Source organism: Pongo abelii, chromosome 1 (assembly GCF_028885655.2).
Source record: "Pongo abelii isolate AG06213 chromosome 1, NHGRI_mPonAbe1-v2.0_pri, whole genome shotgun sequence".
Classification (NCBI taxonomy): Eukaryota; Metazoa; Chordata; class Mammalia; order Primates; family Hominidae; genus Pongo; species Pongo abelii.
Window position 1 is genome coordinate 35,094,633 of NC_071985.2, and position 144,179 is coordinate 35,238,811.

Genomic DNA, 144,179 nt, shown 5'->3' on the forward strand with positions numbered 1-144,179 from the left:
TCTACTCTATTTACTCCAGTTTGGAGACATTTTAAAAGCCAGAAGGCAAAGATTATACAATGAGAAACCTGACCTGGAATCACAGGACAATAGTAAGATTAACCAAGACAAAGATGGACAAAAAGGTCGGAGTTCTTTGCCTCAACCCCCTGCTGGGGACCCAAAGCTTCATGGACATGAATGGGTTAAGTGATCAGGGGGTGGAGAAATTTCTGGAACTCCTTTACATGGGGGCTCCATGGACTGTGGTATCCAAACCCGCTGGTGAAGCTTTAATATAAGCTAGAATTAGGTTGAGGGAATACAGAAGAGTTGACAGGATTATGAAAGAATGTTTAAACAGGCTTTTTGTAAAATTGTGTCTCCTTTACTTGAATGTTTTGTGGGAATGGATATTATGTCATCTTGGGGAACACTTTCTTTACCTAATATTGTAAAACTAAAACTTGTTGATGATGTCTGATGGTGGCTACAGTTAGGACTATAAGGGTTGATGAGATTAAGGTGAAAATTTGTACAAAAAGTTGCATCTGAATGTATTATGGGGATGGACGTTAGGTTTAACTGAGGAACTGTGTCTGCAAAGAAGAAGATGTATAAATCATCTTCAAGCAATATTAATTGGACATGCTAAATGGGAACCAGTAAGATTGCCCAAGCCCACACAGTGTAGAATAAAAGCTGGAGTGCTGATATACACAAAATCTCTATGGGATGGTTCTTTGTGGAGCACAGGCTGGGACTTATGGCAAAAGCCTGTGAGCACCTCCCAGCAATGACTACTGGGACTGTGGACTAGAAAATTTCCATTTGAGAAGCAATTCATCTCATCAGACATTAATTGAAAATACTCCTATGACTGAAGGGCATAAAATAATCTTGAAACCTGAAATACCCATAATGCCTTAGATGATGTTGGAGAAGCACTCTAACATGGATGGCAGTGCCCAGAAGAGTTCCATCATAAAATGAAATGGTTTATACAGGATCTTGTTACCTGAGGAATGCAAGGACATATTCACAAACAGGGAAGCTGTTCTGTCCTAGGACTGACTGGTACTGCATGAGAAGCTGTCGGATCTATTGTCACTTGGACAGTGCCCAGAAACAGCCCTTCGCTAACCAACAAAGAACTGCTTGGTTTATGGACTACAGTTCCAAAGTGAATGGACATCTAGTTTGGAAGGTCACTACTCTGATCAGAAAGGGTAAAAGTCAGCTTGGTGGACTGAACTGCTTGCTGTTTGTCACCACGTTTTGGGTTTTACCAGCTCACTGGTGCTGGTGAATATGGCCAGGCAGAAGGGGAATGGAAAGCTGAGCCATTAAAGGGACGGGCCACACAGATGGGAACCACCATGGGAATTTGAAGAGTGCATTAGAGTAGGACGTATCAATGCCCATCAAAAGAAAACCCTTCTGGCATCAGAAGGTAAATGGAATCAACAGCAGATACCCTCATGTGCTCACCTAGGTGGCCACCTAGGTCCATGAAATGAGTGGACATGGCAGGGACAGGCTGCAATAATGCAGAGATGCACTCAATCTAGACATATTCCTGTTGCACCCTCTGAGAAACAAAATGCCAGTAAGGGCTGTTTTGGGTGGGGTGGGGGGCCCTGAACATAGCTCACATGTCAGGCTAATGCCAGTAGGCCCAGGAGGCTACAACTGGGTCCTGAGAGAAATCAACACTGACTCTGGACTGGGATTTGCTTACCCAGTGGTAGATGCAAGTATGCTCAGAGTGCTACAAAAGAACCAGAAGATATTGCACCCATTCCAGACCAAGGGACACGCTTTGCAGCCCACCGTGTCCTCCAGTGGGAAGAGGTGTCTCAGCAAATGGGCGCTTTGTGTTGCATATTATCCTCAGAGAAATGGCTTAATAGAGAATTGGAACAGGCAGTTGAAATATTTACTGTCTAAAATGGGGGGAGATAAAGGCAGGAAGGACTGGCTTCCATGCCTTCACAAGTGTGTGCTCACAAAAAATAAGGGGGGCCTAAGGGAGTGTCCCCACTGGAGAGAGTCCTGTTTTCCTGGTGAACCTGGGGCAGAGGGGTTGGGAAAGGGTGCTGGTATGACCACCATTCTTCCCAAGGAAAAGATGCTGGTATAACCATACTTTTTTTTTTTCCTTCCCTACATCATCTCAACTTTCTTTTTCCTATCTGATGCAGTGGTCCCAGGACCAGGGCTGCAACTACCAGTGCTGGAAGCAGGGAGGATTTCTAAGCAAGAAACTGGAACCATGTTTCTCAACCTTTATGTCAGAATTCTTAAGGGCCTGATGGGGCAGGTCAGGCCTTCATCCTATCTGGCAAAATCAGGGTTACCAGTGAATGCAGCTCTATTGCCTAGTGTCAGAAATAGCCCATTAGTTCTGTACCTACAGAAGCCTACCCTACCTGAAGGGAATGGACTGAAGGGGAGGCATTTTTGTTAGACTAGTATTGCTGTCTGCAACCTAGACGAGCACAGAGGTGGAACCTAATGTCTCTTCTAAAGGTGAATGAACAAAGTTAGGGGATAAATGGAGAGGAGAAATAGCAGCTGAGGGCAAAGGAATGATTAAATGAGTTATGTAATAGGGGAAATCCAGTATCGTGCTGACATCTTGAAAAAGGCTCAGAACAAGAGATGATATTGTCTCTTAGCTCAATTATACCAGAGGCCTGAAAGGGTAACGACATATTGCCAAGACCACTCTCGCCTGTGGAACCTGACAAGATCAAATAGAAGCCTGTACGCCTGAGTGGCCTCAGCTAGGGAGACATTTTCATGCAGTAGGATGATAGACTGGATTATCAGTGACTACACGGGAAGCTAGAAATGTGCCAGTAAATATCATCCTTTTTTAGGAGGAATCTGTGGTCAGAAACCAAGGGTGTTCTTTAGTGTCATAGAAAGATTATTTGGTCATTGTCCTCAGTTCCTGGGACACAGCTCCTCCTAAGACCCTTGGAATTTCCTAAGTGATAGGAGTCTCTTTTGTTCTAATACAGCAACTCTTGGTGTGCCTCTAGGTAGCTTCAGGATGAGGGGTGACCTCCAGAAAGACCAAGCCTTAATTAGAAGCTTGTAATGGTGACAGGAGTCTCTATTGTTCTAACACAGCAACTCTTGGTGGGCCTCTAGGTAGCTTCAGGATGAGGGGTGACCTCCTGAAAGACCAAGCCTTAATTAGAAGCTTGGAATGTTCAGCCTCAACTCCCCAACCTGTGGGGAAGATAGAAGGGCTGCAGACTGAGTTAATCATCAATGGCTAATGATTTTATTAAATGGCTAATGATCACTTAAGTCATTAAATGATCAATGATTTAAACCCCGTACAATGGGGTTTGGAGGGCTTCCGAGTTGGTGTACACGTCCATGTGCCAGGAAGATGTCACACCCCAGCTCCATGAGGATGGAAGTTCCTGTACCCGGGACCCTTCCAGACCTTGCCCTATGTACCCTTCATTTGCCTGTTCATTTGTGTCCTTTATAATAAGCCAATAATGGGAAGTAAAATGTTTTCCGGACTCTGATAAGCCATTCTAGCAAATTATTGAACATGAAGGTGAGGGGATTGTGGCAACCCCCTGACTTTGTGGCTAAGTCAGATAGAAACTGGGTAACCTGGGAGCCAGGCAAGGTGGTTCATGCCTATAATTCCAGCACTTTGGGAAGCTGAGGTGGGAGGATCCCTTTAGGTCAGGAGTTTGAGACCAGCCTGGGCAAGACAGCAAGACCCCACCTCTAAAAACAAACAAAAACACTGCACTCCAGCCTGGGTGACTGAGTGAGATCTTTCCAACTGGCATCTGAAGTGAGGGAAGTCTTGTGGGATGGAGTCTTTAAACCTATGGAGTCTGACGCTAACTCCAGGGTAGTATCAGAATAGAACTGAATTGTAGGACACACAGTTGGTGTCCAAAGAGTTAGAGAATAGCTGATGTAAGATAAAACCTCAAACGTTCGGTGTCAGAAAGTGTTGTGCTAAAAACAGCTCAGCCATGAATGTCAATTCACCAAAGAAATAAAATAAATCCTGAATATATGAAAAACAGTCCAATCTCACTAATAAATACATATAAAACAAAATATTTCACACATTACATTGCCAAAAACATTTTAATGATAATACAATGTTATGAGGGAGCGGAAAGCAAATACTATTATATCTTATTTGTATCTGATGCAGTTTTTCTTTTACAAAAGGAAATGTGGCTACATTTATTCAAATTTTAAAAATATTCCCACTATTGGATCTTGAAATTGCACTTCCAGGAATCTATTCCCCAAAATGCTACCACACGACGCAAAGTTTTATGATGTTTCAGATCATTCATTGTGGCATTGTTTGTAATAGCAGCAAACTGGGAAAAAACCTCCGGTCCATAAATAGAAGTACTGAGTCCAAGATGACATGCATCCAATGCAATATTCGGCCTCTAAACAGAATGAGGCAAATCTGTAAGTGCTGAAATGCAGAGAGATCCATTTTGTTCGTTTGGAGAAGCAGGTTACAAAATCCTGTCAGTACCATCCTGTCTTTGTTCTTCTAAATCTATTTATATAGATACATCATCCAGGAATGGAAAAACCTGGGACCATATAAAGCAAACTGTTTATGGCAGTTAGCTCCACACAGTGGGACTGGTGAAGAACAAAGAAGTTTACTTTTTTCATATACATTTCCATTACTTGAATTTACCGAGAAAGGATTACTTTTGCAAATTTTATAAAACCTATAGAGATGGTAGGCTAAGTTTATTTTAGGCTTCGTCACGGAATGTATAGTAAATGAACATTCTTAAAACCTAAGTAAGTTCCACTGATCTGGGACCATGCCTTACTCTTCCCTTTGCACCTGGAGAGCTATTCAGAGCATTTAGCATAGATAGTACCAGGTGTTCAATAAATGTCTTATTGGACTACACAGGACAAGAGAATGCATTCTATCTGCTAAATCCCACTGTGTGCAGCAAACTGCGTGTGAAAGAGGGGCATGAGTGTGTGTGAAGATGTGGGTGCGTGTAGATGAGGAGGGAAGGAAAATGTACCAGATTTACAGCTGTTCTAGCTGTTTTCAGACCATGACTATGAAAGGTAATTGACGTGTAAATTTCAACAGGCTTTACTTATTAACCAGTGGGGAAGTTCCTCTCTTTGGACTACAAGACACTTTTCTAAGAGTAACACCCCTGCACTCAGGAACGTGTGCTGGGTCCTTCTGTGCAATGGTTGCTAACAAACAACTCCCCAGGTTGCTGCTGTCTAGGCTGTGGGGCTGCAGAAAGCTGGATTCCTGTTGTCTGTGTGGGTAGAGATCAGTGTTTACTCAACAACACAGGGTTGGTTGGTAAGGAAAAAAATTTTTTTCCTTCCCAAGCATACCCTGGAGTCTTTCCGAAAAAGGAGAGTACTGCACAGAACAATCAACAGAATGAGAGATGGCAAGTCTGCTTTCAGACAGATGGGGACAGAAAATCCAAGAAAGTAAAGCACACACTAAGCACCTTTACACACTGAAGGAATACCAGGCACCAGAGAACAGATTGAAAACCTTGCCTGCTGGAGGGCACTCGGGTCACTGGATGTTCCTCCACCACAGATGCTTTTCTTTCCTTCTTGTACCTTTTTCTCTTTCTTCCCATTTTCTTCCTCCACAGGCACAGCCCCACAAAAGCAACTGCAGAATAAAGAGGCTGCCCGACCCCAGTCCCAGGGAGAAGACTTGAGCTTGCCGAATTATGGACAGCAGGTGTCACTTTCACTCCAAGACTGGGCTCCCACCACCACTGAGAAATCCTCCCCAGAGACAGAAGAAAACACAAACCTCAAATACTGATTGATATCTCTTTTATTTTCTTTCATCATTCAAGTTTGTTCAGAACATTACAAGAGGCATGAAAGAAAAAATAATTCCATTTTTAAAACTCTGTCTGTCCAAAGTATAACATATGAAACCATGCCATTATCTCTTAGGAAACAAAAGCATTCAAAATTAATTTGGGAGTAAAGTTCAAGATTCAGACTAACCTCAAAGTATGGCATGTGCAATGTTTAAGTGCAAGAAGTATTTTCATTCCAATTATTTTACAGAGATGCTGGAGTGATGTGTGCAATTTGGAATATTCAAATCCTTTAAGGTTTCTGAACTAAGTGTTTAAATGAAAACTGAAATGCTGCATAGCTTCAGTGGCTTTCAATTTCCTGTTTGATCTCAGAAATATATGGATGATCTTTGCCGTGAGCTACTTCCATGATTGCAATGGCCTAGGAAAGAGCGAGACAAACAATGAGAGCCTAGAAGCCAATCTCCTCACACCTCCACCCGGGGTAACTTTAAGTTGGATCTCTCTGCTTTAAGGCACAGGATGCAAACTGGCCATTAGAGCCTATGTTCTCCACCAGGACCTGGGTTTTTTTTAATTTAATTTTATTTTTTTAAATTTATTTTGAGACGGAGACTCGCTCTATCACCCAGGCTGGAGTGCAGTGGCGCGATCTCGGCTCACTGCAAGCTCCGCCTCCCGGATTCACGCCATTCTCCTGCCTCAGCCTCCTGAGTAGCTGGGACCACAGGCGCCCACCACCATGCCTGGCTAATTTTTTGTATTTTTAGTAGACACGGGGTTTCACCATGTTAGCCAGGATGGTCTCGATCTCCTGACCTTGTGATCCACCCGCCTTGGCCTCTCAAAGTGCTGGGATTACAGGCATGAGCCACTGTGCCCGGCCTTGGTTTTTTTTTTTAAAAAAAGGAGACAAGACTGTCTGGTAGCCAGCCTCATCCAGTGTCTACTGCTAGGTAAAACATTCTGCAAAAATATCCAGCTGGAGAAACGATGTCATGAAACTGATTTCATGACATTCTCTTGCCCCAAGATTCTAGATCTTTCAGTAAAACATGCTTTAAGGACTAATTTTTTTGATTATGTTCAACCCAGAAAATAGGTGATGCTGGTAAAGTTCATAGTGAATTTTATATCAAAGCTATTTTGATGTTTAGTTGACATCAGTAACCTGCAAGACGTGGTTAAACTATTTTTCCCTTTCGAAAAGCATACTCTTCCCTTTTAATACATATTCTAAAAACTTAAAGAAAGGTAGCAGGTTTCATTGAGGGATGCTAGAGAATGTACTTAAGGTTTCTTTATAGTGAGGCAATGTAAAATGGTCAAGTTTCCAGTGGTTTCATCATTTCCTAGCTGTGTGGCCTTGGTAATTTACTTAACCACTCTGTGCCTCATTTTCCCGAACTGTAAAACTGGAATAATACCTACCTCTCAGGGTTGTTAATTCAGATACAGTGTTTCGAACAGCGCCTGGCATACAGGAAGTTTATATCAAATGTTATCTCTAAGAATGTATTTGCTCTTTTGTATTCAGCCAAATTACTCAGAGAAAAAAGTATTCCCCCGGAGAATTTTTAATGGCCTGTGATTATGACAGGCATTCCTATCTATTATATATTCTCCTCCTAGATCTCAAGCCAAGAGGAGGCAGGCCAAGTAACAGTGCAAGCCTTCAGAAATCACCTGTTTCAGGTGCCGACCCTGCCCAGGCATTCATTTCAAGACTCATGTTCCTTGCTCAGATCTGCTCCAACCTTCATTGATCTATTACTTAATCGCCTGACACACTTTGCAGTTGTGACCTAAATGGCTAATTCTCAGAAGACAAATTCCATGGTTTAAAACAGAAAATTTTGTTTCGTGCTCCCTTCCAGGCTGGCTGTGCCCTGACCCTTCTATATGGGAGGTGGGCCTTATTCCATCTTCCCAAATAGTCTATTGGGAAACTTTGGAGAAGGTGAAAGATTAGACCTGCAGGCCCTGTCCATGGCCCCAGCATTTTATAAAGTCTCTTACAGGAGTAAATGGACTATCCCCTAAATTACACTGTATTGACTGCGAATTCCACATCACAAACAATGAGAATCAATACTCAGGATGATGACTCTGACCTCCCGTGATGTGAGGGTTGGGGCCTGGCTCCTGGGCGGCACAGGGCAGCCATCAAACCGAAGGCGAATGCTGCCCAGGGGCCTGGCTTCCTACCAGTTTCATCACAGCTTGAGTGGGAGGAGCTGAAGCTTTCAACTTAGACCCTCATTTGAATAAAGGCCCCACCATGTACCCTAGGCTATTACTCACTTAACCTGCTTGAACCTCACTTTCTTCATCAGGAAAGCCTCTCATTTTTGTGAGAATTCAAAGGAAAAGCACACGAAGGTCTTGGTATGTAACTGGTCCTCAATGAACTGAGAGGATGATTAAGTGCATTTTAGAAACAGCAAATGCACAATTCTAACATCCTAACCCTAACTCTCCATATCCTACCTCCTTGATTTCACCACAACTGGGGGTCAACATTCTGAAAATCCTAAAGGGCAAACAAATGGAGAATTCCTCCAGGTACAGGCTGGGCCTGTGATCACGGCCAGCCCTCTGGATGTGTGCACCCATTCCCTTCGAGGAAGGCCTGGACACAAACACAGCAGAGTGTTTGTGTCTCACTCCACCCTCACCTGCAGGACCCACCCCCGCTGCTCCCACAGCCAGAGGGTGGGTGAGAGCTGCTCACCCTCCACTGCTTCAGCCATTCAGCCTGGTGAGGCATGAAGGAGGTGCGCTAAGGAGGCCATCTGGCCACTGGGAATCCTAAGGCCGAGTTACAGACATACCTTCTTCAGGGCTTTCTCCCCTGCGGCTTTGTGTTCCAGGCCCATGTAGAGTCTCCCTAGCTTCAACCACATGGAGGCCACGTTGAGGGAGTACAAAGGATAGTGCTTACTAGAACAAGAGAAGAGACAACAGGCCACCATGTCAGTGGCTACTGAGCCGCCCCACAGGTTGGGCGCAGTAAGCCAGAGGCTGCCATGCTTAGGGCCAACCTCTGCCCACCAGTGGCCTCTTCAAATCCCACCAGGGTTTGGGTGAAGAGTGTGGATGCCGCCACCCTGCCGAATCATTGCAGACGTTGTTCATTATTTGTAGTTTGTGTGTTTCTGAAAAGCTACATAACAACTGCAGGAGAAATTCTATTCAAAAGCATTTGTAAATACAACCTTCAATCCCAGTCCAGATTTTTCTATTTCAGATATACCCAGAGGAAGACCCTGGGAAAACAGCTTGTGAAGTAAATGTCCCATTTATGAAGGCAGCAATTAGGCCTATCACCTTCGGTACTCAGACACACATCCACCCACCAAAACCCCACCCACCCCAATGTGTCTTAAGACCCCAGCTTTCTGTCACACTATGATATGGGTTGGTTTAGCAAAACTGTAAGTGCTCTGAAGTCAGAACACTTCCTGCGTCTTCTGGATGTTCTTTCCCGGTTGTCCAGCAGGGGCTTTAGATACAGCAGGTGTTCTCTCTGGCTGTACCTGAAGGCTGACTGATGGGGTCTGCCTGGGAAACAGCCATTTCCCTAAGAACAGGGCCCAGAGGCAGCTGGTGGGTGAGCCAGTGTATGTGTTTACGTGTGTGTAAGAGGTGTTTATTTAAAGGCTAGGCTGTTCCACCCTGTGTCTCCTGAAAGTCAGTCCAAAAAGACATGTTCTAGCTGTATTCCTGGGCAGGAAGCAGCCCTGGGACCCATGGCCCCACAGAAGACCAGAGCTGGGCTTCCGGGAGGGGCTCACGCAGATAAAGATGGGTCTAGCATAGCAAGGCCCTGCTGGGAGAACCACAGGGCTGGGATGCTGTCTGTCTGCTCCTCTCTCCCTACAGATCTCACACAGAGAACTGTGCATGAGGCCAGTGGACTTCCTCACACACTCCAGGAGAAAGGGAAGGTTTGAGTTTATCCCTAATTTAACAAATTCTGTTTCCAAGAGCAGATTTTAAGAGCTGGCTTCCTTTGGGCTCCCCCTGCTGGCTAATCAGGGCACAGTGGGGTAAGTAGAGGGTGGAGTGGGCAGTGGACATTCAGACCAGACACAACCTTCACAAACCCTAATCTTGGAAGTGGAAGGAGACTGAGGGCTTCTCAAACTCCTGAGAAACACCTGGCATGCTTCCGGAACACAGATTTCTGGGTCTAGTGCCCAGCAACCCTGATTCACTTGGGCCACTTGGTGTTGGACGTACCCTGTAAATGCATAACATCAATGCCTTCAAAAAGAGCTCCAGTGATCCCATCTAGGCCACCTCAGCCCTGAAGTGTCTAGTCCGAGTCAGAGGACAAAGCCACAACTTCCATCTGTCACCCACTTTTAGGTTTAGTAACCCTCTCAGGCAGGAAATCTTTCCATGGCTAATATTCATTATTACTACAAATTAAAAAGCAATTTTTTTTTCTTTTTTCCAAACCCGGGGTGGGGAGATTAGATAACCACGGTCAACCCACTGGTCCCAGAGCTTCCCCATTTGCAAACTGGGGCTGTAATTTGAAAAAGCAAAAGAAGGGGATGGTGTGAGTAACGATGAAAAGCAGGGTTTATGAGACCACCACTTAGCAATTAAACTTGGAAGTGGTGGGTGGGAAAAGAAGCAAACTAGTGGCTTCTCAAAGTTAGCCTGAGTTAACTACTATGGATATGGCCCTGGATGGATCTGGGAGGGATCTTGCCCCGGTATCTGCTGCATAACCTCAACCTGTCTCCTTGGGATGGTGGCGAGAACAAGCCTGACTCGGGAGCAGTGCCCTGCACCAGCACCTCCAGATGTGGGTGCAGAGAACAGGCAGCTGTGCTAGGCAAGTCTCAGCAATGGGCAGGAAGACGACACTATCGTATGCATTCTAAACAACCAAATTCCACTCTGTGGATGATTAGAACAGCCTCTATAATCACCTGTAGGGCTTAATGATTTTCTGTCCGTATTGCAGGGCTCCTTCCCAGTCCTGCATGTACAAACAGACACCCATGGCCTGGTACATCATGTGCAACATGTACACATTACTGTCCTCAAACACGGAGCTCATCTTCTCCTGGCTGAGCTCGCAGATCTCCAGCAGCTCACTAGGGGGTGCTGTGGAGTCAAGGAAACGGCCACCGGGTCCAAGCTGCCTGGAGGCTTCCCCAGGCTGGGTTCAAGGAGTTCTTTCGTCCACTCCACTCTCACCCTTACCCCATGAAAAAGTAACTTACAGAAAGCCAAGCAAAAGTGAAAGGAATTACATTTCTCCAGAAAAAACAAATGAGGAAAACCTGAAGATCAGAACCACTCAAGAATTTTAGCCGCAGGGTCCAGACCCCTAGTTCTGATGTAAACAATGTTGATTAAAATCACGATTCTAATCAAATTCAAATCCTCACCCAAGTTGGAACCCTGAGCACAACTCCCACTGTGGCAAAGTTCTTTCTTATGCTGAGAAACAATGTGCCTTTCTCTCATTTCCTCTCACTGGTTTTAAATTGTACCCTTTAGAGTACAAATCGAATCCCTTTTCAACTCCCAAGAAAATGCTACAATACAAAGGTTAAGAATATGGATTCTGATAGTTAGAGCTGGGACAAAATCCTAGATCCTATCAGCATCAGCTGTGTCCTTTGGGCAAATTACTTAATATCTATCAGGCTGTTTCCTCATCTGCTGCATGGGAATGAGCAAAGTCCCTGCTCAGAGTGTGCCAGTGAGGAGAGCTGAAATAAGCAAGGCCCTTGGCACTGTGCCCTGCCCAAAGTAAAATACCCAATGCACAAGGCCATCAAGGCTCTGTCCTTCACGGTCCTCCACCACATGGGGCTCCCAGCCAAACTAGCCAAAATAAGGGGAAATAAGATCATACAACTCCAACAGGATGGACACCACATTGTGGGTGGTCAGTACGCCTTTACACATTTACTAGGAGACATTCCTCCTTTGGTTTTCAGAATCTTAAATCCATCCTCCTGCTCCCTCTTTCCAACTTCCCACCTTGCCTTGTTGGCGAGGGATAATAAGCTATCAGGGCAGTTGTAAAGGATATATTTATAGTGCTTGGCCCTCCGGAACTCTTCAATGACGTTGCGTGCATATCTGACCATGTCTCGGATGACTTCTGCCTTTGGGGGATCGCTGAGCTTCCGGATTTCCACCTTGGCCTTATCCTGAAGGAAATGTCCACAAGGGCAAGGCGTCACCGCCCATGGAAACCACACTGATAGGGAAACCTCTCATATAATACACATTCCCACACAGCGGTCGACACTGGCCCATTCCAAGGTTACAAAAGAATGAAAGGAAATCAGGCAATGCATCTAAAGAAATTCAGTACTCCATTACCTTTTTACAGAAACGAAACAAAAAGATTAATCTTCTAGATACTCCTTATCTAAAATGTGTTGGCTATGGGCAGATATATGTGTTTACACATCTACGAATCAAGAGACTAGAATAAGGAAGGATGGCATTGACGGAACAATTTGGAAAATGCCAGGGAAACTTCCACATATTCTGGTGAACAGGTTGGAAAGCCTAAAGATTATACTCATGTGCTTCTCCCCACTCCTCCTTTGAGCAGTTGTTTCTTTTCAAGAAAGAGCAGTTCGGCAGACCCTTCTCCTGTTTGTACAGTGTAATGGAAATGTCTTCTTTAGCTACTAGGAGCAGGTCTGAACAGAGACCTGGTCTAACTGGATTCCCTCTGGCTGTCTTTGTAAGGAGGGTTTAAAGGATCAAAAAGATCCTAGAGGAGATCCGCCAAGTCAGACAAGCTCTTCGGCAGAGAGGTCCTGAGATCAGAGGGCAGTCAGCGCTCTAGCCCAATGAACAACCTTACCTTGTCCTTGGTGGTGCACTCCTGGCACTCACAGGTAAAGAAATAAGAATCTCTTAACCTGTCATTTCTATCTTCCGTTGGGTACAGGAGATCAATATAGCTGGTAAAAACCTACGGGGTCCAAAAAGATAAAGCTTCAGTCTGCTACAGGTAAACTCAATCCTCGTCATTCCCGTGCCTTTGCAGTCACCTGCGGTGGTATCCATGCAGGGGCAGAGGATAAGGCGGGCTGCAGCAGAGGAATGCGCTGTTTACTTTAAGGCACCGAACTCCTGAACTGAGCAGCCACCTGACGTTGGCTTTCTCTGGAAGGTGTTCACTAATCCACAGCTGAACTGGGAGCTGAAGCCAAGGTGCAGGTTAGTGGAAAGAATCTGTAGAATCAAGGAGTCCTTAAAACAGTGTCCTGGAGGGTTCAGAGGATCCCTGCCTCCCTCAGCTGCCTCTGCCTGGCCTTCATGTAGTTTCATATTTCACTACCTGAGATGGCGCAAATGCTTCGTTGCCGTCATCACTGGATGCTGTGTGCAGGGAAGGGCATGAGCACGCACACGCCACACACATGCAGCTAAGTTCCCCTTCTCCTCACGTCAACTGGCAATGGAGCAAGAGGCTCCACTCGGTGGGCTGGGACCCACAGCTCTGGGTGGCCAGCGGAGGGTGAACACATCTTCTAGGACACCAGAATGCTGTGGCCTGGCCCAGTGGGCAGCTCCTGATCCTGCAGGGCAGGGAGCTTGGAAAGTCCTTATCTTTGGTTCATGGGGCTCCACCGTCCTTGCCTTTTCCTAATGGGGTCTGTAACTAAGACTTGGAGCATATGGAGGAGACCAGCATTTAGATGTCCATTATCTACTCACTGGGACAGCACTGGCTGCTCATCCCACACAATCAGACAAATGTCTGACTGAACAGATGGATCTCACGAAGCCGCTAGCGTGCCAGTGACCGCGGGCACCACCAGGCAGGCAGGGGAGGACACGCACAGGGCTGGGAGCTGCAGGGGCAGCTAAGCTCTCCCCAGCCCATGGGGAGGTACTGGACACGTTGCAGCTCACCCCGAAACCCTGGGGAATGGGGTTTCTCCTTCTCTGAAGGGTAAGTCATCCCCAAAGCACTGACTTCCCAAAAATGAGGTTACTGAGTTTCACATCTGGGAGAACATGAGGGCAAAAGGAAACTGCAGCCACCCCTGCCCTGCCTCACACCGCAAGAGCCTGCCGACGATCTCTGTAATGACTGACACACAGTGCAACATACGGAAGCTTCCAGAAGATGGCGACAAAGGCCACTCCAGTACCACTGCTCACAGCCAGACTGAGCCAGCCTAGGTGACAACCCACTCATCTCTGCAGTCAGCCCACAGGCGCACTGGAGCCTGGGTGACTGCATTCTGACTGGCTGCAATTATCTGTTTCAAGAAAGGCTTCAGGGCAGTCTCCATAAGACCTTTGGAAACTCAGACACCACAGCCGAAAGGGGACACACCCTCATCGTAATGGATTTAGCTGAAGGTAGAAGGGCCAACCTGCCTGCACCTTGGGCTTCAGCTCCCAGTGCAGCTGTAGATTAGTGAGCGCCTTCCAGAGAAAGCAAAGCACTTCTCATTCAGCACACTGACAGTTACACTTTACACCAGGCATGCACCGTAAAATAGCATTACAAATTGCTAAACTGAAATTTAACCTAAGTGTGTGATTACAAGTTCCTAAAAACTCATGTGTCTTGCTGGGAATTTACTTAAGAACACAGAGCATACTACAGCAATCCACCAGGCCAGCCCTTCCCAGGTGAGACGTCTCATGAGGTAGTCAGGAATCACACATGGGAAGGGAACAGGGAATCGCTGAGCAGGTGATAGGAAAGCTGGTTCTCTACACGTCCTGAAGCTGAGGAGGGAAACTTAAGGTGCCCCTTGGCCACAGACAGCCTTGACTTCTCCTATGACTGCATATACCTGGACCTTTGATTTAGATTCCTAAAAAGTGAACTGCGACCTGAAGTTCAGATGTGGAACTGATAGAACACGAAATTCTGATGTGTCACTTGGAGGGCCAGCTCTTTAGCTATTGCTGCGTCGCTTGCTTTCTTTTGCTTTGGACCTTTGAGGGATGGTGGGGAACAAGCAAGAATTCACCAAAAAAATAAAATAAAATAAAGCTCAAGCTCAGTTGTTTGGCAATAGGGATACAGAGACTCTAAAGATAATCAAAAGTTTGACTGTGGTCATTTTGGTAGTAAATGTCTTCTTTCTCTGTAAATCTCTATAAAGCTTTGTGAGAAATTTGACTCAAATGTATTACTTCCTGTTTTTCTTGATCAGAGATGGAAATGGTAAGTACCAAACAGAAGCCCCAAAGTGTGGGAATCTAAACTACAGGTCACAAATCTGATCACCGACTCCTGGAGAGCCCGGGGGCAGACTCAGCTAAACTGCTGGAGGCATTCACAGCTCATACTGTCAAGTGACACTGCACAGATCTGTCCACATTGCCTTTTAAAAGAGCAGTCTCAAGCCCCCTGCTGCAGCCACCCATAGCCATGAACTCACCTCCTCTCCCGGCTCGATTTCCTGTACAGCTCTGACTTCTGCCAGGGTCCCTTTGTAGGTCACAATGACATTGGGGCAACAGCTATGATTCATCAATGCAACGCTGTCAGTCAGAAGAGAAAACCCAGTTTTTAAAATGAGATAGGCAGACTGTTTAGTCTCCTTCACTACTTACTTGCAAGTCAGAGGAACTGAATCTTTGCAAGACATTTTTAAAAAATCTATTAGTTGGCTATCATATTCTAAGGGGTTGTTCTGCATGCATTGATAATCCTATCTACCATCTAACACTTTCACCATATTAAAAACTGAAATCCACAATTCAAGTACTATCTAAGCCAAAACCAAAAAACACACAACAGCAAAAATAACAAATGCCACAAATATTCCTTCCTGATAGAATGCAGCTCTCAGAACCCAAACCCACAGCTAATTGCTACTTCACTATACACTGTCAAAGACAGGTGCGTTGTCGTTTTCAAGCAGCTTTTTGTATTAGTGGATTATTTCTCACATGTTTTTTTCAGATGTTGAGAAATGCCAGCTTCCTAAGGGAGGAAGGGTGTGTGATCCCCTGAGAGACCCGGAGACACCCGTCTGAGTTTCTCTGCACCTCAATTTCCTCATCTGGGAAATTGGGACATTACTGCTCCTGCTGCTCGCTGGCTGCTTTTCAGGGACAGCGAGAAGGAGAGAGAGAGATTCGCCTATGCGAGGTGCTTTGAGCTTTCTGATTATATCAAGGTCAAAGTTCTGAGAACAGAAATTTCTAAACTACAGGGAAAAAGTGCTTGATCTCTGAAAATGCTGCCTTTGAAATCACAATGCCGATATGATTTCAGCCCAAAGGGATTTTTTTCCCCCAATTAAAACTGCCCAGAAACTGGGGCTCATGCTCCTACGGGCACTCACAGCCATGTGTGTCATTGCTCTGGTGGCCAATGTCACCTCCCTGACCCTCCAGAGACCACAGCCCCTCTCCTGCTTGCTCCGAGAATACAAAAAGGGAAAGGGGTTTCGAAGCCTGATGAGGATGAACTGCCCCAGGCTGGCTATGGCCAAGTGCACTCCCCCACCTCCTGGTTGCTAAAGGCCTAAGCAAAGTATGTGGTTGGCCTGGTGCCTGAGATAAACAGGTAGCAACTTCCTGGTCTGGACCTTGGGGAGGGCCACCTCTGCACTGCACCAGGGCCCACTTGGCTTCCTGGAAAGTGATGCCCAAGGAATCAGGCCCTAGGAAATCAAATAAACAAATGCATCGAAGGGTAGTTGTTTTAAAATAAAAGCACATTTCTAAAACCATCTTGTGGAAGTATTAAATAGTTCAAGGCAGACTCGGGTATCTCTAATGAAGGTGGGGGAAATGCACTAAGGCAAAGACCCTAAAACAATGCATGTTCTTGGTATCATAATTCTGCTGGCAACTACTGGCAGGTGTGAATCCTCAAAGCACCTCACTTTTTTTTTTTTTTTTTGAGATGGAGTCTCGCTCTGTTGTCCAGGCTGGAGTGCAGTGGCGCGATCTCAGCTCACTGCAACCTCCACCTCCCAGGTTCAAGTGATTTTGCTGCATCAGCCTCCTGAGTAGCTGGGATTACAGGTGTGCGCTACCATGCCGAGATAATTTTTGTATTTTTAGTAGAGACAAGGTTTCACCATGTTGGTCAGGCTGGTCTCCAACTCCTGACCTCGTGATGTGCCCGCTTCGGCCTCCCAAAGTGCTGGGATTATAGGTGTGAGCCACCACGCCCGGCAACACCTTACTCTTAATCTTTTAGTCTTTTAAGATATTGAGAACAGAGACATTCCATAGTTCATTTCAGTTATAAAGGTGTCAATACACACCTTCTTCAGTGGGTCCAATGCCCTCTTTTTCTCCTGCCTTTTCCCGGGGCCAAAGTTTTTTTTTTTTTTTTTTTTAAAAAAAAAGCTTCTTTCCTCACTTCCAGAATTCCAACTGCAGATGATGCCATTTTGGCCCCAAGGACAAATATTACATGAAGAAACTTTTTAGTCTCTCTGGTTCAAGTAAACCTGTGACAGCTGCTCACGAGACACAGACTGTACGGATTCTTCTGTTTCTGACCTACACAATGCACAGCGTCTGGCAGAGACGCACATCGCTAAGGGCAGGCACATCACTCAGGGCAAATGCATGAGTGTTAAGGGTTTCCCACCTATGTGGCAACCTACAGGCAAAGGCCCCTGCAGTATATGTTAAGCAGCCTCCCTCTAGATAGAACTTATCTACAATGTGGACTAATTTGGAGGGTGGGGGGATGCATGATGAATTCCTTGGCTCTATCTGTGAAGCAAGGGTTTGATTTCAGGGACTGAAGCATTTTGGAAATACTCATTCCATGAGACAGACAAAGGCAAAATCATTCTTGGCAATCCATTAAAGTCAGATCTATAAAGATCTCCATTTGTCAGCTGGCTAGCCTTTGCTGAATTACTCAAGTATTCTTCAAATCCAGAGAAAATCCTATAGTTCTTTGAAATTTTTATCCAGCCCACTACTTCAGCATATTCTCCCTCCAAATTGTGCTGTTTCTGTACTGGTATTTGTCAAAAAGGACAGATGGAGAAGAAGCTCATGTATTCTGTACTCAAGCTTGTGGCCAATTCTTGGTTGGCAATTAATGTTTCACTTTGAGCATAAGAAATGGAAAGATTTCCAGAACCACAGATAGGCAGAAAGCAAATTTCTCAGCAGGGCATGAGCTGTTCCTTCTATGCACACTATAAAATATTCTTTAATAACAGCTCTCTGCCTAGCAGGACTTAACAAGCAACTGTTCTCTTAACTATTACCTTTGGATCCTTAAGTGTAGGGGAAATATTTTGAAACCTGGCAGATTAAAAAGCTGTTTTAATTCACTTGGAGTTTCATGTGTGCCACATGCAGTTAGGTGGGTTATTTAAAAATGAAAAAAAAATCAAATTAGTGTTAAGTAAGTAAAAAGGAAAGAAATGAAGTCAAACACAGCCTACTCAGGAAATATCGCTGATCCCAAATGAGAAAGTTCTTCATCTTCAATTGTGAAGCCATTACAGTTAACCTGCAGCGAGAAAAAGGGAAAAAGGAAAAAAATGAGCTGGAGCTTCTCTCTGGGTAGAGATCATTTTTTAAAATTTTGACCTTTAACAAATTAGGAAGATGTTCTGGTGTAGTTGTTTTAAAACCTTTCTTTTGCCCATGTTATCGTTCAAACAAAATTTACTTATCAGTTCCATGCATAAACAAACAAGCGGAATTGTGATGCATCCCTTAGTGCAGCCTACCTACCACCTAAATACAGTGGCCCAGGCATGCCAAAGACCCCCAAGACTCTGAGGACTGACGTTTGCACACTTGCATGGGAGTTAAGATACCTGGAGTCTAATCTCAATTCTGCTACAGCTTTGTTGTATGATCGTGAGCCTATCATTGAATCACTGTGTCTTTAAAGAAAAGAATCAATCCGGCTGGGCACAGTAGCTCATGCCTGTAACCTCAGCACTTTGGGAAGCTGAGGTGGGCGGATCACCTGAGGTTGGGAGTTCGAAACCAGCCTGACCAACATGGAGAAACCCCATCTCTACTAAAAAAAAATACAAAATGAGCTGGGCGTGGTGGCGCATGCCTGTAATCCCAGCTACTTGGGAGGCTGAGGCAGGAGAATCATTTTAACCCAGGAGGCGGAGGCTGCAGTAAGCCAAGATTGTGCCATTGCACTCCAGCCTGGACAACAACAGCGAAACTCTGTCTCAAAAAAAAAGGAATCAATCCAATGCTCATCTCATAAGGTGAGATGGTAAATATGAAGCCCTTATTCATCTAATCTAATTGCTATCCCTCTCTCTGTTAGGGAGGGAGAAGGATTGAGGGCTTAAAGCTAAGGCACTGAGACCCTGCCTTTCAAGTCTCAGCCAAATCACCTACAGGCCACCTTCTCACCCTTTAAAAGAAATGTTGTACAGGCCCACTGGCTCACGCCTGTAATCCCAGCACTTTGGGAGGCCAAGGTGGGCAGATCACCTGAGGTCAGGAGTTCAAGACCAGTCTGGCCAACATGGTGAAACCCTGTCTCTACTAAAAATACAAAAATTAGCCAGGCATGCACCTGTAATCCCAGCTGCTCCAACTACTCGGAAGGCTGAGGCAGGAAGATCACTTGAACCTGAGAGGTGGAGGTTGCAGTGAGCTGAGATTGCACCACTGCACTCCAGCCTGGACGACAGTGTGAGACTCCATCCCAAAAAAAAAGAAATATTGCATAGAAAAACACCAAGGGCAACTTTCACCATTCTGGAAGCCTAACTTAGAACAAGTAGGCTGAAAATGAGGACTATACATGCCTAACTTATGTACTGTAAACTCATTCTTTCCACAGATATGTACTGGGAGCCCTTACATGCTGGGCACTGTGCACAGAAAAGCAAACAAAGACAAACGGGCTGAAAATTTGTGGCCTCAAAGAAAATCAGACTATTAGGAGACAATTCGGTAGGTGATGTTCGTATGTCTCTAAAATTTCAGTACTGGAAGAAAACTCAGACTCTACTTTTTAGAGGACGAAACTGAAGTCAGAGAGGAACAATGATTTGTCCACAGTCACAAAGCTACTTGGTGACAAAGGCTGAGACCCCTGCTTGTCCCACGCTGCTATGAAGTCTCTGTCCGTGAGGCACTCACACTGAACGATTCCACCCCGCTCTCTTCTGCACTTGGAGACACTGCACTGTTACAATTCAGGCCAACAGATGGGCTTTGTAAAACTAGCATCCTCTGAGCACTCACTCTGGGCCAGGCACTGTGCTAGGTACTTCAGATTTACCATCCCATAAATCTGCAATATCACTATAGCATTACTACAGCAACTCATTTTACAGATGTGAAAATTGAGGCTCAGGAAGGTTCAATGATTAAGTGACTTGCTCAAGGACATGTAAATGATAAGTGGCAGAACAGGAGTCAAAATTCAGACTAGGCATTCTGAACAGCAACTCTGGTTTCTTCACACTATACCATGTTCCTTCTAAAATTGGTCAGATCTACTAAATACTAATGTGGTTATTTTGCTTAACATTAAAGGGCCAAACGCAGGGGCTTGAAAATCTTGGTATAGAAAGCAATAAGAGCTATATGATGGGTTTGACTTGCAGTACTTACAATTCAACACAAAAAGCAGAAAATGGGAGGGTACTGTGGATTAGTAAAATAATACACAGCCTTTGAAATCCTGAGGGGTTGGGCATTTGTAAGTAGAAGACTTGGCATATTATTTTTTGTGCCAACTCCAATTACCCTGACCAATTCTGTCATACAGACATTGACTAACAACCATTAACCAATGACCATTAACAAACATTAGGTAAGAGTAAATTAAAGTTTTCATTCATTCAACAAAATTACCGGAGCATGACCTGTATCCGGTATTATACTGGGTTCTAAATGATCTATGTATCATCTCAGACTGAGTACTACCACGCCTCAGCAGTTTCTGGTACAAATGTTTTCAGAATGAAACAATGAATCAGAAAAGTTTGCAACAATTTTCAAAACTGATCTAGGAACAGACAGCTTCTGACTACTTTGGGGATGAGATTCTTGTTTCTTTGCTTTTTCAGTCCCTCCTCTGCAGCAAGCCCACTTAAACCAGTCGATGACTCCAGATTCCTTCAGACTCAATCACTTTATGACCATCAGTCCCTTTATTCCCTCCCCCGCTCCTCTTACTGTGGAAGACTGCATGTTTCTTCATAAGTTAAGGCTCCCACGAGCCTAAGAGTCATTACCGTTCCTTTCATAATGGTGTTTAAGCCTACTTACACAGCAATTTTCCTGCCAGCTTTCCCTCCCTTCTGAAATATCCCTAGAGAATAAAAGTGAACTTGCATGTTAAGAAAAATGCATGGTCCATAGTCCTTTTTCTGAAGTCAAATCAAGCGTAAGAACCTTGCTAAAGCTATTCTCATAATTAGCATTTAGACTAGATGTAGGCTGCACACCAAAAATACACTTCCCAATCATGCATATGTTCCCAGTGATTAGAACACACCTCGATGCTGTCAAAGATGTGTGGTCACCTTCTGCTGCCAGCTGCTGCCAGGTCTCGAGATAACCCACAACAGCCTCCCATGGACCAGACGGTGAAAAGGGCTCAGGGGCTGGAACAGCAGACACGTAGCTGCTGGCTGAGAGGTGGGACCGGTGGCATGTGGCTGCAGCAGCACTTTGCATTTCTGCTTTGGGGTTTTCTTTGGGGATAGTGAATGTCCCCTTTCAAATTTACATATGAAAAAATTATATGTGTGTGTATTTGTGTGAACACAAATAATCTCAAAATGTATACTTATTTGTATTCACATATAATCTCAAAATGTATACTTATTTGATAAAGTCAAATAAAGGACTTAATAAGAGATAAAGGAATTAATTCTCTATAGTTACGTGTGTGTATGTGTGTATGCATGTGTGTGTATATATATACATTTTTTAAGGTATATAAATGTTCTGAATTTTCTGAGTCAGTCCATAATTCAAAGAGTCAGTCACTTTCACCACAAATATACTTCTACTTGTGAAATGGAGTCACTTGATTTTTGGTTATGAAAATATGGTCCTGTAACTACGGCATCAACATTGAGAAATCCTATCAGCATGCATCACTGCATTAGAGGAAAAGCTATCTTTTTCCATAGCCAGAAAAGTAGATACTTTAGGTTTATTTCATCTCTCTGCTTTCTCATATATAAACTAATCCAGAAAAAATTATGTATTCATTTTTTCAGAAAATGTAAGAGAAGTCGATTCCTCACTTCCCATTGTCAGCCAAATCTATTGTCTCAGGATACTTAGAAAAGTACAATTTAAACCCAGGATAATATGAAAATTAGAAAGGTCTTTTATTCCTTCTACCTTAACGCTCAAAACTTGAAGCCACTTTTTCACCTACAAGGAATCGCATGTTTTTCTGATTATGACAGTCACATAACTGAAATATATCTAAATAAAGTTTATAAAAGAATTCAATAAATTGTTAATAGTTGTTCACAGTTGGGGGGAAGCTGAATTGGGCAGAAGTGATGAATGACTCACTTTTTTTTTTTTCTTTATAGACAGGGTCTCTCTCTGTTGCCCAGGCTGAAGTGCAGTGGTGTGATCACAGCTCACTGCAGCCTCGAACTCTTGGGCTCAAGTGATCCTCCTACTTCAGCCTCCTGAGTAGCTGGGACTACAGACACACGCCATGGTGCCTGGCCACTTTCTTTATGTGTGTAATTTTTAAAGTGTGTGCTTTTTGCCTTTTTCTCCTTCTTAGCATGCTTTTTGTAAGTTATACATGCTCACTGTAGAAAATCCAGAAAATCAACGAGTAAAAAGCCTAAATTTTTCCACAACTCGGAAGACAACTGTGAACTTCCACTTAATCTTTACGTTATGTATGTGTGTTTTCGTATTATACCCTGTTTTCATACTTTTCGTACTGCTTTGATACTTAATGTTATGTCATCAGCATTTCCCATGTTTAGACAGTCTGTGAAACGTAACTTAAAAAGGTTATGTAACCTTCCATCACATGGAGATACCACAATTTATGTAACCAAACTCCCACTACTGGCCATTTATAGTATTTCCCTTTCCTCTTTCCTTTTCTTCTTCCCTTCCTCCCCTTCTTTCCTCCTTCCTTCTTTCTTTTCTGCCTTTGGCTTTTAAAAGAATCCTACAATAAACAATTTGTATGTAAATCTCTGTCCATGATTTCTGATTATATCCTTAGGACAGATTCCTGCAAATAGAGTTACTGGGCAAAGGGTACATTAGGTAATGCTTATTCTATTCTAAGACAAAACCATGGAGGTGTCCACTTCATCTCTTTTACACATCCGGAAACTGATGTAGCTTCTTGCTCCCGTGGAGCAGAATTCTAGTATTTCTCTATCTGGGAAGGTCACTTTCAACTAGATGCCCAGTTTGTAGAGGGAATCGCAAAGGCACACGAGACAGAAATCCAATCTAGTAAGTCAGGCCAGGAAGAGCTACCTTCACGATAACAGGAAGGCTGTGTGTTCCCCGAGGCATGGCCGCTGCACCCTTCTCTCGTCCTAACAATGCCCAAGCCTTGCCTTGCCAGTGGCCTAGTTTCCAAAGCTGTAATCACTTTCAAATTGCTCTTGCTTAGAAGCCTAAGATTTCCTTAGATCTGATTTCGGTAAACCTAGGCTTCTCTAAACAAGATTTCTTAGCCACCGTCAGGAAAGACTTCCACATCTAGACCCACTTGGGCTCCTCTCAACAGTGACTGCCCTTCCTCAGGCCATCACAAAGGGCCCTCCTATCAGTGCAGCCTTGGTTAGAGTGAAAAAACACTACAGATAGAACAGAAGGTTTAAGAGAGTAAAAGTAAAATTTAATGTAGGAACTTCAAATGGTCTTTTCTTTGCAAAGAGCTTCAAGTATGCCAGAGTACCAGGGCACTGACAACTCCTTTGTTTTCATGAACTCTTTGTGAGGCAGAGGCAGAGGCGAATTTCCTACACTCCACCCATCAATGAGGGCCAGCAGAGGGGACCTTGATCTGCTCAAGGTCACCGAGCAAGGCTATGGCAACACAGGGTCCAATTGGCTCAGAGCTTCGTTGTCAGGAAGATGCCATCATTCTATTTGCATTCATCTTCACTGAGTGCTTGCTGGGGAGAGGGCCTTGGAGAGGGAAAGGCCAGACTGAGTGTTACCTGCTGCCGGCATCCTTACCTGTGCAAAGAGTACTATGAGGCTATCATTGTCAGGGAATTCGAGATGCTTGGAGTAAAAGTGATGGAGGGCAGCTATGTCACTCTGAATCAAATCCTTCTTCTCATTGTCTAACTTATCCAGATCTGTGGATAAATAATCCATTATTCACCCGGGGATTTCTAGCTACATCCTATTTTTGCTGTAAATGATATAGAGGAAAGGAAAGGGCAAAAAAAAACCCCAAAACTAACATGTTGAACCCCCAGAGAACATTCTTCCCCATCACTTGGTTTAACTGACAAACCCTAGGGAAAGAAAGCAAGCCATTTCTTCCTTCTCTCCCTCTGATGAGTAGAAGTCACTCGGGACATGAGATTTCCACTGACTGTTAGCAACGAGGTCAGGGATGGGTAGCAATGACTCATAACCAGCCTCAGCCTAGTCAAGGGCCCCCTAATTGGCCTGGGAATCTGGGCCATGGTCAAACAACTGGACAACCCCTGATTTCATGGCTTTCAGTAAGAACATCAGCTATTTAGAGGACTGCAATTCAGCAAAGATCCAAAAATATTCAGCATGCCAAGAAGGCCAGCAGGAGGTAGCTCAGGGTGCAATAATTCATCTTGGGAGCTCCTACGTCCTTTAATTATTTCCTAACAATCCTGTCAACTCAGAAGAAAAAAGCTAAAAGTGCTTTTCGAAACAGCACAAAAGTCAAAATAAAAACTAGTAATTAAAGAAATCACTACTCCTCTGAGCACAAACTAGCCCGTTCCTCGCTTCAATCCTGCCCAACCCACGTGAAATCTGTGGCTGAGAGAACTGCGCGGCTGGTCACAGAAAGACTTACGTGATTCAAACTCCTTCACAGCTAACAATTTTTCTGAAGGTGTTCTCTCTGGGTGGATCTTCTAGCAATTGGGGAAGAAATCACACAGATACAGATTTTTTAACAACCAGTGTAATAAAGTGGCACTTTCACTTTTACATCAACATAAAGAAAAAGTAACAATTCTTAAGGAAGTAAAACAAGCTACTCAAGGACTCCACCACTAGGGCTCTCCACCGGCCAAATCCAAAGACTCTTGAAAGCGCTTTTTAAAATGTCTACCGTGTACCTAACACCCTGATAATACTATGCACACAGTAGGCTCAGAAATGCCTGTTACGGGAAAGAACAGGGCCGGAAAACAACTTTTTAGGGTCCTTACTTAAAAGGACTGGGTCTACAGACAAACCATCCTATTTATTATTTCTCCTTCTAAAAAGGAACAAAATCAAACCCCCCATCCATTTTACACTTTCTTTAAGCATAGGCTAAAATGATCTCAAATTCTGTGTTTCAAAAAGAACACTTTTGGTTGTATCTGTGAGCCCAGATTCACTTTAAACGTGTTGCTGGCTTTGTTCTAGACACCCCAAGAGGAGCTAACAATAGTAAACCCGCTAGGCTTTGAGAACATGAATAAACTTGGTGTTGACAAGAGTTCAAAGGCAGAGCTCAGGAGCTGGCCCAAGGCCGTGTCTTTGTAATCTGGCTATTCAATTTGGGGATACAGGTGGTCTAGCAGGGCACGCTCACCTCCCTAGTTAACATGTTAAGCCTCCCCTTGGTAGTTTGGTAGCCTGTCTCCCCTAATCCTTTGCAAGCTACTAGAATACAAATGGTCTGTTTTTTTAATCATCAAGTCCTATAGAGATGAAAAGATGGGCAGGTAACTTTCATTTAATACACTATTAGTAGTAGTAGTAATTATAATAAAACTTGAATGAAGCTTGTATAAACTCATCTTTGCATTCAGACTACCCTCCTGGTGCCAAAATATTTCAATAGTTCTTTTTTAGAGCAGAAATCTTCCATTCACGGGATGCATTTTTATAAGATTTATAAGTCATCTCGCTTGGGAAAGCTTTTCATTCAGGAAAGTCTACCAGCCTCTTCTGAATTCTTAACATATCACTATAAATATCATCAATAATTCAGGGGAACAAAATGATAAAACACCAGCTTGGCCACCCAATCCTCCCAAGATGCACAGAGATCCCATCTGATGACTTACTGACTCTGATACCTCACCCAGTCATCCTATTCCCTCTGAATCATTCAGCCCAAATACTCTGCATAAATTTAAAAATAACTGTTATTAAGGATCCGAAAGTTAACCTCCTGCAGGGAAACAATTCTGATGTTTTGGTCTCACTCTACAGGCAACCCATGAATGGCTTTTGTTACTCTCGGCTGGCTGGCGAGGTAGCATTTCAGCAAGCACCTGACCCAAGCTGAACATAGCTGAAGGATGACCTCAGAGTTTTGAAATGTTCTACTTCTGTTTACACAGCCCAGGATCCTAACTTGGTCTGGGGACAGATACATGCTAATCATTTCCATCACATTTGGCTTAGATTAAAAAATAGAAAAATTTTAAGGGTGGAGGAGGGCTGGTAGGTATATAGGAGAAGTGGATGAAATTTCAGTTGTTTTTTTTTTTCATTTTTAGAGACACTCTCATTTACTTTGTTGCTCAGGCTAGAGTATGGTGGCACAATCACAGCTCACTGCAGCCTTGAAGTTCCGGGTTCAAGCAATTCTCCTGCCTCAGCCTCCAGAATAGCTGGGACCACAGGTGTATACCACCACACCTGGGAAATTTTTTTAATTTTTAAAATTTATTATAGAGAATGGGTCTCACTTTGTTGCCAAGGCTGGTCTCAAACTCCTGGATTCAAACAATCCTTCTGCCTTGGCCTCCCAAAGTGCTAAGATTACAGGTATGAGCCACTATGCCTGGCCAAAATTTCAGCTTTAAAAGATTTATAGTCCAGAGGCCCTGCCACCAACTTCTCTGACAGCACTGAGAAGCAAGACCTCCACAGCCTGGACATACGCCTTCTAAACCCCACACTGCCTATTTCATTGGATCACAAGGACAAGTTCTATGGCATTTTCCTGTCCTCTTTTTAGTTTGGCCTTCGAAGATTGGGTGTCTAACTATCATGCAATCAGCAAGAACGAACCAGATCGGGGGAGAACAGTCAGTGTGGCAGCTAAAGCAATTTCATCTTGGATGCTGATGTACCATGTTGATTTCTGGTTAACTCCTGCTCTGGGAATGCTTCTAAGATTTCTACTTTATCTATGGCTACCTTAAATCCTGCCTTAGGTCCATACAATCTTGAGCACAAATCTTGCTCTCAGGCAGATCTGCATAGTATCCTTGCCTTTCCTTGTAACTGTTGTACACATTTCTTTCCTATGGTATATAAGCCCTGGGTCTGGTGGGCAATGGTGCAAGGATCCACCATCTTGTCTTGCTGCCACCCAAGACATAGACATGGCTTCAGTTCATAAGTCCTAGTAAATGTTTCTAATAAACTACATTTGTCAGCTTCTTTCTTCTGTCTCTCAGCTTCCTTAGTCTTTGAGGGTAAGTTTGCATAGGCCTGCCCACCACGGAACAGTCAGAGTTGGCATCACTTCTGGAGAAAGCCATTGATGACTATCCTCTGTTTCCATCAAGGGCACCTCTTTCTTTCCTTCTTCTTCACTTTTTTTTTTTTTTTTAACTCTCTTCCCTTCTCCCTTGCCTCTATTTCTACTTTTCCACTTTTTCTCCTCTTTGCACATGTCATAGTCAAGGCTGTTCCATCCAATTCTTTGCCTGCCTATGCACAGGCAAGAAAGGAGCCAAGAAAGAGCAGAATACTACACAGGAAAGGGGAACAGAGTACACTCTTCATGTCAGAATGGAAAGACCAATCTGGTTCCCTAGGAAGCTCTAATTATTTGGGGTCAGGCTTTTCATGTCATGTATTTCCATGTAGACCTGTCATGAAAACAGCTCAGAATTTCAGAGCTGTGGCTATGCTCCTGGTCTAGGGTAAGCAACATCCTAATTGCACAGGGCGCACAACTAACCAGATTATGCCTGCAGTATTTTCCCCACCCTTGTCCATATGGATATGATAGGAAATGTAGACTAAGGATGTTTAACGAGAGATGGTTACCAAAGGTCAGTTACTCATCTTTCTGACCTTTAAAAGAAAAATAAAATAAAATGCACTTGACCATTGTCCCATTTCCTCACCTGTTTGGCCAGAATCCTTGCTGTTAGTCTTACAGTCTCTGAGGGATTCCAGTTTTCCCCAAAAACAACCATGGGAGAACATTCCAGCTTGTGCATGGGCCAATCTTCTTTCTGGGAAGATTGAAAAAAACATTATTAAAAAACAGCACATACACTAGAATAAAGTGTGAGAGGAGAGGATGCAGTGAGTCCCCCTAGTTAAGGTCAAGTAAAATATGTTTCCTTTTGGAAAACACGAGGATGCTCACAAAAGCTAGAGATAAAAACATCCTTTAAGATAGGCAGGATTGTATGACCTTCACTCAGGCCTGGTCAAGGTTGTTGGGATGAGAAGATCTACTTTGTGTTTTTTCCTCAAGCACCTCAGGGCTTTCTGCAGCCCCTCATTATTCCAAACAACACATACATCTTTCCATCATCTGTGCAGGCTGTCAAATTGCAGAGGGAGCGATTTGAGTATCAGCCATTGATTTGGCTCTCTTGCCTCACAGTTCCGCTCTGGCTTTGTTCTCACATCAGGGCAAATAATGGAGAGTTGACTTACACAGCAATGAGTCCCTTTTACAGGCGACTTTTTAAAAAGCACAAATGAGGGTTTCATGAAGGGCAACCACTGGAAAGATTTAGGAATAGTTAGGACTTCCCAAAGATGCACTGGATGAAACAGTAGTATTCTTTCTTTCCTTTTTTTTTTTTTTTTTTGAGACGGAGTCTCGCTCTGTCGCCAGGCTGCAGTGCAGTGGCGCGATCTCGGCTCACTGCAACCTCTGCCTCCTGGGTTCAAGTGATTCTCCTGCCTCAGCCTCCTGAGTAGCTGAGATTACAGGTGTGCACCACCACGCCCAGCTAATTTTTGTATTTTTAGTAAAGACGGGGTTTCACCATGTTGGCCAGGATTGTCTTGATCTCTTGACCTCATGATCCACCCGCTTCGGCCTCCCAAAGTGCAGGGATTACAGGCGTGAGCCACCGCGCCTGGCCTAACAGTAGTATTCTTTCTATCATATGCCCTGAAGTTTCCCTGCCCCAGGTAGAGGATGAAGGATATTTGCTGCTGGAAGGGTGGAGGCGCCATCACTTGAGATGGGGAAGGCATGAGAGAAGGACACCATGGTGTTTTGGAGGCCGAGGGAAGAAAGTACTTTGAGGACTAGGGAGTAAATGATGATGCCAGTGCTGGAGACAGGCTTAGTGTGAGAGGACGGAGAATGTGATCTGGGATCACGGAAGCTTGATTTTCATAAAAACCAGTTTTGGTGGGATGATAGGGTAAGAAATGACTGGGTGCAGATTCAAGAAAGAATGAAAGGAGACACAGCTTAGAGTAGTGAAAAGTTGCGGGGGATTTTTTTTTTTTTTAGATGGGAAATATCAGAGCACGTTGTATACTGATGGGAGCCCTTACACACTGTCTCTTTCACGATGGAATTGGGTACTGTCCTGCTCTGTCCTTTACCTTCCCTAGCTCAGAAAATGGCCATAAATGCTCAGGGCAGGAAGGCTGACATGGGCGGATCACCTGAGGTCAGGAGTTTATGATTGGCCTGGCCAACGTGATAAAACCCCATCTCTACTAAAAATAAAAAAATTAGCCAAGTGTGGTGGCATGTGCCTGTACTCCCAGCTACTCGGGAGGCTGAGGCAGGAGAATCACTTGAACCCAGGAGGCAGAGGTTGCAGTGAGCCGAGACTGCACTGCTACGCTCCAGCCTGGGCAACAGTGTGAGATTCTGTCTCAAAAATAAAAATAAATGCTCAGCCCAGAAAGCTAGAGTCATCCTTGACGCTGCTGTCTCATTCACACTCCACATTCAGTCAGTTCTGGCAAATCCTCTGTCTCTAACTGGAATCTGATCACTTCTTAGCTCCCCAACCTTTCTACCCGGCTGCAGCCCCAACATCTCTCATGACTAATGTCCTGCCACTGCCTTCTAACTGGATGCCCGCTTCTGTCCTTGCTCCCATGGACTAGGTTCCAGAGAGCAGCCTGAGGGATTCTGTTGACAAAACTCAGATCAGGCCAGTCCTCAGCTCAAAACCGAATGGCTTTTCTCATCCAGGCAAAAGGCCAAGCGCTAAAGGTGACCTAGGAGGCCACACGTGATGGGAGCGCCCCTGCACCACCCCCAGCCTATCATCTCCTACCGCACTCTCGCCTGCCTCACTGCACTTAGCCACAGCAGTGTCCTGGCTGCGCCTGGAGCCATGTACCTGCCTCAAGGCCCTTTGCACTTGCTCTGTTTTGTGGCTAGCACTCTCCTCCCCTGGATATCCATGTGACTCCGTCCCTCCTCCTCTCCAGCCATTGCTGGAATGTCACCTTCTCAAGATACCTGCCACAATCACCCTGTCAGAAACAGCACTTCCCCATCATTCTCCCTTTCCTTGCTTTCTGCTGCTTCTTAGTACTTCTCACCACCTGAGCATATTACATATTTATTAGTTGTTTGGTTTAGTATCTGTCTCTCCCCAGGAAAATAAAGAAACTTTGTTTTGTTCATAGCTGTAACCCCAGAACTGACAACAGTGCCTGGCATTTACTAGGCACTCAATATAGTTGTTGAAGGAGTGAAGATGTCTCCCTACCCCCTTCCCTCCACCCTGATCCTCCAAGAAGGAAGCACATAATGTCACTTAATGATTTAATGCAGTCTATGGTACAGCCCCTTAGCTCAAGTTCTGGGCCAAGATGTTCTGCAGAATTAAATAACGCCGCGCCAAATATAACTAAGAGCAGGGAGGAAAAGAAATGACAAGATATGCACAAGGGAGAAGAGAATCTGTTTTTAGCCAAAGCCTAAAATGAGAGCATGGTGATGAGGCGAAGAGGTGGGAACAGGTGGGTCTGGCTCCCTGCAGACTAATCAGCTCCCTCCTCAGCTGCAGACCAAAGAGGAAAAGACAGAGATGACCCTCCGGATACCTAAGGGGATAGGAGGACCTACCAGCTGGGGACAGATGGATCATTAACAACTATAGACAAATGCCCACTCTGACTCCAGTAACTCCAAGAAAACTCCAAGACATAATCTCTGTCCCTAATGGGCTTGCAAGCTGTTGTTTTCTGAACTGCAGGTGGTGCTTTGGTGTTTAGCAACTACAATGAATTCCTGGGAAGTTAAATATGAACATTTATTAATATAATTATTATTTATAAAATATAATCAATTTATTAATGTAGTTGATTTAAAATTAATGTCACTGTAAATATTACATAATGGTGACATTTATTGATATAAATGTCCTCAAAAGGAAGGGAATCAAACACAAGGAAAGCTCTGGGAGGAAAGCAGAGTGCTGTCAAGCAGGAGGGCTGCTGACCTGGGACTCAAGAAACCTGCATTTTATCCCCACTCGCAGCGAGCAGCTGTGTGACAACGCAGGTCTCTTAATCCCTTTGCGCCTGTCTCCTTGGCTGTAAATAACATGATCCCTAAGTTACTTGGCAAGTCCAGAATTCTGAGTCTGTGAGTTTACACCTTCCAACAGTGATAATCAGATATCAAGCTTGAAGACTACCAACAAATGTGGGCCAAATAGGAATCATCGGGCATTCATCAGGCACAAAGGATCCCATCAGCGGATCCACAAGAAGCACTCAGAACAGTGCCTGGCACAGGCTGCGCTCTGAAACATTGGTAATTGTTCATTCATTCATTCATTCAACAAGTGCTGCAACTGACCCTAGAGGCAGGGATGGGAGATGAAGTCTTTGACTTCAAGCAGTTTATGGCAATGTCAGAACCAAGATAAAAGTAAGAGCACCTACAATTAGATACTGTCCCACTCATAGCAGTTAAAATCAGGTAGCTGGATAAATTCAAGAAAATGCAGAATCAGGTTAAATTTCATCAAAGGAAATTTACCATAGTAATAATGTTTCACTTTCTTTTTTGAAGGTGGATTAACGGAGAAAGGGCAGAGATACAACACGATGGCACTGCACAGCTTTAATTCTTAAAAAAGGAAGATGTGATAGTATCTAGTAAAAATGTCAGGTTTTAAGCATATTTTGATACATTCTCTTCTATCTTAGAGATGGTCCACATATTTTAAAGAACCTGACAGCGGCAACTACCCTAGTTTTGCCTATAAGAAATTATAAGCAACCCGACTGGACAAAATTGAAAAAAAAAATTAGGCTAACCTGATGAATAGGAATGAATGTTATAAATTACTTTATTTTTGAATACTGGAAGTACTGCTGTATGCAGAGTGATTTTGCAACTCTTTATGCTTTTTTAAATGTTATCAATTTTTCTAAAACTTTTCCCACTATTCTTCAAAATTCGAGTTAGTGCTCCTGCCCTGACTGCAATACTTATAAAATTTTCTGTAAACTAGGATCTCATTTTCAAAAAAAAAAAAAATTAATAAAATAGACATATAAGCACAGAAGGGATTCAGGAAGATATACACCAAAGTATTCTCTCAAGGAACAAGATTATGAATACTTGTTCTGTTCTTTTAGTCTGCACTTTCTGATTTTCCCATAATGAGGACAGACTGTGGAACTTAATCAAATCCATAAAAAAGGTGAGATATGGAATTTTTCATACTGATCGTCCTCTTTTAAAACTTCTAATTCATTTTCAACTAAGATAATAACTACTGTGCATGACTTTCACTTTTGTGCATAGTCAAAAATGCTTAAAGATGCATAAAGAGTTGCAAAATTGTCTCATGGTACACCAGCATTTCCAGCACTGGAAGAAAAGAGTAATTATTATGGCATCCAGTTTTCTGCTAAGCAAATAGGTTGCCTTCCTTGATAAGGAGACTGGATTTTCATCATGACGTCCCTTTTCTGCCTCTAGCATTTGGTGTTTCTATTCTTCTAACAACAAACACAGCCCACCTGTACGCATCCACATGTTATTTCTTAAAATGTGGAACAGGGAGAAAATGTCACAGGATTTCTGCTTTCCACTAGCATGATTCTTGAGAAGAAGAGTGCAAAAGCAATCAGGTGGACACCTGATCACCTTATACAAAGATGGCCCGTGCTGCTGAGCTACCATCACTAGGACATATGCTTTGTTTTCCCAATATAAGCGATGAGACATACTCAGTCATTCACACACATTTCTTTCTACTGGTGATGTTAAAAATTTAGAAAAAAAGAGTGGCCCAAATTTAAGATGCTTCCTATTGCTGATAGGAGTGAACTGAACCAGGATTGAACCTACGACTCTGGCCCCATTACACTAATCACCCATAACAACAGCATTTATTAGACATGTTCTATACTTCAGTTATTTTCTAGTCAATGATAAGGGCCTACTATTTTCTCGCATGCTCCTCATACACACTTAAAAAAATCCCTTCCTACTTTCAAAGCTTACTCATAACACCCTCAGCTGCAAAACACAAAGGTTTTCTTCTTTATATTCATTAGAGTTAAGAAATATACCCTAGAAAGTCCTATTGCACAATGATTATTCTATATAACAACTTTCTAAAACTCTTCTCTTGAAAATATCCTGGTACAATTTATGGGTGAGTGGGTGAATGAGTAATATACTTTGTTTCCCAGGTGTATTTAGAAAAATAAATACAGTTCATTAAAACACACAGGTTACAAAATAACGCGCCCAACTAAAAAGGAATTTCTGTTTCTTTTGTATTTCCTCCCATTACCCTTTCATGCATTAGCAATTAAAATCTTTCCTCTGGCACCATCACACTGAGTCAAGTGAACTAAGAGGAAAGTAACGGGACAAGATAGAACCAAATTGTATCAAATAAAGCAAAATCCAAAAGCACTGCAGACAGAAGAGGGCTTGGGGAGAACATACACCATGGCTAGGATCCCCTAAGAAGCTTTACTCCATGTAAAGAGGAAACCCCCAGGAAGCAATGTGAGCCTTTAGCACTCTTGAAGAGGTGTCTGGCCAAGGCAACAATGGACGCAGCTCTCGCCTTTCACATCCATTGAAGGCCACTTCTCTTTCTCTGACATTCCCACAGCACCTCCTTTCCTAGAGGGCCCTCACTTCTCCCAAGCACACTACTGTAAAGGGGTGAAAGCCCTCCCCAAGTAGTATGTAAAGTCTCATCTCTGTTCTGCCACTGTTTGACCTTGGGTGATCTTGGGTCACCCAACCACTTGGGACTACGCTTTCTTATCTACTGACACGTTGAACTCGATAACCTCCATCCCAACTCCACCATCTGCTGTGTGGCACTGACCACCTGATGACTCCAGGGGGGTAGGGCCTATCTTTGAGGAAGGACCAGTTAATTACTAGCAGCTGAGGGCCATGCTTTCTTAGGTGGAGAATCACTCAATTACCTTCCTCATCGCTGCTCTTGTTTTGTGCCACGTTTTATCCTTTAAGCAGAGCCTCTACTTTGATCCCATGCAAGCACTCCCTTAAGCCGAACCCTGAATACATTTTTATCTGGAGCAAATGCCCCAGATTCCTCCCTAATGATTTCCTTTACGAAGCCCTTGCACTACCCTTTATTTCTAGGCACTTACTTTTATTAAACCTTTATGCCTGCTCTATCTCTTTATAATACACTGCCCACACTTATTTAGTTCTTCAGTACTAAAGGATGAAAAACCTTAATGGTCATTAGCCTCTTCCTTCAGCAGTGGGAGACAGATGAAACAAAAATGAAACTTACAGGTCAGATCCAGCCTGCCACCTCTAGAAACAAGAGGCTTCAGGAGCTACGGTACCACTCACCTCCTAGGAGGGTACTTTGGTCACCAGATACTTAACAGAAGCACAGGAAAGCAGAATTGCAGAAGTAATCCCCATTGCTCAGGGTGCCCCTGCCCGGGAACTGAGTGAGCAGCAGGGGAAACTCCATCATGAGGCTGGACACAGCAGGCTCTCTCGGCCTGCAGCCTTGCAACAGTAGAATCCCGTGACTGTTTCCTCCATCCTGGGGTTCCTTGCTCCCCAAGCAATTGTCTCATTATGAAGCGACCACTTGTACAGTTTTGTCTTCAAGGGCAGGAAATCTAGACTGTTCAACTTCTTGTTGTAGAGTAATAAACTGACATTGTGGCACATACAGGTTGGGATATTGGTTAATGTGAGCCTCCCTCAAGGGAGGACACCCCTCATTGCACACTTACAAATGAGGTCTCTGGGTCTGCAAATCTGGCATTCTAGGTCCTGGGGGCAGGGAAACCATAAAGGGCATCTCAAATCCCAATGTGGGCCATGACGATTCATCAAAATACTGCCACCTCATGAGGTCTAACAGAAGATCGTTTAGCAGCGTGCTCAAGAGACTCAGACTCGGAGCTAATTCCACATGCCACACACTCTGATGGTACTCATTAATACACTGTTCACAGCTACTTAAAGGAGTTAAGACTCATTTTGTAATAAGCCTTATTCACACGATGTACACCATCAGCACCCTCAAGTTCTTAGAATCCAGTCATTCTCTCAGGCTGAAAAACCAAACCCCTTAAATCAAAACTATGCTGTTTATTTCTTTGCATAAAGCTAAGCTTTAGTCTAGCCTGAATTACACAAATTCGATTTTCCTGTGGACTGTAATATGTTTATACTAACTCCTCACACCTATATATAGGGTTACAGCTTATATAAAACTTTAATATCTATCACATCACGTGGTCCCTAACTCATCAAGGTGGGCACCATTGTGCTCAGTTCAGATTTAAAGAAACTGAGCCTCAGGGATGTTTCGTAACTTGCCAATTTATTTCTTTCTTTTGAGACAGAATTTCACTCTTGTCACCCAGGCTGGAGAGCAAAGGCGCGATCTCGGCTCATGCAACCTCCGCCTCCCAGGTTCAAGCAATTCTCCGGCCTCAGCCTCCAGAGTAGCTGGGATTACAGGCACTCGCCACCACGCCTGGCTAATTTTTTTCTATTTTTAGTAGAGACGGGGTTTCACCATGTTAGTCAGGCTGGTCTCGAACTCCTGACCTCAGGTGATCTGTCTGCCTTGGCCTCCCAAAGTACTGGGATTACAGGCGTGAGCCACCGCGCCCGGCCATAACTTGCCAATTTCATAGAGCTAGTAAGTAGCAGAGCCAGGACCTGCTCCTGGGACCATGGCCTCCTGCTACTCCATGCTGTATGATCTGAACTACATGTGACTCCCTATGCTTGCTTTGCTACAGAATGGAATGAGTTAATTTTTCTAGAAGTGTTTAACTTACATATAGAAACAGCTAACTCACCTGGCAGGCCTAGAATCAAACCATATATGTCGCAGGGCCTGCTGATCTCTACAATGCCGTTGCACTACTCTATCTACAATTGGTAGGAGCAAAGTATGATCTTTCCTCTTCAAAAGAAGGCACCCTCCCTGAAAACTCAACTATGAGCTCCATTTATATTCTCACTGCCACACAGGCTGACAGCCTCCGGGAGCCTGCTGTGGGAAACACAGGGAAGGGGACGGTGCATATGGTCTTCAGAGCCAAGGCAGAGTCTGAGCTTCCCAAGCCAAGGTCTCAGCCTGTGCTTCATTCTGGGGAGGGGCCGCTGTCCCTGGGGCGCTACAGTCAGATGAGACACCAGGGCTTAGCAATCTCTCCCACTGCTAAATAATGCTCTTTGAGGCCTTTCAGAAGCCAACAGTGTAGGGAGGTGAGAAAGAAAAAAATGAAATAGTGGGTAATCCAAAGTAGACTGGGGATGGGGCTAGAGGGTGGGGATGGGGGAAGGACAACACCAGGTATGGAACAACAAAAAGAGATGCAGATATAGAGAAAATCTTCCCTGTCCCGTAGAGCCACCCTTTAACAGCATCACCATTTCCCAAGGTGTATTAATAGGTTCCCTTTAAAAATAAATGCCACGGGGTGTACAGAGAGATCGAACAAGAAGGCTTAGAAATTCACAATGCCATACTAGTGCATTAAAGACTATAACAGGTTCTGAAGTAAAGAGACTACGTTTCCCTAAATTGTCTGAACGTGAAATGCATTTTCTGTGGAATACCTACGAACATTTTGTGGAACAAGTGTTTACTATAACAGTTTGGAAAATACCACTCTTAGGCCCTCAAAGAGTCTACCAAGAATTCCTCCAACATCCTCCTTATTAACCTTCCCATCCCTACATTTCAGGATTCATTTGAGACTCATCCATGCTGAACCCCTCAGCCCTGGCTGCTCCTGAGGCACTGGCCCCAATCACGAGTTCAGAATAGCCCCCCTCTGGCTATACAGAGGCTGGACTAGGGGCTCATCTGAGTCTCACTGCAAGCAGGTTGGGTTCAAACAGCCCAAGGGTAAGATGTAGCCTGCTGTGGAGGGATTTATAAAAATACAACAATAAAAACGTTAAAAACTTAAAGACAGCATTTTAACATTGTTTATTTGTCATCTCTGCATTTTCCGTCTGTGGCTGCAGTCCTTGGGGCAGACTTGCTAGCACATCTGCCTGTATCTAACATGGTCTTCTCCTGCACCTCAATTTTGGTGCTGCATGCGGCCTCAAACTGTTACTGCCTATCACTGGCCACCTGTGAGGTCGGGGTCAGCACACATCCAAGGATATCCAGCCACATCCTATACTTTCCAGCTCTGGCTACAGGAGGGCGCTGAGGAATGCCATGACAAGGAAGAGGAGGACTTCAGAGGAAATGAGGCCCTCCCTGCTGATGGCCCAGCACCTACCTGACACTCCACATTGCAGTAAAATGCCTGCTTGCATCTTCCACATTTGGACAATCCTTCTTTCCTTAAAAACAGAAAGGGCACTGTAGTGGTGAGAGGCACAGAAACGTGAAGCTGTACATTTTATCATGCAATAACAAAAGCCACTTGGTTGGAAAGCAGAGCCAAGGTTCACCGTACCTTACTCTCCCACCGAGAAGGTGCATGTTCCTTAACGAGAGTTTGACCAGATTCAGCCCTTGAGGAGTGAGTGAGTCAAACAGCGCATGCACTCACATTTACCAAACCCACCAGTATGAAGAGCACTGTCCAAAGAGATGAGGGACAACGGCTCTGACTGACTGGTGACCTGGCCAAAGACACCAAGGCTATGAATATCATCCGCACAGAACTATTGTACAGGTCAGTAGTTCAGGGCAAGTCAAAGTTCTTATGTCCCAATTTTCTCATCTGCTAAAGAGGCACAGAAATAAACAAAACCACGTTGAAGGTTTGACCCCATGAAGATGGAGTGTTGGGGTGCACCTACTCTGGTGAAAATCCCATGTGAGTGACAACTCTCATTATTTAGAAATTGCAAGTAATGCAAAGATGGAATTTAGTAAGCTAGGACTATTCGAATGTTGTCCAGAAAGCTAAGCTTAAAAGTGCAACCTAGGAAGTGGAGATAGATTCTTTTTTGTTTGTTTGTTTTTTTTGAGACAGGGTCTCACTCTGTCACCCAGGCTGGAGTGCAGTGGCATGATTCTGGCTCACTACAGCCTCGACTTCCCGGGCGTAGGCCATTCTCCCACATCAGCTCCCCAAGTAACTGGGACTACAGGGCATGTGCCACCATGCCTGGCTAATTTTTGTATTTTTTGTAGAGACGGGGTTTCACCATGTTGCCCAGGCTGATCCCCAACTCCTGGGCTCAAGCCATCCACCTGCCTCAGCCTCCCAAAATGCTGGTATTACAGGCATAAGCCGCCATGCCCCCGCCAAGAGACAGATTCTTGAATACGGTATTATGGGATCTGATTGCTATACATACCCATTTTGTCAGTGTACTATTTAGCTATTCTTCTGCCTCTTCATAATGGGGTCAATTCAACTTATTCATTGTTATATTATTTTCCTGCTTCCCATAAAGGACAGGGACATTGTTGCTTCCCAACTGTTAGGTGCTCGCCTGTGTATTGTGTGAGATGAACCAAAGCTTTTTCAAAAGCTGAAAAGCCACTGAATTAAGCCACATACTACAAAACTCTACTTTTTTTCTGAAGTAGGGAACAATTACATTGTCTAAGTCAGAGCACAATTGGTAAAACCTGCTGTCGAACTCGTGCCCATCCCGGTGAAACCAGCTTCTGGACTTGTGGAGATACCGACACCACGAAGCGGCTCCGCTGCCGCAGAGCCACCCTGTGCCACCTCGTCCCCCCTCCTCTGCAGCCCAGCAGAGCTGATGGGGGCGGGGGCGTGCGCGGTGGGGGCTGACATCTTATAATACGGATATACATATTGTCACGCTGCAGAATCCTCCGCTGCTTCTCGTCAGCAAGTGGTAGTCACCACACTCCTCCTACAGAATCAAGGAAGTCTTCCAAAAATTCTACTGTTGGAACTAAACAGACTGCCTTGCAGCTTTCATGACAGCACTTGGATTCCAAGAAGCAGACTGAAGAATGTGGGAGAAAAACGCATCTTGGGGTTGAGGCATAAATAAATATTCCAAGTTTGCATACCTCAATAGTTCAAAACGGAACCCGCTAATTTAGCTGATGTATTCTCTGGCCTAAAATACCCCCCCCGTCCCCCAGGGTGTATCTGAAGGGACTGAACTCTGACTTTGCATTTTGGAATACAGAAGAAACAAGATGCACAGACCCTTGCTCTCTTGGGAAATGCACTAAAAAATCACGGTGAAGTGACTCGTCAGCAAGCGCTGGGTGATGTGCACTGTGCAGAAATGCCCAGGGGAGGAAAACCAAAGACAGCAGAGGCAGGGAGGAAGCTTGCAAACTTCTTTCCACAGAGAGGTGTGTCAGGAAATAGATAACGGTGGGAGATGCTACCCTTTAAAAATGTCTATCCGAAAAGTCATCTTTAATGTTTGTTTTTATAGGGGGCAGGTTAGAGACCTCTGAGAGTTTGGTTGAAGCTTTTAACTTACTCTAATAACCCACCTTCTCCCCCAACCCTAATGAAACAAAAGAAGTCTGTAAAATTTCAAGGGCTTTGCTGAGCTGTTAAATGCTGAACAACAACAAAAATTAAAGGCTCAGGGGCCACCTAAAAGCCCATATGTAGGACCAGCAAAGAGCCTCTGACACCAGCGTTAAGACCCCCTGATGTAAGAGATTAGAAAATTATCACGGTTAAAAAGATATTTATTAGCTCCACAACATACAAAAAAAGCAAGGATTAATACAGGTTTTCTTGCATAGAAACCAGTAGTAAAGTTAACCTGAAACCAATACTTGTTTGCAGTCTCCACGTAACATCCCAAGGAGAAAGTAGGCAACTAGGCTCTAGGGAACTAAGAAAGAACTCTAGTGAGATTTCATCAAAATAATACCTCTCCCAAAGGCTGGCCTTCATTCGAACCAGCTCGTCACCAAGTCCACAGCCACAAATAATAAAGAGCAGGAAGTAAAGGCTAACTTTTCAGTCTTGGCAATATGATATGTCATTTCTACTATCTATCTCAGTGATTCTCAAGAAGGTCTGCAGACTGCTGGGGTCCTGGAGACCCTTTCAGGGAGTTGGTGAGAGACAGAATTCAGATTATTTGCTTTTTTTCTCACTGTATGAACATTTGCAATGCAGAAGGTGTAAGGCGTAAGGCGTAAGGCGTAAAGGTTCCTGAAGGGTAGTAAACCTTCAGATGCCTGAGCGTAAATCAAAGCCCAGGAAACACTGTATTCTTTTTTTTTTTTTTTTTTTTGAGACAGAGTCTTGCTCTGTTGCCCAGGCTTGAGTGCAATGGCACGATCTTGGCTCACTGCAGCTTCCACCTCCTGGGTTTAAGCAATTCTCCTCCCTCAGCCTCCTGAGTAGCTGGGATGACAGGCATGCGTAATGACACCCAGCTAATTTTTGTATTAGTAGAGACAGGGTTTCACCATGTTGGCCAGGATGGTCTCGAACTCCTGACCTCAGGTGATCCGCCCGCCTCAGCCTTCCAAAGTGCTGGGATTACAGGCGTGAGACACCGCACCTGGCTGGAAACACTGTATTCTTTACTGCCACACTGGCAGTTAAGAGGGGGAAAGCCAGTCTCACGAATGTCCCTGATGATGCAGTAATGAATATTATTTACTAAATCTCGATTCTTAAGTATATATGTCTTTGGCATTGTATAGTGAAGTGGGAAGAATGCAAAAAGTATTTCTGCTTCATACTGAAGTCCAGTGGGTATCTCATGGAAGAGCACTGGTGTGATCACTGGCATTGTAAACTGAACTAGCCACTTTCTTCTTGGAAAAATTCCTGGCTTTTTTTTTTTTTTAACTTGAAAGAACAGTTTTAGATAAACTGTGGTTATTCAGACTTGAGCATTTGGCAGACATATTACTGAAATGAATGAAGTGAGTCTGTCACTTCCAGGAAAACAACACTTGTTGCCAATGATAAAATTTGAGTTTTCAAGCAAAAATTAGCATTTTGGAAAACACAGATCTGCCATCCTGAGCTTGACAGCTTCTCAATACTGAAGACTTACCTGATAAGACTAGTGGTAATATTAAGAATTATGATTTTTTTGATATGGTTTGATAAAATGAGTAAATTTTCAGGAGATCTGTACAATCTAGGTAACTAATTTTTCCAAATGGCCAATGACACTGTTTTAAAAGTTATGCATGGCAAAAAAAGTCATTCCAAGTGTAAGGCAAACCAGTGGATTTTATGTCATTGAGTACATAAAGTTCACAATATGGCTTCTGATTGCGCATCACAACTTTTAAGACAACATCAATTATCAAAGTTTAGTGATTAATCAAATAAGAACATCCACATTTAACTGAGAAGAGTATCGAAATACCCTTCCTCTTACCAATTACATATCTCTGTGAAGCTTTATTTTTGCTACATAATCCAACTAAAACATAACATGACACACTGAATTCAGAAGCATATTTGAAAATCCAGTTGTCTTCTATAAATCCAGACATTAAAGAGACTTACAAAAATTTAAAACAAAAACACTATTCTCAGTAATTCTTTTGTTTTGGAAGATATTTCTCACAGAAAAATGTTAGCATAATAGTTGTCATTTTAAAATGAATAAACCTTCATAATTTTCTGTTTAACTTGATATATGATACACAGTGATTGCTATAACTCATATAAACAAAAGCTCTCTGTGGTTCTCAATAATTTTTAAGAGTACAGAGGGACCCTGAAACCAGAAAGTTTGAAAACTGCTGATCTATTTTAGTAATCTCATCAGGTCTAAGAAGAAGCTATTATTATTCCTATTTTTCAAATGAAGATAATGAGGATCTTAGACGTGAAACAACTAATCTAACATGGTCACTCTGCAAGTAGGTGGCAGACCTGGAATTCACACATTTTGTTTCCATCGTGCTGGAGCATCCTTCCTTGAGTGCTCTGACGATGGTTCAGGAGGGTAGACTCCACGCAGCAAAAATAGTCTCTCTACGTGAGTGGATAAGCTAATAGTAACAACAAAGCATAGGAGAGGCATGCTTTACTCTGGTCTGCATAATGCCCCGGCTCCAGTGGTATCCCATTAATGTCACTTTGCTTTAAAGATGCAATGGGGAGGGGATCCAGGATCATTTTTCAAAATGAGATATGGGGAGGGAACATCCGCACAAAAGAGCATCTCTCAACCCATTGTGCTCCAGGAACCCATTTCACTTGAAACAGATTGTAAGAAAACAAGGATTGATGTATTTATTGTGTACATAGAAGGTCCCTCCTCTCATTCAGTATTGTGAGCCTACATGTTTCTCCAACAGATCCTGGGAGAGTCCAAGCTGGATCATGTCCTCTAGGAACCTTGTGAGAGAACACTGCACTCCTCACTAAAAACTGAAAAGCTTTGCCTGGCTCTAGGGAAGATTTTACTACATGTATGCTCAGTGAACCAAATATCTGGTTACATGTAAATTTTCCTTTTTTAAAATAATAATTTCAACTTTTATTTTAGATTCAGGTTTGCTGCATAGGGATTCTGCATGATGCTGAGGTTTGGAATATAAATGATCCCATCACCCAGGTAGTGAGCATAGTGCCCAGTACATAGTTTTTCAGCCCTTGCTCCCTCCCCTCTCTCCTTCCTAGTAATCCCAGGGTCTAATGTTGCCATCTTTATGTCCATGAATACTCAATGTTTAGCTCCCACTTCAAAGTGAGAACATGGCTGGGTGTGGTGGCTCACGCCTGTAATCCCAGCACTTTGGGAGGCTGAGGCGGGCAGATCACGAGGTCAGGAGATCAAGACCATCCTGGCTAACACGGTGAAACCCGTCTCTACTAAAAACACAAAAAATTAGCTGGGCGTGGTGGCGGGCGCCTGTAGTCCCAGCTACTTGGGAGGCTGAGGCAGGAGAATTACTTGAACTCGGGAGGCAGAGGTTGCAGTGAGCCGGGACAGCGCCACTGCACTCCAGCCTGGGCAACAGAGACTCCATCTCAACAACAACAGCAAAGAAGTGAGAACATGAGGTATTTGGTCTTCTGTTTCTGCATTTGCTTAGGATAAGGGCCTCCAGCTGCAACTATGTTGCTGCAAAAGACATAATTTCATTCTTTTTTTATGACTGCATAGTATTCTATGGTGTATATATATATCTCATGTTTTCTTTATCCAGTTCACTGATGATGGGCACGTAGGTTGATTCTGTGTCTTTGCTAGTGTGAACAGTGTTGCAATGAACATTTGAGTGCACGTGTCTTTCCAGTAGAACAATTTATTTTCCTTTGGGTATATACCCAGTAAAGGGATTGCTGGGTCGAATGGTAGTTCTGTTTTAAGTCCTTTGAGAAATCTCCAAACTGCTTTCTACAGTAGCTGAACTAATTTACATTCCCACCAACAGTGTATAAGCATTCCTTTTTCTCCACAGCCTCACCAGCATCTGTTATTTTTTAATTTTTCTGGAGACAGGGTCTCAATCTGTTGCCCAGGCTGGAGTGCAGTGGCATGATCATGGCTTTTAATTAAGGCTGCAGCCTCAAACTCTTGTGCTCAAGCAATCCTCTCACCTCAGCCTCCCAAGTAGCTAGGACTACAGGGACACACTACCATGTCCGGCTACTTTGTTGTCTATTTTGTAGAGACGGGGGTCTCACTATGTTGCCCAGGCTGGTCCCAAACTCCTAGTCTCAAGTGATCCTCCTGCCTCAGCCTCCCAAAAGGCTGCGATTACAGGTGTGAGCCAGTATGCACAGCCACATCTGTTATTTTTTGACTGTTTAATAACAGTCATTTTAACTGATGTGAGATGGTTTCTCACTGTGGTTTTGATGTGGATTTTTCTGATGATTAGTGATGTTGAACATTTTTTCATGTTTATTGGCCACTTGTATGTCTTCTTTGCCCCCTTTTTAATGGGGTTACTTGTTTTTTGCTTGTCGAATTAACTTCTTCACAGGCTCTGGATATTAGACCTTTGTCAGATGCACAGTTTGTGAATATTTTCTTCTACTCTGTAGGGTGTCTGTTTACTCTGTTGATAGTTTTTTTTGCTGTGCAGAAGCTCTTTAGCTTAATTAGGTCCCACTTTCAATTATTGTTTCAACTGCTTTTGAAGACTTAGTCATAGTCTTTTGCCAAAGCCAATGTCCAGAATGGTATTTCCTAGGTGTTCTAGGATTTTTACAGTTTGAGGTCTTACATTTAAATATTTAATCCATCTTGAGTTAATTTTTGTATATGGTAAAATGTTAGGGGTCCAGTTTCATTCTTCTGCATATGGCTAGCCAGTCATCCCAGCACCATTTATTGAATAGGGAGTCCTTTCCCCATTGCTTATTTCTGTTGACTTTGTCAAAGATCAGATGACTGTAGGTGTGCAGCTTTATTTCTGGTCTATGTCTCTGTTTTGTACCCATACCATGCTGTTTTGGTTACCATAGCCTTACGGTATTATTTGAAGTTGGGTAATGTGATGCCTCTGGCTTTGTTCTTTTTGCTTAGGATTGCTTTGGCTATTTGGGCTCTCTTTTGGTTCCACATCAATTTTAGAAAAGTATTTTCTTATTCTGTGAAAAATGACTTTGGTAGTTTGGTAGGAATAGTGTTGAAATCTGTAGATTGCTTTGGGCAGTATGGACATTTTAACAATATTGGCTCTTCCAATCCATGAGAATGAAATGTTTTTCCATTTGTTTGTGTCATCTCTAATTTCTTTCAGCAGTGTGAATTTTCTTAACATAGGTCTTCTTGGGCCAGCTTGCCTTCAGAGCAGAGAAGAAAAGCTAACAGTTTTTGATAGCTACTGTTACTGATAGTGAATAACGTAAGAATCGCCTTTGATCTATTCTGGTTTAAGCAATTCTAGATGAGGTGGTGGGGTGGGGGCGGGGATGAAGCCCTGTTTAAATTATTCAGATATGTGCTGCAGTTCTTTCCAGAGCTAGCGAGACATTTAAACTCTTCATAAGTCTCATGGCTGAAATTCAAACTAAAACTTGCTGAGGTGGTACCTGCACTGTGTATGTGTAGTATATGTGCTTGAGAGAGGAGAGAGATCCTATGAGCGTTTGACTATTGCTGACTGAGGAGTTACAGCCAGAGAGAAACTTCATATGGGCTATCCATTTTCGCTGTAGGACTATACAAAGCATTTGGAACAAACTCCGTTCCTACAAAAGACACAGTCGTAAATTTTTCATTTGCAATGTAATCTGATCTGAATTGTTCAGGAAGTTTGGGAAAAGACTGAGCAAAATAAAGAAAACAAAATTTCCCTTAAAAAAAAAAAAAAGAACTGAAATAACCCCAAAGGAATGGAGCAAAAAGGAAAGTGTAGAGTGAATCACTAATAACCTCTCACAGTGGTTCTCAACCTTGGTTGTCTGGGGCAGGGCTCATCAGTTCTCATTCAATTGGTATGTGCTGGGCCCAGGCACTAGGACTTTTAGAAAGCTCCCAGGAGATTCCAGTGTGCTTCTAGAATGCGGAGCCACAGGCCTATGGTAATACATTTGGGCGGAGTGGCTTTTTCGTGTGGAAATTGCTGTATACAGTTGAAGCACTCTGCAAGGCAGATTGTTTAGATTTTTCTGAGATTCTTAAGAATGAATCACAGGATGGATCAGGTTGTTTAACTACCTTGATGATGAACATTTACATAAGAATAAAGTAGCTGACCCTGTCTTTTTCTAACCTATGATCAAGTATCCTAGAAGCAGGTGCAAGTTTTAAGAAAGAAAACCTCAGCTTTCGTTCTGCTGTTTCTTGATTCCTGTCTCACAATTTAGGATCCCTCTCTCAAATCGTTTTTTCTTTCTGGTACTTGATGTGCTATGTGATCTTGGGCAAGTTACTAGTCCTTTCTGAACCTCAGTTTCCTTCACTGTCAAATAAAGATATCATTTCCACCTCACAGGTTTGCTATGAAAGTTAAATGAGAAAATGCAAGCAAAACATTTAATACATTGCTTAGAACACTGTAAATGTTCAATAAATGCTGGGTACTACTACACTTTTAATTAGTCTTTGTGCTTTTTTTTAAAGTGATGTCAACTATTGAAATACCATCAGCACAGTCTCACTCAGACTCATAGCTACAGGATCTATGTTTCTAAAGCCTTTGTTTTATGGGCAAATATCTATGCTACTGTGAACAGAAGGGCCCTTTGAACTTAAGAAATAGTTCTATCCACAAAGGAAGAAAAGAAATGTTACAGGAAAATGCAAGTATTTGATTATTACTGACTGGAAAAGAACTTAGAAGACACGCTCCTGTCATTTCCTACTGGAGGAGACACACACAGTGATTAATTTCCTTGTTTTTAAAAATCGGAAACCATGAAGATCAACAAGTTAGAAATGTAATTAACAACTCCTGCTAGTTAATGCATTGCCGCAGGTGCTGTTGGTCTAGATAAAAAGAATTTGATTCTGTAAGCTCCCTACTTTCTGCTACTGAAATGAATGCTTAGTGGGTTTCACCATGAAAGAAAATGATACTGGCATAGAGGAGGTTTGCAATAACAATTACTTTTAACTAATGGTGACAGAAGAAGTGACAAGTATGCTCTGTTGAACAGAGGCAGCCCCAGCCAAATGAAAAAGAGAATGGGAAAAAAGCCCCAGCAGCGCAATATAACTTCACCATAGGTTGAAATAAGACAATCAGAAACAAAGTTAGCCTCCCACCCAGCGAGGGTGGTTATACTAGCAAGGCCTCCAATCTTGTTTAAGAGAAATAAAAATTGGAGGAATTGTGGCAGAACGCTATTATAACCCTGGTCAGGGGACAAGGATAATACTCAGGCTACAGGTTTTTGTGTAATAGTGAAAGGTGCTCCATACATCACTTTAATCCACAATGTAACAGTGAACGGGACCCACGTGCAGCGGGGGGCTTCTTCCCAGGGCTGTGCTGAACCTTCGCTCAGCACCAGGCTTTGTTCTGAGGCTTGTTAAAAGTTAGAGCCCGCATCCTCTTGGGGAGGCAGGAAATATTTAGGGCAGTAAGGTAGCAACTAATAGGTTTTCCCAACTATTGGAACTGGAGCTGTAATTTACAAGAAGGAAGCTGGGCTTGGTGGTCAGAGTAATGGCTGACCTAGTTACAAAATAACACGGATTTGTTTTCATGCAGGCTCTGGCCCAGAGAAAATTTACCTTTGCCTTAGAAAGAAAAAAAAAATTCATGAAGCTTATGAATATAGGAGAGAAATATTTAGCCTGTGAAACAGTGAACATTACATTTTCTTTTCAGCCCCTGGACAACACCTATATCCGAAGTTCCTCTTGTAGGCCCTGCACAATCTCTAACAGTTAAAGCTCGTCCAAAGAATGAATGTATGCACTTTTAAAATTTCACGTTTTCCTCTGGAAATGCTCTGTCTTAACTTTTGTGCAAGGTCAGAGTAACACTTCCTTGCTACTTTTATCTTTACTTCTCTAATGCCTTCTGATTGAAAAGTCAAAAGCAAAGAAACAACGAATGCCTTTCTAACTCAGTTCTCTCATAAAGGAACTGACAAAATAATATCCACCGCTTCTTCCAGTTAAATGACAGATGTTACTATTAGTACTTTGTAATGAATACCAATATTATTAGGTTCCCCATGCTTGCTGTTGCATAAAACTCACGTGATTAAAAATCAAAGAAAACGACAAAACCAAAGTAATATAAATTTAACTACTTGAAAACTTAAAATACTCCTAACAGTATTCCTTACTTCAACATTCTGTCCATAAAACGGAAATAAACCATGGTAAAAATTCCTTTATAGTCTAATGCTAATTGTGAGTTCCCAGAACATGGTCAGGTCTGCTGCAGCAAAACATGTGTTAACTACCTGTCCAGACAGAACTGTTCTGAATCTTACTTACAGGAAAATGTGTGTTTTTCGTTTGTTTGTTTGAGAGAGGGTCTTGCTCTGTCGCCTAGGCTGGAGTGCAGTGGCACAATCTTGGATCACTACAACCTCTGCCTCCCGGGTTCAAGAGATTCTCCTGCCTCAGCCTTCAAGTAGCTGGGATTAATTACAGACATGAACCACCACGCCCAGCTAATTTTTTATTTTTAGTAGAGACAGGGTTTCACCATGTTGGCCAGGCTGGGCTTGACCTCCTGTCCTCAAGCCATCTGTCCGTCTTGGCCTCCCAAAGTGCTGGGATTACAGGCGTAAGCCACCACGCCTGGCCTGGAAAATGTTATCTTTTTAATTGCCTACAGAAGAATTTTAAGAGTTGAGATTCTCTCATCCCCTCAGTTTTATTTTCCTGCAAACAAAATACAAAAAATTGAATTACTAATTTGTTTAGGCGAATTACCCCGAATTGTGGACTTTACCTTGAAAACTTAAACTGATCAGATACCATTTAAATAGATTTAGCAGACATTTTTCTTTCAATCCTTATTGATTCCATTTGTATTTCTCTGAATGGAGAACATTTTTTATACTATAAAACCTTGCACATGAGGCAGTAAGAAGACATGTTAATCTATCACAGCTAAGTAATTTCTATTCAAAAGTGTTATTTTCTAGGTACAAAAAGTACTGTGCTACAGCCATACTGGGAAATAATATTTTTGTTAAAAAAAAAAATGAGTGGCTGGGCGAGGTGGCTCATGCCTGTAATCCCAGCACTTTGGGAGGCCGAGGCAGGCGGATCACCTAAGGTCAGGAGTTCAAGACCAGACTGACCAACATGGAGAAACCCTGTCACTAGTAGAAATACAAAATTAGCTGGGCGTGGTGGCAGGCGCCTGTAATCCTAGCTACTTGGGAGGCTGAGGCAGGAGAATTGCTTGAACCTGGGAGGCGGAGGTTGCGGTGAGCCGAGATCGTGCCATTGCACTCCAGCCTGGGCAACAAGAGCAAAACTCCATCTCAAAAAAAGAGCTATTTGGGGAAATCTGCCCTGCCTACATGAGCGTGGTAAATATAAATATCAGGCAAAATGATTCAGCATCCAAACAGCCCACATGACCTGGAATTGAGAGCAGAAAGCTACCCCTAGGACTGAGCTCTTTGAAGATACAGAAGTTAGGGAAATAGCACTTACTGAGCATGTTGTCTTATTCATCTCTGAAACTCCACAGTGAGAGCACAATGCTTGGAATAGTAGGATGTTCAAAAAATGTAAATAGTAAATTATTATAAAATAAATACAAACAAGTCGATAAATAAAATGAAAGATGTGTGGGCTGAAGTAGTTAAGACAAAGCTTTGGACCAGGTGCGGTGGTTCATGCCTATAATCCCAGCACTTTGGGAGGCCAAGGTGGGTGGATCACCTGAGGTCGGGAGTTCGAGACCAGCCTGGCCAACATGGTGAAACCCCATCTCTATGAAAAAATACAAAAATTAGCCAGGCATGGTGGCACGTGCCTGTAATCCCAGCTACTCAGGAGACTGAGGTGGGAGAATCGCTTGGATCTGGGAGGCGGAGGATGCAATGAGAAGAGATTGTGCTATTGCACTCCAGCCTGGGTGACAGAGAGAGACTCTGTCTCAAACACACACACACACACACACACAAAAACAAAAACAAAAACAAACAAAAAAAAACAGAAAAAGATAAAACTTTGGAAAGAGATGCAATTTGAGCTGGATCTTTCTTGAGTATAAACAAACTGAGGCTCTGAGGCCTTAGCAGAGGATAAGGAAGGAAATATTACAGAGAAAAGTACTCTAGATGACAAATGGACAATAGGAAGAATGAAGAATGACATTCTTCAGCTTTGCAAAGACCACCCAAATTGAACTTGGAGTCTAAGTCAAAATGCAGTGAGGGATAATGCTGGATACAATGGGAGGGGCACTTAGTAGGGAACTTGTCCTGAAGAAAGCAAGGAGTCAATAAAGGCTTCTGAGAGTATTTACAAGGATTCATTTCCAAGAATGAACAGTTGCATATTAAGAGAGGTGATGAGGCCTATGCAAAGGGCCACTAGTAAGATAAGATGCAGAAATGAGACTAATACATTTCGCAGATATTTACTGCAGTAACAGAGGCTAGTCTTCTTGCTAAATGCTGGGGTTACAAAGATAAGTAAGACCTAGTTCATGCATTCAAGGAGCAAGTGTGATAAAGGAAGTTTGTATGAGGTGCTGTGGGAGCAAAGACAAAGGGAACTAATCCAGACTGCAGAAATCAGGACAGATTTCTCAGAACCAAAGGAATGAGCCAGGCAAAGAGGGACATAGAGAGGAGAATCAGCAAGGTGCATATATGTGTGTGCATGTGTGTATATGTATGCATTCATTACTATAAGCAATTTAGGATGACCAGAGTGAAAATAACACAGCAGAGCAAGCTAGACTCAGATATGGCTCCTGAGGCTTGGCCTGAGGGTGTCCATCAGGAAGCCCTGACTCTACCATGGAGTTCTATCAGGGGCGTCCTCAGATTCACAAACAGAGAAGATCAAGAGAGGTGGGCTTCTCTCTCTTTCTCTCTCTCTCTCTGTACCTAGAAAATATTCAGTAGCTGAGTGCCTTGTAAAGCTGGAACATGTGCAGAAATCAATTAAATATTGGATGAAATAAATAGATTGTTCCTGAATCCCTACTTCCTTGTTAACCTGAATGTTTTAAAGTTAAAAAACAAACAAACAAACAAAAACCCTAAAGGTTTTTTTAGAGTGCTGTTTAAAATATTTACTCAGGTGTATGGCTAGGCCATATTTCATTAACTTCTAAAATATATCTACCCAGAGCTGCTGCTATTTTAACCAACATAGGGATGTTGCCAATTCATTGGACCTAAGTATTATCTGATCAAAGCTCTCTCTTAGTTCGTGTCAGTCATGAGACAGGGTGTTGCAGTTGTAGGAGTGGAAAGATGTGATGTCTTTCCTCATCTATCACAAGGGTCATGGCCAACACCCCTGGAAGAAAAGACATATTAGCAAGATAAAAACATAACAAATGTATTTAGTCAAAGTTTTTATGTAAAACAAGAGCCTTCAAAATGAGAGCCCAATAACTCAAGAACTCAAGGAAAACTGCCTATTTTTATGTTCAATGAAGAATGGACAAAAGGGTATGAGCTAATAACGGTAATAGACTGAGGGACAGGGAAGGTCACAGAGTCTTCGCTTCTGAGGCCCTTCCAACCCCCTTCAGTGGAAAGTGCTCTGTATGCCAAAGGGCCAAACTTTGGGGTATCATTTTCTGAGTCCCAACATGGTTAAACATTCTGGTTAACAGAATGTTCTTCATGACATACATGGATGACCAGAAGAAAGAAAAAGAACAAACCTTCCTGCCTTTTATACAGCATCTGCTGAAGCCTTACAAAATTCAAGGAACTGGGGGTAAAATAAAGATGAATAAAAGCTGGAAAATAAGCTCCGTGGTGGTAGGGATTTTTGTTCCTTTTCTTCGGAGTTGTTTTCCAGAACTATAGAACCCACTAAGTGTCCACAAATACAAATGTTTTTGATTGAGTTAAAAAGTAGAATTCCTACCCTTAAGGAGTATACTATCGGCTCATAATTAAATGTGTCTTATTGGTGAGGTTTTAAGAGCATATGAGGCTATCACTGTGAACAGCAACTGTCACTGTACCACGGATTCATGGACTTGACAGAGAAGAGATTTTTCAGGTGGCAAATGAGCAAGTGTTTCCTATCCAAACATCATCAGAGTAAGAAAAATCCCCATCTCATCAAAAATATGAGCTAGTACCTACATCCCTGAAGAGTCTTTCTTGGTACTCACAGATTAAAGAGAACACAGATTTCAACATAACTCCTTCCAAGTGCCAAGATATAAAATCCTTGAGATTTTTATTTGGCTCTAATAAAAACCTGTATCTTTTTGGATTATCTTACCATGTCCCTCCCCCAAGATGCATTCAGGTCTTCAAGCCCTGTGTGAATTTCACTTCTCTAGGGAGTTGTCCTTGTTTTTCTTCTCCTCCATGGTGACTCCGCGTCCCCTGGGCACCAACACACCCTGAGCATCACAGTGCACTCACTAAGACACAACTGTGTCTTTGTTATTACAGCACACATTCATTTTTATCTCTAGGGACTATAAACTTGCCAAAGGTAAGCACTTATGAATTCTCAGATCCACTTTTTCTATAAAAGCTAACCCAATCCATTTTAATAACATACATACAATATTTCTACTTAGTCATCCGAAACCTTCCACTTCATGTACAAGAGTCGCTAGATTTTATGTTAATAAATTAACACAAGGAGTTCCACGCTATTTTTAAATTTTTGATTGAGAAAGAATCTGAGAGACACAGCTGGATTCTCAGCGAATGTATGGACTAGAAAGATAAGTTGTTTCCTGAACCTTCGAGACTTTTTTGTATTATTTTCCTGCTAAATTGCATATTTCTGTCCTTCAGAGAAGTCTTGAAGAGATCTGATTTCCTTCTGTTCTATTGTGTTGGTGTGAACGCCTTTGCAATTGAATAGGAAGCCGCGGAGGGTGGCAGGAACAAGTCAGCAGAAGTTACACAAAGTGAGGTGTGTGCTTTGTGACTGGTTAGAGCTCTAATGAGGCCAAGGTCATGGGTTCAACCCCTGAAAAGGCAGGTACTTCAGTTAATTCCCTGCCAAAGGACTGCACCCCTAAACTACTGCAGATTTCCTAGAAATCCAAAGAAGTGAAGGTTGGGGATGTGGGTGGGCTAACAATGCAAGTTCCTGACAGGCAAAGGAGACCTCAAAATGCCCTGCCTCCCTCAAGTGTCAGAATAGGCCACTCATCAGGAGGAAGGGGCCAGTGCAGGGGCCCCTGCCCTGACACAGCTACAGAAAAACGCTGAGTGAGCAGGAGGATCAGAAGAGAGCTCAAGCTCTGAATCTGCCAAGTAAAATCAGGGTGCCTTGTTCTAGGTGTGTCTAGTTCCCTAGTGATCATCAGGACACACATACACATGTATTCAAAGATACGTAACCAAACCCATAGAGGAGCTGTCTGTGAGAAGAGCAGGAAATGAGAGGGAACATTCTGAAAAATCAAATTTGCCTTGCACATACCAGATAAAAGCATGCCTTGAACTCAGAAGTATGATTACCTCAACTGTACATCTGAGGTCCAAAAAAAGATGTGTGTGGATGGGGGGAGTGAATTTAATTATTCATGACTCCAGGAAGATAAAGCATGCTTGTAATTATTGATTGCTTTCTTCGAGGACAGAAATAAAGTGGCATAAAACAGTAATTATTTCATATTTTTATACTGACAGGGAAAAGAGGACGGAATATTAACCTAAGTTCAAAGCAGTAAGCCTAAAACACCCAAATACAGTAGAAACTTCCTTTGCAATTCTCTCACTATATCAAATCCTAAAAGAGACAATTTTGCTGTCCTGAATTCTCACCAATTCTGAGTTCTCCCAAAGACCAGGTTCCTGCCAAACTATAGCAGTGAGCCCTGGATCTTTTCAAAGAAATTTAACATATTTTTACAAGAACCTTCTCACAGGTGGTGTGCAACTTGCCTGTTCTACAGGAATACCAACCAGGGGCCTCCTCCTATAGCTGCACCATAAATTCCATTTCCACAACTCAAGAGATTTAACTTCTGCAGAGAGAGATCCTGAAGAATGGATTTGCTTAAGAAGAAAAAAAAAAAAAAAAGACTATGGGCTGATGCTGCCCTATCACATGGCACAGAAACAAACTCTTTATATGTAGGTATAAAGGCTGAGATGACTAACTCTGGTTTAGTCCTAGCGTAATATTAAAAATATTCCAAGCCTACAAAAGGACCAAAGCCTCATGTTCTTTTTATGTTTTATTGCATAATAATTCATACATATAAAAGAATATGTATAGCTCTTATGCAAATTTCAAAGCATTGTAATAAAAACAACATGTCTAAGTCCATATCAGCGTAAGATATAGATCTAAGATGGCTGAATCAAACATTTTTTAAAACTTTAAACAATTCTTTAAACAATGCATTCGTTTGTTAAATTGTTGGCCAATTATAAATTCTATTCAATCAAGGAGATATCAGAGACAGATTAAGCCCCCAGTCTCCGGGGAACCACACAGTAGTAAAGGAGGGGTAAGTGCCTGGGTGAACCACACAGTAGTAAAGGAGGGGTAAGTGCCCGGGTGAACCACACAGTAGTAAAGGAGGGGCAAGCGCCCGGGTGAACCACACAGTAGTAAAGGAGGGGTAAGCGCCCGGGTGAACCACACAGTAGTAAAGGAGGGGTAAGCGCCCGGGTGAACCACACAGTAGTAAAGGAGGGGTAAGCGCCCGGGTGAACCACACAGTAGTAAAGGAGGGGTAAGCGCCCGGGTGAACCACACAGTAGTAAAGGAGGGGTAAGCGCCCGGGTGAACCACACAGTAGTAAAGGAGGGGTAAGTGCCCGGGTGAACCACACAGTAGTAAAGGAGGGGTAAGCGCCCGGGTGAACCACACAGTAGTAAAGGAGGGGTAAGTGCCCGGGTGAACCACACAGTAGTAAAGGAGGGGTAAGTGCCTGGGTGAACCACACAGTAGATTCAGGCCAAAGGAGGCACAGGAGGATCATACTAGGAACAGGGAGATTTGGCTCCATCCTTGAAGGTCATGGAGTCCGGCCTTTTAAGAGGCACTCAATAAATATTTGACAAAAAAGGTGTGAAATTCAGAGAAACCGCTTAACTTCTCTAACACTCAGTTTCTTTCTACGTAAAATGGAATAAGGCCCTGTGTATACCTGCCATCCTTGGAAGGATCAAAATAAGAATGTATCTGGAAATGCTTTATGGGCTGCAAAGAGCAATATGATTTAAAGAAATGCCATTTTATACAGGTTCTTCGAAATTTTTTTGATTGAGAGGATTCTGTGCAATTGCTTTGGGAGGGAAAGGTGTTAGATGGTGGTTTTAACTCACCAGGGTTTGAATTTCACTTCAGGATATCCTGCTGTTATTCTGTCTCTTTCATCTGAAATCGGTTCCAAACGTGCAGCTTGGTCACTAAGCCCCTACCAGCTATAACAGAAATTATGTTCCCCGCATATGAAAAATAACGTGAGTCACAGCACCGGGCACATTTGAAGTCTTAAAGGATGGCTCCTTGCTGCAGCTGAAACAATTGTGCTGAAAGTAAAAGGCAGAAAGGAGCCCTGATATCCTTGCAATGTGGAAAATTCTGTTTTCTTCCATTTCTCTCTATAAATATTTGTTTAATCTTATTAAAAGAATATAAAAGTGCCTAAGCACTTTGGAGTGAGAAAAGGCTCTTTTTTGAAGAAGGTTTACCTGTGTAGGTATATTATATTATTTCCATTAGGTTTTGAAAAATACTGAAAACTGATCCCAGACACCCATCATTAATTCTGGGGAACCCAAGGTTGAGAACTGCTGGTTGTGGCTATGGTTCAACAGGCCTCCTTTTTTTTTTTTTTTTTTGAGACATAGTCTAACTCTGTCTCCCAGGCTGGAGTACAGTGGCGCAGTCTCAGCTCGCCACAACCTCCAACTCCCGGGTTCAAGCGATTCTCCTGCCTCAGCCTCCCAAGTAGCTGGGATTACAGGCGCCCGCCACTATGCCCAGCTAATTTTTGAATTTTTAGTAGAGATGAGGTTTCACCATGTCGGTCAGGCTGGTCTCAAACTCCTGACCTCAGGTAATCCACCTGCCTCGGCTTCCCAAAATGCTGGGATTACAGGTGTGAGCCACCACGCCCAGCCAGAAGGCCAGCTTAATGGTGACTCCACTGGTCAACAATTTCCAGTATTTCCTTCCCAGTATTCACCCCTCCCCACAACTCCATAAAAACACCCCTAAAATTATAATATTTTATCACACAATTTAATTAGAAACATTTAGCCAGCAGAGTTCATCAAACAAGTATGAGATCAGGCCAGGCGTGGTGGCTCATGCCTGTAATCCCAGCACTTTGGGAGGCCAAGGCAGGTGGATCACCTGAGGTCAGGAGTTCAAGACCAGCCTGGCCAACATGGTACAAAAATTAGCCAGGCATGGTGGTGCATGCCTGTAATCCCAGCTACTCGCGAGGCTGAGGCAGGAGAATCACTTGAACCTGGGTGGCGGAGATTGTGCCATTGCACTCTAGCCTGGGTGACAGAGTAAGACTCCATCTCAAAATAAAAAGAAGAGAGATTAGAGTGATTTTGATGGCTCACGATGTGCTAGGGTTGTACTGACTTAGCTTGGTTGGTAGGGTGGGTATTCGTATGCTTTTTTTTTTTTTTTTGAGATGGAGGCTAGAATGCAGTGGCGTGATCTCAGCTCACTGCAACCTCTGCCTCATGGGTTCCTAGGTTCAAGCCATTCTCCTGCCTCAGCCTCCCAAGTAGTTGGGACTATACCACACCTGGCTAATTTTTGTATCTTCAGTGCAGACAGGGTTTCACTGTGTTGGCCAGGCTGGTCTCAAACTCCTGACCTCGAGTGATCCATCTGCCTCAGCCTCCCAGAGTGTTGGGATTACAGGCGTGAGCCGTCATGCCCAGCCCGCACTTTTTTATTTTTATTTTTTTAAGAGACAGGGTCTCACTTTGTCTCCCAGGCTGGAGTAAGTGATATGGCTCCCTGCAGCATCAACCTCCTGACTCAAGGGATCTTCCCACCTCAGCCTACCCAAGTGTAGCTAGGACTACAGGCCCGGGCTACCACAGCTGGCTAAACTAAATAAATTTTTTTTTTGTAGAGAATGGGGTCTTGCTATGTTGCCCAGGCAGGTCTCAAAATCCTGGCTTCAAGCGATCCTCCCACCTCAGCCTACCAAGTCCTGGGATTAACGGCACTGGCATTAATACGCACATTTTACAGATAAGGGAACTTGGGAGTTCAGAGAGGTTAAGTGATAACTGGCCTAAAGACAAACCATCAGGAAAGAATGAAACCAGAATTCAAACCCAGTCCACCTGCCACAAAGTCCCTGCTTTGCGGTTTCTACTGAAATGAGGTCATGCACTAACAACATTTTAGTCAATGACAGACCGCGTGAACAAAAGTGGTCCCATAAGATTGTGATGCCATATTCTCACTGTGCCTTTTCTATGTTTAGATATGTTTGGATACACAAATACCATTGTGTTACAACTGCCTACAGTATTCAGTACAGTAACATGCTGTACAGGTTTGTAACCTAGGAGCAACAGGCTATATACCACACAGCCTAGGTGAGTAGTAGACTCTCTCATGTAGCTTTGTGTAAGTACACTCTAGCATGCTGGCACAAGGACCAAACTGCTTTACTAAGGCAGTTCTTGGAACATATCCCTGTCATTAAGTTATGCATTAATGTACATGGAAACCTTGAAATACTGAAAGGTGGAAAGTGAAAACAGCCATTTCCTTACCTAACATACAGATAGCTGAATTTTGTATTCTTTAATGGCACTTTCTACAGGAAATCTGTTGTACGTATGTTTTAGTCTTACCACCTATTTTATAAAAACACATCTAAAAAAGAAGGGGAACCCCTTTATTAGAGCATGTATTCAATTTTTTTATTCAGAAAACATGATGATTTAAATACATCTGAAGCCATTTCTCCCCCAAAACAACTCTCAAAGCATTCTCAAGAGAGCCAGAGTCATAGCAGCCCTGGGGACAAAGTCCCCTTCTCATGCACAGCTTCAGGCAGCCAGAACCAGGGCTAGTTCAGAAAACTTCAGGAAAACAGCATCAGGATTTCATGGCTCTTAATACTAATTAAGATCAACTAAAAATTATTCTGCCGGTTTGATAAAACAAGAGGAAAGCTAAGATGAATACGCTAGAGAATAAATCTGGGGGACATGAGGAAAAAAGTCTTTATAACTGCTGAAATAGGACACCTTAATCCCAGGGTTTGGCTCAGGCAAACAATTTAATTTTTAAAACAACTAATCTAAGCCAGACATGACCGAAATTCACTGAAACTGGGTTCTAACAGCTCTATTCCAAGGAGGGTAAATGGGCTTTCCTGGTTCCCCCCTACACTCAGAACAAACAAAGAAATGACAATAACCTCATCCTTAAATAACCCACGAGCCAAGAGAACAAAAGATCAAAAGGGAGACATCTGCCTACCTGAAGAATGGCACATAGAATGAATATTTAGATGGAACACTGGGTTAAAGTAGATTTCTCTCCTTCTGAGACAAATCACATTGGGGCTTAAAATATGTCTAGGCCGGGCACAGTGGCTCACACCTGTAATCCTAGCACTCTGGGAGGCTGAGGCGGTGGATCACTTGAGGTCAGGAGTTCGAGAACAGCCTGGCCAACATGATGAAACCCTGTCTCTACTAAAAATACAAAAATTAGCCGGAAATCGCTTGAACCCGGGAGGCAGAGGTTGCAGTGAGCCAAGATCGTGCCACTGCACTCCAGCCTGGGCAACAGAATGAGACGAGACTCTGTCTCAAAAAAAAAAAAAAAAGTCTAAAACTTAGTTTAAAATACAACATACTTGGCTGGGCGCGGTGGCTCATGCCTGTAATCCTAGCACTTTGGGAGGCTGGGAGTTTGAGACCAGCCTGACCAACATGGAGAAACCCTGTCTCTACTAAAAATACAAAATTAGCCAGGCATGGTGACGCATTCCTGTAATCCCAGCTACTCGGGAGGCTGAGGCAGAGGAATTGCTTGAACCAGGGAGGTGGAGGTTGCTGTGAGCTGAGATCACGCCACTGCACTCCAGCCTGGGCAACAAGAGCGAAACTCTGTCTCCAAAAAAAAAAAAAAACACACCAAAAAACGGTGATAAATGGCCAAAATGTGTATGTGTGCATTTATGTGTGTATGTGTGTATAAAGTGTATCTGAGAAGTCTGATAGGGACAGCTTCCAAGTGGAAAAACTTTATATAATATTATTAGGAGCTGCCTTCTAGCAGTTCAGGCAAGATACGCATCTTCTCCAGTAGCACCCACCAGACTGAGAAATGTGATACAAATTAAAACTCCCCAAAGCAAACCTTTGTCTGAATTGCCCTGACCATAAGAATCCTATTCTGTTGAGACTTAAGACATTTTCCATTATTTCTCAATTTATAGAATATACTTATTCCTACCTAAAGAAATCACTTTTCTTTCCTTCAAAAAAAAAGATCCTGATACAATTAACATGACATGGAAATTCCTGAGTTGTTCATTTATCTTAAGCCATATTGTTTACGTTAAACTTCTGGCAAAAGAAAGGATAAGGGGTAGCTTTCTTTTGGGTGTGTGGGGCTGGGGCAGGCAGCAGATTTTGACCTGTAAGTATGAACATTTCCAGAATTCTACTCCTATACTTTGAGGCCCTATGGAGGAAAATACACGTTCCCCTCATACATCTGGACAGACTGATTTGTCCTAAGTCATATACAAATTGCTGACAGAGGAACTGATGCTGAATCTATCAGATGACCTAACCGCTAATACTAAACGATTCAGATTTAATAGAAATCATGACGTAGGGTACAAAGACATTTCTAATTGCATAAGTATCATGGATATTATTTCTTTTGTATTATTTTAATTGATTCCATATAATTCTTTGGGGAGAGAGAGGAAATAAACTATGGGTATTGACATAAGGTCAGGGAAATTAAACAGAGAAGGGGTTTGCAAGTCGTAATAACACCCCATTGCAAGTTGCAGCCCTGGTGGGGAACCCAAGGCAACAGTGAGTAACACTAATAAATGTCAATCAGAAAAATGCAACAACAAAAAAGGCAGGAAACTGTCACATATGGCAGAATAATCCAGGCTGAATGCTTTGTGAACTTGCATCTGACCATCCATTAATGTTCTAAGGTTGGGGTATGCGTAGTAGATACAATTAGGAGACTTACAGCTAAAGAGAAGCATCTCTCAGTTCTTCTCATTCCTTCTAAACCCAGAGGGATTTGATCTTTCATCCACTGGGGGCCAGGGCTGGCAACTACCCATATAAAGTAAGCACCTACTATGTGCCTGGCATCCATGGTCTTAGGCGATGGCTTCCAGGAATTGCCAGGATCCCTGATGGAGGCTCCTTCTGTGCTGCCTGACCTGCTTTGCTCCTGCCACTGCAGACACCCACGCTGCTGCAGACTCCGAGCCACAGCAAGGCTCAGAAGATCAAGGGACCAGTCACAGCAGCCTTTTTAACTTTGGGAAAACCCAATGCTCACTTCACTCAAACGTTGCAAAGTGGTGCCATGACCCTTTAGCTCTTGGCTCACCAATTCAAAGAGCCACATCACATACAGCCCTTAAGCTGCCCACGGCATGATTCCGTGTCTAGTTCCTTTCCAGGTCCCCCCAAGCGGAAGACAGTTCTGGCAGGGAGTCTGGGCAAGATTACTACAATATTTAGCCTTTGTCCCTTCTTTTGCTACGTCTTATTGTAGAATAAGGCACACAGGTCTGAGAGATTGAGTATGCTGGACTTGAGACCTGTACTCAAAAGGTCCCTGCAAGACCGCAGGTCAGCTTAATCCAGCCCAGGAATCTCCATTTCAAAGATGAAGAAACTGAGGTTCAAAGAAAGCAAAGCATGGTCTCTACTCAGAGTACTGGAAGGCCTGATATAAACTTAACCCCAATGCCATGCTTCCTGCCTTAGTAAATTTACTGAGCACTAACCAGTGAGAAATAGGCAGAAGTGAATAAGGCCAGATTTCACTCCCTTCACTACTGGTGTGAATGCATAAAGGTAACTCCACTTTCTCTCTGGGCTTTAGTTTTCTCATCCATTAAGTGAAAGACAGGATTGAACTGGTGATTTCTAATGTGCCTTTAAGCTCTGAAACTCTCATAAGAGTTGAGGATATAATTATGTGTTGGTGTGTGCAAATGTATATGCATCATATATACAAACACAGACACATACAGACATATGGTATCTTACAATTAAATACCATTAGCAACCACACATCTTGCCCAATCCCTTCCTGCGACCATGTTTTCCTAATCCCAAACCAAAACTGGACACTGCAACTCATCGTTGCAGTATCTCAGAATCCAGGGGGTGTGGTCAGTGCCCACTGGCGTCCCTCCAAACACCCATGTAAGCGTACTTTACAAGACATATACTAAGTCATTAAATTCCTTGGAAGAAACGGCCAATCTGAGGCAGTGCTGGACTGTGGGGAACAGAACACACCGCAGGAAGCATAAGTTAAAGGTGACAGCCCATGGCTGCCCAAATTTGGGGCTCCGCTGCCAATGCACCGGGAGGGCAGTGAGTGCCCACGCTTGGAACAAGCCTGGCTCGGAGCCCACATTTGAGGGCAGGAACCTGCGCATCCTGCGTGAGCAACTCTGAAAACGTGCAGTGCAGGGCGTGCAGCGGGGCACCGGTCCTGTTTCCTCTCGCACGTGGCGCCGGGCGTGGGGCTGCAGCGCGGGGCCTCCTCCCCTCCCCGCCCCCCACCCCGACCCAGAGGCCGGCGCTAGGACCCCGCGAGCCGCACGCACTTCCTGGCGCCGCGGTCCAAGCCTCCCGCGCGGCGCCCCCGGCTCCCGCCCGCCGCCGCCGCCCTACCTGGCGAAGCAGTACTCGCAGTGGTTGCCCCGCTCGTTGACCGTGAGCACGTAGGCATAGGCCGGGCAGGAGAACAGCAAGTCCCCCACCTGGAAGGGCTGCAGAGCCCGCAGCCCCCGGCCCTTGCCTGGGCTGCAGAAGCGCTCCAGGCCGCCGAGGCCCTCGGCCCTCATCGTGGCGGCGGGGTGCGGCCGCCGGCTGTGCTCGAGCTGCGGCTCCCGGCGAGCTGTTATTGGAGACGCGTCACCCAGAGCTGCGGGGGGCGGGGTGGGAACCGCTCGGCGGACGCGGCGGCGGCTCCCCGCTCCCCGGAAGGGACGGCGGCCTCGCCCGGGCCTCGCGCGCCCCCGCGGGGAAGGGGACGGGCCCGGCGGCCCCGCCCCGCGCCGGGACCCTCGGCGGCCGCCCAGCGCGCGCTCCGGGCCGTTTCCGGTGTGGCCGCGACAAAGAGCCGCAGACCCTGTGGCTTCTGCGAGGAGGCGTGAGGCGTGTGCGCCTCCGCGGCGTCTCCACGGAGCGAGCGGGACGCGCCCTCCTCCTCGGTGGGAGGGAGGGGGGTCACCTGCGGGGAGCAGGTATCCGAGGGCCAGCCCTAGACAGTTAGCCTGGCCCGAAGGATGACCAGCCCCCGGTAAATATAGAAGGGGGCGAAGCCGGCTCCCAAACCTTACGTTCGCTTTCCCTTGTAAAGACCCTAGAGGCAGTGATCGGGGAACGCCAAGGAGCAAGCGGCAGAGGGGAAACCACAGTAGAGAAGTTTGGTGTGCAGAGGGTTGAAGTGTGCTTTTCCAAGGTTAGAGGTTTTTAAACCTTGTGGCTTTAATGGGAACGTAGTTTGCCCTCTGCTCCTCTAGTGGAATTACATGGACGGAAGAGGAAATGCATTGGCCAGCCCAGCTCACTGAGTCTCTGCATGCTGCGAACGATGCAGAGGAAGCCAGAGAGAACCTTGCCTTCAAGGAATTTAGGCTGTTGGGGGATAATGTGATGCTGTGGCCAGTGTCCAGGACACTGCGCTAGAGTTTGCAGTAGTTTTAATATGCTTGACCACCCACCAACTGTGATCTTAGAAAAGTCACTTGGGTTAGGAGTCAAAGGATTTAAAGCCCTCAAAGCCTGAAACGTAAATCCTATACACATGCACGCTATTACTTTTCATATGAGACAGGAAAATATAATCCGTGTTCCACATGATTATGTAAAGACTGGAATTGATGTACATGCAGTAAAGACTAAAATTGTGACGAGATCATTTAGCAGAAAACACTACTTCAAATCAGGACCTCAAACAGTTACCTCTAAGTTCAGGAGTGGTTGAGCAAAGGGAAAGGGTTAATAAGATTGGAGATGTAAAATCAGTGGAATTTTTGGCATTTCAGTAAAATGTCTTTATCAGCTGGGTGTGGTGGCTCAGCCCTGTAATCCCAACACTGTGGGAGGCCAAGGTGGGAGGATCACTTGAGCCCAGGAATTGGAGAGTTGGAGACCAGCTTGGGCAACATAAAGACCTGGTCTCTATTGGAAATTAACCACCTCTCAAGTGGTGCTGTGTAGGAGAATAGCTTGAGCCTGGGAAGTCAAGGTTGCAGTGAGCTGTGATGACTCCATTGTACTCCAGCCTGGGTGACAGAGCAAGAACTTGTCTGAAAAGAAAACAAAAAAGTCCTTATTAGTGGCAAACTAAATAAGCCTCTAACCCCTCTTCAAGTAAAGGACGTTATGATAGTATTTTCATTTATGCATTTTAAGAAACATTGACTGACTATGGCCAGCCACTGGGATAGAAAGATGGAAAAAATCAGCCGACTGTGGTGGCTCACGCCTGTAATCCCAGCACTTTGGGAGGCCGAGGTAGGCGGATCACCTGAGGTCGAGAGTTCGAGACCAGCCTGACCAACATGGAGAAACCTCGTCTCTACTAAAAATACAAAATTAGCCAGGTGTGGTGGCGCATGCCTGTAATCCCAGCTACTCGGGAGGCTGAGGCAGGAGAATCGCTTGAACCTGGGAGGTGAAGGTTGCTGTGAGTCAAAATTGCACCATTGCACTCCAGCCTGGGCAGCAAGAGCGAAACTCTGTCTCAAAAAAAAAAAAGATGGACAAAATATAGTCCTAGGGCCTTGCATTTGGCACATTCAAGTTTGATAATACTCACCATTAGTTATTGAGTATTATTGACCAGGCATCATGCTCCATGATTAAATACATTATCTCGTTTATCTTTACAACAGACTAATGAGTTAGGTATTAAGCCCCTCATTGCCAAAATTAGGAAGGAAACTAAGACTCAGAAGGAATGCTTTTCAAGGCCACACAATAAATTGCAGAATTTGGTTTCCAAGTCAGTCTGAATTCAAGGTCCATGCTCCTAACCAGAGTGTTTTGCTGCAAACACACACAGTTCACTGGGATAAGTGCAGTTATGGTGGCCTGTACAAAATGTTTTGTGGTAGTACAGGCAGGGAGTGACAGATTTAGCCTGCTAAACAGTCAAGACAGGCATCACATTCAAGTAACATTAAAGCTGAGCCTAAAGGATGGACAGGATTTTGCAAGTGGAGGTGGGGAGAAGAGTTTTCTGGGCAGAGAGAACTGCATGCAAAGACAGAAGACCCTGAAAGGACAGAGCTTGTAGTTGGGGGCCCCTGAGCATCTGGAAGAGAGGACAGGAAATGAGGCAGAAACAGCTGAAGAACATCTTCTCCAGAGGTGAGTTTTGCCCCAGAGGCCATGGGAGAGCCAGTGAAAGCGTTTAAGCGAGGGGTGGGACATTGAGTCCGGTGTTTTAGACTGATCTGCCAGCAGCATTGTGGGTTGGCTGGGGTGCCAACATTCAGCACTTCGTAACTGTTTACACGTATGTAAACAGCCTTGGCACGTGAGACCACTGACAGTTTGCATTTGTCTGTGTGATGACCTGATTAGTGTTTACATCCTCCACCAGACTGTACAAGCTCCATGAGGGCAGGGAATGAGTCTGTTTTTGTTACCCTTACATCACCAACTCTTATCACTACTCCTGGAACACAGAAAGAATGGAAAAAATATTTAAAGGTTGAATAAATGTCATGGAATCTCATTCTGATTTCTGGGGGCTCTAACCAGCAAAAAGATGAAAAGAGTGACATAGAAGTAAACAATTACAATACGGTAGACAGTTTACTGTTTCAAGGATTAATTGTGCAAAGTAATCTACCTGTTTACTTTTTTTATTGCAAGTAACTTTTTCCACTTTAATTGGGAAAGATTTCCACAGCTGAAAAAAAAGCAATTACACAGCTACTGAATTGTTTTTCCAGATGAGTGCTGGCTTATTCTTGAGGGTGGAGGTGACTGTGATTTGAGAACACTGGAAAAGAAACTGCCTCATTTCAGAAAAATCCCTGTGATGAACTTAAATAACTTGAGATGGGGAAATGGTCACTCAAGCAGTAGCCATGAATTTAGGAGCTTAAATTACAAAGAAAACTGTGTTTAAAATAAACAGCCAAAGAATGGCAATAAACCAGCCCGGGGAGACTGATGACAGCGCTCTTCATGAAGCCCATACTTGTCACTCTGCCACTCTGTAATCTCACATTCCGTGAAAGAAGTTTCTGAGCAGCCAGGGCCCATCCACTTTTCCTATGCCCTCTGCTCCATAACGTAGGAGGTATGGAATTTGAAAGGAGTTTTTTTGGTTACTTTGCCTCACTGAAACTCAGGAGAAGTGGTACAAGGACAAAAACTCCTTTGCTTAATTTCTCTAACCTAGAAGTTGATCTAATTTATGAGTAAAAGATCCTTCCAACCACAGATTAGCACATGAAAGAAATAGCTCTGGCCTAGGGAAATGAAGTCTTAGGAAAGAAGGTATCCCAGTGAAAGTGAGCAAAGGGCCTAGACGCTGTATAGCTCTGCGTCTACGTCTACATGTCACTTATTGAGGACATATTATGTACTTACACTGTGATAGACCCTAGTCATACCAAGGTGTAAAGACCAACATACGTGTAAACAGTTATGAAGTGCTGAATGTTGGCACTCATAGATATTAGGTTCCAAACCCTGGAACCTATAAATGGCTTCAAAGGGTCTTGCAAATGTGTTTTAAGAATCTTGAGAGAGTGAGAGTATCCTGGAATATCCAGGTGGGTCCTCTGTGCAGTTGCAAGTTTTCTGATGAAAGAGACAGAAGCAAATTTGACACAGACAGTAGAGGAGGCAGCAATGTGACTATGGAGGCAGTGATGAGAGCGATACAGTGATGGGCCAAGGAACGCTGGCAGCCACCAGAGCTGGAAGAGGCAAGGAACACCTTTCCCCTAGAGCCTCGGGAGGGAGTGTAGCCTTGCCAATACCCTGATTTCAGCCTGTTAATCTAATTTCAGACTTCTGGCCTCTAGAACTATGAGAGAATAAATTTCTGTTGTTTTAAGCCACCTGTTTTGTGGTAATTTGTCATAGCAGCCACAGGGAGCTAATAAAATTATAATCCAATAAAATTTTAATAGGGGGCTGAACAAAGTACAGTAGGAAGGCTTCACAGAGAACCTGACATTTTAGCTTCTAGAAGGAAGAGGAAAGATTGACCAAGGGAAAGCAAGGCTCCCAAAATGGGCTTAAGACTAATAGTGCAGGGCTGGGCATGGTGGCTCATGCCTGTAATCCCAGCAGATTAGGAGGCTGAGGTAGGTGGATCACTGGAGCCCAAGAGTTTGAGACCAGCCTGGGCAATGTGATGAAACCCCATGTCTACAACAACAGCAACACATTAGCTGGGCGTGGTGGCATGTGCCTGTAGTCCCAGCTAATCAGGAGGCTGAGGAAGGAGGATCACCTGAGCCCGGGAGGCGGAGGTTTCAGTGAGCTTTGATCATGACACTGCACTCCAGCCTGGGCAATGGAGCTAAGCCTTGTCTTAAAAATAAAAAAAATAGGCTGGGAACGGTGGCTCACGCCTGTAATCTCAGCACTTTGGGAAGCCAAGGCAGGCGGATCACAAGGTCAGGGGATTGAGACCATCCTGGCCAACACGGTGAAACCCTGTCACTATTAAAAATGCAAAAAATTAGCCAGGTGTGGTGTGTGCCTGTAATCCCAGCCACTCGGGAGGCTGAGGCAGGAGAATACCTTGAAACCGGGAGGTGGAGGTTGCATTGAGCCCAGATCATGCTATTGCACTCCAGCCTAGCCACACAGTGAGACTGTAATAAATAAATAAAGACCACTGGGGTAGGAGAGACTTTGACAGTCCAGTGGACAATTTTTCTTGGACTTAACGAATGTTTCCATAGCTCTCACTGTGTACCAGTTGCACCTTTAAAATATATTTTCATATAATCCTCCTAATGACATTCCACAGAGGAGAATACCAAAGTGAGAGGTGAAGCCAGCTGGACTTCCTGGATCGAGTGGGGACTTGGAGAACTTTTCTGTCTAGCTAGAGGATTGTAAATGCACCAATCAGCACTCTGTAAAAATGCACCAATCAGTGCTCTGTGTCTAGCTAGAGGATTGTAAATGCACCAATCAGCACTCTGTAAAAATGCACCAATCAGCGCTCTGTGTCTAGCTAAAGGATTGTAAATGCACCAGTCAGCACTCTGTGTCTAGCTAAAGGATTGTAAATATACCAGTCAGCACTCTGTAAAATGGACCAATCAGCTCTCTGTAAAAGGGACCAATCAGCAGGATGTGGGCATGGCCAAATAAGGGAATAAAAGCTGGCCACCCAAGCCAGCAGCAGCAAGCCGCTCGGGTCTGCTTCCACACTGTGGAAGCTTCATTCTTTTGCTCTTCACAATAAATCTTGCTGCTCCTCACTCTTTAGGTTTGCGCTACCTTTATGAGCTGTAACACTCACGACGAGGGTCTGTGGCTTCATTCTTGAAGTCAGTGAGACCATGAACCCATCAGGAGGAACAAAGAACTCCAAACTTGCCACCTTTAAGAGCTGTAGCACTGACTGTGAAGGTCTGCGGCTTCACCCCTGAAGTCAGCGAGACCATGAACCTACCAGAAGGAAGAAACTCCAGACACATCTGAACATCTGAAGGAACAAACTCTGGACACACCATGTTTAAGAACTGTAACACGGCGAGGGTCTGCGGCTTCATTCTTGAAGTCAGTGAGACCAAGAACCCACCGGAAGGAATAAATTCCAGACACAGAATCACAGAAGTGACATGCATGAACAAGCTCTCTAGCAATGATTCCAGGCTCAGAACCACTCCATCATGCTGCCTCTCTGTTCAGCCAGAGCTGCAGCTTTCCTTAGAGTACTTGGGATGAAGGTGGATGGGCAGGAGTGGGCCCCATCATGAAACCCATGAGCCTAGGAGCTAGAGGGCAGTGTGTAGGCACTGTGAGTCAGAAGAATTTTGGCTGACATGATCAGAGTTTTGCTGTAGAAAGTTCATTTTTTAGCTACATAGAGAATACACTAGAAGGGGCTGAGGAGACAGAGGGAACTGAGGTGCCTGATGCAATAAAGGGTCCAGAGGAGAGATGTTACTGGCAAGAACAAGGGCAGTGACGGTGGCAGCGGGAAGGAGGGACATGGATTTGAAGAACTTTTAATTAACAGGACACTGTAATTGGGGCGAGTGAAGAGAAAGGAGAAGAGGGAATATGAACCATAAAAAATATGTCCAAGGACAACTGACGTCATCACCTCCATCCAGTCCTTCCAGTTCATTTCCCCCCTACTTCAGCCTTGTGTTTATTCCCCAAACAAGATTTTGTTATTTCTTCCTTCGTCATATCTCTTGTCTAATCTTTTATTTCCATTCTTAATGCCACTCAGACCTTAAGGCTTTATGTCTGGTTTTGTGCAGTAGACTCTCAACAGCAGAGTGAGTTCAAATTTTGAGATACTAGCCCGGGATCATACGTTCCAACTCTGTGTTTCCTTTTACCCCTTACCATTAACTTCCCACTTAGTCAGTGGCATTGACTTACAGAAGAAATGATATTGCAGAATAGGAGCAAAAAGTCCCCTGAATTTAGATTCAAAAGCCTAGGGTTTTGGATTGCAAAAGCCTAAGGACTTGAGGGACTCAGGGCTCCAGTCCTAGCAAATTCAGGATGATGCAGGAGCCACAACTCTCTCTGCCAGAAAAGATTCTCCAGGCCTGTGATAAGGGAGAATTGGAAGGAAAGCCAGAGAGAAGTTGGGGGTACTTCTCTAAGAAAGAGGCATGCACCATAGTCTCCTTCCAGACTGAACCTTGGATGAGTGAGACAACATAACTAAACCCCACCCTGCCCATGGGTTTGAGGGGATTCGGAACAAGGCTGACCTATGTCCTAGTCTTACATTGACCCGCAGACTCCGTGTGTAATAGAAATTAAGTGTGTGGGAGAAATGACTGAAATACTTCATGGGAAATAGGAGAGTGATTTCCCATGCACCCAAGAGGAGCACTAGACAAGTTAGCCATCTGCTGTGATCTGAAATGTTTGTGCCACTCCCCCCACCCCCTCTTCCCCACCAAATTCATATGTTGAAATCCTAACCTCCAACATGGTGATATTAAGAATTGGGGCCTTTGGGAGATGATTAGACAGTGAGGGCATGGGCCTTGTGAATGGGATTAGTGCCCTTATAAAGGCCAAGGTGGCCTGGTGCGGTGGCTCACGCCTGTAATCCCAGCACTTTGGGAGGCCAAGGCGGGTGGATCACGAGGTCAGGAGTTCAAGACCAGACTGGCCAACATGGTGAAACCCTGTCTCTACTAAAAATACAAAAATTAGCTGGGTGTGGTGGCAGGCACCTGTAATTCCAGCTATTCAGGAGGCTGAGGCAGGAGAATTACTTGAAGCCAGGAGGCAGAGGTTGCAGTGAGCTGAGATCCCACCACTGCACTCCAGCCTGAGTGACAGAGCAAGACTCCGTCTCAAAAAAAAAAAAAAAAAAAAAACAATTAAAATGGCCAAGGGAGCTTGTTTGGCCCTCTCACATTGTGAGGCAAAAAGGCACTATGTATTAGGAATAGGCCCTCACCAGACACTGAATCTGCTGGTGCCTTGATCTCTCTTCCCCGAAGTGTGAGAAATAGCTGTGGCATTTTGTTACAGCAACCAGAACGGATCAAGACACCATCCAAGAGCACCATTGTGATGACCCAGAGATCTGTGTGGATTGATGATCAAGGACCAGGTGTTCCAACCCCAGCCAAGCACTCACTGCGTTAGCATCACTGTGCCAGCCAAATGCAAGAAGCAACCCCAGGAAACTGACCAAGATGACATCTCTACCACCCAGGGAAAATGAACACTCATAATGAAAATTATCACAATTTCTTAAATACACGAGTTTACAGATGAGCTTCATCATTCAGGTCTCCCTATTCTATATGCCTTTGTTACTGCTGTCAAACACATTGTCTTAAAATAACTGCGTTAATAATGACATTTCATTGAAAAACTCCCTGTTGCCCTTTATTACATGCCTCATCGAGGCCAAGCTCTTTTTGGCTTTGAAAACCCAAACCTTAACTGTCGTACACATCTTGAGTTCTATCTATGCTGCGAAGCCTTCTCCAAACATTTCTTCCATAACAGTCCCTACTTCCTAAAGTAAGTCTTATCTGTACCTTGTTGGCTTATGATCATCAACCATAAACACACACAAACACACACACACACACACACACACACGTGTAGTCCCATGTAAGTTAAAAGGTCTTCAAAGGGAAATACTATATATTGTATTTATTTCATAGTCTTCTTAGTGGAGAGCTTGATACTTGTGTGTTAAATTTGGAAATATTTTCTGAGTGATTGAGGTACTGAAATTGCTGATCAGGTTTTGATGGGAGGTGACACTTGGATTTTAACAAGTATGTTACACGGGGTATGTTTTTGAACTGGTATCTAGACTTTATGACACCATATCCAAAGAATGAATACATAATTCTAGGTAGTGAATCTATGAAGTGTTTAAAGAGATCAGTAGCTTTATTCATCAGAGTCTATTCTGAAGTAGTTAAAAAACAATTATATTAGTAGAAGTGATGAGAGTTTCCTAATCATGGAATTAGTGTTGTCTTGGGGTGCCTATGGATCCAGATGGCCAAAAGGCACCCACGTAATGCTCTGCCATCTCACTAGCAAGCAAAGGTTGTTGACTCGAACAGAAAAAAACCTTTGCTTCCAGGCTGAAGTGCAGCAAGAGCAAAATTCCCCTGACGCATAATTTACAGTCCTCACACCAGCATCTCAACTGCATTGCAGCATTTTTACTAGAGGCAGTTACCCCAGAAGAAGAAACTCTTTTCAGTGGGAGGAGTAAGAAAGCCAGAGAAATCATGCTTAAATTAACTATTTGAAGGTCAGATTTGATGAATTCTTAAACTACCAGCCATGCCTTCTTATATTTGAGGGGGGTTGGTGGGGAGAAAAGCTTAAGTTGACTTTGTATTCATGATTCTGGTAATGTAATAGCTCTAACCAGATACTAAAAATTTAATAAAAAGGCAAAAAGGAGCCCAGAAAATACTACATTATAATGTGTTTGGTCCTGAACTAGACATGAAAGCTTTTAACATGTTTATCTCTGGGAAGTCTAATTACGCTTTTTTCCCCATCTCCCCCCTCCACCCCCGCCCACCCCAAAAAGTACCAAAGGTAACAAATTTCAGAAGTCTTGCATATTTCTCTCTTGTTGTGAACTGCTAACAACTTCCTTATTGGGGGGAGGCAGTGTCATCTAGTGGCTGAAGGAGGGGGCTGGGCACAGAACTTGACTTCAATGCCACAGGCTCTTTCAGCATCTCACATGAAGCCAGATTTTTCAGTGCTTCTGTGAAATTCCAACTGATTTTATGTGAGGGCAGGGATATTCCACAAAAAGAAGAGAGAGGTGATATTTAAAACCTTATTCTACCTGTTTTGTTGGTTTAATCTTGACATAGAGTTTGAATGTATCAGTCTAGTTTTTTTTTCTATATGAGGGAAGAAAAATACAGGAGGAAAAAAGTTCATAGCTTTGAGCTGAGGAAGCTGACATGGTCACATGCTGTCATCTTAATTGGAAGGTATTGCAACACTGCAAAAAAAGTTGGGGGGCTTAGTTTTTTTCCTAATAAGGGTTAAAATCAGTAACATTAAATGTTTGTTATTTGGGAAATGATTAAGATTAAAGGTAGATATAACATATTTTCTTAAACCAAAAAAAAAAAAACCAGGATTTTTTCTTTTCTTGATAACAAGTTAATTTATACGACTTTATCTTTAAATACAGCTAATTTAATGCTCAGGTATTAATAATTATTTTAAATGTTTTGGAAAGCACATAGAAGTCAAGCAAATATCTGAATATATTTCAAATGCTACTTTTTATGAAGTTTTAAAAATTCAGGCTTTTGTTTCACTGGCTTGTATTTCTGAAATATAGCACTTTGAATATAGCAGATGACATTTTAATTTTTTTCTTGCATCAGTTGTTAGTTTCCCTTTAGAGGCTACGTCTCTGTCTTTTCTTACCTTCAACATTTCATAAATTGAAATCAGAAACATTGAATACTGATGAGAAAAATAGATTATGTGGAAAAACAAGAAAACAATTAGCAGAAAACCAAGTACCGTATGTTCTCACTTGTAAGTGGGAGCTAAATGATAAGAACTTATGAACACAAAGAAGGAAATAGTAGACACTGGGGTCTACTTGAGAATGGAGGGTAGGAGGAGGGAGAGGAGCAGAAAACATCACTATTGGGCACTGGGCTTAATACATGGCTGATGAAACAATCTGTACAACAAACCCCCATGACATGAGTTTACCTATGTAACAAACCTTCACATGTACCCCTGAACCTAAAATAAAAGTTAAAAAAATGATTAATAAGTATAGCTTTCAGGGTCAAAGGATAAACCAATTGCAGAAGTTTTGCATCCTTTCCTTATTTAGTCATTTATTGATTTAACTGCAAAATGCTCTCTTGGGTGCTGTGGAGGAGCCAAAATTAAATTGGAATCAGATCTTGTCCTCCAAGAATTTAGAATCTACAAGAAGAAACATGACATATACTTAGAAAGCTCTAAAAATCTACTAGAATGAAAACCCCATGAGGTCAAGGATGTTTGTCTATTTTGCACGCTGCTATAGCCCCAGGCAGAGCCTGACACAAAGTAGGTGCTCAGTAAATATTTGTTAGATGAATGGATAATACAAGGCAGAGCGTTGAGCCATGTTAAGAATTGAAAACAAATAAAACAAATCAGTGATAGGAGGGACAGGTAAGTTCCAGCATCTTTGAAGTTATAAGTGTAATTTATAGATAATTAATCTGACAGTCGGGCCATTAACAAAATCTCCTGTGTTTTGCTATTGTTTTTGAAATCAATCAACTGCTCTGCCATCCTCTTCATGTAAGATCAGAAACACAATGCTTAATATGCCTAACACATTTCTTCATTGAAATGAGGAAGTTAGAGTAGATTTGTGTTTGTGGGGTCCTTTTAGGTGGCAGAGTGGTTAAATGTGGACAGCTAGTCCACTAAACCCCTGATTTCATAGATGATATTGCCTTGGAGGGAGACTTAAAGGAACTAAATAAATAATAATGGAAGTGTTATGCAAATATGCCAAAAATTGTGAAGACAAGACATGAATGACTGAAGTTTGGGAAGCCTGGGAAGGAAGATCATTAAGGTTATGTGAGTTTTAGTGTTTTATTATTTAAATTAACTTCAACCAAAAAATTGCCTTTGTCTTGCCTAAATAATGTTAAATAAACCCAGCTTACTTTCTTATATTCTCTGAATTGTTTTTCAACAACTTTCTGGATGTTTGACTAAATATACACAGTGTCTGTTTGTCTTCGGGCATTTTCTTACAGAGACCTCTTTACTAGATAATTGTGCCTCCTAAGAGGCAGTGGCAGCGTCTGCTATGGTTTTTGCCTGTCTGCAGCAAAATCAGAAAAGCACAGTGTGCTACTTTTAAGGCTAAACTGACTTATTTTTAAGGACTTTAAAAAATATCTGAGATCAGGACATTTTCAAGGTTAGAACATCTTTTCCTTTTGAACAATGGAGGCTGTAGATGGTATTCTTTTTCTTTTTATTTTTTGAGACAGACTTTCGCTCTTGTTGCCCAGGCTGGAGTTGAGTGGTGCGATCTCGGCTCACTGCAACTTCTGCCTCCAGGGTTCAAGTGATTCTCCTGCCTCAGTCTTCTGAGTAGCTAGGATTGCAGGCATGTGCCACCATGCCTGGCTAAGTTTTCTATTTTTAGTAGAGATGGGGTTTCACTGTGTTGGCCAGGCTGGTCTCGAACTCCTGATCTCAGGTGATCCACCCGCCTCTGCCTCCCAAACTGCTGGGATTACAGGTGTGAGCCACCCTACCCGGCTGTATTCTTTTTAATGTTCTAGGCAAAATAAAAATTGTCAACACTCTGCAGATCCCATCTTCTTTTAAAAAATATTATACTAGTCTCTAAAGTGTAGAAGCACGAATGTTATGAATAGTATTACAGTGTCATTGCAGAGACTACTCTGGAATTATTTCTTAACCCAGATTGTTGAGTCTTCAAATAAATTTATGCTAAATGCTTAGAATCATGACACTTTATTTTAGGTCTTGGTCATGGACACTGGTACATGTCTACACCATTTAATATACAAGACTGCTGTGGTTCAAGAAGTATAAGACCACATGTAATTGAATAGAAAACTATCATTTATTTAAAGGCATTTTAAAAATTCATTTCTGTCCTTATCACAATTTCATTATTTTTGGAAGACAGATTAAGCATCTTTGAGGCCAGTGTTACTAACACTATTGTATTAAGCATTTACTGATATAGTTTTATTGAATCCTATTTTTTCTTTGACTATAAATGATTTATTTATGTTACCCAGAGTACTAAGGAAACAAACTATGGAAAAATTACAAGGCCACTGATTTTATTGCTTTATAAGCATTCTATATTAATTATATAAAGTTTTGAAAACACAGATCAACCCAGTGATTACTAGTGTGAAATTTTTGTTATAGATCTTTTTATACATTTCTTTATGCACATATAAATATTTCATAACAAAAAGGGGATTATATTGTACATGCTGTTTTATAACCTGGTTGTAAATGTCTTTCCAGGACAGTAAATAGTTTTCAATATCATTTTAGTGGCTTTATATTGTGATGTTCTATAATATTCTGTCATCTACTTAACTAGTTCCTTGTTAAATACCGTTGATGTCCATTTTTTTCTATTATAATGTTGAAATCAGCATCTTTGTCAAGTAAAATCTTTATTTACATTCCTGAACAATTTGTTAGGCTAAATCCTGAAAGTAGAATTGCTGGGTAAAGTGTATACAAATTTATAAGACCTAGTATGTTATATGGAACTGATATAAAATGTATATGTTTATTTATTTGCATACTTATTATAATGTTTACAGCCCATAGGATAGAAAAAATAATTTAACTCATTGAGTATCACTCCCTGCATTTCATGTAATTTCGAATAAATTCATCACAGCTTGTATGAGACATTTTAGATGAAATCATCAAACTGTGGAGTAAGAGATCCTATGTATCATTTAGTCCAAAAGCTTTACTAGAGTCAAGGAAACTGAGGCTGAAGTCATTACATATCCTATTCACAGATATAGCTAAGAAGGATCAGCGCCAATCCAGTCGTGGACTCTGGTGCTGTCTTTTTACTCCAAGATGCTCAGGGAAGTTCAAGTTGTTCTTCTTTAGATATCCAAGTAACACTTGAGAATTAAATGCAAAGAAGTGAAATAGACTCTGATATATAAGTTTCACCATTAATTTTGTGATTGGTGTTATTAGCAAGATAGAATATTTAAAAATCATTTTGTGATTAAAATGCTTAGCTCAGAAAAGCTTTCTAAAAAGTTGATTTATTATCTGTAGTTTTATAGGAATGGCCACCAAATGTATAAGTCTAGTCAAGACTGCACTTACCTATTTATTATCAATTTATTTTTTGAGACAGAGTCTGGCTCTCTTGCCCAGCTAGGGGTTAGTGGCATGATCTCAGCTCACTGCAGCCTCTGCCTTCTGAGTTCAAGCAATTCTCCTGCCTCTGCCTCACAGGTAGCTGGAATTACAGGAGTCTGCCACCGTGCTGGGCTAATTTTTGTATTCTTAGTAGAGACAGGGTTTCACTATGTTGGCCAGGCTGGTCTCGAACTCCTGACCTCAGGTGATCCGCCTGCCTTCGCCTCCCAAAGTGCTGGGATTACAGGTGTGAGCCACTGCACCCAGCCTATTTATTTATTAAAAATGGAAATAGCTTTATTGCTTTTTCTAACTAAATAAGACATATTCATTGTGAGATCAATAATAAAAATATAAAATACAGAGTAAAAATGATATATAATCCCACCAACCAAAGATAATTAGTATTAACTTTTTGGTTATATCCATGCCATCTTTTACATATATATTCTTTATGTGACCTATCTCTCTATATAGAGAGATAGCATACAGAATTTCATACTGTTCTATAATCTACTTTTTCTCAAATGTCGTTGTCATTTCTTATTGTTAATAAATACTGACCTGGTGGGGCAGGGTGGCTCACGCCTGTAATCCCAGCACTTCGGAAGGCCGAAGTGGGTGGATCACGAGGTCAGGAGATCAAGACCATCTTGGCCAACATGGTGAAACCCCGTCTCTACTAAAAATACAAAAATTAGCTCAGCGTGGTGGTGTGTGCCTGTAATCCCAGCTACTTGGGAGGTTGAGGCAGGAGAATCACTTGAACCAGGGAGTCGGAGGTTGCAGTGAGCCGAGATCACACCATTACACTCCAGCCTGGTGACAGAGTGAGACTCTGTCTCAAAAATAAAATAAAATAAAATAAAATAAAATAAATATTGACCGATATCATAATGTAACAGCTACATGCTCTTTTATTGTACAGTAGTAGTTTCTTTAACCAACCCTCAGTTTATAGACATCAGGATTGTTGAAGGTTTTTAACTAGTTGAACAATACTGCAACAATCTTTTAAATAGTTGTTTAAATATCTTTAATAAATAAATTGCTTTTTTTGGGGGGAAATATTACAGGTAGTATTTTTTCCTGGATATTTACAATTCACATTCATGTCATAAGCAAATATTTACTAAATACCTACCAATTATGCTAGGTGCTGAGATTAATATTTTAATGGCTCTGAGAATTCTTTTTTTCTTTCTTTCAAAATAGAGACAGGGTCTCCCTATATTGCCAGGCTGTTCTCGAACTCCTGGGCTCATGTGATCCTCCTGCCTCAGCCTCCCAAAGTGCTAGGATTACAGGTGAGAGCCACCACGCCTGGCTGCTCTGAGAATTCTTATAGTAAAGAAACCTTTTTAGTTTTACATAATTTAAGGTTTCCCAACCTTTTTTTGATCATGGAACCACCCCTTTAAAAAATGGAATATCTACTAATATTTCACTGGTCTTATCTGGAAATAATTTGGAAAACACTAATCTAGTATCAATCTTTTTGAAAACTACTAACAGGTAGATAAGTACCTGTATCTACCTGTTACTTTTCTATGAACTCTGAAAAAAATCTTCAGAATTATTTAGAGGAAAGATATGCTTTAGGTATTTCAGAGGAGTACATCTTTGATCTAAATTTCCAGATTAACTTCCAGAGTAAGTAGTATTTTGGTATGAATGTTTTGATGAGCACACTGGAGTTTTTTTTTTTTTTTTTTTTTTAAATGGTATCCATATCATTGGAACAAAAGGGATACTTGAATGTAAAAGGGGAATGTGAGATATAAAGTTTTTGGCTCATCGGTGGATTAGTTGGCGTGGGGGTAGAGTGCAGAGAAGTGAATTCCCGTGGGGAAACAGAATAGATTAGGAGGAGAAAGTCAAAGAGAGAGATACGAAAGTATTAAGAGGAATTAAGGACGGAGGTTATGAGGACTTTTACAGCAACATGTGAAATAACTTTTAAAAATCTGGTAGAAAATGAAGGATACAAAATCCTATTCACAGTGTACAAAAACCAATAAGAAAAAAATCAGAGGAAAAATACAATAAAATAATAGTGTTTGGATTGAGTTCTTTTTTCCCTCTTCTCTAATTACCATTTTCATTTTTATTTTAAAAATATACAATAAAATTGTAAAGAAAAGAAATACTAAAGGATCAGACAAAATTAGGAGAAGAGAGGCTTATGGAGGAGGAGGAAGAGAGTGGTTGAGTCGAACAAAGGCAACAAATGGATTAAAGTGAATAAGGATAGAAGAGAGAACATTCAGTTTGGCTTGGAGGAGATCATTAATGGCTCAAGTGCTGTGAAGTGGACAAAAGCCAGTCTGTAGTGGGGTCAGATGAGAGAACCAGGGAAGAATAATTTTTTTAGCACCTAGGATCATAATAATTCACTTAGTGGTTCCCCCCCAGCCACTATTACTTTCGTTCTGGTTTTATCATGTTGGGATTTTGCCTGTATCAGTTTTTTTTTTTTTCCCCAGGCGCTGATAAATGAAAACCTTAAAGAAATCCTATGAGTAAGTTTCTTTGCCCTTATTTTTGAACTGAAAAATAAAGAAATAATAAATTCTTTTTCTGAGCTGTTCTATGTGCTGGAAATGCTCCCATATAGAAATCTTAATATTACACTGTACATGCCATTTAAAAACAGAAGAACTTGATCGCCCAAGGTCATTTCACATGCCTTTTTTCCTAAGTGATTTGTGTATATTTTATCCATAAAAGACAAATTATTATGAAAGGATGTGAAATATAGGTTTAAGAAACTCAAAGAACAAAGTGCATTCTTTGCTCTTTGAATTTCTTAAAATTAAGTTCTTAAGACTCCTGCTGCTTACCTTCAAACAAGCAACCTTGAAACTGCTCTATGAAACCCGGTTAAAGGACGAACCAAAGAGTTTCACTTATTAAAAAAAAAAAAAAGGCACATGGGAGAAAGAACATTCAAGTCTTCCAGTATCCATACTTATTAACTCAATTGAATGCCTGTGGTGGGTCTCCTGGGAGCACACAGCAGCAGCCTCTTTGTATTACAACTCAGCCAGAAGCATGTATTCCCTTGTAATTAAGGCCAAGGGTGCAACCAGTGATGCGAAAGGAAGTAATTAGATGGATTATTCAGTTCCCTCAACATTTCTCAAGAGTTTGTGTGTTTGTGGTTTTATGTTTGCTTGAAGTCCCTGTATAGCTCCCTCGGTTCCCCTTGATACTGTAGGTCCAGCCGCAGACGATAACAATAACTAATATTGAAACAGCACTTATATGCCAGGTGCTGTTTTAGGGGCTTTAGATATATTAGAATCCATTGCTTAAAAACTGTATGAGGGCTAAGTGTTAAGCCCTAGGTTCCCAGGAGCAGACACTGAGAGGTTTAAATGCATGGGATGTATCCCTGAGATGGTTCCAGGAGGGACCTGTAATGGATTGGGGAAGGTAAGACAGGGAAAGGAGGCTGCCAAGCAAGGCTCTATCTCAGGCCAGGGTCCCTCAGAGGGTAGCTTCAGCCTGGTCCCATAGCATGACTGTAGGGTGCAGGCTAGGAAAGGGAGCCTGGCGCTCATCCTGCTGCACAGTCATTGGTTGACAACCTCCAAGGATGGCACAGAAGGTGTATATGTGTGATCTGTGGAGGAATGTGTCAGGTGCACACCGAGAGGAGTGCAACAGAAACACCTACTTTATCTGCTACAGGTAGATACTATCGCTACCCCACCATGTGACAGCCAAGCCACTGAGTCTTGCCCAAGATCTCAAAGCTTACAAGTGGAAGAACTGGGATTTGAAAACCTGCCGTTTGGTTCCAAAAGCCATGTGCTTAACCACTATGCTATTTTGGATAAGATCCAATCTTTACCATGTGCTATGGTATTATCAATAAATTTCTACAATTTTCACAATGGACTATGTAACATATAACTTTTGATTTTATTGGATTTTTAAAAACGCTGAAAGTATGTCTGAGATGAAATCCATTAATACTTTGTTGAACTAAGCTTCAGATACTCAAGCCCCTAAGCCTAAGATAAGTTCAGAGAACAGACAAAATATGAGACAATTGGTATACTTTGAAAAATGTAGTACTCCCAACCCTCTCTGACAGAATGTGCCCAGTTCTTATAGAATTATGTAAAAAGTGATTCCATAAGTCTTTTTTAACGAGACATACTTATACAGAGCCTATTTTTACATTAAGATGACAGTTTAAAATGCTGCGTTGATTTTCTATATACACATCATCCTCTTAAACCTCAGCCCTACCTTTTTTTTAGTTTTGGTGTAATGCTATATCTGATTTCTGAAAGTTTTAAAAATTTCTTTGTTTTAACTGTAGAAGAGTTTGCTTTATTTTCACTAAAAGAATTCTCTTTATTTTTCTGTTCTAAAAACAGGAGTATGTATAATACTTGTCTATCGCTTTTGCTAGATAAAAAGAGGGAAGGTTTGTGCATAGCGGTGGGTGACCAATTTCGTAACCTCTTCCAGATTCTTAGATTGGTGGTGCTGGAGAGCAAGTGACCAGAAGAGAAACAGTGGTAACCCAACCTGCATGAAGAAAATTCAGTAGAACCTTGCTGGTGTAGAGAAGATGGCGCAAAGAAGAGTGAGAACACTTTTATGAAAGGCTTAGGAAATGTTGAAGTTTTCCAGTTTTCTTCCTATGTGAAGGAACATAGTGAAGGGGGAAATGCCCCTTTTTTTGCACATACCTGTGGAGGGTAACGCTGTGTGGGTGCATTTAGCCCTAATCTCTGCCGTGGATCAGGATCGTTGGTTGTGGAGGAGGGAAGAAGAGAGGGAAAGGCTTGAATACTTACAAAAGATTTTGAGAGCCTAAATAATAAAAGTTAACAGTTCTACAGTGTTTACTAAGTGCAAGAAACTGTTGTAAGAGTTTTGCATGTATTAACTCCTTTGATTCGATTCTAATGACCCTATGAGGTAGGTGCTATTATTATCATCTCCATTTTACAGAAAAGGAAATTGAGACACAGAGAGATTAAATAACTTGACCAAGATCACACAGCTATAATAGTCAGTTGTGGAGCTGGGATTCAAGCTCTGGTGTCTGCTTTCAGATTCATACCCTTACCCATTACCCTGTACTACCCATCTGGAATGTGGAGAATGTGCTGATAACATTGCTAATAATCATTTGTCGTTTATTTCTGACTGGTCTCCAATTTTTTTAAGAGACCTGTATCTAACCCTTGGTAATAACTAAACTATAGGAGAAAACTTGAGTTCTGATAGTAAGAAACATTTATAAAATGGTCTGAAAGTTGATATGAAGTCGAAAACCCTTATATGTGTTTGGAAATTCTAGAGAAGAGGTGGCAGCCAGGCAGATGAGCTCTCTGTTCTGTGCAGAGCTGATGGTACTCCCTGCCCTGGGGAGCTGGCACTGGCAGCGATTACATCACTAAGTCACCCTCCATACTCAGCTGCTTGCTAAGAATTAAATTGCTGGAACCAGATCTGGTAAGCCTCATGTTACCATGGCTTGTTTGTGGAGAGCACGTTAGTGTGATATATTCAGTCTTCAGAAACAGTTAAATTTAAGATCAGCTTTATTACCAAAAAGATAGTGTATGCTGTTATTACTCCTGGTTACTTGGTTCAGCTCCTCAAGTGAACAGTCCCACACCTATTTAGCCCATTGAGTCAAGCTGACCTCCTTTCCCGGTTACGGGTTTGTGGACAGGAGTGACTCAGGCGGGTTCACTTGCAAGGGAGCCAGAGAGCCGTTCGTGCCTCTGCTGCCCTCTAGAGGCGCGTCAGGCCAAGGCTGCTCATCTCTGAGCCTTGGCCGGCGGATTGCACCACCAGTCCACCTTTGTCTCCCTTTTGAATCTCCACTAAATACCATTTGTCAAAAGGGTGGAGGCAAAACCACTCTGAGCTTCCAAAACAATAATAAGACTTAATTAGAATTCCAAGCTAAGCCATTGAGAGTTGCTGTTTATACTGGGGAAGATGTAACACTTCAGTCCTGTGTTTTTCAGCCCCTACATCTCAACCATCAAAGAGAAATGAGTCAAGCTTGTTTTAAAACTATAAATAGAGCTAACACTTACAAAGCATTTGCCACATGCCAGGTACTATTCTAAGCGCCTCGCATATGATGACCTATTTAATGAGGTGGGTGGTATGAGCATCTCTATCTTATAAATAGGGGAACTGAGGCAAGGGACTGCTAAGTATTTCTCACAGTTCATGGGTGGTAGAGCTGGCTTTGAAGCCCGGTAGTTCTGGCTCCATGAACTTGGCTTATAATCACTTTACTGTACGGCCTCTTTTATAGCTATCAAGGCATGCATTGCAAGTCCAATTTTTAGGTAAAGGTTTTGTTAAAAATCTTTAACCTTAATCTTGTAATGAGGAAACAATTGGCCTGGACCCTTTAAAAATGTCAATGACATAATAAATAAAGAAGGAGAAGGAGGAGGAGGAAGGGGGGAAGTATTTTAGAGCTATGACAACTAAATATAATTCATTGTCCATGGTTAGACCCTGGATATAAACAGACAAAAGTATAAACAATATTATTGGGAAATTAGGAAAATATGAATATGGGCTACATTTTGGATAATCATATTAACGTTGCATTTCTTGAGTATGATCTCTTATTGTTATTATATAGCAGTATGTCGTTGTTCATTAGTGATACTTGAACTATTTAGGGGTAAAATATCATGATATCAGCAAATTACTATCAAACAATTCAGGACAAAAATATACCTGAGAAAGAAAGAGAAAGCAAATGTGGCAAAATGTAAAATAATTAGGAAACTAGGTAAAGGGTATGTGGTGTTCATTATGCTATTTTTAAAACTTTTTTCTAGGTTTGACATTTTTAGCATAAAAAGTAGAGGCAAAATAATTACTTATTTCAAAATAAGAGGTAGCCATGGCTACACCCAAGGTATCTGCCTGGACACCACAAGTGGTACAAATAAGCAAAGTGTGTTAGTTGGGAATCCACAGGCAAGCTTTGAAATCTGTAGACATATGTTATATGAAAGTGTATGAGATATTACATCTTATTTATTCATGTTTTTCCATTAGTACTAGGAATTACATGCATCATTATGTATTTTCAAAAAAGATCAAGTTTCCATCCAATAGAAAATAAATAGTGCAAATTATAAAGCCTTGTATGAAACTAAATAAGGTCTAATTGTAGTCTTGGGATTATTCTGTTTTTATCATCAACAAATAAGGCATTTGTAGGAGAGTGCCTGCCCTATTTATTCAGCACTGTGTTTCAGGTACCGATTCAGTGCTGGGGATACACCAGTGAGCAAACCAAGATCTCTGAACTCATGGTGCTCTCCTTCTGACGGGACAGAGAGACAAACATTATAGCTCAGTAAACTGCAGAGAATTTTAGAAAGTGATTATTGCCAAAGAAAAGTAGAAAAATAGAGCAGCATAGTGGGAAATTGGGACAGGCAGTTGCAGAGAAGAGGGTTTTGGTTTTAAAGAGGATCCCCAGGGTAGGTTTCATCAAATATGACCTCATGGCACCTGGAAGGAAAGTAGAAGAGAACAGAGAAGAACAACCCTAAGGTGACAGCATGCCCAGAGTATGGCTGGAGCTGAGTGAGCAAGGGGGAATGAGGAGAAGGATATGAAGTCAGAGAGGAAATAGAGGATGAGTTCACAGAGGTCACCATGAAGGCTTTGGTTTTCATGCTGAGTAAAATAGGAAGCCACTGGATGATTTTGAGCAGAGGAGTGAGGTGATCTGACTTAACACTTAAAAGAAACAATCTCGTAGAGGGACAAAGGTGGAAGCAACATCTCCCGTTAGGAGCCTATGGCAACAATCCAAGCAAGAGAGGAGAGTGACTCAGCACAGGCTGGTAGAATTGATGGTGGAAAGGTGTGATCAGATTCTGGAAATTTTGGTAGAGCCAACAGGAAGGATTTGCTGATAAATTAGATGTGATGTCTGAGAGAGAAAGACAAGGGTGACTTGATATTTTTGTCCAGAGCAACTGGAAAAATGAAACTGTCATTCCCACAGATAGGGAAGACTAGGTAGAGCAGATTTTGAAGGAAAAGATTAAGAGTTCAGTTTTGGACATGCTGAGTTACAGCTGTCTATCAGACATTCAGATAGAGATGTCATAAAGGTAGTTGGATATATATAAGTTTTGAGATTGTAGAGAGGTCAGGGCTAGAGATTTAAAACTGGTCACAATTGGTGTACTGATGGTATTCATAGCCATGAGCCTGGATAGGATGACCAAGACAGTGAGTGTGGATGGAGAAGAGAAGAGTATTAAGGAATGTGCCCTTGAATTATTGTGTTTTATTGTTTATTTATACTTGTTATGTTTCTCATTTTGTTTGGAAAATTATTACGCTGTGTAAAATAAAAAGGAGAGTTGACGATTATTTAAATTACTGAAGATAGTCAATCAAATAATTAAATTTGCAAAGTATATTAATTTTCCTTAATTATCCGGTTTGATTTTCTACAAATGTCTGCATTATTCAGATACTATGACATCTACATTTTGAGCTGCTAGTGTTATTTACTCAATAACATACTCATCTTTAGGACAGTAAAGTTCAAAAATGCTTTCAAGCAATTCTCTGGGTGGAGGAATAGTCCGCATCTGTGTTTATTTTCTTAAATTAAGTGTGTTTTGTTGGAATATGAGAATTCTTTCCTCTTTTTCTGTTGCTTATGACTCGACAGTCCTCATTTTGGTGATATAGTAAATGGCTTTTAAAGGTTATGCCCAAGCATAGCTACTATAAACAAGGACTGAGAGGAAAGGAAATGCTATCTCTGGGGGGTGGGGGGGAATACACACACACACACACACACACACACACACATACACACACACACACGCACATATATTTGTTATTTTCATAAAATAAAAATGGTGAAAATGAGGAGTTTACTCAACTGCAAATAAGTCCCTGTGGTGAATGTATTAATAAGTTTTGAATTTTAGTGTCAGACCCATTTTAACACTCTTATAACTGGATAACTGTTATAACTGGTTAACTGAACAACTGGTTAACTGGGTAAATGTAGGCAAGCTCCAGAACATATTTTCCCACCACAATACACTGTATAATGGTAGTAGACAAGCTAGATAATACAGACATATGATGAGGTTTATCAGTAGAGGAAAAACCCAATTTAATCTAACTTTGGAAACACAGGGGCTTGTTGAGTCATATGTTGAAAAATACAGAGGTAGACCAGGCTTCTGTATTTTTTATCAAGAATCTAGTTTTATTTCTTTTTTTGTTTTTTTTTCTTGCTTCTCTGCTCTGCCATCCAAATTGTTGTCTTCCACCCAATGCTGACTTTCATCGCAGGTCTAGAGAGGCTGCCAAAAGTAAGCTGGGCTATTTGCTTTCTTGAAAATGCCCAAGGAGAAGAAATGCCTTTCTTCAATTTATCAGGGAAGTGATTTGAGTTTAGTGCCAATTCTTGTGGACAGTATAATGCCATGTGTTGGCAGTCTTACGGCCTCGGTCACCTGAGCCCTGTGACAAGTTCAAAGGGATTCCCTTGACTTGCATTTTTGGAGATGTTGGTGGCGCCAATGCCCTTTGAAGCACGGGCTGCTGTGCAGCAGGGGTTGGGGGGCATGGCTGTTGGGGAGATGAGCATCATGGCACTCCATGTGGCCTAATCACCCACATAATCCAAACTCAATTAATATTACCCCTGGATTTATTGTGGAGACTCAGGTCTCTAACTTTGGTTGATATTTCGCTCTCTCGGGTGCTTTCTCCATTTGGTAGTGATAGAAAATCAACTATATCTAGTTATGAAAAATTCTGAACTAAAACTCAGTAGACATGGACAAGAGGAAGATACTTCACTTTTTCCTTAGCTACTAGTCAATATACACAAATGTCTTTTTACTTCTATAGAGAATATCTTTTTTTCCTGTTACTTAGAGCAGATTTAGAACAATATATACATAAATATCATTTTTATATGACCATTTATCTGTCACTGATGTTGTTTGAATGAATTTTTATGATAGAAGCTTATTTCCAACACTTTCAAATTCCATTATATGGATGACTCCAAGAGAGACATTATATTTATGTCACAGTTTAATGGGGGCTTTTCAACTAAAGTTGATGAATTGAACATATATGATTACCACAGCTTCCTCACTGACACCATACTAAAATGAAGGTAAAGGTGTTTTTAAAGGCATACATTCTCAAGGACAAAGAGAATGTGAGGGGAGACAACAACAACAAAATGTTGGAAGTTGAAAGGCAATGGACAAATTCCAGATCATGAAAACTGAAAGCTTACAGTGGAAAAAGTAGAGAAGCAATCCAATTTGAGCCTCTAAACCACCAAAGGCTCAGGAACTGGCAATATGAGGTAACTTTGAAAGTGAAGGTGTAGACAGGGTGGAAACAGAATTGTTGATGAGATTGTTAAAGAATCAGTTAAGCCCCACGTCGGTATTCTCCTGCTGCTGTGAAGGTGGGCAATTGCTCCCCTTCTCATTCCTCCACTCCATAATATAAAGAGAAGAAATCTATTTTCTGGAGAGGTGAACCAGAGGATCTCTGGACGAGGGGACACCAGCACAGCTGAGGGTAGAGGATATAACTGGGTAATCAGGTGGAACTCTATACAATAAGAGGGGTGAAGTCCAATTTCATTGCCTCTCCAGACTCCCAAAATTCCAGGAGCCATGCAGAAGATTGGAAGTCCCTTCTTTGAGGAATTCAACTAACCCAAGAGCATAGACCTAAAATTATTGAAAGCCAAAGATCCAGTAATGAAAAGACCAAGCAAGGCTGGGCGCGGTGGCTCATGCCTGTAATCCCAGCACATTGGGAGGCTAAGGCAGGTGGATCAACTGAGGTCAGGAGTTCAAGACCAGCCTTGTCAACATAGAGAAACCTCGTATCTACTAAAAATACAAAAAATTAGCTGGGTATGGTGGCCGGCACCTGTAATCCCAGCTACTCGGGAAGCTGAGGCAGGAGAATCGCTTGAACCCTGGAGGCGGAGGTTGCAGTGAGCTGAGATCGTGCCATTGCACTCCAGCTCAAGTGACAGTGTGAGACTCCATCTCAAAAAAAAAAAAAAAAAAAAAGAAATAAAAGACCAAGCGAAATCACCTTTGAGTGAAGTCCATTACTCATGAAGCCTCAGTCCCTCACAACTTCCAATCAGCTCTTTAGTTCTCCACTTTAAAATATGAACAGGGCTGGGTGCAGTGGCTCATGCCTGTAATCACAGCACTTTGGGAGGACAAGGCAGGCAGATCATGAGGTCAGGAGATCGATACCATCCTGGCTAACATGGTGAAACCTTGTCTGTACTAAAAATACAAAAAAATTAGCCAGGTGTGGTGGCACGTGCCTGTAGTTCCTGCTACTCGGGAGGCTGAGGCAGGAGAATTGCTTGAACCTGGGAGGTGGAGGTTGCAGTGAGCTGAGATCACATGACTGCACTCCAGCCTGGGCAACAGAGCGAGACTCCATCTCAATAAAATAAAATAAAATAAAATAAAATAAAATAAAATAAAATAAGAACAGATTACCATACATTTGAGGGAAGCCTCTATCAGGAAAGACAGAGACCAAACAACAGAAAATGAAATTTGGAGAAAATAGAGACCATGTGGAGAGAAAACTGTGAGGGAAAAACTAGCCTGAGAAATATAAGAGAAGTTATTATATCTGTGAAACAAGAACATAATGCTATGAAAAAAGAACAGTCAGAGAATATTAAAGAACCCTTGAAATTAAAACTATGATTGCCCCAGACTGGGCAACATAGTGAGACCTCCATCTCTACAAAAAATTAAAAAATTAGCTGAGCATGGTGGCATGCACCTGTAGACCCAGTTATTTGGGAGGCTGAGATAGGAGGATCGCTTGAGCCTGGGAGGTCAAGGCTGCAGTGAGCTGTGATTGTGCCACTGGACTCCAGCCTGGGCAACAGAGTGAGACCCCCATCTCAAAAAATATATGTGATTGCAGAAATGAAAACGTAAAGGAGGAAATGGTGGAAATTTCCAATAAAGTAGAACAATTTGACAAGGATAGAAGATAGAAAAGATTAAAAATTTTAGAGGATCAGTCCAGGATTTCCCATATTTAAATAATAGGAGTTCCTGAAAAAGAAAATAGACCAACAGAACAGGTGGAAATAATCAGAGAAACAATTTATAAAATTTCTCATTACTTATTGAATGAGCCCACGAAGAGCCTAGCATAATGGATGAAAATAGATACACATTACAAGATATCACCATAGAATTTTAGCGTACTGGAGAGAAAGAGAAAATCATGAAGTTTCTAGAGGGAGCAGGTAGTGGGTACTAAGTCACATACATAGAATATCAGAATGGCATTTGAGTTAGCCACAGCAACACTGGAAGTTAGAAGACAATGGAATAATGGCTTAAAAATTCTGAAGGTAAATGACTTCCAACTTGGAATTTTATATCCTTCAAAAGTATTATTCAGAGTAAATGTATTTTCTGACATGCAAGTTCTCAAAAAATATGACACCTGTGGCTCCTTTTCCCAGAACCAACTAGGGAATATGGTATAGCAAACAAGGAAACAAGTCAAGATGAATAACATGGTATCTCGGATACATATGATTGGGAGAAAAAAGTATCCTGGGATGCTAGTGAAGGAAGAACCTAGGACATCAGTTGCACAGTAGAACTACAGAGCTCCCAGTGCAGATTGGAACTAATCAGATAAAAGGGGGGAATGTTCCTGATCTTGCCTTCTTTCAGAAGATATTTATACTTTTAGAGAAAAATTTGTGGATGAGTTTGATAAGCATTTAGAAAACAACACAAATGAAAAATACAAAATAATATCTCTAGGAAAACAAAACGTCTGAAACAATAATCATAGTATATTATATTCCATGGCTTCTCGGCCTTTTGGCTAAGATCAATTGTGTTATATTCCATATTTTGATGACTCTAAGATGCCATCAATTATATATGCACCAATGTTTCATGTACTACTAAGAAAGAAAAATCTCTGCGATCAAATAATGACAGAATGACAATGTTAGTTCTGTATAATGTATTAATCAGTCACATCTGTCTCTGCTGCTTTGAAATTTATTGCACCTATACTGAGGGTTTTGGTGTATTTTCCTGTCTTTAGTTGCATTTGCTATGATAGGGAATCTTTTCATATTCTCACTAACTAACATAATATAGTTTCATCTATTCGTGGATATCTTTTTGTTTTAGATTTTTTAAAGTACTCGATTATGCTTTGCAGGAAAATATTGAGCTACTGTCATTCCTCCAACATAAAACATTTATTACTAGTAAATTTATGCTCATTATTCTTTTTGTTGTCTTTCCATGTACACAATAACTTTTTGTTTTAATGCCAATTCTTCTTGAAGATATTTTATGTGGTAGTTAAACTCAGTTGATGTGTAATGCCAACCATGCACAAACTCACCTGAAGTAATGACATTATCAGTAGCTTTGACCAAACTTTTGCATATGCAGTGACAACTATATTACAATGACTCTCTGGCCAAAAGCAGTTTGAAAGACACACCCACACACCCAGTTTTCAGAGTTGATATAATATAGGGGGAAAAAAGAATCTTAGAATCAACTTAATAAAGTTGCTCATCTATTATTAGGATAAACATAGTAATAATACTATAAACACTGAATATGAATCAAAAGTTAAGATATAATTATATTGGGAGGATAGAGGGAAAGAAAATATACATATATATGATGGTGATGAGTTCAGCAAGTATATGTATGATTATACACACACACTAGTCTCGGTGTCTGCAGGGGATTGGTTCCAGGATTCCTGTGAATACCAAAATCCACGAAGTCCCTTATAAAAAGTGGTGTAGTATTTGCATATAACTGAGCCACATCCTCCTGTACAATTTAAATAATCTCTAAATTACTTATAATCCCTAATGCAATGTAAATGCTATGTAAATAGTTGTTATATTGTATTTTTAAAATTTTGTATAATTTTTACTCTTGTTTTGTTATTTTTTAGTATGTTTTTTTTTCTGAATATTTTTAATCCATGGTTGGTTGAATCCGCAGAGGCAGAGGGCCAGTTATATGCAAAAATCATATGTATATATGATGATGGTGAGTACAGTGATGGTGAAGAAAAGCTAAATCTTTAATTTCTAAGGTGAGGAAATCCATTGTTCATGGCTAATTTTGAATACTCATCCTGTACAAGTAATCATGTTATTGAAAGATAATATTAACAAATTAAATAGCTAAAATAATTGAGAGAGATTGTCTCTGGACAGTTTTTTTGGGGTCAGAGACTTTTTTTTAAAAATAAGCCCTTGAGTTACTTGAAACTTTAGACTATCCATGTATAACATGGATAAATATAGTATTTAAATTTAAAATAAAGCAGTGGCAACACAAAGATTGCTAGCATAATTTTCTGTTCCTAGTAAGCTATATTGAAATTTACTAGTCTTAGTTGACGTTCAAAACGTTTCTGGAACAATTTTCTTATGGCAAACATAATACGCAAAATGTGATCTAAGTGTGGCATTATAGATCTCTTGCTCTTATGAAGTTATATTGATCTAAGAAAGATAGCTCCTGTGTTGTTACTGAAGGTAAAATTTTGTGTTTTGGTTCAGATTTAATCTTACCTGAGATATATAGAAACGAAAAACGTTTTCTCTTTAAGTATCTTATTAATGAAGGCATTTATAGCTAAAATGATTCTCATGTTTTTGCATGTTAGTAATCATGACTGGCTGGGCTTCTAACCAGCCCCAAAGAAGGAGCCCCCACACTCCTCTATACAGTGTACAGATAAACCTCCTTCTCTTGCAATTTGTTACATTTTTGTGGCTTCTCTTTCCTCTGCTCACATCTTAGGTTGGTTGTAAGCTGGTGGGTCAGATTTCTTCGTCAAGTGTCCGTATCTCCTGTTGTTTAATTAATCTGAACCCTGCTAATTAGTGACTATCAGGGCAGCGTGATTTAAGGAGGAAAGTACTGGACCATGAGTTAGGAAACTTGATTTTTATCCCAGCTGGGCCATCTGTATCTCACCTCTTTGTGCCTTAGTTTTCTTACTTGTTAATGAAAGGTTTAGTATAAGAGAGCTCTAAGGCATTTTACAGTTACAACATTGTATGAACATATATGCATTTATTTAAATGTTTTATTACTAGATTACATCACAGTGTAAATTTATTGACACCTTTTGATAAAGCTCTGGATATTGATATGTGCAATAGGTTGACAAATAACAGAAGGAACTACATAGACTTAAGTTACTGGGCAAAAAAAAATAAATCTAGGTAGAGCACAAACAATTTTTTAAGTTTAAGAAACATTATTAATGTTGCATTCTATGCTAGTAACTTATGTATAGCATGATATTCTAGGGATAAATGCTTCTTAACTGGTTGCAGCACATTTGTAAGGAAATGGGGCATATTTTTTCTAAATGTTGCTTCTAAGCAAATTAATTACCTTAAATATTAATCCATTATATTTTATGCTCCTGCAACTATCATTTCTTGTTTTCGCATCCTGTGATGTTGCCAACCAAGGCAGAAGCTGACTTTGCAAAATCAGATGAATATCTACATTGAAGACATAAGTCATCTGTACTCAGTTTGTTAAAGAATTAGAAACTATCCTAAAAAATGTCAGACTCTAACATAAAAATGCTCAGTAGGTATACATTATGTATCATCTAAGAAAAATATCTTCAATTTAGTTATGATACTTAATGAAAACAGTAATAAACAAACACTGCCTTTAATAATAATAATTATGCCAAACCCAGGCAGGCTACAGTGTGCTCATTTTGTGACTGATAAGTACAGGCAGTATAGTCTTTCTGCTGCTAGGGGAGTGTTGGCCTACAGTTCGAAGACAATTAGCTTTTCTTTCTCAGTTCTACCCCCTCTGGCAAATGCCCTGCCATAAAGGGGAGCCAAGTAAACAACACAGATTCATTCTTGTTACTAGAAGAGGGAGTATAGAATGACAAGTCTTTGTTCAAATAATCATTTATTACTTGTTATTTAAAGCCCTTAAATATGGGCCAAGTCACTATTTCAATGGTTTTCAACTTGTGATACATACTAGAATTATCTGAGGATTTTTATTTTTTTCAAATTCAAGTGCTTAGACCCTCAATATTTTGCTCAATCTATCTATAATCTAATTTTTTTGAAAAACTGCAGTAAATGCCAATTCAAATATCAACCAAAGGTTGAAAAAGATTGCTCTGTATGACAACTAACCCTTCAATGAGACAGATGTATCTGACACAATCCATTTCTCCTACAATTCATTTGAATTCTAGACCATAACTTTAGATTTGACCTTTGGGTGAGAAATGTTAGTGATAAGTTCTCTTAGCTTACCATGTTATGGCCTATTTGTTTTGACAACATTTTATTGCTTGAATGGAAATAATTAGTTGTATTCTGCCTTGTCTTTACATTTTTTCCTTTTTTTTATAAGATTTTACTGAATTATTTATTCTATACTTCTCAAAGCCTGGGGAGCAGGGAGACCTGTAAGTCTTAAGACATGGCATATGAAAAAAGTAGGTACAAAATTATGTTACCACCACTTTTAAATATCTCCTTTCTCCCTTCAGTTTTCCCTTGTTTGTATATAGGATCAATACCCATGACACGTGACCATTTTCTGATAATGTATAATTTCAGAACCTCGCATTGTTGGTAGGTTCTTATCTTTCTCGATCCCCTCAACTCATTTCCTCTCTGGTTCTTATCTAGTACAGTAGGTAAAGAAAAGTCCAAAGGAAATACAAGTTACAGGCAGAGTTCTCCTTTGCCCACCCCACCTCACCTGAATTTTGTTTCCTGTTATTCATGACTAGATAAATAGGGTTATGAGTGATGGGAGTGGAGGCAAGGGAGCAAAGATTGGAAAATTTTGACATACCTTGTTCTGTAGGAAATTAATTTCTTTAATGAAATCTTCTCCTCAGTAGATCTTGGTAAATTGCATGTTTTGACATGGATAGGAGGCTACAAGATCAAACTAGTTCCACATGCAGCAAGGAGCTGCCGTGTGCCTTTAAAATGTGGCTAGGCTGACTTGGTACCTGTTGCCTTCATGGTGGAGCTACTCAGCGGGACCCTCCATGGCCTTCTGATTGGGAACCTGAAAGTCCTCTTTCTGTTTTCACTTCTGGGCATGGACAAAGCCCTAGAGTCCCAGGCCCAAACCACCTTCACAGGTTTTAGAAACCAAAGTCTTTCTTGGGCTAGATTTTATCCCATCTTTTCCTAGATAGATTCTTTAATTCACACACACATGCACATACTTTACTTTCCAATGAACATGATGAAGGGGAGAGAAAGAAAGGTGAAGGATCCAAGAGAACAGACAGATCCTGTCTTTTATCTCAAGTCTCTTTGCTTCTATGGTTCATGGGACTTTGGTTTTGGAGTCTCAGCCCAATTTTAACGTTCAAGCTGCCTATTACTGGTGGAAAAGGGGGGGAAAAAAGAGCCGCTTCCCTGTCTCTTTGCCTTCATCTGCTGTTCACGTGGAAGTGTGTGCGGCTGACCCAAACCTCGCTGACATGTCAGCGTGCAGCCGCAGGACGAGGGGTGTTTGATTTATAAATGGAATGTATAATAGGCACGATGCCTTCTGAGCCGAACGTTCATGGAAAATCACATGCCGCTCACATGAGGGACCAAGATCTTTTTTTTATTATTTTAATGAATTGAGTTTTTTCAGTGCACCAGGGAGATAAGAAGATACCTGCCAATAACCCTCTGATTGTGTCCTCGGCCAATTGGTGGGCTTGAACATGGGTACTCCTCTCGTCAATTGAGTTTGTGTGTTAAGTCAAGGTTTAGCTTTGGATTTGAAGCTCTCGCTCAAACAAAGCCACAGACGCTCCGACAGTGGAAACCATCACATAATTCTCCTCTTTGTTTCTTTAAAAAGGACGAGGTTGGTAAAAAAATCCATTTTGGGACGATTCAGTCTGAAGATAATGATAGTGAAGATGAGAAAAGACAGCAGGTTGTAAGTTCTGGTCTAAGTTCGGAAAGAGGAGGAAAAAAAAGGTTGAAAAGGCAATAAACTACAGCAAGGCCAACAGATCAACCAACATGAGAAAAACCAACAGGTAACAAGGGACCTCTGGAGCTTCTGAAGAATAGAGATCAGTAGGAAAGCGTTTTGAATGAGAAATAAAATGCTCCTTCCTGTCAGGGAGGAAGGGAGGTGTATGGTGCTTGAGAAATGGGAAAAAAATGCAATTAAAAGCCAGATATGAATAAAGATCAGGTGAGAGAGGATGTCACCCTGTGGCCTTTGGAACTGTGTTTCTGCTGCCTCCAATTTTTTTCTTTTCCTGGAACAAAGGAACAATGTTGTGGAAAAGTGGGTGCCAGATACTTTAGGAAAATGAGACACAGTGAAGCGGATAAAGGAGACAAAGACAATTGCAGTCATATGCAGTAAACTGGAGGCAGCTGAGGCCTGAGACAAAAGGTGAAAATTCAGAGCCAGCAAGATGACTGAACCATGGGAAGGAAGGAGGGAAAGATGATTCACAATAACATTTGAAAGACATTGGCTTGAATATTTATTAGCGTGTTGCACACTGCTTGGCCTTGGGGGACTGCCTTTGTTCAGTGAACCATTTCCCAGTTTTAAGGCAATCAACAGGAAAAGAGCTCGAAAGATGGCCACGGATGCATGATACATAGTGTTTGAGAGCAAACCTGAGATAAGACTTTGGCTCTGAGAAAGTGGTGGGTTGGAGGCTTTGTCACCCAGGGGGATCATCTCCCTCCAGAATTAGACTCCAAGAGGAAATGCATGTTTGAAGTGCCACGAAGGGATTCCTTTTCATGAGACTAAAGTCTCCAGCACATTCTAGTCTAGGGTAATTTCATTTAATTCATCCTGGATATAGATGAGAATAAAGAAATGAGTAAGGCCAACTGTAGGATAACTAACATTATAAACCCATGAATAATTCTCCTTTGGGGACATCAAGCCTATATACACATCTGTGTTCTTTCTTAAAAACAATCACATCAGAGGCCATTTGAAGTGAGACTTATGATCCACCCATCTCAGGATTTTTTTCCGGAAAATAGGACGGAAGGATAATTTATAGAAAAGATGATCATCATGCTTTAGGATGCTGTTCTCAAAAAGTTACTGATGCACTCAAAAATATAATATCCTTAACCCTTTCTTATTGGCATTATGGCTCTGTCCACAAAGAATTTCCCTTCTATTATTTGTTCTTAACAGTAAAATACATTTTTACTAAGCCAGTCAAGGACCTACTTATATAACTAGTTAGTTGGTGTTTATTCTGGTAATGAAAAACCACTCATAATTGTGGAGTTGCTGTTTAAGCATTTATTAGTAAGATTCTGCCCAAAATGGGAGACAAGAGAATCTGAATATAAATGAAAAGAATCCCAAAGTTCGTTTTCTACGGAGTTGAAATACTGGGCCAAATGGCACAAGAAAAGACATAGAAGAATGGAAAGCAAACTTGGAAAACAGAATTGTCTGAGGCATCAGTAAGCCCCTGAGTCGGCTCACGGTGTTTGTGTGCAGTTAGTGGAAAATGAATGACCTTGCTAATCTTCTAGAGCACTCTATCAGGGAGTAAATGCACCGGCGCTAGCTAAGGGAATGGAAAAGGAATTAAGTCCTGTCCAGCTCAATACCCACAGTGCCATATGTTTTCACTGTGGGGTTTGCAGAAGGGTGCCTGCATCACAGCAGACACAAGGGTTAGTAGAAGTGAGGCCATCGAGAGAATAGCACTCAGCAAAGACATTGACTTGTTGTTGGAAATGAAATAGATGTTCAGAATCTCAATACCTCCAAAATAATTGTTGTCATCTTATGTCTTCTGCAAAGGGGCAGCAGAACAATCTGGAAAAGTCCAGAGGCTCTTACTTTGCCCTCTTCTCATATTGATGATTGTGTAGATATATATGAGAGTACATGTATATATATGCATGGGTCAGTTGAGCTAGGGCCATGGGGGTTTCTGGTTGGTTAGTTCAGCTAAAATAACATGGAAGTTATTTTTCAGTCTTCCCAAATTAATGATGTGGAATCCTTGAGTTGCTCCATTATATATCAAAACATTTACCACTATTTCCTGAAAAGAAAAAAAAATGCAGAAGTATTTACTTCACATAAAATTCCAGGTTTTAAATGTAAGAAGCGATAATTACATGTAATATAAAACTAACATTTTATAGTTTGCAAGTGCTTTTAATATGCATTAACTCATTTAATAATTTGATGATTATTTGCCTTGACTAGATAAGATAATTGAGGACAAACTCTTTGTCTTATTTATCTTTATACTATCGTTGCCTAATATAGATTACAGCACACAGTAGGCATGTGATAGAGATTGCTGAGTAATAAAAAAAATTATTTTTATTTCGAAAGAGACTTAAGTGACTCTTTAATAATTCACTTAGTCTCTGTGGTCTCTAGTTTCTCCTGTAAAAAACAATATGTTTGGACTAGAATTGCCCACTTTGGACAGCAGGACAACTCTGGGGCTCCTTAAATGAACACATTCCCAGATTCCATCCCAGCCTACACAATCAGAATCTCTAGTTGTGGATCCAATAAAACCACATTTAAGAACCAATGCAATAGATAAGCTCTGAAGTCCCTTTCCCCTTTAAGATTCTCTGAAATAAAGAAGGTTCTATAACGCTTTTAAGTGTTTGTTTCTCATTAACTCCTTGACAGATAAATGAAGGGGGGGAGTTTTGATTCAGGCCTTTGTCTATTAGAAATGAAGATGATACATCTTGAAATTATCACATAAGAGAAAAGAAAAAGAAAGAGAAAAAGAAAAAAAAGAAAAGGGGAAGAAAAGCGTGCTTGTGATGTTTAATACTGAGTGTCAACTTAATTGGATCAAAGGATGGAAAGTATTGATCTTGGTTGTGTCTGTGAGGGTGTTGCCAAAGGAGATTAACATTTGAGTCAGTGGGCTGGGGAAGGCAGACCCACCCTTAATCTGGTGGGCACAATCTAATCAGCTGCCAGCAAATATAAAGCAGGCAGAAAAATGTGAAAAGGAGAGAATGGTCTAGCCTCCCAGCCTACATCTTTCTCCTGTGCTGGACGCTTCCTGCCCTCGAACATCGGACTCCAAGTTGTTCAGTTTTGAGACTCGGACTGGCTCTCCTTGCTCCTCAAGCTTGCAGATGACCTATTGTGGGAACTTGTGATTGTGTAAGTTAATACTTAATGAAATATATATTATCTATATATCTGTATATCTATCTATCTCCTATTAGTTCTGTCTCGCTAGGGAACCCTGACTAATACAATGCTTTATTTATAATACTGTTTTATACACTTTCTAGAAGAAAGCCACAACTATTGTTGTAGGCTCTTGTGTTTGTGTAGCATGTTGTCAACCACTTCATCTCATTATCTTGTGTGCTTATTCCACAATAATTTCCCACCCATTATGTATGCGTCTCTGGAGACCCACACTGACAGCTTGGAGAGGAGAGGACAGAGAGAATAAAAGCACAGACAGCAAAGAACAATAGGAGGCAGCATGCTTGACCCTTCTGGTCATTATGGGATGTTCACATTGTTAGTTAACTAGCTGATTGCAATTTGGAAAGTCCTAATTTTCTCACTTACCTATATGAGCTCCATTTACCCAGATGCTTTCTTGCCATGGCTGATAATTAGATGGTGACTTCTGTCCTTCTTAAATAGGCAAATTTGGAGCCACATTAGATTGTTTTCAGCAAAGGGACACTGCTGAGCCTTCTGGGCAGTTAGGACAGCTCTGGGGCAAGATTCAAACCAAGAGCTGGTAAAGCCCCCTGGGATGGAAGAACTATTAATGAAGATTTTAAAAATACAGGCTAAAAATGTTTCTCTGCTGGTTTCTCTTCTCATTTTTAAGAAATATAGTGTAGATCATTTTGAAGTTAAAACCACATTAGGCCAGGTGCGGTGTCTCACGCCTGTACTCCCAGCACTTTGGGAGGCCAAGGCGGGCAGATCACTTGAGGTCAGGAGTTCGAGACCAGCCTGGCCAAAATGGTGAAACCCTGTCTCTACTAAAAATACAAAAATTAGCCAGGCATGGTAGCACACACCATCTACTCTGGAGGCTGAGGCATGAGAATCGCTTGAATCCAGGAGGCAGAGGTTGCAGTGACCTGAGATCGCACCATTGTACTTCGGCCTGGGCAACAGATTGAGGCTGTGTCTCAGAAAACAAAAAACAAAAAAACACACGTTAAATAAAAAATAAAGACTAGAAAGAGCCATAGCCAAGAAGATAGGAAACTTACTTTTCGTGTCTCTGATGACAAAGTCAGGTAAGAATGTTTCTGAGAAGGAGATAAAGATTTGGGGACGTGCCCATAGACAATTAATTGCACTTTGTCTTAGACAACAGTAGGGGGTGTGTGTGTGTGTGTGTTTGAGGGGCAGGAGGTGAGTTGAGGAGTGCGAGTTATCAGTCTTTCTTAAAACCCAAGTATCTTCAAAGGAAGAGGAAAGGGCTACAAAATCATTTTAGCTAAATTTACCCCAGGAAAATTCTCATTCAGACAGATCTAAGGCAACTGGAATAATCTCTTTCCTCTTCATTCCCTGGAGCTGTGGTTTTAATTGAGAAGCCTTGAGAAAGCCAGACTGTGAGCAGGAGGGCAGGAGCCGGTTGAAGGTCTGAAGGAGAGTAATGTTTTGCAGTGCTGGAGGTGGGAGAGGCGGCAGGGAGAGGCGGCACAGAGCGGAGAGAGAAATGAAGGGTTGCCTGGAGCTCACAGAGAACATTTTTGGAGAACAAATTCAGATTCATGAAACGAATTTTGAGTTCGATTATAACAATATGAAAACATCCATGTCTTTGCCAACAAAGATAAGGAGAACATTTAGAATACTATTTAAAAAGTCAAATTTTCGGCTGGTCACGGTGGCTCAAGCCTGTAAGCCCAGTACTTCGGGAGGCCGATGGGGGCGGATCACGAGGTCAGGAGATGGAGACCATCCTGGCCAACATGGTGAAACCCCGTCTTTACTAAAATACAAAAAATTAGCCGGACGTGATTGTGCACTCCTGTAGTCCCAGCTACTTTCCCAGCTGAGGCAGGGGAATTGCTTGAATCCAGGAGGCGGAGGTTGCAGCGAGCCGAGATCGTGCCACTGCATTCCGGCCTGGCGACAGAGCGAGACTCCATCTCAAAAAAAAAAAAAGTCGCATTTTCTTTTTTTGTGCAAAGATTTAAAAAGCTTAAATACTTTATGTTAAAAGAACATTAACAATCAATGTATCAGGACATTAATTCATTCAACAAATACTGATTAAGAACCTACTGTACTCCAGCCATGTCTGAACTTCTGGGAGACAGCAGTGGACCCGATCCCTCGTTCTTGGTTCACCTGGGTAGCAACCGCAGCTGCTTCTCAAAGGTAAGCCCTCTATCTTGACCACAAACAGCATGAAGGAGCTGAAGCCCAAGGAAATGCAGTCTGCTATGTCAGCAGCCTCCTCCCTGCACTATTCCTGAAAGTGTACAGGAGTGAATCTGAATGAAGTTAAAGAATACCAACAAGTTGATTTTATAGATACCTTTCTTTTTCCTGGCTGTCCTCAGAAAAACTCATCCTTTTAAATGACTATCAACTTGTTCGCCTTCAGGAAATAGAAATAGAAATAGTCATGATATCACTTTGAACTATCAACTAGTTCCATGCCCCAGCATTAGTACTTTAATTTCCCTCATATAGAGCCATCACTTCTGCAAGTGTACTTCTCATCCAGTAACACCAGGGTAGACAGAGACCAGTCAAATTATGTGGTCACAGGGGGCCCAAGTTCAAGGCCTTCTGAATAGTTATCCTCTATACCAATGTCTACAAACACACACACACACACACACACACACACTTTCCTTGAAACTGTTATGAGGCTTTAGTATTGATGGTAAAGATTCTTATTTTCTAGGGTTAATGCTTGGAAAACCTAAAATGTGGCAAACATTAAAGAGATAGTATGACATTAAAAAAAATACACTGGGCCTGTAATCCCAGCACTTCGGGAGCCTTGAGGGAGGGATCACTTGATGTCAGGAGTTCGAGAGCAGCCTGGCCAACATGGTGAAACCCCGTCTCTACTAAAAATACAAAAATTAGCTAGGTGAGGTAGCACACACCAGCTACTTGTGAGGCTGAGGCAGGAGAATCGCTTCAACCCCGGAGGCAGAGGTTGCAGTCTGTCGAGATTGCACCACTGTACTCCAGCCTGGATGACAGAGGGAGACTCCGTCTCAAAAACAAAACAAAACAAAACAAAACAAAACAAAACAAAACAAAACAGAAACCACTGGGTCTATCTCAGCAGTATTTCTGCTAGTGCTTAGACCACCTACATTTAAATCACCTGGAAGGACTGATTAAAGTGCAGATTCCTGGAACTACACCAGACCCGAGGCATCAGTAGCTGGGGGGAAAGGGGAGATGAGAGGGTGGGAATTCCAAACAAAATTTTAAATATCAACAAGCAGCCTGGGAAATTCTGATGCACACTACATTTTGTGATCTAGTGCTTTAGAGAAGGCAACAAGAATGCTTTGATACCTCTATTTCCAATGAGCAAGTGTAGTTTATCAGCCAAGAACCATGACATCTTCTGATGCTGCCTTTAAAACTGGCTGGCCTTTGATGTCAATGGTGTTGTCCTCTGGAAAACCACAGTTAACTTGATCTGTGAGGTGGTGATGGGGCAAAGGTTGGCAGTATCTCAAGGTCAAAGGCAACCTGACTCTTCGTGGGTGAATAAGACTAATGTTAACCTCAGGAAAGTCTTCATCCTGACAGTTTGTCTGTACTGCTCTGTGCAGTCATCTGACTTAGGCTGGGAGGTTGTATTAGTTTGTTCTCGCACTGATATAAAGGAATATCTGAGACTGGGTGATTTATAAAGAAAACAGACTTAATTGGCTCACGGTTCTACAGGCTGTACAGGAAACATGGCAGCATCTGCTTCTGGGGAGGCCTCAGGGAGTTTTTACTCATGGCGGAAGGCAAGCAGGAGCAGGTATCTTACACAGCAAGAGCAGGAGGAAGAAGATGGGGGAGGAGCCACACACTTTTAAACGATCAGATCTCACAAGAACTCATTCACTATCATGAAAACAGCACCAAAGGGGAAATCTGCTCCCTTGATCCCATCACTTCCCACCAGGCCTTACCTCTAGCACTGGGGATTGCATTTCAGCATGAGATTTGGGTGGGGACACAGATCCAAGCTCTATCAGAGATATACAGCCTGACTGAACTGGTTAGCCAGATCAACAATTCCTAACTAAATGGGATTTTCATAACTGTGACTTCACTTTTATGAGCAGCAAATCAAAATCTCCAGACATTTTGTTATACAATTTTAGGTCCAGCTTCTATTTAAAATTATTTAAAAGTCCGTATGGGAGTGTTACAGGTCTAAAGTAAGATTTCTAAAGTTGTGGTGTTATCATCATGCCACATAATTCTCATTTTGAATACATCAATCAACACGGGGACTCACAGACTATAGAAAAGCCTGCAAGCTTACCTGTGTTACTTATGTCATTCACGTGTCCCCTGCAAGAAGCTGCTGATCAGTCTCTCCAGGGCAGGCTGTGTCCCAAATTCCCTTCTAGACCTTTCCTCTTTTCTTCTTCGCCATCCCCCACTTTGTTCCTCCTTAGGATTCTTTTGTTCAAATGGACTGCATTCTGATCTGCAAATTTTCTTCTATGTCTTTATATATTTTCTTACCTTTCCCTCATCTTCCAGGCTTCTAACAGTTCTCAAAGGAAGAGCTTTAGAGGGTGTTTCTAAAATCCATGGAGAAAAGCCTGTGGAGCCATCTTCTTCCCCATGATCTTCTCCTCCCATGTCCTCCCTGAATAGAGGAACACAAATGAGTGAGACAGACATGAAGGTCACCTTGGAACAGTCCACCCAGGAATTCCCAGATTATTATATGTGATTGATGAAAATGTTGATGACGATGATGGTGATGGTGGTAAACGTTAACTACCTCATTGTGCCTTAGCTAATGCCACAGGAACTTCTCTTTAAATGTTATAGGTTGGATTTAGTTCTTTGGCACTGCTACTCTACTATCTGAAATGGTAGCAATGAGTCATCATTGGCTATTCCTTTCCCAACATGCAGAACATTATTTTATTAGAGACAGGAGAGAGGAAACGATACAATAATGTAAGACAATATAGTCCTTGCTGATTTTAGGCTTATAATACAAATGGTAAGCAGGTACATACATATGAATGTATACTACACACATATTTAAATCTATGTATATTCATGTATAAAATATATACTATAATTCAATATGTATACTAAATATGTATTCTTTAATACATATATATTTTAACACCTTATTTGCCCTTGCATTTTTGGACAGCATGATAGAAAACTAGAATACAAAAATGCTGAAGAGCATTTAAGAATGAATGAGCATAAATGCAATCTTTAACAATGATGTGGAGGAAAAAAACAAAGGAATGATTAACACCATTTAGATTTGAGAGATTAACCAAAATGAATAAATTAGCTATTAATATTGTAGCATCATAAAACAAAAAGTGCTCATTATGATGACTGACTGAAAAGTTTGGTTTTGTTTTGCTCATTAAAATGTGTGAATCAACAAAGTTAAAAATATATTGCTCTCCATGTGGGAAAGCTGTGATCACTGAAAATTAATCTGCTTCAAATATTTCCATGAGTTATCAGCTACCCTTTAAGGATTCAAGGGATTGTTGACATTAACCAGGATTTCCAGGAAATCAAGATTTGATTTAAATTGAGACATGTAAGATTTTATGAACCCAAAGATTTAAAAGGCATTAAAATAAATGTTGACTAATCCCTTAGGGAAATCAGTCTAGGATTAGATTATGTTGCTATAATAAATTAGAAATATTCAAGAAAATGGATAAAACACTATGCACACATTAAGATCTATGTTTTACCTGGAAAATATGAAGAATGATACATTTATGTTGATATTTTGCCTTTTAAATCTACTTGTAATTCTTGTTTGCAAAATTTACTCAATTTTATTTAAATATCATATCATAGAATAATGCCATGGACATGTTGGATATTTTGTTGCTTTTTCAGGGAGGAAATAATGCTTACACCTAAAAATATATAGTCATAGGATGACACGGCTACAAAGATCTTTATAAGGTGATAGCCTTTCCCTTCTCAGGAGGGGAAAACAAGGCTCAGAGGGACACGATCTGCTCTAGGTCACACCCATAGTTCTCAAGAGAGACAGGTCTAAGATTGAGGTCCACAATTTATATCTTCTCCAGAATTGTCATCTTTGACAGATGGTTCCTCAAAAGGGAGAAGCAACCAGCCGAGCTGCCTCTTGAAATTTTTCCTGATTATTTTAAGTCACTTCGTGGCTAAAAATGTGGTAGAAGAGGAAGAATTAATTCCTTGCCAAAGAAAAAATCAACTGTTCCCTGAAATCTGAATGGAGTTTAGGGGGAAAAAAAATGAGACCACATCAAGGGGTCTAGTTACCATTAAATAACAGTTAAAATGTGTTGAGTGTTTACTATGTCCCAAGGGTTGTGTGCTAAGCATTCAAAATGATTTTTATTTCATTCACTTTTGAGAAGCATTATCTCATTTGATCCTCCCAATAACCCTATAATATAATTATTAGTTGCATTATTATTAGGTTCAGAGAAGATAAGTATAATTTGCCTATGGTTTCATAGCTGGGAGGCTAGGATTTGAAACCAGTCTGACTCTGAATCCTTAACCAGGCTTGTAAGCTTTCTACTATGTCCCATGAAGGAGGGATATTTCTATTGAACCTCAAGAGAATGTTGCAGGTGGGAGTGCTGATGTGGACAGTTCAGATGGACTTCTCCAGGATTCACATGAACTCTCCCTTAAAACTGGGTCTGGGAACCAACCTATCATTTCTCTCCAACCTTGAAATAAAGAATTCCCACCCCATAAAATACGACAAAAACCCTTGCTTTGTTTTATACTTTATCAACAAGGTTTTGTTTATTTCTTTTTTTTTGTGAGACGGAGTCTCGCTCTTGTTGCCCAGGCTGGAGTGCAGTGGTGCGATCTTGGCTCACTGCAACCTCTACCTCCTGGGTTCAAGCGATTCTCTTGCCTCAGCCTCCTGAGTAGCTGGGACTACAGGCACCCGCCACCATGCCAGGCTAATTTTTGTATTTTTAATAGAGATAAGGTTTCGCTACTTGGCCCGGCTGGTCTCGAACTCCTGACCTTGTGATCCGCCTGCCTCGGCCTCCCAAAGTGCTGGGATTACAGGAGTGAGTCACCGCACCCCGCCGGTTTTCTGTGTTTGATAAATGTGTTTTACTGGGCTACTAGAAATCTGAGGTTGGAGTAGCATTGCTCTCTAGGATAATGTAATGCAGTGTTTCTAAAACTCTGGTCTCAGGTCCGCATTACACACTCTTAAAAATTATTGAGGACTGGCTGGGCATGGTGGCTCATACCTGTAATCTCAGCACTTTGGGAGACTGAGGCGGGGACCACTTGAGGTCAGGAGAACAAGAATTACAAGTAGATTTAAAAGGCAAAATATCAACATAAATGTATCATTCTCCAGGAGTTTGAGACCAGCCTGGCCAACATGGTGAAACCCCATCTCTACCAAAAAATACCAAAATTAGCTGGGTGTGGTGGAGCATGCCTGTAATTCCAGCTACTTGGGAAACTGTAGTGGGAGAATTGCTTGAACTCGGGAGGCAGAGGTAGCAGTGAACCAACATTGCACCACTGGACTCCAGCCTGAGTGATGGAGTGAGACCCTGTCTCAAAACAACAACAAAAAATTATTGAGGACTTCAAAAAACAAGACAAAACATTTGTTTATGTGTGTTATCTCTTTTTTTTCCTTTTTTCCATTTAAAAAATTTAATAAACTGGAGCTTATTTCCTTACACATCGATAAAGCAACAGAACACAGATGTGAGGAAGCACAGCACGACCCAGTGGGTTAGATCATGCTATTTTTATCTTCTTCATAGAGACATGGGCAATTTAGATATATTTTAAGGGAAAGAAGACATTTTTCTTAGACTTTTTTTTTCTCAGTGCAATTTTATTTTGCACATTTTTTTAAGTTCTGGGTTACATGTGTAGAATGTGCAGGTTTGTTACATAGGTATACATGCTGCACATCTTTTTTTAAAAATCGGTGTGATGGTAAACTTAACAAAATATATTTTAACTTTTATTTTAGGTTCAGGGGTACAAGTGCAGGTTTGTCATATAGTAAACTTGTAACTCGAGGGTCTGGTGTACAGTTATTTTATCACCTAGGTACTAAACATAGTACCCGATAGGTTTTCTTTTTTTTTTTTTTTTCTGAACTTCTGCTTTCTCCCACCCTCCACCCTCAAGTAGGCCCCAGTGCCTTTTGTTCCCCTCTTTCTGTCCATGTGTTCTCATGATTTAGCTCCCACTTATAAGTGAGAACATGCAGTATTTGGTTTTCTCTTCATGCATTAGTTTGCTAAGGATAATGGCCTCCAGCGCCATCCATGTTCCTGCAAAGAACATGATCTCATTCTTTTTTGTGACTGCATAGTATTCTATGGTGTATACGTACCACATTTTCTTTATCCGGTCTACGTTGATGGGCATTTAGGTTGATTCTATGTCTTTGCTATTGTGAATAGTGCTGCAATAAACATACACAGGCATGTATCTTTATAGTAGAATCATTTATATTCCTTTGGGTGTATACCCAGTAGTGGGATTGCTGGGTCAAATGGTAGTTGTTCTTAGTTCTTTGAGGAATTGTCACACTGATTTCCACAATGGTTGAACTAATTTGCGTTCCCACCAGCAGTGAATAAGCGTTCCCTTTTCTCTGCAACCTTGCTGGCATCTGTTATTTTTTGACTTTTTAATAATGGCCATTCTGACTGCTGTGAGATAGTATCTAACTGTGGTTTTCATTTGCATTTCTCTAATGATTAGTGATATTGAGCATTTTTTCATATGCTTGTTGGTCACATGTATGTCTTCCCCAGACTGAAAACTGGACCCCTTCCTTACACAATATACAAAATCAACTCAAAATGGATTAAAGACCTAAATGTAAAACCTAAAACTATAAAAGTCCTGGAAAATCAGCTAGGAAATACCATTTTGGTCACAGAAACTGGCAAAGATTTCATGATGAAAACACCGAAAGCAATTGCAACAAAAGCAAAAATTGACAAACAGGACCTACAATAACTAAACTGAAGAGCTTCTGCACAGCAAAAAAAACTATCATAGTAAACAGACAACCTACAGAATGGGAGAAAATATTTGCAAACTATGCATCTGACAAAGGTCTAATATCCAGAATCTACAAGGAACTTAAACAAATATACAAGCAAAAAACAACTCCATTAAAAAGTAGGCAGATGATATGTGGGTAATTTCTAGAAATATTTACCATGATGGAAGTGAAAATCGATAAATTTTTAAGATATGAGAATACATAAGCCCACCTTCTATTAGCTGTCAGAGTGTTGCTGTCAGCCCACATCACGTAGCTTCTGGAAAATTCAAGTGTACATTCATGAAAAAACAAAAGTGAAAAAAGGCAAATAACTCAGTATTATAAAAATAGTTTTGGCCTCAGAGATGCCCATTTCTATAATGAGAACCTCTGCTATAATTTAGGTTCAAATTCTGGATCTGTCACTTACTAATTAGCCAAGTTGCATAATCTCACTAGGATTCAGTTTCCTCATCTTAAGATGTGTATAGTAATGTCTCTTCATTCAATGAAATAATGTGTATAAATACCATAGCTTAGTTCCAGGTAAGCCCTCAATAAGAAGTAGCTGTTATTAATATGTGTTGTATATCTAACTGAGAAATTTTAGCCCACCAGCAGAATTAGGTAAGGGAGCAGGGATTGTCTGTACCCAGGCAGTATTATATCATCAATCCTAATGAGGTCCCACCCAGCCTGTTTCCCTCCATTTCTGAGTAAAGTATATTAGTAAAACTGTATTTCTAAAATGAATGTGACTGACAGAGGAAGAAAATAAAGTAATAGTTACTGAATACTTTTATAACTTCTGTGCATTTTGATCTATTAAAGAGGAACATTTATGTATTTTATTCACATTATTAAATTTTCGTTAAAAAATAAAATCTATTTTTACAGAATGATCTATTCTACAAAAATGGTATTTGTCCAAAGGAAAAAGGCAGTGAGGAGCTATCACAACAAATATTACTAAAGTTAGTATCTCTGATATCCAAAACAGATATTCTCTGATTTATTATCATTAGTTTTTTGAAACAGGGACTTACTATATTGCCCAGGCTGGATTTCAACTCCTGGGCTCAAGTGGTCCTCTCACTTCAGCTTCCCCATCCTGAGTAGCTGGGATAACAGGCGCATGATATCATGCCTGGCCAAATTTTCAAATATATGATAATAGCTTACTTATTTCAGGATCTCTTTTATATATAACATTGCAATGACATTGCAGAGTTGGGAATTTGCTGAGAGCTGATTTGATTCGAATCATTTGTGAATAGCAATTGTTTATGGGGTAGGGTATTTTGTAGAAAAATGCTCTGAAAACATAGTGGGAAAGAATGTATAGTATAAATTTCATCTTGGCTCCATGTATAATGAAGTAGATGAAATATAATTTTAAATAAAAATCCCTATGAACTTCTTTCTCTTATTCTTGCTATCAATAAAGGGTCTGCTTAGTCATCAAAGAGCTAACACTTGGACAAGTTAGGATTGAAATGTCCACAGAAATCTGTAGCTGAATTAGAGGGAAAAAATAAGGGTCACAAAAGTATCTAGAGTTTTCATTTTTGAGAAAGTAAAAAAATGAGAAAGTAAAAGATGTCTGAAATTTGTTCCCCAAAGCAATGTCTATTGGATGTCAGCTGAACTTCCTGCTTCTTCAGAAGTGCTCCACAGTAACTGAGGGTTAGCATCAGAGTCCTGTCACTCTGCAAGACTCAGGACCATTTTCTAGGTGAGGATGAAGAGGGCTGCCTCGGTTCGGAGGGCTTCAGGATCAAATGGATCCTACTTGATCCTATAGATCCTACTTGGTCACATAGAGGGACCTTGAGGACATCATGCTTAGTGAAACAACAGTCACAGATGAGTAAATATTGCATGATTCTACTTAGATGATATAACTAAAATAGACTCATAGAATCAAAGAGAGGAATGGTGGTTGTCAAGGGCTGGGCAGAGGAGGAAATGGGGAGTTACTAATCAATGGGCTTAAAAATGCAGTTAAGCAAAATGAACACATTCTAGAGATCTGCTGTACAACATTGTTCCTATAGTCAACAATACTGTATTATATACACTTAATTTGTTAACAGGGTAAATCTCATGGTAAGTGTTCTTACCACAATAAAACAATTTTTTTTTAAAAAGCAAACTATTTTCTCTGAACATTCTGGGTTAATGTACTGTCTCATGAAAGTAAAAGGAAACCGATCTAGTCAGACCCAAGAAACACAGTTGCAGGGCTTTCTCTTCAACTTGTGATCAGGCACAAGTGACTCAGGCAGATTCTGACTGTAGTTTCTCTGTGATGTGTTCTTCAAGTTAAGTGGTGTTTTGAGGAGCAGTCATGGCAAAAACTCCAATTAGTTGTGAAATTATTGAAATAGGATCTGCGTGTGAGAGTTGAGAGGACATCTTGTGAACCTTAAAAGCAAATGGTAATGTTTGCTTTTATCCTATTTGTTTTTAGAGAAATCTGCAATGGCAGTAAAAACCAGATTATAGGCTAACAATGAAGAAGAGTCAATAATGAGCCACTTCAGGCGAGAAGCCTAAAATGACCCCTGCCAGGTGCTCCAGATGTTTCCTCTTGCCTTGCCTCATCTCTTCAATTTTATCTGTATTGCACTCTTGCCAATTTCTTCTACCTAATTGTACTCCCCCCACACTAACCAATACTCCCTTTAATGTCTTTAAATAAGCCACAGACTAAGAGTTGAGAAAGGACGTGTTGACAAGAGTGATCGTAATTCTTCAAGCAGTGTCTACTTATCCACAAGTGTAAAAACACATCCTTATCTCTTTTCAACTCACTGAATGATATTTCCATGCCATCTCCAGAAGGTGTTTGGGTACCTATGCCAACAGTTTTTCTGAAGCCATAGAGTGAAAAAAGAATTTTCCCCAGAGGACAGAAGATTATTTATGTTGGAGCTACCCAGATATTTTGCAGGATCCTGTACGATCATTTCAGCTGGTGATGAGCGGAAGTTAACTTCTTCTGACACGCAAAGAAGAAAAATGCAATGTTCTCCCTGTTCTGATGTCATCTCCGATTGTTATTTTTATTGTACTTCTGAATAATAGGATTTCTGACATAAAGATTTATCTCAGGATTCAGCATAGTAGTGTTCTGAGATCAGGGCCACTTGCGATGATGGATTTATACCAGTTGTGATTCTCTGACTAATTTGCTTTGAATGAAATGAACACTTGGAAAAATCAAAACATCATTCCCAAGATTTTACCTCCCAACTAAAAATACAACAGGAAGTATAATGCAAAAATTTATTTATTTTTGCCACGGAATGACAAGATGAACTTTTTCACTTGTTATTTTAAGTAATTTAAAAAATAAATGCTGATAAACTCAGTGGGACTTATTTTTTCTTTACACAAAAATTGGAAGACCCTGCAGTACCTTTTTCCCTTTTTGCTAATGTGAATGATTTTAAACACTTTCCATTTTGCTGGAAGTATTGATTGTTTTCATGGCTTTCCCTCCATGTTCCATAGATATGTATGTTCACGTTTTCACTTTCAACAACAGAGATGAGGAGGGAGTTCAGGTCATGGTAGGGGTCTGTATGAATCTGCTGGGGATCCCATAACAGAATGCCACATACTGGGTGGCTTAAACAACTGAAATTTCTTTTCTCACAATCCTAGAGCCTAAAAGGCTAAGATCAAGGTGTTGGCAGGGTTGATTTCTGGTGAGGGCTCTCTTCTTGGCTTGCAGAAGGCCACCTTCTCACTATGTCATCACATAGCCTTTCTTCTGTGTGCCTGTGATCCTGGTATCTCTTCCTTTTCTTATGAAGACACAAGTCCTATTATGAAGACATAAATCCTATTGGATTAGGACCGTACCCTTATGACCTCCCTTAACCTTAATTACATCCTTAATTATCTCCAAATATAATATATAAATTCTGGGGAGACACAATTCAGTCCACAACAAGGTCTCTAATAGCATCTTATGATTATGCAAAAAAAGTTTGTAGAGTTCTTACATTGATGGAAAAAAAGGGAAAGAAAAATGATAGTTACACGTGGCTGGGAGCAAGTAGTTATTTGGAATTTTATGTATGGAAAACAGAAATTAAAGAACTGCTAATTTCCTTCTGCCAAAACAAGTGGCAGAGAGGGCCAGTGTCCTCATGCAGTGAAATGGGGGCCTCCAGGGCCAGGCAGCCAGTCAAAGTCCTTGCAAATCAAAGCAGAAGCAAAAGCATTTACGCCCATCATTTGGTGTGTAAGAACTTTGGCTGAACCCAATCATCTTTTCTTTAAGACTTGGGGAGTGTGGTGCTCGTGGTGATCAGCCAATCTGTTTTAAGGCATCAGGGCATTAACTTGATTATACTTTTCTGATATTATTATTCCCTTCTGGCTACTTGCATAAAATCTGAAGTATGTCAAAAGTTTATTTTAAATAAAAGTACACTATTTCATGGTTTGTGATCAATTTGATGAGGTGGAATAGGGGAGGTTTTATTTTTATTATTGGGAAAAATGTAGTACAGGATGATTTTTTCAAAAGCTTACTTAAAATGAAAGCAGTGGAAGGAATATGGATATTGGAATTACATCTCATCTTGTCACTTGCCAAGTTACCTGTGTGACTTGCTTAACTACCTCTGCTGAAAAATTAACATTTCTCCTTTTTTTTTTTGAGATGGAGTCTCGCTCTGTCACCTAGGCTGGAGTGCAGTGGCACGATCTCGGCTCACTGCAACCTCCGCCTCCCGGGTTCAAGCGATTCTTCTGTCTCAGCCTCCCGAGTAGCTGGGATTACAGGCTCATGCCACCATGCTCAGCTAATTTTTTGTATTTTTAGTGGAGATGGGGTTTCAGTGTGTTAGCTAGGATGGTCTCCATCTCCTGACCTCATGATCCACCTGCCTCATCCTCCTAAAGTGCTGGGATTACAGGCATGAGCCACTGTGCCAGGCCAACATCTCTGCTTCTTGCAGTAGTTGTAACTATGTGACAAAATGAATCTAGCTCTCAAGGAACACTTAATGAATGCATGTTATCTACCAATATGTGCTAGGTAGTACCAAAAATATTTTTATTTTTTATTTTTACAATTACATAAAATAATATGAATTTGAGGCCCTTAAAAAATTCATTTATAAGTACTTTCAAATTACTAATCTCATTTTATCAATAACTGGAGTGGGAAAAGCTGTTTTTTTTTTAAATGAAAGAACCACTGCACGTTATAAAATATAGGCCTAACACGATTCTTAGGGATGATCTGATCTAACTCTTCCTGTCTTAAATGAGGAAACTGAGACCTGAACAAGTCAAATGAATTGCTCAAGGTCACACAGTAAGTTGTGGGACTGGATTTATCTGTCAAACAGTTTCAGAGATTTTACTCTTGGCAAGCATCCTGCTAGGTATTGAGCTTGTTCTTGGTGTGGAAGAGGAGTCAGCCAAACACAGACCATGATGATGCATTACTATGCATACTGAGATGAAGATGGTCTTAAGGTACAGTGAGAGCATGTAGGAGGCAGGCTGGGGTGGTACGGGAAGGCTTCCTGGAAGAGGAGGTACCTGATAGGAGTTTTGATGCCTGAGTACATTAATTAGGAGAAGGAGCAGGGCAAAGACCACATCTGACAAAGGAAAGAGTATGTGCGAAGCTACAGTGGCTTGACAAGGCCTGGTATGTCTAGGGAACTACCAGTGGTTCAGGACGGCAGGAGCCCAGAGTGGTTATGATGTGCAAAAAATGAGAGGCTGGAGAGGCAGGGTAGGGCCACATGGTGCCTTCCTAACCTGTGTGCCCTGCTGAACAGTATGGATTTTCACCAGAAGGTAAAGGGGAGTAGCTGAGGGATCTTAAGCAAGGATTGAGAGCTTGTCCTTGAGGGGAAATAGAACATCTCTTCCACTGGGTTTGGCAGAAAGGAAGTAAGAATTAGGTACTGGTGTTAAACTGAGAGACAATCCAGGCTTATCCCAGCACACTTCCTTCCACAGTATACTGTTTTAATTCTTGTTACTACATGTATGTTCTAAAGCACCATGTCTTGAAAAAAATTATGTAATTGGATCACATTCTAATTCAGAGTAATCAAGGCTAACATTTCTCCATAGATTTGTGGACAATGGGAAATGTATACCTGAAATGTTACCTTAGTACATGAAACAGTAAATATAAATCCAATTCTGCTCCAAGTTAGGAGAAAAAGCTAGGAATATGCAGCTTAGGAAAGTAAAGACATGGGATCTGGGAAAGAGCACTAGGTGAGGAGTCTGGAGAGTGGGTTTAGCCATAGCTCTGCCACCAGCTCCCTTGGTGAACCCTGAGAAACTGAGTTTGCACTAAGAACAAACACTTGCATTGTTTGCATACAGTACGCCATGGCATGGTCCTAAGCACTCCATACGTTTTAATTCTTTTAAACTCTCATAATTGTCTCCTCAGGTAGGCTTAGTAGTATTATCCCCATTTGAAAACTAACACATTGTGGAGTTCACAACTTGCCCAAGTTTCTACATCTGGAAAAGTTCGGGTGATTGCGAAGGCTCACCCGGAGCTATGAGAGTGGAAGGTTTTACTCACATAGCTTCTGTAGCCCTTTCTCTCCAGACGTTTTTTGGAGCTTCTCTGCACATTTCCATTAAGGAGCCCAGAATAGACCCTTTGCTGAAAGGTGGTCACACAGATAAGGTCACCCGGGAAAAGCAGGTGAGGTGGAACAGATGAGAGGAGCTGCCATTCCCTGAATGCCTCCGGGTGCCTGGCCGTTTTCTCCCACACATCCCCCAAGGAGGATGCATGATCCCAACTTTGCAGACAGGAAAACTTTGGCTTGCAGTGAGTCAATTGTACGTCTAATTTACAGAACCCGTTCGTGTGGGAATCTGGATGGGAATTTGCGTCCACCCAACTGCAGGAATCATTCATTGCATCCTGTATTTATGTCTAACTAGAGTGAGAGGTCGTGTGGAGTGTTCTGAGGGGTAGAAGTCAATGTTGGTGTGGGCATTTGGATTACATTAAACAAAATGTTTTGAATGCTTTGGAAGAGTTTCTGCAAGAAAATTATCTTTTTCTAACTCCTCAGCTGGAAAAGTTCCTAAGATAGGCCCCAATTCTGGGAGCTTCCCCTCTGCCGGCTCTTTCATGGATGATCCTTCAGAGTCAAAAGTGGAGCCACTCCTGGAGGCTGTGTTGTGACAGGTGAAGGAGGTGGCCACTAGGTTGCTGCTGATTGAGACCCCCTGGTCTGTGCATCACCCCCGCCACCAGGGCTGGCTGCCAACTTACACAGTGGCACCTCCATCCTTTTCCCCCCTTGGAGTGGTCCATTTTTTCATTTAAGCCGTTTTCTTATGTATCTGTGTATTGCTGAAAAGGAAGAAAAAGATGCGATTAAAAAAAAAAAAACTGAGTCACACACACCATGCAGCTTGCCTGACACACTCACAGGAATTTTATATGATTTTCAAGAACTTCATTAGATCCGTACTTGGAAACCACCTTTCATATTCTCTTTCTCTTTAAGTGATAACATTTTTGTATGAATAAGTCACATAAACTCTGCAGGCCTCACAGTTAACTAAACTATGAAAAAAAGGGAGTTAAATAACATAATATTAAATGTATTTAAAATAAGGTTCTGCAAATCCCAACTGTGTGGTTATATATATATCTATTTTAAAGCAAGAATGTAGAAACAACTTGATCGTGTAGACCGTAAGCTTAGACCATAAGCTCTTCAAGGGCAGGGACCACCTCTTTAATTTCTTTTGATTCCCCCTAATGCTTGGTGCTTAGCACTGAGCAGGTGTTTGTAAGTGCTTGTTGGCTGTCAAGCCAAGCGCTAAGATGCAGAAGCTTTATTTGTCTTCATGAATCTGTGCTGGGGCCATCCCTGCCAAAATAGGCCAGCGAATTATATTACAGTGTTCCACCAGGCACTCTGTGTTCCTGCTTGTCAATGTGTCTCCACAATGACGTAGTGACAGTTGCCAGTCTCTCTGAGGCCTGTGTTCAGCTGATGAGAATGTTAATTTCACTTTATTTTTATTCTTGGCAGAGGAGAAACTCATCATTCAAGCCTATCACAGAAGGGCTGTTATTTTATAATTCAAGAAAGGGATTTTCTTTGCCTTGAACTGCAAGTAATGGGTTGGGGGTCTAAATTAGAAAATTGAAAAAAGATCTGTCTGTAAAGTCAAACAAATGTAGTGTGAGTAGTCTGAAAAGAGAAATACATACACAATTCACTCCCATTTATTGAGAACTTCTTATGTGTCAAGAATTTTGTGTATAATATGTTATTATCCCACTTTATCTTGACAGAAACTCCCTGGCAAAGCTCTTATATTATTTCCCCATTTTACAGATGAGGGGATGGGTTCAGAGAGATAAAAAAGCTTTCTCAAGGTCACATAAATGGTGTTAAATACAATTTGCAGGAGGCTACTGATATGGCTAAGCCACATGCACTAGGCTCTAATAAACCGAACCAAAATGGAATCACTTCTGCTAAAGTTCCATGTCACCTAAGTGGTTAATCTAAACTTCCAAGAAATCAGGAGAAAGAGATAATAGCCAAATATCCAAAGAGGACAGTTTTAGCAGGCATGATAAGTAAGTCCCTCTGTTTAAACCCTTACCAGGAAAGTAACTTTGAAATGACAGATCCACTTGGTGTTCTTTGTTTCTGCTCTCTTCAGCCTTTTCCTGCCTGTGAGTACTCAATGCCCACAGTTTGGAGTAGAGTTCTCTGAACCTCTTCTGGTCCTGAGTGCTGCCTCTTCGTGAATCGCTCTTTGATCAAATAAAATTTAACAAGTAAACTTTGTTAAATTGATTTTGACTAAAGTTTTCATTTTATCATTGGAGACTGGTGAAGGGGTCTCCAGCATGTCTCTCTGATCTCAAACTGTTATGCTTAATCACTTCCTTTCCTCTCCCCTACCTCCTCTTCCTCTCTTGCTCTCTCCAATCCTGCTTGGTAGTTAGCCAGGGAGCAGGCACTGGTGTGTGTTTGCAGTGGCCCTTCTTCCTTCTCCCTATCTATAGTCTGGGTTAAACAATAAATGTATAGTTTTCTTGAAAATCTTCTAGAATTGTTCTGTTTGTAGGCATTTCTCTGTTGGGCTCTAGCAACTGTATATATTTCACAATTTTTTTTCATGTGCATTCTTTTTTCATTTCTATTACTTTAGCCAAAGAAAGAATAGAAGCTAGGATTAGGAACCATAGCCACCATAAACACACCAGTGTTTGGCACTGAGGTTTGGTTTTACTTGATCCTCACAACAAATCCTGGGGAGGCATGGACTGCAACATGGCGAATCCTCAATTTTTTCTTGAGGAAGACGAACCTCATATTATAAGTGCTCAAGATCACTCAGATGGTGAATAAGACACCACACTGGAATCCAGGTCATTGACTCTAAATGTGGGATTCTTGAAAATACAGTGGAGTGTGATTTAAATGCTCAATTCCCAAAGGTTTCTCAGGGATTTGGGGCAGATGGCAACCTGACTCCATCCCATTCCCCCTCCATTCCCAGCTCTAAACTTGTTGTCTGCCCTGAGCCCAGCAGCTGGGGGGCTGGCAGGCAGCTCAGAGCAATTAAAAACTTGGGCTCCATGGTGATTCCAACAACTGGGTGAGGCCCCTAAGAGCAGGCAAGCAACAATAACAACACATACAAGGACACCCTTCAGCCAAATAAGTGAAGATCAAAGAGAACAATCTGAATAACGTGGAGCAGGCTGGGAGATATTTGTCAGCTTTAATTAAGGAAAATAAGGTGACTTAAGGGAATTCAAGGATAGTTCAAAGAAGACTTTGCAATTAAAGGCGATGATTTGAGAAATTCAAGTTAATAATTTGGAAGACCAAGTAGAAAAAAATAATCTTAAAGGAAAAAGAAAAAGTCAACCAACGAACCAAAGGGAAGAAAATAGTGGGGAAAAGAAAAAAGCATTAGTGAATAAATCCTGGATGGCTAACATGAGACTATGAGGAGTATAAGAGGAAACAATGGAAGAGATGGAGAAGAAGCAATAGCAAAACAAAGAAAAGGAGAAAAATTTCCTGAGTTGAGGCTATTAAAGAAAACTAAGGGGGGAATGGGGTAGCTAGCTCCTCTAGCCCATGGGATTCAGACTTTGCCTGTTCAGCAATGAGAGGTTATTAATTTGTACACATGGTCCTTGACTTACCATGGTTCAACTTACAATTTTTCAACTTTGCAGTGGTGCAAAAGCCATATGCAATCTTGGCTTAATGACGCAGTTACGTCTGGATAAATCCATTGTAAATTGAAAATATAAATTGAAAAAGCACTTTTGACTTATGATATTTTCAACCTATGTTGGGTTTATCAGGATGTAACCACATTGTAAGTTGAGGAGCAGCTTTACTTGTTTCTACGAACTGAGCATTATGTGTATGTATATGTATAAGTTTATATAGTCTAAGGGTTGAAGAGACATATATGGGGAGAATAGATATATAAAATTTGTATTGCTATATATGGATGTATATGTATACACGTATGAAGGTATTGCTTGCAAACCCTGCCCCCACCAACTGTGTGTGTGTCTCTTTGTACCTTAGATTGTAAGTTTTTTTTTTTGTTTTATGGTTTTTTTTTTTGAGAGATAGGGTCTCACTCTGTCACCCAGGCTAGAGTGTAGTGGTACAGTCATGGCTCACTGTAGCCTTGAACTTCTAGGCTCAAGAAATCTTCCTGCCTCAGCCTCCTGAGTAGTTGGGACTGCAGGTACATGCAACTATGCACAGCTAATGTTTTAATTTTTGGTAGAGACAGGATCTCACTATGTTGCCCAGGCTGGTCTTGAACTCCTGGGCTAAAGCGATCCTCCTACCTTAGCTTCCCAAAGTACTGGGACTACAGGTGTGAGTCACCATGCCTGGCCCTAAACTACACGTTTTTAAAGACAAGACCTGTATGTTTGTGTTCTTTGTGGGTCTCTGTGGTGGCTTGTATTCTGAACCTGAAGGTATTTAAGATTGGTGACTAATTTACTTTTATCTTTATGTTCTACTTCTTTCTCTTTGTACTCTGGCCAGAACTTTAGGCTTTTTTGTTTTGTTTTGTTTTTGTTTGTTTAGACGGAGTTTCACCCTTGTTGCCCAGGCTGGAGTGCAATGGCACCATCTTGGCTCACTGCAACTTCTGCCTCCTGGGTTCAAGCGACTCTCCTGCCTCAGCCTCCTGAGTAGCTGGGGTTACAGGCATGCGCCACCACGCCCAGCTAATTTTGTATTTTTAGTAGAGACGGGGTTTCTCCATGTTGGTCAGGCTGGTCTCGAACTCCCGACCTCAGGTGATCTGCCCGCCTCGGCTTCCCAAACTGCTGGGATTACAGGCGTGAGCCACCCCACCGGGCCTGTGCTCTTGATAAATGTTTGTTGAATATTGGCTGCTTAGGGTGGGAAAGAAACCAGAATAAATAATCTTGGGAGGGGAAGGTGGCTAACATTTTTTTTCCTTAAAGTCACAGCTGCTTCTAGGCAAAGTTGGGAAGAGGCACGTGGTTCCTCACCCACCCACCCCAGCCTCGGAACTCTGTGTCTCAGTCTTGCTGTCAGCTATCCGTCCACAGAGTCTCCAGTTCAAATGGGTACTAATAATCCTTGCTTTAGTATGCAAAACCTCTCAAAGTTGTTTGTGATTCTTCCTTTGGTTCGACCCTGAAAAAACCTATAGGAACAACTTCTGAAGAGGTGAAATATTAGATATTAACAGGCCATGAAAGAAAGAGGGGGCAGGAGAGCCTTTCATGAGCCCCTCAAATGGCAGGGATTGGCCCCTAGAAGAATCGTCGAATAAGAAACACTAGCAAGTGTGTGGGGCAGAATCATTCCGCCCAAGTGACGAAGAGGCTGAGCCAATGCTCTGCAGTTTCAAGCCGGTGGCGACTGGATGGGAAAACAGGCAGATTTCCATACAATCTTCTTCCCCACTCACCGTCTGAATTACCCCGCTCTAGAGTGGCAAACCGTGTGTAAGATACTCAGCCTTGTTTTAAAGTGGATCCAAGAAAGGGCTGACAGATCAGTGCGCAGCACGGACTGGAGAATATTCTACTGGGGGAAACTGAGCAGGAAGAAAAGTAAGCAAACAGCTGAGAGGGTTTCCCATTAGTATTAATTTAGGCATCAAAGAGAAACCTGACAACACAATGAAAGCAGCAGTCAAAGACCTTGGTTGTAGGAACAGAGGATAATAAGGCAGAATTAAAGAGCTGTAAAACACTCAGTGCCAGCGCCTCCCCAGAGCCAGGTGTCGCAGCTCCTAACTAACGAGGAGGGTGAGGAGGAGGGAGGAAGAAACGGGAGAACTGGAGAGACGAATTTTGCTCCCTATCAGTGTGGGAAACCAGGAAGGATGGAGGAAGGGAAGAGCCTGCAGCACTGCGCTATGTGACCTGCTTGGGCCAAGCCGCTGTCCCTTTCTCTCACCTCCCATATGATGCAGTGCCTGGCCCAAGGAGGGTGCTTGGTGAATGTAGAATGCCATTTGCTTGTATGAAGTTGGGTCCATGTTTAGTTGAGACTTGGCTGACGGTAACTTCTCTGCTTCCTTATTCTTGAGACAGAGTCTGAAGCTGGGAAGACAGCACCAGTTATCTTTTAATAATCTGCAGAGAAAGCAAAAGCAAATTAACTAAACCCCACAAATCCCTAGAAGTGAAAGCCTAACATTCACATCTAAGGGTATGTTTTACTCATCAGGGTACTGTAAATTCCGTTTCTGTCTTTCCTCCTTCCTTTTTTTTTTTTTCTTTGTGGGCGGCTGGGGGCATAATTGGTAAATGCAAAATTGGAAGAAGCCACACTTCTGAAGCCGTGTTTAGGCCTTCATTACTTCTCTCTTAGACCAATGCTTTCCAAATTTTGATGTGCATTCAGATCTCATAGAGATCTTGTTAAATGTGGAGTTTGATGCAGTAGGTCTGGGGTGGGGCCCTAGATTCTACATTTCTTTCTTTTTTTCTTTTTCTTTCTTTCTTTTTTTTTTTTTTTGAGATGGAGTCTTGCTTTGTCGCTCAGGCTGGAGTGCAGTGGTGCAATCTGGGCCCACTGCAGCCTCTGCCTCCCAGGATCAAGCGATCCTCCTGCCTCAGCCTCCCAAGTAGCTGGGATTACAGATGACCGCCATCACACTGGGCTAATTTTTATATTTTTAGTAGAGACAGGTTCACCGTGTTGGTCAGGCTGATCTTGGACTCCTGACCTCAAGTGATCCACCCACCTCAGCCTCCCAAAGTGCTGGGATTACAGGCATGAGCTACGGTGCCCAGCCCTCCATTTCTAACAAGCTCCCAGGTGATGTCAGTGCTTCTTGGATCATGGTTCTTGGTTCCCCTTGAATCTCCTGGGGAGGTTTAAAAATACTGATGATGGCTGCCTGATGTGGTGGCTCACACTGGTAATCGCAGCACTTTGGGAAGCAGAGGTGGGAGGATCGCTTGAGCCTAGGAGTTTGAGACCAGCCTGGGCAACATAGTGAGACCCCATGTCTACAAAAAAATAAGAAAATTAGCCTGGCATGATGGCACATGCCTGTAGTCCCAGATACTCAAGATATTGAGGCAGGAGGATTGATTGAGCTTGGGAGGTCAAGGCAGCAGTGAGCCGTGATTGTGCCACTGCACTCATGAGTGACAGAGTGAGACCTTGTCTCAAAAACAAAAACAAAAACTGAAGTCAGTCTCCCACTCCAAAGATTCTGATCTTTAACTCTGGGTGCGAGAGTTTTCCAAGCCCTCCAGGTGACTTACATGTGTAAGTCAGGGTTGCGAACAACTGATATGGAGGGTGGAAGGAGGGTGGAATGGTGGTGTGGAAGCACATGAGCTGGCAGCAGATTCACCCTGGTTTGAATCCGGCTCTGCCCTTGACTGGCCAAGTAACCTTGGGTGTGCACTCCACTATATGAGCCTCAGTTTTCTCATCCATAAGAACAGGTGATAATACTGCTTCCCTCTTAGGATCGTGAGGCTTAGCCCGTTTATGCCTGAGGTTGCACTTTTTTGAATTTTTGCAATCAGACCTTGGCAATGACCTTGAGCAGTAGGATATCAATAACTCCCACATGCTTAGCACTCCAATAATGGAACACTAGGTATAAATGCGTTTTAAACACATATGTTCAGTTCCTAATACAGGGCAGGGTATACATGATCAATCCATATGAATATTTGTTGCGTTCCCTCATGTTACCTTCTAGTCTAGAAACACCTGGAGCAAGATTAAAACTCACGGTTTATGATTCAAATTTGGTCAGTAAATGAGTTTTAATGGACTTGGATAGTATTTAAAATTTTTAAAAATCTATTGTTTAAATATCCGAGAGTTACATACAAGTCTAGATTTTGGCTTCTTTGGAAGCATATCAAGATTTGGTAATAATGGGCAACATTTGGCCTGTCTGGAGCTCAGTAGCTCTTTCCTCCTTTAGAAAGGGCATTGCCTTTCCGTTTGCTGAGCAACCTGTCAGTGTCTCCATCACATCCTCAATATCTACATGTGCACCTACATTACACTTCCAGCTTTTGCATTTACAGTGCCTGCCTGCACCTCATCAACATTTGAGCTTGCCACTTCTGGTCTACAAACTCACGTTGCAATTCCTCATCTTCCAGAATCTGGTTACAAACCACTGGGTATGGCACTTCTTGCCATTTGTTACACAAACTCCAAATTTTCACACAACAATGCTTAAAGTTTTCTCCCTGCTTCCTGGGAGTGAAATGACTTTCCTTCTTCATATGTTGCTTGTCTCAGTTGTGTGGGGAAGAAACAGGTGTTATGGAATTTTATCTCCTTCCCAATTCAAGTGTTGAAGCCCTTTGCTAAGGAATATGTATATCCCCCCCTTTTTTTTTTGAGATGGAGTTTTGCTCTTGTTGCCCAGGCTGGAGTGCAATGGCATGATCTCGGCTCACCACAACCTCCGCCTCCCAGGTTCAAGTGATTCTCCTGCCTCAGCCTCCTGAGTAGCTGGGATTACAGGTGTGTGCCACCACACCTGGCTAATTTTTGTATTTTTAGTAGAGACAGGGTTTTGCCATGTTGGCCAAGCTGGTCTTGAACTCCTAGCCTCAAGTGATCTGCCCACTTTGGCCTCTCAAAGTGCAGGGATTACAGGTGTGAGGAGATGTTTCAATAGATAAATAAATTAGTACAAGATTCAAGGAATCAAATCATTTAGTTATACTTTGGGGAAAAGCCCCTGGATTATTTGATTCAGCCCAAAACATCCAAAGGACATTTGTCTAACATCTGTTGGGGTAGGCATCAGCCCTTGGCTCATCCAGAAGTCCCTCAGTGGCACCAGTCTGATGCCCACTTTCCCTGGAATTGCTCATCTTCCTAGTATGTTGACCGCATCACAACTGGCTCTGACAGCCAGAGATGGTATGTCAGAACAGGCTTGCTCAGCGGTGAGATGAGTTTACCTTTGATGGGCCAGGAAAAGCAGATTAAGTGGCTAGGGGAGAAGCAGTACTGGAGGAAATCCTAATAGCAGTAGATAAGAAGTACAAGGCCAAGCGCGGTGGCTCACGCCTGTAATCCCAGCACTTTGAGAGGGTGAGGCAGGTGGATCACGAGGTCAGGAGATCGAGACCATCCTGGCTAACATGGTGAAACCCCATCTCTACTAAAAATACTAAAAATTAGCTGGGCGTGGTGGCGGGCGCCTGTAGTCCCAGCTACTTGGGAGGCTGGGGCAGGAGAATCGCTTGAACCTAGGAGGCGGAGGTTGCAGTGAGCTGAGATGGTGCCACTGAACTCCAGCCTGGGTGACAGAGTGAGACTCTATCTCAAAAAAAAAAAAAAAACTATGGCCAGAAGTACGACCAGGAGGGAAATGCAGTCTCCATGTGGTAGTCACGTACCCAGCTAAAACCTGGAATTCAAATACTAAGGAATGAAAGACACACTTTCACACTCCTTAGTATGAAAGCCTCTGCCCCAGTTACTCAGTCTTTGAGTTCAGCGTTCATTGGGTTTCCTCTTCCTATGGTTGAACTAGTTCTAGAATATCCAGAGAGGCTTGGGGCATGCATGCATTCATTCTACAAATATTTAAAAGTGAGCCCTTTCTATGTGTCAGGCAACATGCTAGCTGCTGAATTACGAAGGGTAACAGGCAGACAAATTCACAGCTTGGGCTATATCTGTTTCTCTTAACCTGATCTCTTCTATTGATTTACATACTTACCTGTTGATGACAATAATAATATCTCACATTTATTGCTTTTTATATGCTTGTTATAATTTTATCTTTATCACACCAGATAAGATAGGTGCTATTATTACTACTATCTTCGTTTTACAGATGAAGAAATTGTGGCTCAGAAATATTAAGTAACTTGCCTAAGGTCATAACTAGTGGATGGCAGCTCCAGGATTTGAGCCCAGATACGTCTGACTCAAAGCTCATGCTTTAACTGCTACTTTATATGGTCTTTCTAAAAACATAACAGTGGTTCAAGGCCATGAAAGATAGAAATTTCTTAGAAGATGATGGGTCTTTACATTTAAAAAATTTAACAAAGATATATATGCACATATAAAAAGTCAAGTGGTTCTGCAAGGCTAATTACAAAAACCACCAATGCCTTGCCTACTTATATCTCCATTTGCCATTCCCTAGCAACAAACATTTCCAACTAGTCTGGCTTTTCTGCTCTTATTTCTTAATTTTTCAGTTTTAGGGATTATCCAATGAATTCTCACCATGGAAGACAAAGGTTTATCTCTCTTTAACTGTCCACCTCCACTGTAACACACATGTTGCTTTCTGCCCACCCACCTGCACCCTCACAGTGTGGTTAAATCATACTTTTGCTTAGCTCTGAACCCAGCATTTACATGATTTTGCCTATATGAATGCTAATCACATGTGAGCCATGTAGTACATATGATTATGTCTCTTTTCTTGTGCAACTGTTTGTATTCCTGGAGTTAATAATTATCTCATGCTTTGCTTTGCTTAGCTTTTCTATGTACTCATCACTAATTCATCCTCCAACCCCTCTCCCCATTGTCTAAATCTCCCTCACACACAGCAGGAATTCTGTCCATTTCTTCTCCTGGGAGACAGCTCTCCGAGAGCCTCCTGACCTGCTCCACTCTGGGCTGCAACAGAACGGTCATCCTGGATTTTTTTTTTCTTCAACATGTTGAGGATTCCCTTTATGTTCCTCTTGAGTTAGATCCTCCTTTTCATGGATCCATTTTCTTCCTTTTCCTTGATCTAGAAATTTCCTGAGAAAGGTGCAGAAAAGGAATATTTTGAGACTTCGAATGTCTAAATATATCTTTGCCTTCATGTGTCTTTGATAGTTTTGCTGGGTGGAGAATTCTGTGTTGGAAATATTTTTCTCCTCAGTATTTCAATGCATTACAACATGTTCTACAATGCTAAACTGATTCCTGATGCTTTTAAAGGGACATGCTTTCCCCCACCCCTAGAAGAGGTAAGGATCTTCTCTTAGTCCCCAGTGTTGTGAAATTTTACCAGGATGCGCTTTGTGTTGTTTTATTTTCTTCCACTGTTCTGAGCACCCTATGGGCTCTTCATCTGGAAAACTTAGGGAAACTCAATATGGGAAATTTTCTAAATTGTTTCCTTGATGTTATCCTCTGAGGGAGAATGTTTCTTAGAACAATGGGCTGGGATTTCTTAGTTCCCACAGGGGAAAAAAATTATATATATATATATTTAAAAAATTTATCTTTACATTATTTAGCAATAGCACTGGGCACTTGGTGCTCAACAATTGTAAAACTCAACAGAATTGAGATAAGCTTCTTGCAAAGTTGATGTTTTAGGATTTAAATTTATGACTGTATTTGTCATATTTCTCAACAAAGGCACAAGATGCTCAGAGTGCTGAGTGACTGGCTCTGCTGGTGGTCCCTCATTCCATCTGAGGGTTCAGTCCAGCCAAATTTCAGAATGACTACCTGTAAATACGAGTGCTCCCAAACTTCCCATAACTTTTCCCTGAATTATTCCTCCATAGCCAACTCATCACTGTCTCTCTTGCCACAATGATGCTGGATTTTCCGTGGCTAGGGTGGGTTGTGAGGGCAGGGAATAGTGGTCAAAGAAGGAAGGAGGAGACGCATCCCCCAGTTTCCTGCTGAGTTGATGGAAGTGTTTCCTGCTTGACCTGCCTTTAGAAAGAACTGCCTGCTAAGGCATATACTGATGGCTGGGAGAGTCAGGGGCTGAGGGTAGGGCCGGAAAAGATGTGCAAACCTTTTGGGAAAATCCAAAGGAATGAAGGTTAAGTGTAAAAATTGTTGAATTTAAGTGGAAATCCTTTGGAATACTTTTTTCGGGATAGTTTATGTTTTAACTCAAGATTTATATTTGAAAGGCTTATGGTTATAGAGAAGAGGAATACTCAAATATCTTCTTTAAAAAATGAACAAAAATGTCATTCTCACCTCCAAAACACTGCACTTAATTTTAGATTAGTAATAAGTAAGACATCTGGATGGAACTGAACAGAAGTGTTTCTGAAGAATTTTGGGAGCTGGACGGGCTTTTCTGCAAATGAACAGCAGGCTCTGTTTTAAAAATGTATTTTTTAATGTCTAAAGAGACAGCTAAGGACAGGTTTCCCATTATTTTCTCCCCGGGTTACCTTCACCAACCACAAAAATTTTACGGAGTGTCTTTGGGGCCAACTCCTTATAAGAAGTGATCTAGACTTGGCTTATTACTTATTACTTAGGAAGGGGAGACTGGGTGCTGGTGGCTTATGCCTGTAATCCCAGCACTTTAGAGGCTGAAGCAGGAGGATGGTTTGAGACCAGGAGTTCAAGATGAGCCTGGGCAACATAGTGAAACTCTGTCTCTGCAAAAAATAAAAAATGTAAAAAGGAGGCGAAAGATTGAAAACAAAGCCAACTTTTTATGAGGTCTGGTTTAGTTTAAACCAAAGGTAAAAAGGATACCCCATAAGGAGTAGCAGCCGATAGGATTAGGTTAGTGAGGAAGGATCGTTGATAAGGGGCAACCCAGGTATTTTTTTTTTCCTTTCTATCTATCTTCTGCTTCTACAGAAGCCATGCCAGAACTGTGGGATGGCCTTCAATCTGGTTTTGCTCTGTTCCCTTCCACAAATATTGATAACACAGTCAGCCTTGCTGTCCCTGTGTCCTCTGTTCAATGCCCGGCTTGACCACAAGGTAAAGCAGAGGAAATATAACATAGAGCTCTAATAATGTTTCCTGTATTCAAGAAGTTAAATAGATATTGTGAAGTCCACTTGTTTTGTCCCCAATATGTACAGGTGGCTTTGAGAGCATCGACTCTGGGTGAGGCACTGGATTGTTCCTCATGAGAGGAGTACAAAAGAGAAATGGCGGCGACTTTCAAGAAATTCTTGTGAAAGGAGTGGATGAAAGGCCAGCACAACAAACCCATATAAACAGATTCTCAAATGTGTATGATTTCTGCTATGGAGAGAGCTCTTGTAGGAAGAGTCCTCCAAGCTCGGAACAAGGAATCTGCTCCGGGAGATGATGTTGAAAGTGTATCCCAATCCGCCTTCCCCCATTCATGTTTCATCCCTCAGCTGTTGCATGGGGCGTGTGTCCCTCTTCAAGTAGATCCTAGGTCAAGAAGGGCCCATGGAACTTTGACTCTTGTACGTAGGTGTAACGGCTTAAGTTTTTATTTTACTTGTAAGAGAATCCTCTCCTTAGCTAATGGGCTACTTTTCACCAAACATGTGGACTTTTCTCCTTGTAGTCTTCATCCCTGCTACATAAAGGTGGAATACAACTCCTGCTATTGTAGTGTGTTGTTTCATTAGCATTGCACTTTTGGAATACTGCTATTTGGGAACTACTTTCATGCCATTTCATTGCTCAAGAAAGATCCTGGTTAAATTTCCAAATTTAGAGCGAGTCCTTATGTTTTCATCACTTTGTATGTTTAATTCTAGACAGAAAACCCACAGCACTGAAGATAAGCATGCTACCTGAATAACCAGGCTGCCTGAAATCCTGCCTAACCCTGGAAGCATTGCAGTTGCATGAGTACAAAAGGAGGAAATCCCCCTGAAGGCAAAAATGAAGTCTGTCTGGTCGTGCTGAATACCTATGTCTGGCCCAGCACCTGGCACATAGTGCATGCTCGATAAATATTTGTTCAGTGAAGGAGAACAAACAGCGAATGCAATTTAATAACTCTCCCCGGTCCTTGAAAATGTTCCTGTCTGCATCAGATTCTGACACAGCTGGTATCTAATGGACAGCCATTAGGTACAAGGCTCCATGTTTCACATTTGCCAATTCATCGAATCCTTCTAGCCATCCTGTGGTCTTGCTTAAAAAATCAAATCTAACAATTACAGTTTTCTCACCAGACTTGAGTAGAATATGCTTGCTAAACTTGTCCCAAACTTTTCCTGTAGTGTTAGGTTTCACCTATAAAAATTCAAGGCAGGTTGGGGCAAAATTTCTTTAGCAGCCTGGAAGCTCTACACATTTCCCTGTTACAGCCTAACAACAGAGTAGTTCTCTGGGGCGTTATCTGCTTTAAAAGTTAAAAAATATTGTAAAAGTAACAATATGCTTTGCCAAACATTTAAACCATACAGAAGCATGTTTAAGCAAAGACGTTACATGCCTGGTCTCTTCTCTCTTCCCCAGACCTTTCTCTGTGAACTTCATTCACCACAGGTGGCTACCACAGCCACCCATCATCTTCAGATGCTTCCCTGAACTTCTTCTGGGCCTTTCCCTAAGAGCATAGTATTCACATTGCTTTGCAACCTTGGTTTTTTAATTTAACCATATGTTGTGGACATCTCCCAGGTCAGTACATTTGATTTAACTCATTCTTTTTATTGGCTGCCAAACAGTGACGAGTTGCCAGTACCTAACATTTGTTGAGTGTGTCTATGTACCAAATACCAGGTGTCATTTTTATTTTATTCTCACAAAAGCCATATGAGGTAGGTACTTTTTTCTACCCTATTTTTATATGAGGAAACTGAGGGTTTTAAAAAATTATAATCCACTTAACTAGTCCCTATTAAGGCAGAGTTAATTGAATATATATTTATATACACATACACACACACATCTGTAGGGCAAGTCCTGGATTCATTCATCCCACACTGATTTTTGAGAGCCCACTATGTGCCAAGAAATGTCGTACGCACTAGGAATGCTGTGTTGAAGACAATATAGATCCTGCTTCCGTGGCGCTTATACACTAGTGCCTAGACAGACAAGAGTCTTGACATCAGGTGGTGACGTAAGCTAAGAACAATTAGACAGTGGAGGGAATGGAGAGTGACAGAGTTACTATTCCAGAGTGTGTGGTCAGGAAAGACTTCTCTGATGAGAGACCCGAATGAAGCAAGGGAGAGAACATTCTGGAACAGGAAATCAAAGATGGAAATGTGGCAGGTTCAAGGACAGAAGAGCATCTCAAGGATGACTCCAGGGTTCCAGGACTTCACTAATATGCTGAGTGGCAGGGCCATTTACTAAGAGGGGATGGGGAGCAGGGGCAGTTTTGAGAAGGTAGGGGAAAGGAAGAAGAATTCCATCATGGACTGGTGTTTGCTGTGTTTATTACACATCCAAAGGGAGGTGTTCAGAAAGGAGCCTGGGGCGCAGAGGAGAGGTCAGGGCTGGAGACTTAATTTGGCCACTGTTAGTCTACAGGACATGTTGAAAGATACGGGACCAACTGAGTGCACCTGAGTGAGGGAGGCAGAGAAGACTAGAATTTCTAAGTCAAGGAAATGCAAACATATTCCTAAAAGTTGTCAAATTGTTCTTGAAAAAGTTTTGCCAACTTATACTTACCAATACCCCAGGAGAAGGCTGGCTCCATACCCAGCAGTGAAAAATAAACTACTGTTTCCATTTAAATTTGTATTTATTTACTATGAATTAAACTGAGCACATTTCCAATGTTTTATTGGCCCTTTGCTCCATTTTATCCTCTGATATGCCTCTTCATGGCATTTGCCCATCTGATCAATTTATAAGAATATTGATTTACAGGATTTATTGATATATACATGGATTTATATGATATATACATTTACAGGATTTAATGATATATACATTTATCAATTTATAAGGGCTCTTAGAATATTTATATTTAAGAACATTAATTCTTTGTCATATATTTTACAGCTTTTTATTTTTTCTTCTGATTTTCAAAGTGCTTTTTGAAGTTCAGATGATTAAAATTTTTATGTAGTCAAGTTTAATAATATCTTTTCCTTTTAAAGCTTCTGAGTTTAATACTTAGAGTGGTCTTTTATAATCTAAGATGGCAATAGGATTCCCCAGGTTTTCTTGTAATTAAAAGTTTCCAGTGTGTCTGATGTCTCTTATTTTCACTGCAGAATTACTCAGCAAAGGAATCCATGGAACTAATTTCTTTTTAGGCTCATTTGGCAACAGTTTGCTGCTGGTGAAGCAGGAGGAGGTTAAATAGCAGCTGTCAGGCTTTTGGTTGTGCCCAGAGCCCAGCACATGATAGGTGCTTAACATATCTTTGCTGAAGGAATGCTTTGCTGGCTTTTGTCTTAACATGGGTAAAACTCTTCATAGTTGCCAAGTACTTCCCTGATGTTATCTCTTCCGAAGCTCCAGCCTTTCCTGCAGTAGAAAGAGGGGCCGGGGAGGAGGCCAGGGTGACTTGGTCAGCACTGACCAGAGCTGGGGACGACAGCTTTATAGAGGAAACACCTCGCAGACGCCACTGGGGCAGTTCCTCTTCACCTTTCTAGGATTTGGTGACTGGAGAATTTCAAATACACAATTGCAGTTTCTACTCTGGAGCTCGCTTTGAGTTTAGAGTGTTTGCTACTCTAAACAAACTATATTGTAGGCAAAATGCATTTTGTTCTGCAAGCAGGGAGCTAGTGTGTGTGTGTGTGTGTGTGTGTGTGTGTGTGTGTAGTGGTGGTTTGGGGGGACGGGTTCCAGTTTCCAGTCCTTTCCTTGTCACTTTCTGCCATCTACCGGCCATAGCACAAAATACTCTGGAATGACTTCAATGATGCCTATGAGGAAGGAGGCTTTATTCCGGTACATTCTCAACCTGAAATGTAATTTCCCAGATAAATTGTGCCATAATTCACAGGGATCCAACATTTTTTTTTCAAAATAACAGTTCTGTGAAGGGACTGAATTATTTGAGCAATGACTTTATTATTTTTGTTCCTTTGTCTGAGAAGCAGTATTTGAACTCTGACCACCTGAGTTTAAATATTGGCTCTATAATTTATTGTCTGTGTGACCTTGAGCAAGAAACTCAACCTCTCAGTGCCTTATTCTCCTCATTTGCAATGTGGATTTGATACTAGATCTTGCCTCTTAGGATTTTGCTTAGATACGTGAGTTCTCAAATATAAAGCATATAGTATCTTGCACTGCAAGAGTACTTCATAAATGTTATCTGTTATTTGCTTGAAATCTATGTGAGTTTAGGTAGGCATTACTCTGGGACATAGAGAATTCCATAAATTAGATATTTATAACCTATGCCCAATATTTGTGTAGCAATTTTGTTTCCAAACTGCTTGCATTTTAACTCTGGAAATTCAGCCCAAAAACAGCAGCCTCTGTTCTGGAGCCCTCTTTATTACCTCCTGCTGGAATAATCCATATTCCCTCTGAGCTCCCATAGCCCAGTATCTGGGCCTCTCTTGGACTGACGATTTCACCTCGGAATGTGAACTTGTCTCGCCCTGTACATTGCCTGGGTCCCTGAGGGTAAGACGCAGTCTGATTCATCATTATCTCTCACAGTCTCCCTTACACTATGTTATTCAGCAACTACTCAACAAATATTTGTTGAAAGTCCGAATGAATAATCTCATTTGATTCTCCCAGGAATCCTGAGTCAGAGCAGATATGAATTGTACACATTGAATAGATGAGGAATTGTGAGACTTGCCCCAGGTGAGATGGAATGGGGCTAGAATTCAAGGCTGGGGAGAGTCTGTGACATGCCAAGAATGTGCATGAAGGAGAATCAAGGGAGCAATATAGAGGAGAAGGCTCATCCCCAGCCCGTATGCAATGGAGCTGCACACCGAAGAATAATTTTGGTGGGGCTAGGAGGAAGGGTTCGTGTCTGAAGTTGGTCTTCTGGCTGTCATGCCTCATCCAAGTCCCATGGAACTGCATTTTCATAGTCCAGTGCCAACTTCCACATTTCAACTGTCTCATCAATGATTGTCAGTCTCATGATTAATGCTTTGGGACTAGATGTCAAAATATTTATTTCTCAAAATCATTTATGATTGTCAAGGGGCCAGAGAACTCCTTCAGAACGTCCCTGTTACTTATGATTAGGTACAAAGATCCTAGCTTTACTGGGAGTCAGGGACCATGAAGATGTCTCTATTCTACTATTCTCTATTACATTTTCATCCTTTACTTCCACAGACAAAGGCCAAGTGAGTCTCTCTTGATGATGTTCAACCTTCATTCAACAAGTTGAATAATTACAACAAGCCATAATTACTGTTGTACATGTGTACAACAAGTGCCTATGGAGCACCTGCTAGGGGCCATGCTGTGCTGTGTGCACAGGGAAGATGTGGTCCTTGTCCTCTTGCTTACAACCAGGTGGAAAGCCAATTGCACATATGAGCCATTGATATCAGTCAACCTGGAGGGTTTGATTTTAACTGGATAACTCAATCTAAACTTTTTTTTTAAGTAGAACTCTTTGGGTTATTTCAGACATACAGAGGCTGACTGGCCAAGGAATCTATTCCTCTTTCTAATATTAGAAAGGAATATATTCTTAGGAATCTATTCTTCTATCTAATATTTATTGTCTTTAGGCTCACTTTTGCATTCTTTCATAAAAGGTGGCCAAGTATCAAGAAAAGGCAACCCTTTCCCACACCTGCAGCTACTGGCTGGTCATCACCCCAAAGAGAAGACCTCTAGCTGAGAATAAAAGTGGTACATCTTTACAGTCTAACAGATACCGTTCCCTTGTGTCAGAAACCATATCTCAGATTTGTAGGGAGGTGAGACTACATAGCTAGGAGATATTATGGATCCTAGTGAAACATTCTAACCCCAGAAGTAGGGGTAGCACATGACAGTGTTAGGACCAGATGAGACATTACTGTCCCTCTGGAACCTGGGGCTGCTGGAGAAATTGGCCTGTATCCCCCAAGGACACCATAGCTGTGGAGGTTACATGGGGTTCTCAGCCCAGCCAACAGACACTGTACATGTCAGCAGTGGTGTGATGCCAGCTCTTGGGTGTGGCAGATGGGACAAAGAAAGTGGAGGGTTTTCTTCTCTGTCCAGCTCTCTTAAGTAACTAAACTTTGGCCCCCAATTCTCCGACCCCCACTGCTGATTTTCTGTAGCCCATCCAAGCAAATGAGATCGGAGAACCAAACCAGACCAGAAATGTGATATCTTTTTCCTCCCTATTCCTCATCTACCAGAGCTCTATGATTTTCACCAGTCTAGCCAGGAGAGAGAGCTCTGAATGAAGAGTAACTGAGACAATAATATCCAAATATCCTAGACCATGCTAAATTTCGAGAGCTGGGTAATGTAAGTGTTTGGCTCTCAGCAGAGCAAAGTGGAAAAATGTGAGGCAGGCAGAAGGTGTTTGAATCTCCCACTGTTAGCTTCGCAGCCACAGGCAAGTCATTCACCTTTGCATTTGTTTCCTCATTCAAAAAATGGAGATGCTAATATATCCCTTTCAGATCCATTATAAGGATTAAAAATGTATAAAGCATAGAGCATAATACAGCATCTATTATTATTGTGAAGAATATGTTGTCTTGCCCTCAAGAGACTTGTAGTGTAGTTTGGAGAACTAAGACCATCACAATAATCATCACAAGAATGTGGTCTGTAACAAACAAATGCCTGCGCAAGTCAGATAGAAATTGAAAGTAGGGAGAAAATTATCCCACCAATTCCACTACATCTGCTCAGTTTTGTCCAAATACATTTATTAAACATCTACCATGTAGCAGGCTATATTATCATAGTTGTGTAATTTACAGGTTCAGGAGTAGTGCAATTTACAGGTTCAGAAAGACCTGGCTTTGAATCCTGTCTCTACCACTTACCAGAGGTATGACTTTGGCCATTACTTAAACTCTCTGGCTTTGGCCATTACTTAAACTCTGAGTTTATTACCAAGTGTCTTCATCTGTAGGATAGGGTTGTTAATAGTACCTGGCTCACAGGTTACTGTGAGTAATAAATGAATTAATATATATAATATATATTATATATATATATACTGTGAGTAATAAATACATAAGTATATATAATACTGTGAGTTATAAATGAATTAATATATATAAAGGAAACAGCAAAGTCCCTGACACATTGTAAGTGCTCAATGAACAGTTGCTGCTATCATCATCGTCATCATCATCATCATCATCACCACCACCACCACCACCAGCACCACCAGTCCCTATGCTTAATGTCAGGGATTTTAAAAATGAATGATACATTTTCTGCCTTCAAGTACTTCACAGTTCAATAGGTCCTGGTATTCCACTGCATCCCAGAAGCCTTTGGTAAGTGATCCAGATGAACATAACCTATTTTTCTAGAACAGAAACAAATTTTGCTTAGGAAATTTGCAATATTTTGACCTAGAGCAGGGCATTGGCTTTTACCCCAACCACGTCTGCTTTGGGAATGTGCTTCCCTAGAGCTCCCTGTGAAACTGAGATAGAAATTTGAGTCTTTCCTAGGCCTATTGGTTTTTACAAGAGTGAAATTTATCCTGTTCAGTCCTTACAATTATGCAAGTGAACGGACTTATTTATAGATTAGGAGTCTCAACTTACTGTATCCTTTTATATATATATATATTTATGCATAGCTGTGGTTTATATATTCCAGGGTATTCTAGAGTTCCCAAAAAATATGATTGAGCTGCAATTGTACTGCATAAGATTAGGAAAGATTGTACTGCATTTAATTAGGAAAGTAGCATTTTAGAATTAAAATGCATAAAAGTCATAAAGTGTGCTGCAGAAAAAGGATTTCCTAGTATCTGAACTCAGAATTGAGGATTTCACTCCTGGTTTATGGGGTTGGAGTGGTAGAATCACGAGAGCTGATTAAAGTCATTTAATCTAAGAATATTGAATGGTTATGTGTAACTCTGCTCAGAGGTGGGGGCTAGACCAATTGGCTTTAAAGATTTGTTTGCTTTGCAGTGTTTAGCTCAGCTGGTGGAAAGATGAAAAGAACACAGAACAGTTAAGTGGGAACTCCCACCAATCACAGGCTACATGGAATTCTCATAAGTTTTTCAAAGCTGTCCCCAAACTATCTATAACAAGTTAGCATCCACTAAGGAGAAGGACATCTGTGTATTTTTAGACAGAAAAGTGCTGTCTCCTTGTTACTTTGTAGAAAACCCTTTTCTGTCTGCTTCCTCTCATTGGGCCTTCTGATATCTCAGAAGGGAAAGGAGCTACCTGGTAAATAAAGGTAAGCTGTGCTTATTAGCAGAGATTTGCAAGGAAAGTGGCTGTTTAAAAAGGGATAAGGAGGTCATTGTGTTCATCTGGCTCTAAAGCAGGGACTCATTTTCCCCAGCCAGGGCAGAGCAGCCACGAGGAGCTGAGCGAGTTGCTGGCCACCCCAGGGTGACCTATCGTTCACATGGAGGAAGCTGCACTCCCTTCGTCGCAGGAATCCTTAGGCCTTTGAAGCTGCTCAGTTGTCCTGACAGTAGGTGCCTTCCATGAAGGACTGATGCTCTGCCAGGAAAGCAAAACCTAGTGATTTTTAGCGGGCCCTTTGGAATAAAAGACGCAGCTGTGCCTTGCAGCCCTGGTGCCAGGCTCACATCCGATGGAGCTGCCATTGTTGAGTCACCTCCCTTGGCCCTTGGCTCCTCACTGAGTGAGGACTGGGACACTTTAGGGCTCTTCTGTAAGTTGTTGGGGGGACCAGGTAAACAGTTGGCTACGGAAATGGTGGGTGGTGGGAGAGGCCGTGTCTTGGGATGCCTAACCTCTGGATCTAAACTGAGTTCAGTCAGCTCTCCGGATGTTTTTACATGCACAGATGTTTGCCAACAGGAAGACAAAGCAATCTCTTGACCGCATGTTGCTGTTTCCATCTGATCTTTCTGCAGAAACTGGTCTGTGCTATCAGGTTTGCGTTTGGACCTGACGAAGTGATCAAAGCCAAAAGACGAAGGCACCCAAGTTTCTCTACTTAATGTTCATCTCCGGCATATTCCACTTCCCTGCCATCCGCATCACGAGCTGTGTGAAGCAAGCAGAGATCTCTATGCTGAGGCAATGAGTCTGCTCTTTGTCCGCACATGAGCTCAGCTTATCCCGATTGTGCTGACTCTGTGGGATTCCCAGAAAATAAAAGCCAGCGACAAAGCACCAGGAAAATGACCTGGTCCCCTTGAGCCTGGCCTCTTTCCCAAATGCCTGCTGTCTGTGCATAGACGGGAAGGCGTGCTTGGAAAGGTTATGCTGAGAAATGTGGCTACCTCTGCAGGCCCCACGTCCTCTTCAGGCTAACTTAGGAGGCAGAGCGGGCGTGTGTGTATCTGATGGCTCAGACGGTGTCTCAACGCAGAACACAAAGACTGTTCCCTGGTATTAGCTGCAGATCAGTTGTCATCCCCTACCCCCACCTACTGTGAGTTTTTTGCTTAAGACATTTCAAATATCGTCTGGATATTTGGTTCTTTCTGAGGAATAAAGAATAGCTGTGTACTGAATGGTATTGGAACATCCATTTACAACTGTGATTTTAATTGCTTGGAAATGTGGAAATTCAGTTTTTAAATGTCCTGACTCCATTTCTTCCTGGCAGTGTCTCTTTAGGCTTCCTTTGCAAAAATAGAGAGACCCCCAGATACTTCTGGACTAAAACTGCAATTTAAGAATACCCTCAGTTAGAGGTGTGTTTACCGTGAATGAATAAAACTTAAGCTGCAGGGCTTCTCAATTTCACAGGTTGCTTTCAAGGACCTAAGAAGGGGTCTGGTGATGTGGTCACATGGTCCCATGTTTTTGTTAAATCTGTGAAAATAAGACTTTTTAATACAGTTTTCCTTAAAAACTTTCTAATACAGTTTTCCTTAAATACCCCAATTGTATAAGCTTTAGGCCCCTGAGCAATCTTAGAGCATGTGAGTAATTTCTTATTGCTGCCAGTATCCATCTTAATCAGGGAATATAAATTAGGCTAACAGAATAATTTAGGAGATAATTTCTTTTTTTTTTTTTTTGCAATTGCCATTATCCTCTCAATATGCAAAACACCATTTATTATACTTGGATGTGTCTTGAGAAAAATTGCTGCAGATGATTGAAGAGTTTCTGGAGGGTTTCACAATGCTGAATAATGGGGAAGAAAATAATACCTCATATTTCATGACAGAAAGGGCTGCCTCCTTGTTATTTGGTGAAACATGAGCTATTGACAAAAGAACTGCAAGGCACATCCTCTGGGCCCTTTCTCCAGCACTGGGAAAAATGAGAGGAATGTTTGAAATGACATAGGGGCCTTCAGATTTCCTTTGCTCCTTTCATCTATCAATTTTTTGGGTGGCAAGGCTTTGGCCTATGCATTTCCTGTATTTGGCCTTGGTGAATCCAGTGGTTCCAGAGAAACAGGGAGCCAAGAAGATCCCTAGGGCAGTGTGTGGGCTTGGGTGGGGGCCTGAGTTTCTTGAGGATCTGTGTTGAGTTTCTTGAGGCTCAGTGAGTTTCTGGAGGGTTTGTGTTGCCTGGACCCCAACTCTGCTTCTTACAACTGCACCATCATGAGGGAAGCTTGCTGAATCAGAGGCAGGACATATGAACATCATGTGCCCCGGGATTTAGTTAGTATGGGCCAGGCCTCAGTGTGTTAATGTACCCTCTCTCTTTCCTTGTGTGTTTTACATTAATTCAATAACTCATGTGATCAGAGCATTTTGACTTGCTCTGTGAGCCTTTCTGTTCTGTGACCTCTGAGGTAGTCTGCCTGATGGTATCCCTGCAGGCTACCTCTGAATCAAGGTGAGTTCCTACATAATCTCATTAGGGTTATTTAACTCTGGTAATAATAACTGCTAAATTTAACAAGTTTAACAAACTGAGTTTTTTGCTCAACAATGATTTAATGTGGATGCTTGTTTTCAGGCAGCTTTTCAGAGCAGGTCTCCTTAAAGCTCTGATTTGGGGACATGGAAACCTTCCATCTTTTGGCTGCACCTCCTTTAATCATTAGAATTCTCTCCATTAAATGGGCAGATGGGGAGGATTCCATGTGGGAGGATTTTATGGGCCAGAACTAGAAGTGGTACACGTTAATCCCACCCACATTCTATTGGCCCAAACTAGGACACATGGCTGTGCCCAGGTGAAAGGCTGCAAAATGTAGCCTAACCATGTGACCAGAAGCAAAAGGGAAACTGGGTTGTCGATACTCAACCAGTGTGACAACACACCTGTAGCAACTATGAAGGAAGCATGTGGAATCTTCATTCTCAAAATTAGTGTAGCAAGATTATTCTAATTATTTTCCTTGAGGCAGGGCGGTTGAAGATAGTGCCTTCTTAAGCCAATTAAAAATGGCACAAATAGGCCGGGCGTGGTGTCTCAAGCTTCTAATCCCAGCAGTTTGGGAGGCAAAGAAGGGAGGATTGCTTGAGGCCAGGAGTTTGAGATCATCCTGGGCAACATATAGCAAGACCCCATCTCTACAAAAAACAATTCAAAAAAATTAGCTGGATATGGTAGCATGTGCCTGTAGTCCCAGCTACTTGGGAGGGAAGCTGAAGCAGGAGAATCACTTGAGCCCAGGAGGTTGAGGCTGCAGTGAGCTAAGAATGTGCCACTGCACTCCAGCCTGGGTGACAGAGCAAGACCTTGTCTGAAAAAAAAAAGACAAATAATCAATGCCATTTTGGTAAAATGAATAAACACAGATTTAGGCAGCTATTTGTTATACATTTTCATCAATGGTATAATATATTGGTACAATTCTGCTGGCTGGTAAGGCATGTGCAGCATGATATTTTAAGATTATATTGAATCACAGAATAATTTAAGCAAATAACTAAGAATGATGTAATTTTAGAATTAGAAGAAATCTTAGAAATCACTTAATCCGAAGTTTTAATGAATGATGAAACTAACTGAATGTGAAGCAAAGGGAAGGTAAATTTCTTGATCCTCTATGATGCTCTGAGGTTAATGTTCTCTCCATTCCATAGAGAAGCATAATGACTTGACTTACCCAAAGTCACACAGCTAGTGAGAGAAGTGAGACTGGGACCCCATGCTTCAAATTAGAAGTCAATGTGCTCTTTGCGTATATTTAATTAACACTTCCCTCTGTACATGCACACATACATTCATGCCTCTCTTCCTACCCATTCATGTGAACTTAATTTACAGTCTGCTGACATGGAAGGCAGATATGATTAATGTGCATCATTCTCAAAATATGAGGCTAGCCAGTCTGTGGTGTTACAACTATAATAGCATCATTTTCACGGCTTGTACGCTGTTTTGCAAATAGCCAGAAAGTATTTTGCGTGGTGGTCACCAATTTCCAAGAGAAATGAGATATTCTTCTCACTGGTCTGGAAAAGAGCAAGTTGCAGTGGCTGACTTCAGAATGACCCATTGTTCCAAGCCTAACAGGTGCAGGTTTCGACACTAAGGGTCGGATCCCATTACCACTCAAGTTGCATGGATCACTGATTTTGAAAGGGGTCTGCACACACATCAGTGTGGGATCTGTCCTTTAGGAGCCAGGGCCACTAATCTGAATGGCTATTTAGGGTGTGAATAGCATTTAGCTGGCGTCCCTCCATTCTTCCATGCTCATTGAAGAATCTCAGTCCTTCTCCTCCTGCTCATTAGAACTGACACTTCCCAGGCCAGAGGGATGACCAGGGTGAGTCAGAGAGATGAGATCTTCATCGTGAAGGACAGGGTACAGTTTGGGGCCAGCTGGGAGTGAAAGAAGGCACGTTAGGCTATTGGGACTTGGAGCTTATGATTGTGCCTCCATCACAACAAACACACAGTGACACGGAATATCTCAAAGATGCCTTGGCTTAAAAGTTGGTTGATCCAATCAAGTCATTTTATAATAGCCTGTTAAAAAAAGAACAAATCTTTTACCTCTCCTGGGTATACCACCCTTGCCTACTCCTGATTTCTCAAATAATTAGGCATTTTCTCTCTGAAGCTGGTTTAATTTTTTTCTGTTTTCATTTTATTTCCTCTGTTTACTGTGTAGTTTGCTTTTGTGTACATGGAGGTCATATTTATCACTTTGACTAATTTCTGGATATTGAAACATGAGAAATGGCACTACAAATGTTTTAGGAATCCAATTGAATTTTGAGGGCAATTTTGAAATTGCCACTGCCTGGCAATTTCATGGAGCAAATTTGTTTGCTACTGGGTGCAAATGAGATATTTGCCACTCTCAAATCCCATAGTTATTGTCAGTTGCTTAACTAATTCTTTGCTGATTGATTGAAGGCAGTAAATAGCATTACATAGAAGTATCAAAATAACTTTTGTTTAGAGACACCAGGGTTTTGATTATCTAGCTAGTCCATCTATTTTAATTGAAGTAGATGCAGTCTACAGTTGTGGATGTGATTACAAGGAATGATGCCAACATGGGGAATGATCGCCTCCTTTATATACTTTGAGGATATCATGAGTGATCTTTTCAAAAAAACACTTTGAAAAATTTTCAATTATTTTGAAAAGTATCACTGTGGCTTACAAGTGATAGTTATTTATCGTATTAATTAATGCTTTCATTCATTCGTTTAGCAAACAATTGAATACTTCCTATGTGCAAGGTGTCAGAATACAAAGATCAGTGTGACATGATCCTGGCTTTCAAGGGGCTCACAATCTAGTGGAGAAGACAGACGAACTCCTGACTATCACATGATGTGCTAAGGGTTTTGATGGCTGATACGGCTTGGCTGTGGCCCCACCGAAATCTCATCTTGAATTATAGCTCTCATTATCCCCACGTGTTGTGGGAGGGACCTGGTGGGAAGTAATTGAATCATGGGGCTGGGTTTTTTCTGTGCTGTTCTCGTGATAGTGAATAAGTCTCACGAGACCAGATGGTTTTATAAAAGGCAGTTCCTCTACACACACAATCTTGCCTGCTGCCATGTAAGATGTGATTTTGTTCCTCCTTTGCCTTCGGCCATGATTGTGAGGCCTCCCCAGCCATGTGGAATGGTGAGTCCATTAAACCCTTTTTCTTCATAAATTACCCGGTCTCGAGTATTTCTTCATAGCAGTATGAAAATGGACTAATACAGCGGCCATACATGCAAACTTATGTATATGTAGGCATTTATACACTCATGCTCCTCTTCCTAGCCATTTATGTAAGCTTCATTTATAGCTGTCTGGAGGACTAGGGCAGTTCTCTAAGGGGCATGTGGAGGAGGGATAATGAGTTTTTCCAAGGAAAGTCAGAGAGGGCATCAGGGAGGAAACGTGGGGGGCTTTGCTTGGAAGGGTGAGAGAGGGCATTCTAAAGACAAGTTATTTGGCCCTAAAACTCGTAAACATAGAAGAGTAATGAGGGCAGTGGAAACCTAAGTCCACATGCTCAGGTGCAAGGGGCATGTACCTTCACTTATTCTTCTATTGATCAACGTATTTTATAAAGCTCTCATTCTGCCACGTGAAGAAAACTTAATCTCCATCTATTCTGGAATCCTCTCTTCTTTTCCTAAGTTTTCCCTGGGTTCCAAGGCTTTAAGTAGATATCAATGGGAGTGGAGAATGGTCAGGTGACTGCTATCCTGTCTGACTCTTGGTCGTCAGCTCTTGATGGCTGCTGCTAGGTCATTCTGGGAAGGCTGCCGAGCTGCTCCCAGGGTCCCAGGAGGCAGCCTCAGGCTCTGCGGCTCTCTGACACTAAGATCTGCTTTGCTTAATCACACTGCATTCACTTCTCTGAGCTCCAGTTGCCTAGTTGGGGCTCTATATGGGAAGTAAGGCACAAGACCTTCTGATTTTGGATCCACAGACTTATCAAGAAGGACTTTGTCTCCCTTCTCCCCTCTACCCCAGGAAGACAGAGTACAAGCCCTCCATTTCTCAGAGGCGACAAGCTTCCAAGCGCTGTCCTTACCTCCTTTTCGACTCTCTTCCCAACCAGGGTTAGCTTTTATCATTTTCAGGGTGTGGATTTAGGATGTAGAAATGGTGGTGGTCATGATGGAGAATCTTTGTTCTTATCCATTGTGCATTTTACAAAATTTTTGTTTAGGTCCTGTGTTCTGTTCATTTCTTTTAAAGCTAGGCTTTTGACACTCAAAAGCTGACAACAGACCCCTTTTGTCCTGATTTCTACCTTGTAATTTCTTTCCTGAGGGATCTAGAAAGGTCTAGCTCAGAGTCCTCCACCACAGATGCATGTTACTATCAATCTGAGCCATAACATCGAATACAGATGCAGAAGTCTACTGGCTGAGGCTCTGATTTGATTGGTCTGAGGTGGGGCACAGATATTGGTATTGTTCTGAAAGCTCCCCAGTAGGTTCTAACTATAGTCAGGTTCGAGAACTGCTAGTCTAGCTGAATTGTTAAGGAAAGGTCCAAAGTATTACAGAAAATGATGCAGGGAAAACATTGGCTAATATTGCAAAGCATTATCCAGGCCAGTAGGTCAGGGTTGCACTTGGAAGAATTGTGAATGCCCTCTTATGGAATTTTGACTTTATCAGGTTTAGAATACAAAACTTCGAAAGAAAAAGTTAATTAATGTTAACTTGCTTATCCTAGGTTAAGTGATATGCTTTATGTATCTATCTATTTTTAAAATGTTATTATAAATTGACAAATTATAGTTGTATTATTTATGGGGTACAAAGCGGTGTTATGGTCTGTGAATACAATGTGGAATAATGAAATCAAGTCAATGAACGTATCCATCACTTCAAATGTTTATCTTTTTTTGTGAGAACATTTGAAATTTATTCTCTTAGAAATTTGGAACTGTATAATACATAATTAATTAATATACTTAATAATAATGTATATTGGCAATAGACCTAAAAAACCTTATTCTTCCTGTCTTACCAAGGCTTTGTATCCTTTGACTATCATCTCATTTCTTCCATTCCCTACCCTCTGGTAACGACGATTATACACTCTGCTTCTATGAGTCTAGTTGTTTTAGATTCCTTATATAAATCAGAACATGCAGTATTTGTCTTTCCATGCCTGGCTTACTTTACTTTTTGTTAGGACAAACGACAGAATTTCTTTATTTTTTAAGGCTAAATAGTATTCCCTGTGTATATGTAGCATATTTTCTTTATTCATTCATCAGCTGATGAATACACAGGTTGATTCCATAACTTGGCTATTGTGAATAGTGCTCCAATGACCATGGGAGTGCGGACATCTCTTTGACATGCTGATTTCAAATCTTTTCGGTAAATACTCAGAAGTGGAATTGCTGGATCATATGGTAACTCTATTTTCAGTTTTTGAGGAACCTCCATACAGTTTTCCATAATGGCTATACTAATTAACATTCCCACCAACTGTGTACAAGGGTTCCCATTTCTCCACATCCTCGCCAACGCTTGTTATCTTTTATTTAGATGGTAGCCATTCACACAGGTGTGTGGTACTATCTCATTGTGAGTTTCATTTTCATTTCCTTAATGATTAGTGATGATGAGCATTTTTTTCATAAATCCACTGGCAATTTGTATGTCTTCTTTTGAGACATGTCAATTCATGTCCCTTGCCCATTGCTATGTCTTACCTATTTATCCAATGTTAGCTTGAGATGAATCCTATAAGGTAGGTCTTATTGCCCTTGATTTTGCAGATAGGGAAATCTAGCTTAGTGAGATTATAGGAATGCCTCACAGTCACTGGGCATGAAAATAGCAGGTTGCTGATTAGAGTCCAGTCTGTCTGCTTCAAAACTCAGGCTGTTTTGAAATGCTGTTGCCTCCCAAAGTGAAATAATAAGATAGTGTATTAATTGAACAAATCAGTGAATAGTTCTGTCAACAAAATGGCTGGAGGTAAAAAAATTAGCCCTAAGGAAATGACTTAGCTTGTTGGCTGTGGTTATCTTCTCTTTCGGGTGCCTGTGGTTATCTCTTGAATGGTTACTATTGCTTAGGTCCTAAATTTCCATTCAACATGGATAATACAGGTGGAGTATCCCTTATCCAAAATGCTTTGGACCAGAATTGTTTTGAATTTTGAATTTTTTCAGATTTGGAATATTTACATTCTATACTAACCAATGGAGCATTCCTGATCTGGAGATCCAAAATCCAAAATGCCCCAATGAACATTGCTTTTGAGCATCATGATGGTGCTCAAAAAGATTCTGATTTTCTGGTTTGGAGCATTTCAGATTTTGAATTTTCAGATTAGGGATACTCAACCTGTGTAGAGAACCAGAATTCAACACACAAGTTAATACACTTGCTTGTACTTGCTCTACAAAAATATAATTCTTTAGTAAGTAATCAGTTTCATAATTAATTTTAGCGTTACTTTGCAGAAATGGAATATAATATTACAGTCAGAGCAAAGATAAAAAAGCTTTGCTTTTCTCATGTACTTTGGAGGAAGACCCTTATCTTATTTTCACCTGTGAGTTATTTCAATCACTTTTCATGACAGTTACCAGCGTTATTCAGATAAAAGTTGCTAATTGTTTTCTTACCTGTGAAAATTACTTTTCTCACTTTCTGTTCATTATTATTTAGGGTAGGTACATGACTATCCATTCTTACTACCTCCATTTCTCCTTCTTAAGATGAGGGTGGGCAAAGCTTCTTCAAAACTTGTTGCTGAATAAGTTGCTTTCTTAGAGATTGTCCTCCATTTTTTAAAGTAGTTTCTTATAGATGATACCAGAAAATCAGAATATATGCAAAACATGGTTTTGCCCCCACTGGTTATCGTATATTTACCTTTCCCAGTAATCCAGGCCCTAGCAGAGTACCTGGCACAGCTCAATGAATGTTAATTCTAGTGGGATCTTCATGTGCTAGAGCAGTGTGGGATAAGCCAGGTACTTTTAATCATCCATTGTTGAAATGCAGATGTCCTTGTTATGCATCAGGTGTCCAGAGGTATATATACAATTCTGATTTGAGAGGAATGCCTAATGAATCTGCCTTCTTCTGATGTTTATGTCATTAATGCACAACCCTTTCCTCCTCGACGTAATAGTGAGCTTTCCTTTGATGTCCTGCATTCTCCATATTTGTTTCATTTCCTCTTCTGGACTCACACACTTACTTATTCTCCCTGTGCATGTTTTGGGGACATATCTGCTAGTGAAAGAACACTTTCAGTGACCCCTTCTGCTTTTATTATGTTTCTATTAGCTTTGCCCTTCTATTACACAAATTGACCTGGGCCCCATCAAAGAAGGAAGGGGCTTTCCACTTACATGATCTGGGTAAGAGAGAATAGAGACACATAACGGTGGAAGCAAAATTTAGTACTGAAGGTCAGGGCATGTAGAAAGATGGAGAAATCATGGCTAGAAGTAAGGTGACTGGGTGGTGGGGTGGAGAAGCTGTGCCTCTGGAGGAATGGAAGCAGCTACTAAGTGACAAGTTGGCAAGTAGCATGGATATGCTGGACGAAGGGAGGATTCACATCTTGGGTGGAACAGAGTGGAAAGGTGTGAGATTTTGTCATACTACACAGAACAGCACACAATTTAAAACATAAGTTGTTTATTTCTGGAATTTTTTATTTAATATTTTTGAGCTGCACTTGACTGTGGGTAACTGCAGATAAGAGAGGTACTACTGTAAATGGAACATTTTATTTTATTTATTTATCTTTTAGAGACAGGCTGTCACTTTGTCACTCATGCTGGAGTACAGTGGCTCCATCATGGCTCACTGTAACCTCAATCTCCTGGATTTAAGTGATCTTCCTGCCTCAGCCTCCTGAGTAGCTGGGACTACGGGCATGCACCACCATGCTGG

The 144,179-nt window shown here is 41.7% G+C and overlaps 1 protein-coding gene across 4 annotated transcripts; it reads right to left on the reverse strand.

Moving 5' to 3' along the window:
* Positions 1-5,833: 5,833 nt before the first annotated feature.
* SMYD2 (SET and MYND domain containing 2) lies at positions 5,834-62,121 on the reverse strand. 4 transcript variants are annotated; one of them, XM_002809460.6, is made up of 12 exons: positions 61,773-62,121; positions 37,686-37,749; positions 28,064-28,174; positions 24,829-24,889; positions 23,997-24,121; positions 18,251-18,318; positions 15,257-15,359; positions 12,706-12,816; positions 11,914-12,034; positions 10,796-10,970; positions 8,681-8,789; positions 5,834-6,267 (listed from the first exon to the last, which is right to left on the reverse strand). In XM_002809460.6, the coding sequence occupies exons 1-12, from the start codon at positions 61,943-61,945 to the stop codon at positions 6,187-6,189; spliced, it is 1,302 nt and encodes a 433-aa protein (XP_002809506.2). In that variant the 5' UTR covers positions 61,946-62,121; the 3' UTR covers positions 5,834-6,186. The 4 variants fall into 4 exon arrangements, with proteins under 4 accessions (XP_002809506.2, XP_024088768.1, XP_063581296.1 ...); XM_024233000.3 differs by having other exon boundaries at positions 24,829-24,886; positions 61,773-62,116; XM_063725226.1 differs by lacking the exon at positions 37,686-37,749 and having other exon boundaries at positions 61,773-62,114.
* Positions 62,122-144,179: the final 82,058 nt, after the last annotated feature.

Coding starts and splice junctions, on each gene's coding strand:
- SMYD2 (XM_002809460.6), bottom strand. CDS start 61,945: ATGAGGGCCGAGGGCCTCGGCGGCCTGGAGCGCTTCTGCAGCCCAGGC. Junction 37,750..61,772: donor TGCGAGTACTGCTTCGCCAG/GTAGGGCGGCGG, acceptor TCTGTTTTTAAG/GAAAGAAGGATTGTCCAAAT. Junction 15,360..18,250: donor GGATCAGCGATATTTCCTGA/GTAGGCTGTGTT, acceptor TCTGACTGACAG/CGTTGCATTGATGAATCATA.